Genomic DNA, 121,896 nt, shown 5'->3' with positions numbered 1-121,896 from the left:
TTCTGGCAGGCTGTTGTTTCTCCTACTCAATGTAACTGAATGTGTCGCAGTGGGACAGGATTTTACTATTGAGTGTTGTTCTTAGATCTACCAGGCAGCTGTTATCTTGTGTTAGGGAGCTGCTATCTGGTTGCCTTCCCATTGTTCTTTTGTTTGGCTGCTGGGGGGGGAAGGGAGGAGGGTGATATCACTCCAACTTGCAGTACAGCAGTAAAGAGAGACTGACGTTTATCAGAGCACAAGTCAAATGACAGGCGGCAGCTGGGAAACTGACAATATGTCTAGCCCCATGTCAGATTTCAAAATTAAATATTAAAAAATCCGTTTGCTCTTTTGAGAAATGGATTTCAGTGCAGAATTCTACTGGAGCAGCACTATTAACTGATGCGTCTTCAAAATCAGCTTTAACTGATGCACTGAATCAGCTTTATGAAGCAATGTAGGGTAGAACTCTAGTCTATGCTTCATTCTAGTTATTTTTGGCACTGTTTTGTTTTTTTTTGGCTGCCAGGGTCAGTGACCCCCTGTCTGACAGCTGAAAAGAAGTAGAGCAAGATATTCATTTAAAAACTATACAAAATAAAACCAATGGAAAAGTTATAACTAAAAGTTAAAGGTGAACTTGAACAACCCTTTTAAAGGCACTTGCCTATGTTTTATTTGCACTGCAAGTGTTAATTGATTCTGGACTGTCCCCGTAGTCTGCACCTTCAGGAGGGCACATGGGCTGGAATACATGGATGAAATTTAACACTTGCACTGCATTTAAAACGTACATAAAAACACCAGTAAAATTAAGCGTCCCCTCGCCAAAATCAGACTCCTCCCTTCACAGCTGCTTCTCCAGTACAAGTATTTTGGCAAGTGTTATAGGGAGAATACAAGGCCTCTGGTATTAATACATAAAGTACAAAACTGATCCAGGGAATAACTTTTTATCTTTTTAAAGGGGTGGTTCAACTTAAAGTTAACTTTTAGTATGTTGTAGAATGGCCAGTTCTAGGTAACATTTCAGTTGGTTTTCATTATTTATTCTTTATAGTTTTTAAATTATTTGCCTTTTTTCTTCTGACTCTTTCCGGCTTCCATATGGGGGGTCACCGACCCCATCTAAAAACAAACGCTCAGTAAGGCTACAAATGTATTGTTATTGCTACTTTTTTATTACTCATCTTTCTATTCAGGCCTCTCCTATTCATATTCCAGTCTCTTATTCAAATCAACGCATAGGTGTTAGGGTAATTTTCAGGGATGCACCGAATCCAAGATTCGGTTCGGGATTTGGCCAGAATCTGGCCTTTTTCAGCAGGATTCGGCCGGATCCTTCTGCCTGGCCGAACCGAATCCTAATTTACATATGCAAATTAGGGGCGGGGAGGGAAATCGCGTGACTATTTGTCAGAAAACAAGGAAGTAAAAAATGTTTACCCCTTCCCACCCCTAATTTGCATATGCAAATTAGGGTTCGAATTTGGTAGAAGTGAGATTTTCCATAATGAAATTAAGTGGCTGCACTTAAAGGGGTGCTTCACCTTTAAGGTAATTTTTTGTATGTTATAGAATGGACAATTTTAAGAAACTTTTCAATTGGTTTTCATTATTTATTTTTTTATAGTTATTTGTCTTTTTTTTTACTCTTTGCAGCTTTCAAATGGGCGTCGCTGACCCCTTCTAAAAAACAAATGCTCTGTAAGGCTACAAATGTATTGCCTCTCCTATTCATATTCCTGTCTCTTATTTAAATCAATGCATGGTTGCTAGGATCATTTGCACCCCAGCAACTAGATTGCTTAAAATGTAAATTAAAGAGCCGCTGAATAAAAAGCTAAATAACTCAAAAACCTTAAATAATAAAAAATTAAAACCAATTGCAAATTGTCTCAGAATATCTCTGTCTACGTCATACTAAAAGTTATCTCAAAGGTGAACCACCCCTTTAAGTCTATATGACATGATTGTGAAAAGAAAATCCCACTTCCTTTATATGTGGCTGTTAATGAATATATTGGGTGTGCACTAATAACCGAGCATGTTTCACATAAATTGTGATACTGGTGCATTTTCAGTGCTAAAGGAAACTGTGCAGTGACTTTCACCAATGAGTACACAGCTGCCCAGCTGTCATCCCTTGCTCAAGCCCTGTCCAAGTGTCAGTTCCAGTCTGCTGAGCTCCAGTTAATAGGCATCAGCCCTGCCAGGATTCCTTGCTCATGCAGCACAGCTCTGTATAGAGTGACCCAACAGTGGGGAGAGAGGGAAGGACATAGGAATTAAAAACCCAAGGTGATACATATCAAACAGAAGGAATGAGCACAAGCCAAATATTTTTCCTTAACGCAGTGCCATTCTGTTCACAGAGACGGCAGCTAGACCCGTGTCATTTGGGTGATAAGAATCCAGCCCTGGATTTATTTTTTTAAATATAATTCTACTTCCCACTAAATGGATCTGGGGTGAGTGGACATCTCTGTGATCAGCGCTCATTTATCAACACTGGGCAAATTTGCCCATGGGCAGTAACCTATAGCAACCAATCAGTGGGGCTCATTTATCAACACTGGGCAAATTTGCCCATGGGCAGTTACCTATAGCAACCAATCAATGATTAGCTTTTTAAAGCAGCAATTTGATTAGTCGCCATGGGTTACTGCCCATGGGCAAATTTGCCCAGTGTTAATAAAAGATCCCCAGTGAGTGGCTTTTTTCACCCAGCTGCAGGTAGAAAAATTAATAGAACAATTTGGTTGCCATGGGTTACTGCCCGCGGGCCAATTTGGCCAGTGTCTACATATCTACTATTTGATGGATGACCCTAAGTAGGGATGCACTGAATCCACTATTTTGGATTCGGCCGAACCCTTTGTGAAAAATTTGGCCGAATACCGAACCTTAATTTGAATATGCAAATTAGGGGTGGGAAGGGGAAAAACATTTTGCTTCCTTGTTTTGTGTCCAAAAGTCACGCAATTTCCCTCCTCACCCCTAATTTGCATATGCAAATTCGGTTTCGGATTCGGTTCGGCCGGGCAGAAGGATTCGGTGCATCCCTAACCCTAAGGCACAAGTACAGAATAGAGATACGGATATAAGATCCAATATCCAGGATGCTTGGGACCTGGGGGTTTCTGTAATTCTATTTTATCTTTATTTGGCGCCAAGAATGTGTTTAATTTCCTTAGGGATTTAATTAAATACAGGTATAGGATCTATTATCCAAAAACCCATTATCCAGAAAGCTCCCAATGACAGGAAAGCCGTCTCCCGTTGCCTCAATGTTAAGCAATTAATTCTTATTTTTCAAGATGATTTGCTTTTTCTCTGTAATCATAAAACAGTACCTTGTACTTGAAATCATAATGGTGGCAAAACAATCCTACTGGGTTTATTTCATGTTTGATTTTTAGGAGACTTAGAGGCCCACTTATCAAAGGTCCAATTTCAAATTCATGCGAGTTTATTTTTAAAACTCCCACAAACTAGAAATTCGACCAATCGAAATTTATTCTAAAAAAATCAAATTTTCGAAACTCGGGTGAATAGGATCGACCCGAAAACTCAAATCGAATTTTAAAAACTTGAATGTCAGGAAAGCTGCAAACAACTCAAAAATGATCCCTGGACGTCTCCCATTGACTTAAACAGGAATTTTAAACAGGGTTTAGGCGGTGAATAGTCAAATTTGAGTTCTTTAAGGGCCAGCGTATGATAAATCTCAAAAATCTATTTTTTTAAAAAACTGGAATTGAATTTGAATAACTCCCTAGTCGAATTTGACAGTTTTGACCATAAAAAAAACTCATAAATTCGAATTTTCAATTCGACCCTTGATAAATTTGCCCCTTAAGGTATGAAGAGCCAAATTACATAAAGATCTCTTATACTATACCTTTTCCTAAAATAACGGTTGATTTTATGATCTCTGCCCTCTTCTCTTTATCGAGGTGATCGCACTGCTATTTCATTAATAAAAAATGGGGTTGCCTGAGTGATTTCTGCAGCCAAAAACCAGCATAATGGCACAAACTGCATTTTTTTACCCAATAAAACAAAACGAGAAAACAGTAAACTCTTCATTGATTGTCAAGGTAAAAAGGATTCATTTACAAAAGTTGTGCACTGAGCCAAATTGTGCCACAAATGGAAAAAAATACCGGTCTTCCTATTAGGGTTGCCATCTGGCGGTATTTTACCTACCTGCCAGGCCGTTAAAAATTATGGTTGATCCCAATGTTATTAATAGGGAAAAAAGATAACTATATTGGAAGGACGGTATTTTTTTTACAGAAAAGGTGGCAACCCTACTTCCTATATATTCATATTTTTTCCCTATTAATAACTTTGGGATCAACCATCATTTTTACCCGGTAAAATACTGGCCAGGTGTAGGGTTGCCACCTGTCCGGTTTTGACCCGGACAGCCCGGTATTTTGAGGGGCTGCCCGGGTCTATACTTCCTGCAAAGTTTTCCAAATAAGGAAAACCGGGCTGGATTCCCTTGATTGACACGGCAATCGACCAATCGCTGATCGCCACGGCATAGCCCTGCCCACTGACGTCACTGGTTCGCCCACTGACGTAATAGCCCCACCCACTGACGTCATGGGTCCGCCCACTGACATCACGGACCCGCCGCCCGCCCGGTCTCAGCCAGACATAAAGGTGGCCACCCTAGCCAGGTGGCAACCCTAGACCTCTCCCAACCCCCTCCCCCGAGCCAGAAAAGATTGGGGACCCCTGTACTACGAATCTTTTAAAATTGATGTCACTAATCCTTTAAAGGAACAGTAACACCAAAAAAATATTTTAGGGACATTAGGCTATTGAAGTATACGGAGGGGACTATCTAGCTTAGAAGGTAGGGGCTTTTCTTAATTGGGTCTCTCCTTTAAAGTTGAACCCTTTAACCCCTTCCTAAATGACATATCTACATGAATTTCCAACAGCAAAAAAATATATACGTTGTCGGCCATTGCAGCAGCAACTTAGAACAAAAGCTCAGCGTTTATCACAGCTAAAGTTAATACAAGAAATTCATGATTTTCCAGACTCCCTGCATGACGGAGCATCAATGATTCTCTCTTCCAAAGAGCAGATTTGTATGCACTTCACAGCTTAATCTAATACAGGAATTTGATCTAATAGTGCTCTCCTGCCTCTCCAACGCTGGAATTTAATATCACATCGTTTGGTGTTGGCTCCGGTCATTTACGTAAGTATTCTAACTCCTCATTTCTTTCCGGCCACAAGAGATAATAGTGTTTTCAGGCCTAATTTTTCAAATGTAATTAGTGACACAAGTCCCCGTCCAACAAAGACCAGACATTTGTTTCTGTCGTCGGTTTGGTTTAAAAAAATAAAAAGAAAAAAAAGAAACGTCTCTTTATTCCAACTCTTTTGGGTTCGGCGCGATCCATCAAGGTAACAAACGCGTTCCGAGGCTCAATGACAGGTTCATTTTGCGAAGAAAATATTTTTTTTTCCACTTTGAGAAAAGGGTTTGAAATTCGTTCTGGAAACCTTGAAAAAGAGAAAAGCAGCCCAATGAAGTAATGCTTCAGCGGCCTTTAGCAACAGCACATGGAGCATGAAATCTCTGGCTGATGGAGTTTCTCAAGACTGAAGATTTATAAGGACTGGAAAGTTGATGGAAGGTACATAGCAAAGTGTGGGGGGAGGGAGCAAAAATACTGCAGGTTTCTGTATTGCTTATTTCTCCCTCATACTGTATATAAAGTACTTGGGGTGTCAGTATCCACTGCCTCTCTCTGTAAATAATATACTGAGGGGGTCCCACCTGCACCTCTGATAAGGGCTGGGAAAGTTTTGGGAAAAGAATCAAGGATGTCCATTCATTCCACTAGACTATGTGCCATGTTTTCCGTCTATCCATATCTGCAATTATCTAATTGGCATGCCTGGGGTTAAAGAAACTCATCCTGGTCATTATTGCTGTGGTTTTACTGGCACAACTGCTCATTGGCTATGTCTGCAGCCATTTTATGGTCACATCTGGGGTTAATGGTGTGCTTATTGGCCAGGTCTGCAGTGATCTTACTGGCATGTCTGGTGTTAATATGCTCGTTATCCATTTTCTGTCAATATTATATAATTATAGCTGGGGTTAATATGCTATTTTCTGTACGTTTATACTGAGCTGTATGCTTTAATATGTCTGTAGTGATTATACTGGTGTGGCTTGATGATTATGGCTACAGGGTGGGCCGCCCAAGCAGAGGTGGCCTAAAATTATCAGCAATGTGCTATTTTATGAGGCCAAAAGATATCAGATGTCCATGCATTCCACTGTAGGCTATGTGCCATGTTATCTATCTATCCATATCTGCAGTAATCTAATTGGCATGCTTGGGGTTAAAGAAGCTCGCACTGGACATTGCTGCTGTGGTTTTACTGGCAGAACTGGGATTAATGGAGTGCTCATTGGCCATTTTTACAGCGATCTTACGGCCACATATGGGGTTAATGGTGTGCTCATTGGCCAGGTCTGCAGCGATCTTACTGGCATGTCTGGTGTTAATATGCTCGTTATTTTTTGTCATTATTATATAGTTATGGCTGGGGTTAATGCTAATTTTCTGTATGATTATATTGATCTTTATGGCTTAATATGTCTCTAGTGATTATACTGGCATGCCTTGATGATTATGGCTAAAGGTAGTGCCGCCCAAGCAGAGGTGGCCTAAAATTTTCAGCAATGTGCTATTTTATGAGGCCTAAAGCTCCAATTTTGACTTAGGCTGCATTTTTTGTTTTAATAACCCTGCTTGACCATGATTATAGCACAAGACAATGGCCGGGGAGCATGGCAGTGGGCAAGCTAACATGTTTGATGGGCCCCTGGGGTGAAGTTCTCCAGCGAACCCAATTACCCCAAACCAACACTTTACTTGGGGTGTCCGTATCCACTGCCTCTCACTGTATATAATGTACTTGGGGTGTCAGTAACCACTGCCTCTCACTGTATATAATGTACTTGGGGTGTCAGTAACCACTGCCTCTCACTGTATATAATGTACTTGGGGTGTCAGTAACCACTGCCTCTCACTGTATATAATGTACTTGGGGTGTCAGTAACCACTGCCTCTCACTGTATATAATGTACTTGGGGTGTCAGTAACCACTGCCTCTCACTGTATATAATGTACTTGGGGAGTCAGTAACCACTGCCTCTCACTGTATATAATGTACTTTTTCTCTTAACACCTGATCCACCTGAATAATTAAGTTTGCCCGTAAATAGGAGAATCCTTTAGAAAAAACTACTGGGCAATGCCAGCAATTTGTAGATTATCCACAGCAAACTGGACATTATTGCCTTGATAACACAACAGTAATAAGGGGACAAAACCTTAATTTCCCAATCTTTTAATCAAAACGCATGAAACACACAATACTACTTTCACCACTGATAACCTGCAGTTACTTATGTATTTGAAAGCTTAAAGGGGACCCTTCACCCCAAAAAAATATTCAAAATCCTATTTTATCACAGTAGTCAATTCAATTATTTAATTAATTACACTATATAAATAATTTGTATCTTTTTTCTTTCAGTCTGGGAATTCATAATTATAGCTAACGGGCAGGAGCCATTTTGTGGACACTGTTATTAAGGCAAGTCTTGTATCATCTCAGAATCTTGTTTGTGCACCAGAATGGGGGACCTGATGTCCATCCCCATGCCCTGGTTACACAATTAAATGGTAAAGAGAACTGGGGGAATGTGGGGAGAGCAGTAACATCTAGGAAGTGCTGAATGGAAAGTGAAAGTAATTGTCAGCCCCGCCTCTACGCCTAAGGCATAGAGGAGGGACAGACAGCGCCTGATTTGCTGGGCGGGCGCCCCTAGGTCCTAGCGCCCACCCACAGTACCTCACGCAGGTGCAAGAGCGCTGGTGTGCAATCGCTGGAGCACAGGGGAGCAGCGTGTCCCCATGGAGCCCCAAAAAATATGCCGCCCTAGGCCCGGGCCTATGTGGCCTCGCCACAAATCCGGGCCTGGGGGCAGACAATATTTGATTGACAGTTGAGATTTTAAAATGAGCTTACAACAGCTATGAATGCTTTAATAAAAAAATAGAAATTGGATTTCGTGTTTAATTTGAAAAGGACTTTTATTATACAGCTTTTTGTGTCTGGGTGACAGGTCCACTTTAATTGTTATTGTTTGTCTAGTGTTTTGATAAACATAGACAAATGGGCCGTCGGTTTAGAATCCATCATTTCACGCTTCCAGTTTACACCGGATATATATGTAAGCTTTGTTGGAACCCAACAACAACTCATGGCTCATTAACTAACACAAGTACAAATCTGTTCCAGGGCAGTTTCATGGGAACAATTCACTTCAGATTTGATCAGAGCAATTTCTATAATAAAAGTTGGCGGCTCCGAGTTTCTCCACTGAAGCAGTTTGCCCCATGATAGTAATTTAGCTGCCTCCGAAGTGTTTGGTTTCCGGATACGAACACCCATCCTTCCTTGTGTATTTAAGACAATGAGTAACAGCCAATACAATTTGAGCTCAGAGTACAGAGCCATAATATCGAGAGGCAGAAACCCACCCGCTCATGTGCACTCACTATTCTTTCTACTTTTTGAAGAATAAATAATATTGCCAAAACACACAAGCAGCAGCCGCAGCAGTGTAGACAAGCACAAGCATAGAGATTCCCATGCTCACAGTATCACATACTGTATATGAGTCGGGTTAAAGAGCCCAAAGTGACCTTTAAGAAAACTCAATGGCAGTGATATTCAGATCCATGGGGTGCAGACACCAGATACAAACCGCAGCACGGATCATACAAAGCAGAAGAAGTTGCTTCATTGAACCAAGTATCACAGCAAAGGATATGATTGATGCCCTTCAAATGGGCACCAGCCTCACGTCAGCTTCTCTGAACTACTGAGCAGAGGCATTTCTTTGTTTTTTTCACTTAACTTCTTCATATTATGGAGCGCACGCTGAGCCGAAAATGTGATCTCTAGTCCTGATTTTGATAACAGCCAGGCTTCCACTTGCTCCTTGACCCGTGCCACTGTTATGGGATCTTCTGCAAAAAGGAAAAGTGAGATTTAAAAAAAAAAACCAGGTCATTAAATCTGTGATTTTTTTTCCTCTTTAATGTCTGACCGTTGTTCACCTTTAAATTAACTTTTAGTATGATGTAGAGAGTGATATTCTGAGACAATTTGCAATTGGTTTTCATTTTTTGTTATTTGTGGTTTTTGAGTTATTTAGCTTTTTATTCAGCGGCTCTCCAGTTTGCAATTTCAGCAATCGGGTTGCTAGAGTCCAAATTAGCTTAGCAACCATGGACTGGTTTAAATAAGAGACTGGAATATCAATAAGAGAGGCCTGAATAGAAAGACGAGTAATAAAAAGTAGCAATAATAATAATAATAATAAACGTGTAGCCTTACAGAGCATTTGTTTTTAGATGGGGTCAGTGACCCTCATTTGAAAGCTGAGCAGAATCCAAAGAAAAAGCAAATAACTAAAAAACTATAAAAAAAATAAATGATAAAGACCAATTGAAAAGTTGCTTAGAATTGGGCATTCTATAAACAACGGAAAGTTACTTTAAAGGCGAACAACCCCTTTAAGCATAAACCTGATGTTTTTCTCTTTTGGAAAGACACATGAAGACTTATCTGAGGTTTCTAATCTTTCTCCTAATCAGAAGAACATCAGACCATGGCCAGAAACTGGCCAGCAGGTGGTGCTGTTGTAAAAAAACATTCACTCATATTAGGAGTACAAATTTCCCTTCATATCTTGGAATCTTAAAAAAAATGTAATGAATGTAAATTGAAAAAGTGCTTGGAATAGCACTCTCATCAAATTGAAATTCACTTATTTTAAATGATTAATTGACCTTAAATTACACATGTAGAAGCATTTAATGATGAGCCAATCCCAGCCTGCAGCCTAGTGTGGAGTAGATTTACAGGCACTGGCATGGATACTAAGGATGCACCGAATCCACTATTTTGGATTTGGCCGAACCCCCGAATCCTTCAAAAAGGAGTCGCCCGAATACCGAACCTAATCATAATTAGCATATGCAAATAGGGATGGGAAGGGGAAAACATTTTTTACTTCCTTGTTTTGTGACAAAAAGTTACACCATTTCCCTCTCCGCCCCTAATTAGCATATGCAAATTAGCATTTGGATTCGGTTCGGCTGGACAGAAGGATTTGGCCAAATCCGAATCCTGCTGAAATAGGCCAAATCCTGGCTGAATCCCGAACCGAAACCTGGATTCGGTGCATCCCTAATGGATACACTGTTACAGTTAGGGGCAGATTTATCAAGGGTCGAATCTTGATGTGGAAAATACTTAGAAATTCGACCATCGAATAGAATCCTCCGACATTCGAAGGATTTTATTTATCGTACGATCGTATTTCGATGGTACTCCGAATCGTACGATTTTATCGCACGATTTTCCTTCGATACCCAAAAAATTAGAAATATGCTCTGGCAGGTCCCTATAGGCTAACATAGCACTTCGGCAGGTTTAAGTTGGCGAAGTATTAAAATCAAAGTTTTTTTTAAAGAGACAGTACTTCGACTATCGAATGGTCGAATATTTGAACGATTTTTACTTCAAAACGAAGTCGAAGTCAATTTGAAGTCGTAGTATCCTATTCGATGGTCGAAGTATCCAAAAAATTACTTCGAAATTCGAACTTTTTGTACTTCGAAAAATCTGCCCCTTAGAGCTGCAGTATTTCTGGTCAGGTGATCTCTGAGGCAGCACACAGACCATCACGAAATGGTGGTTCAAGGCAAGAGATGTAAAAGGGCAAGATTTACTTAAATATATATTCCAGTTTGGTAAGATTCTTTAATATGTCACTTAATATGATATAAATTATCTGTTGCTTAAATATTAATTTTGGGGGTATAGTTTTCCTTTAAAATATGTCACCAATAAAATCTGCTGCCCAAATTACCTTTTTCATTGGGTAAACAGAAAATAGGTGCAGAAGGAGAGTAAGATCCCTTTTGAGCTACAAAATGGCCAGTTTATTATAAAATAGAAAAGCAGGATGGCCGATTGCTAACTAGTTCATGGGCATCTGCTTCGACGCACCAGTGTACATATGAATTTAAAGGTGTGTTCACGTTTTACTTAAAGGGGTGGTTCACCTTTGAGTTAAGTTTTGGTATGTTATAGAATTGTTCATTCTAAGCAACTTTTCAATTGGTCTTTTTTTCAATAGTTTTTGAATTATTTTCCTTCTATCCAATTTTTAAATGGGGTCACTGGAAATGCTCCATAAAGCTATACATTTACTGTTATTGCTACTTTTTATTACTCATCTTTCTAGGCCTTCTCCTAGAAATATCACAGTTTTGTATTCAAATCAGTGCATGGTTGCTAGGCTAATTTGGACCCTAGCAACCAGACTGCTGAAACTGCAAACTGGAAAGTTGCTGAATAAAAAGCTAAATAACTCAAAAACCACAAATAACAAAACATGAAAACCAATTGCAAATTGTCTCAGAATATCACTCTCTACATCATTTCTTTAAAGGGCATGTAAAGTCTAAAATAGAATAAGGCTAGAAATACTGTATTTTGTATACTAAATATAAACATGAATTTACTGCTCCACAAGCCTAATCAAACAAATAATTTATGCTTTCAAAGTTGGCCACAGGGGGATCACCATCTTGTTACTATCTTAAACATCTTTTCAAGACTAAGACTGTGCACATGCTCAGTGTGGTCTGGGCTGCTTAGGGATCGTCATAAACAAAGCTGCTTGAGTTCTGCATGGCTGGGAAGTAAGGCAGGGGCTCCCCCTGCTGTTCATAAGTATGATTATTTCCCTGCTCAGCAGTTAGGGACCATCTGACAATTCCTATCCACAGCAGTAAATGAAAGGAGAATTTCACTGCATACAGTCAGGTTTCTTATAAAAACTATACACATTTTTTAATTAAAGTATATTGGAGATAGGTTTCTTTTTCATTAAAGAAAGTAAAAATTGGGTTTTATTTTTTGCCTTTACATGCCCTTTAAAGGTGAGCAACCACTTTAACCACAATGATATAGACATTCATATTCTATTCCGTTCTTATTTTTTATAGTTTTTGAATGATTGATGTTTTTGTTCAGCAGCTCTCCAGTGAAGAATATCAGCAGCTATCTGGTTGCTACGGTCCAGCTTACCTTGGAGACCAGGCAGAGGTTTCAATGTGAGACTTGCAGATAAATAGGAAAGGGCCTGAACAAGAAGGCTAAGTAATAAAAAGAGTAACACTAACAAACAATAGTAGCCTTCAAAAAGCAATAGCTTTTTGGCTGCCAGGGTCAGTGACCCCAGTCTGACAGCTGGAAAGAAGTAGAAGAAAATAAATTTAAAAAAAAACTACAAAACTAAAAAATGATCAATTAAAAAGTTGCTAAGAATAGGACAGCCTATAACTAGTGATGGGCGAACAAATTCACCAGGCATGAATTCGCTGCGAATTTCCGTGTTTCGCCGGTGGTGAATAAATTTGCGAAAATTCGCCAGCTTCAAAAAAATTTCATACATATTCAGACGCCATTGACTTTAACGCCAGCGTAGAAATTGACCCAGGCGTCAAAATTCGCGTTTGGTGAATCTTTCGCCGTTTCGCAAGCAAAACGGGTCAAATTCGCCCATTACTATTTATAACATACTAAAAGTTAATTTAAAAGTTTACCAAGCATCACAGCTATATCTATTCAGGGCTGGAAAATGCTTTCTTAGAATAACCATATAGCTGTATATTTTTTTTTTTTTTTCAGCACAGATTATATGACTAACATTGGTATTAAATGAATTCATTCAATGAGCAATTAGCTGTGATCATTCTACTACGGGTTAGAAATAAAAGTAAATTGTGATTGGTTGTGAAGTACTGGAGCAATTTAGCATCTGTGTTCCCCGGTGTTGGTATTGACATGTGCACTTACCTGCTCCACTCCCATCGTTTGGAAGGTTGAGTTTTTTCGAGAAGCTGTGAGCCAGGATCACTTCTTTGGCGTGTTCTTCCTGAGCCCTAAGAGTGAGGCCGCCGAGCAGTTCGGAGTTATTGGAAGTGCTTTTATAATACAACATGTGTGCCAGTTCCAGTGAATTTACATTCCGACGCTGAGAAAACACCTGGAGAGAGAAATAAAGGGAATAGGTTATGTTACAGCCATAGAAAATGTTATGGATGCAGAATTGTAGCCCAAGGCTGAACACTGTTAATACTAAATAAAGCTTAAATACACTTCTCATTACACAGTGTTCTGTCCCATGCTTTATGCTTTTTAAGTTAACTTGGGGAGGCCAAAGTACCTTTATTTTCTAAAAACTACTCCGACCAAATCCGCAGAGGTTTTTTCAATGGAAAATTCGAATTTACAATTCAACCCTTGATAAATCTGCCCCCAAAGGTTAATTTTATAAAGGAGAAGGAAAGCTACCAAGGCAGTTTATTGCCAATAGATTAACCACAATAGTCATAACACTATATTTATTCTATAGAATTCTTTACCATACCAGTGTAGACAGCTCTAGAAGCTCTCTCTGTTTATGATAGCAGCTGCTATCATTGTCACCCCACCCCTACCTCTTTCTGTTGGAGTTCCTCAAGGCTCTGTCCTGGGACCATTACTATTCTCCCTCTATACTTCCTCCCTCGGCAAATCAATCAACTTGTATGGTTTCCACTACCACCTCTTTGCTGACGATACTCAGATCTATCTCTCATCTCCTGATCTCAACCCTGAACTCCTAACTCACGTCTCCTCCTGCCTGTCCGCTATCTCTATCTGGATGTCGCAACGCTACCTTAAATTAAACCTCTCTAAAACTGAAATGGTTCTCTTTCCGCCAACTAACACCAGTAGCATCCCCGAACTATCCATCATAGTTAACAATTCCACTATCACCCCCTCTCCCCAGGCCCGGTGCCTTGGGGTTATCCTAGATTCTGCCCTGTCATTCACTCCTCATATCCAGTCACTTATTAAATCATGTCACTTCCACCTAAGGAACATATCCAAAATACAATCATTTATCACCCAAGATGCTGCCAAAATTCTTATTCACTCTCTCGTCATATCACGTCTAGACTACTGTAACTCTCTTTTAATTGGCCTCCCCCTCCAGAGACTGTCACCTCTCCAGTCCATAATGAACACTGCTGCGAGGCTCATACACCTCAGCAACCGCTCCTCCTCTGCCTCGCCATTCTGTTAATCCCTGCACTGGCTTCCGCTACCTTTCAGAATCAAATTCAAATTAATGACACTGACTTTCAAAGCACTTCATAACTCTGCCCCACCCTACATCTCTGAATTCTCTCTATATACTCACATAATCGCTTACTACGCTCCTCTACTGACCTGCTACTCAACTCTTCTCTCATTACCTCCTCACATGCTCGCATTCAAGACTTTGCAAGATCTGCACCCCTCCTCTGGAACTCTATCCCACGGTCTGTCCAACTTTCTCCCAACCTTTCTGCTTTCAAGAAATCTCTTAAGACGCACTTCTATCGAGAAGCCTACCCTCACTCTGCTTAACTACCAAACGCAACACCACATACAGTACCACATTTTTCACCCATTTAATTCGATCTTCCCCACTCCCACACCTTGTGTATTACTCCCTTCCCTTTAGAGTGTATGCCTATGCATAGGGCCTTCCTCACCTTTTGTACCGGTATTGATTGTGATGTATGTAACTCCATATGTTCTATGTATATAATTTATGTGATTTAGTTGTATAATCAAATTTACTTTACAGTGCTACGCAATATGTTGGCGCTATATAAATACATGTTAATAATAATAATAATAAAATATTAGCTTGGTGTGACATCACTTCCTGCCTGAGTTTCTCCCTGCTCACTCATAGCTCTGGGCTCAGATTACAGCAGGGAGAGGAGCAAACTGAGCATGCTCAAGCCTTAGCCCTGAAGGTTTATGCTGAAAACAGGAAGTCTGATACAGAAGCCCATGAGTACACAATAGAAGGAAAGAAATGCTGTGTTTCTTTTGACAGAAGACACAGAGCAGCATTACTTTGAGGGTTTACTGGTGTATTTATATAGACCATTCTGATAAAGCTTACTTAGTTTTAACCTTTCCTTCTCATTTAAGAGCTGGCTTGTCTTTATTCTAAGATTACCTTCCAAGTTCGAAATGTCATGAATCCGGCAAAGAGGAACAGGAGGAAAGAAGTTCCAATTTTCAGATCTGTGAGGACGACCATGCCCACGTTGACAAACACAATTCCTCCGCTGACGAGCAGCATGGTGTTGAGCAAGGTGCGATCAAATCTGGAAGTGCGAACTTTCACCACGGGAAGCAGCTGCTCCAGACCTTCCAGGGGGATGTCCTTGAAGCATTTTAAGACCATATGGCCATTCCTGGGACGGGCTGCCACAAGGACTCGCTTAAAGTAGCGCCTGTTTGAAGCAGATACAAACCAATGAACAAAGAATGGGAAAAGCAAAAAAAAACAACAACAGGAAAACAAGGGTGTTAAAAGAAACATGCCGCACATTTTTAACAGCAAATTAACTGATCAAATAGAAGACAGTTCTGTTTATTAAATAAATGTCAAATTATTCTCTGGATCATCATTCTTTCGTATCTTTTCAATGAACTGAAATGTGAATCGCTGCTTACATTGGGAATGAACTATCAAACTGTGAAGCCTCTTTCCTTTCTCTCACAAAGCAGCAGCTTTCTTGTATGTTATGGCTCAGATTCTAAGTATAGGTATGGGATCTGTTATCCGGAAACCCATTATCCAGAACGCTCTGAATTACGGTAGGCCGTCTCCCATAGACTCTATTTCCAAATAATCCAAATTTTAAAAAGTTATTTCCTTTTTCCTCTGTAATAATAAAACAGTCACTTGTACTTGATCCCACCTAAGATATAATTAATCCTTATTGGAAGCAAAACCAGCCTATTGGCTGTATTTAATGTTTAAAGAATTTTCTAGTAGACAAGGTATGGAGAACCAAATTACGGAAAGATCCGTTATCCGGAAGACCCCAGGTCCCGATCATTCTGGATAACAGGTCCCGTACCTGTATAGAAAATCCTGGCTAAAGAAAAGCAGACTTAAATTTGCCTCTTGCTGTACTACACTACAAAGATGATAGATTTGAAGTGCTAACTAAGATATAATTAATCTTTATTTATAATTAATCTTTATTTGAAGTGCGAACTAAGATATAATTAATCTTTATTGAAGGCAAATCCAACTAATTTTGGTTTATTTAATGTTTAAATGAGAAGGAAAGGCTAAAACTAAGTAAGCTTTATCAGAAAGGTCTATATAAATACACCAGAAAACCCTCAAAGTAATGCTGCTCTGAGTCCTCTGTCAAAAGAAACAGCATTTCTTTCCTTCTATTGTGTACTCATGGGCTTCTGTATCAGACTTCCTGTTTTCAGCATAAACCTCCAGGGCTAGGGCTTGAGCATGCTCAGTTTGCTCCTCTCCCCCTCCCTGCTGTAATCTGAGCCCAGAGCTATAAGTGAGCAGGGAGAGACTCAGGCAGGACGTGATGTTACACCAAGCTAATATGGCAGCTGCTATCCTGAACAGAGAGAGCTTCTAGAGCTGTTTACTCAGGTATGGTAAAGCATTCTACAGAATAAATATAGTGTTCTAGCTTGCACTATTGTGGCTGATCTATCAGCAATAAACTGCCAGAGTAGCTTTACTTCTCTTTTAAATGATTTTCGAGCAGCCTTATGGTATGAAGATCCAAATTACAGAAAAATCTATTCCAGAAAACCAGTCCCGAGCGTGTTCTGAATAACAGGTCTCATACCTGTACTACAGGGGGGTGAATGGAGCTCAGTTATTATTCACTGTAAATACAAATGCATTGTATCTCTTTGACTATTAAAGGAGAACGAAAGCTTATCCCATAATCTCTGTAGGAATAAAAGTTTACAATATAGTGTATTGAATTGTTCAGTTAATTCTGTGTTACAGGCGTTTGGAGAGTTAAAACCTACACTCCTAAATCTCTTAGTTCCATTTATAATATGGCCGACATCCGGGTAACCTACTGCGCATGCCCGAAATGTCCTCCAACTGTGACGCCTTAGAGCGACTCTTAGAGCGAGAAACTCTCTCTGTTTGTTTAGGATAGCAGCTGCCATATTAGCTCGATGTGACATCACATTCTGCCTTAGGGGGAGGGGGAGAGAGGAGCAAACTGAGCATGCTCAAGCCCTAGCCCTGAAGGTTTAAGATGAAAACAGGAAGTCTGATACAGAAGCCCATGAGTACACAATAGAAGGAAAGAAATGTGGTGTTTCTTTTGACAGAGGACTCAGAGCAGCATTACTACTAAAGGTTTATTTGTGTATTTATATAGACTTGTTTGATAACGCTTACTTAATTTAAACCTTCTCCTTTAAAGGAGTAGTTCGTCTTTAAGTTAACTCTTAGTATGCAATAGGCCTTTTCAATTGGTATTCGTTATTTATTTTTTTATTATTTTAGAATCATTTGCCTTTTTTTCTGACTCTTTCCAGCTTTCAAATGGGGGTCACTGACCCCATCTGTTTAAGGCTACAAATGTATTATTATCGCTACTTTTTATTACTCCTCTTTTAATTCAGGCCTCCCCTATTCATATTACAGTCTCTTATTCAAACCCATGCATGGTTGCTAGGGAAATTTGGAACCTAGCAACCAGATTGCTGACATTGCAAACTGAAGAGCTACTGAATAAAAAGCTAAATAACTCAAAAACCACAAATAAGAAAAAATGGAAACTAATTGTAAATTGTCTGAGAACATAACTCTGTACATCATACTAAAAGACTCAAAGGCGAACAACCCCTTTAAGGTAACTTTTATTATGTTAGAGAATGGACAATTCTAAGCAACTTTTCAAATGGTTTTCATTATTTATCTTTTATAGTTTTATAGTTGCCTTTTTCTTCTGATTCATTGCAGCTTTCAAATGGGCGTTGCTGACTCCCTTCTAAAAACAAATGCTCTGTAAGGCTACAAATGTATTGTTATTGTTACTTTTTATTAGGGATGCACCGAATCCCGGATTCGGTTCGGGATTCTGCCTTTTTCAGAAGGATTCGGGTTCGGCCGAATCCTTCTGCCCGGCCGAACCGAATCCGAATACTAATTGCATATGCCAATTAGGCACAGGGAGGGAAATTGTGTGACTTTTTGTCATAAAACAAGGAAGTAAAACATTTTTCCCCCTTCCCACCCCTAATTTGCATATGAAAATTAGAAATTAGGATTTGGTTCGGTATTCAGCCTAATCTTTCGCAAAGGATTCGGGGGTTCGGCCGAATCCAAAATAGTGAATTCGGTGCATCCCTACTTTTTATTACTGATCCTTCTATTCAGGCATCTCCTATTCATATTCCAGTCTCAAATTCAAATCAATGCCTGGTTGCTAGGGTAATTTGGACCCTAGTTACCAGATTGGTTAATATGCAAATTGAAGAGCTGCTAAATAAAAAGCTAAATAACTCAAAAAACACAAATATTAAAAATGAAAACCAATTGCAAATTGTCTCAGAATATCACTCTCTACATCATACTAAAAGTTATCTCAAAGGTGAACAACCCTTTTAAAGGAGAAGGAAACCCCCTGGGCGCAAAACCCCTCCCCCGTGTTGCCAGGTCCTGTCCACGGAGTTCACAGGCCGAACCCCCGAATCCTTTGCGAAAGATTAGGCTGAATACCGAACCAAATCCTAATTTCTAATTTTCATATGCAAATCTTCTCCCACACGGTCTTCTTCCTGCTTTGACCAGCGTCTTCTGGCGCATGCGCAGTAGGAACATTTACCGGTACGGATCTACTGCGCATGCGTCGAATGTCACAAAGTGGAATCGTAAAAATTTGTGACATTCGGCACATGCGCAGTAGATCCGAACCTGTAAATGTTCCTACTGCGCATGCGCCAGAAGACGCTGGTCAAAGTAGGAAGAAGACGCGCGTGGGAGAAGATGGCGCCTGTGAACTCCGTGGACAGGACCTGTGCAGAGGGGTAAGTAACAAGTTAGGGGCATTTGCCCAGGGGGACAGGTAGGCCAGGGGGGGGGAGGGAGGCAACACAGGGGAGGGGGAGGGGTTTTGCGCCCAGGGGGTTTCCTTCTCCTTTAAGGATGAACAGCCAGGCAGGCACTACAGACCTTAGGTTATCAATAAGCATCTCATACATTTACAAAGGGAAGGTCAGTATCACAAAGGCAGTCTTAATGATATCTGCAAATGGAATTAACCCTTTTTTATATTATATTGTAACAAAGTACATTTTAGTGTTCTGTCGGTTCTGGAAATGCAGTACTGTAACAAACTAAGAGCCCTTGCCACACTAAAAGGAAATGGTGCTTATTATATTCTGCACAGCGCGTGCTTTGGTGAAATAGAATCTATTCTCCTCTTGTTTCAGTGTTGCACTTGTAAAGCGAGCATACTACATACAAGTGGGAGCACTGAAACCAGTTTAAAGAACAACTAGACCTTAAAATGTATATTACTGGATGTGTAATACAGACTGCATTTTAATAAACTGTTTTTTTCATATGCTTGTGATCAACCCTGTCTTGTTTTATTATTCAAAGAATACTATCGGATCAAGCACTTTGCTTAAAGGAATAGTGACACCAAAAAAAAAAAAATCAAAGTGGTATTAAGCAATTTATATAATGAACTGTTTTCCTGCATTGGTGTGTTTACTTTACAAACACTACTATAGTTTATATAAAGACCTTGCGGTGTAGCCATGGGGCAGCCATCCAAGGCACAGGTTACATAGATAACAGTTGCTGCACTCTACAGAATACCTTAGCTTATCAACCCTTCTAAGCTATTTTCAAATGTTAGCTGCTGTTCAGTAGTGCTGCCACCTGCTGGAAGTTACTGTGTGCCCTTCATTTGCATAATAACATCACCAGCAGGGGACAAGATAGGGAAATCTCATGATATCTTTAGTGGAGGAGTTTACTAAAACAAGGCATTCTGGGTAGAATACTCAAGGCAGTGTTACAATCTGAGCATGCTCCTGAAATTTGCATGTTATAGTCACTGTTATTGTCTCAATATGGACTCCCTCAGTGAAAGAACCCATTTTTTTTTTAAAACATGCAGTTTTTTTCAAAAAAACGATATACGTAGTTTGATTAAACGTGTTTAGGTTGTACTTGTCAGATTGTTAATATGTGTTAGAGTTTTGGCTCTGATAGGTGCCCTTTAAATGGCTGGCCCCATGTCTACACAGCAGCATATTTGTATAAACTATAGTAGTCTTTCTAAAGCAAACACAAAGGGGCAAATTCACTAAGATTCGCCGCACTTCGCCAGGCGTAGTTTCGCCAGCGCTCCGCAAATTCACTAAAATCCGAAGTTGCGCACAGGGGTAGCGTAAGATTGCGAAGTTGCGCTAGCGTTGATTCGCTAAGTGAAGCGAAGTTACGCTACCGAAGGTTAATTTGCATACGGCGCCAAACTCAAATTTTAATGGAGGAATACGTATCAGCACTACAAATGCCTAGAAAACCTTCAAAACATCAAATAAAATTTTTATTTTGCCCTACATATGTGCCCACTGTATAGGTTAGTTGCCATGAGTCAGGAAATGTAGGGGGGAAGGAGGGGAGCCCTAAAAAAAATTTCGATCTTTTTCAGCCTGTCACCCATAATGTAGAAAACATGCCAGCGTTTTTTGGGACTTAGAAAAATGTTTGACTTTTTTTGAAGCAATCCCTATCTACTCTATTGCGATTCGCCTGGTCTGAGGTGGCGAAGGAAGTCTAGTGTAAAAGGTAGCGTTCAGTACACTGCGCGCGTTAGTGAATTTGCGTAGTTATGTCCGTAGCGAAAATTCGCCAGGCGTAAGGGTGCAAAGTAACACTAGCGAATCTACGCCAGCGTTCGTTAGTGAATTTGCGCAGTAACGAAAATGCCAAACGCTAGTGAAGTAACGCTAGCGTTTGGCGCTTATTGAATTTGCCCCATAATGTTTACCAATGCAGCACAACAATACATTACATTTTAATTACTTTAAAACACTTTTATTTATTTATTTTTTTGGTATTACTTTTCCTTTAAGGCTGCACTGTACAGCCCATGGGCACAGATGAATGAGGGGAAAGACCACTAGTTATAAGATCTGGACGGAAACCAAGAAATCAGGTCTGGCCTTCACTTTAAACATCACTATACAGGTATGGTATCGGTTATCTGGAAACCCATTATCCAGAAAGCTCCAAATTATGGAAAGGCCATCTGCCATAGACTCCATTTTATCCAAATAATCCAAATGTTCTGCAAAGTTGGAGAAAGTTTGTATCTAATAATACAAAAACTATAAAATCCACATTAGATTACATGACAACACAGGACCCAGTGCAGTCTGCATATTCTGATTATTAATCAGTCTTGCTGTATCGGCTTCTGGCTGATATTATTTGACTTGTGCTGTTTTGATAATTTATGACGACCCCTAAGCAGCCCAGACCACACTGAGCATGTGCACAGTCTTGGTCTTGCAAAGATGTATAACAAAGTTACAAGATGGTGACCCCCTGTGGCCAACTTTGAAAGCATAAATCATTTGTTTGATTAGGCTTGTGGTGAAGTAAGTTCATGTTTATGTTTAGTATACAAAATACAGCATTTCTAGCCTTATTCTATTTTAGACTTTACCCCTTTAAAGATATATATAACAAAAAAAATGATCTCGACAAATATGGCACCCTGTATTTACATTGCACACGAAGAGCACCCATTAATAGATCTTGCCTTTCTGGTGGGGTGCGAGGAGACCGGGAGAAGAAGGAGCTCTTGGGACTGGTGCTCATCTGAGTGGATAGGGGTCCCAGTCTCTGTCCGAGGGCCCAGAACCGGATATATTCATATCTGTCAAGGTTCACATAGACCTATAAACAGAAACAGAGAGTCTTACCAGGTGGTTTTTAAATTTTAAAAAAGCAAATATACAAAGGTGTTCTCCATTATCCTACAGCAGTGATATTCATATCGGAAAATACAAGATTACACAGTGTTTTGTCACTCTTCTGTCATAACACTAGTGACTGCAATATAGACCAGAGCTATTTCAATTCGGTGGAGCTGGAAGGGGGCTGTGCACAGTCATTTTGACAGGTGGAGGCAGGCAATTTGCTGTGACCCTCTTAACAGCTCTATGAATGAAGGACTTAGAAATCTGTCAGTTTGCTGTCTGCTTTAGCAAAAATAGAAGGCGCACACCCAACAAAACAAAATGAGGTGCAATACAGGACTCCCCAGAAGAGTCACCAAAATTGATAAAGCATTCCAAAAAACAGAGAAATTAAATTTATTTTTATTTATTTAAATTTTATTTCATCAAAAGAAAAATAGCTACAAAAGTGGCCCCAAAGCATAGGCCCTACGCGTTTCAATCGTTAAGGTCTTCATCAAGGGCAAATCATGCCTTTTTCTTTAGTTTATTTTGTATGATTTTCCCTGATGAATACCTTAATGATCGAAACGTGTAGATTTCCTTAAATGTATATTCCAGTTTGGTAAGATTCTTTAATATGCCACTTAATATGATGTAATCTGTTGCTTAAGTGTTCATTTTGGGGGTATAGTTTTCCTTTAATAGGTCTTGCCTTTCTGGTGGGGTGCAAGGAGACCGGGAGAAGACCAGGAGAAGATGGACCTCTTGGGAATGGTGCTCATCTTGTTCTTGCCAAACGAGCGGATGTCTCCCCACCTTGAGGTGGGCGATATCGGGCTGATCCAATCATGGGCCCAACGATCTCTTCACAATGTTGAGCATATAGGTGGTCGGATCCAGGACTGCATCAACAAACCGATTCGGTCCTCGATCCAACGGGATTTTTAACCCTGCCCGATCGACATCTGACAGACTTTTGGCCACCAAATATCAGTGAAGCCCGTTAGAGGGCCCCATACAATGCCCAATAAGCTGCAGACTAAACGAGTCGTGTATGGTAAAGTCTTGCAGTGGGCCGGGTACCCGCAAAAAAAAAAGTTCCGGGTGCTGGTATAGACGCGGGTCGGTGGTTCTGCGGGTCGCGGGTCTTCTCAATAGCAATTTTTAATCCTTTTTTTCTGATCACTCCTACTTCCGATGATGTCACTTCCGGTTTACAATGACAGCACTTCCTGATTCTTGATGGTCAGCGACAGCGGGTCACGGGTCCAGGTTGCGGATAAGGTACTTGCGGGTCGGGTCGCGGGCAAGTAAGAATGCAGGTTGCGGGTCCAGGTTGCAGGTAGGGGTCGGGTATGGATTCCATAAAATGGACCCGCGCAGGACTGTAGTGTATGGGGACCCTTAGGGGCATGTTTACTAACTTTGGAGATAAATATCTCCGGAGATGTTGCCCATGATAACCAATTAGCAATCAGATTTAAACAGTCACCTAAAAGTTAAAATAACAAAAGCAAAGATCTGATTGGTTGCTATGGGCAACATCTCTGGAGATCTTTGGACATAGTTATCTCCAATGTTAGTAAACATGCTCCCAAGAACACTCTTTATCAGAGTTCACACTGAACTGATGTTCAATTGCAGTGGATTCAGTTCCATTATTGTTTATGGGACATCTGGGGATACATACTAACTACACAAAACACCCACCTGTCTCAGTATGGCTAAGGGTAACAAGGAAATATATTGTAGATAAAAACCAAACTGATTAGCACATTACGTTCCTGTTCCCAGACTGTTGTGTGAATGCTGGGAGCGTTCCTATTCTGCCTGTAGGCAACTATAGCATTTCTGCTTTTACACACGCAAATGCTCTCTGAAGCCTGATCACAGAGAATGGCATAAATATTTATACCTACGATAAAGAAAATCAGTACCCTTAGTTATCCACATATCTTTTTACTGCGATGAATAACAAGCAATATATTTATATTCAATGGAGAGTTCATAAAAGCAAAGGAAACAAACACAAACAAGCAGCACGACCTTCACCATGGAAAGTAAAAAAAGAATGATTATGCTATCTTATACGAAAACACAAAAAAGCTTATCTGGATGTTTTACCTGCACTCCATCCTGAGGGTGATGAACAACGAGTGCGTACGCTAGGGCATCCTCTGACAGGACATTGAAATTGGCCTGATCCAACACTGGTTGCAGTTGGTTCAAGACTTCTTCTTCTTTAAGAAGTCTCTCTGAATCCATTAAAGGTACCTCCAATGTTGCATCGCGGTCTGGGTTAATGGGATCATAGAGTAACTTTGGAGGAAATTAAATATATAAGTTTGCATATTCGTACATGCATTTCTTTAAAAACAAGGCACCAATATTAATTTTTAAAGAAAATGGCTGCCAATATGTTAGACGCCACCAGTGTATTAACTTGAAAACACGTTTTGCCTGGCTTGGGCTCCAAGATTCAAGACTGGCTTGTGAATTAGTGATGTGCAGGCCCAACCTTGCTGCTCCTCTTGCAGGTTGTGGGTGGGTTCGGGTTGAGCACTTTTGCCTGTTCTCCCTGCCCGCGACCTTAGAATGCCCGCTTCCTGTTTTATAGAGTCACGCCTGCCCCGCCCCTTTTGTGACATCATTGGTGGGGCAGCGAGGGTCTATAAATGGAACGTGGAAGTCGGTTGTGGGTCTGGGTCGAGAAAAACTCGACCCGCGTATCACTATTGTGAATGTGTATTATACAGGTATGGGACCAGTTATCCAGAATGCTCGGGACCTGGGGTTTTCCGGATAACGGATCTTTCCATAATTTGGATCTTCATACCTTAAGTCTACAGAAAATCATTTAAACATTAAATAAACCCAGTAGGCTGGGTTTGCCTTCAAAAAGGATTAATTATATCTTAGTTGGGATCAAGTACAAGCTACTGTTTTATTATTACAGAGAAAAAGGAAATCATTTTTAAATATTTGGGTTATTTGGATAAATTGGAGCCTATGGGAGATGGCCTTTCCATAATTCGGAGCTTTCTGGATAACGGGTTTACGGATAACAGATCCTATACCTGTAGTAAGATGGAAAAATGTTACTTGAGTATGCAAGTCTACAAGTCTGTAGAATGCACAAGGGAGAAACTATTGATATGAGGGTGGCAATTTCTTACACTGGTGTGTATCTAACACATTTAGGCAGCACAGAAAATTATTCGGGCCTAGTTCTTAAAAGGTAAAGGCAGACAAAAAAAAAAATGATCCCCCTAAATACAGTGAAATTAGTCCCACAAAATTAAAAAAACAAGGTTCATAACCAGTCAAGCCAAGTTTGAGCAACATTTTAATTACTTGGCAATAAATAGTTACATTATTTCGATAATAATAGGGATGCAGAGAATCCAAGCTTTTGGGATTTGGCAGAATCCAGAATCATTTGTGAAAGATTTGGTTGAATATCAAACCGAATCTTAGGGTCTGGACACACGGGCAGACTCAGGGAGATTAGTCGCCCGTCGACAAATCTCCTCTTCATCGGGGCGACTAATCTCCCAGAACTGCCTTCCCGCTGGCTAAAATGTAAATTGCCGGCGGGATGGCACATGGGCAATTAGTTTTCCGAAGTCGCCCAAAATTTTCTTGTGAGGCAACTTCGGAAAATGAATCGCTCCGAGTGCCATCCCACCGACGATTTACATTTTAGCCAGCGGGAAGGCAGATCTGGGAGATTAGTCGCCCCGAAGAAGAGGAGATTTGTCGCTGGGCGACTAATCTCTCTGAATCTGCCTGTGTGCCCTGACCCTTAATGTGCATATGCAAATCAGCAGGAAAGAGAACCACTAAAAATGTTCTTACTTCCTGTTTGTCATGTGAATTTAATTTAGATTCAGTGCGGCCAGGATTAATCCCACTTACAGCAGAACCCCACTTTTACAGTTTCCAGGGGACCACAAAAATAAATCAACAAAAATTCCAGGAAACCATAAAACGTGAGAAAAACCTAACTGGGCTTACTTGAAACTGACCTTGAATAATCGGCACAGTTACAAGTAAAACAGAATTTCTGGGTATATAAAAGTGGGGTTCTACTCTATATCCTACAAGGCACAAATAAAATAACATTTGATGAAGAGAGAAAATGTACAATTTACCTGAAGTGCTTCAAGGGTGGAGTGGTAGGGCTGAAGAAGGCTGTGCTCCAGCTGGTCTACAAAGGACAAGAAAGAGCGTCTTTCGGAGTTATCACAGTGAATGTCCTACAAAAAGTTGTATTTATTAAAAAAAAATTAAATTCTTAAAACTGGAATATATTTATTGCATAGATTATAATGCAGGGAGATTTAGGTGCAAATTCACTAAGGCGCGAAGCGCCGAACGCTAGCGTTAATTCGCTAGCGTTTGGCATTTTCGCTACTGCGCAAATTCACTAACGAACGCTGGCGTATTTTGGCTAGTGTTACTTCGCAACCTTACGCCAGGTGAATCTTCGCTAGCAACAAAACTACGCAAATTCACTAACTTGCGCAGTGTACTCAACGCTACACCTTTTACGCTAGACTTCCTTCGCCACCTCAGACCTGGCGAAGCGCAATAGAGTAGCTAGGGATTGTTTAAAAAAAAGTCAATTTTTTTTCTAAGTCCCAAAAAACGCTGGCGTGTATGATGGCTGATAGGCTGAAAAAGATCGAAAATTTTTTGGGGCTCCCCTTCCTCCCTCCTACATTTCCTGACTCATGGCAACTTACCTAGACAGTGGGCACATGTGTAGGGCAAAATAAAAATTTTATTTGCTGATTTGAAGGTTTTCTAGCCATTTGTAGTGCAGATACGTGTTCCTCCATTGAAATTTGAATTTCGCGCCGTATGCAAATTAGCCTTCGCTAGCGCAACTTCGCTTTATATAGCGAATCAACGCTAGCGCAACTTCGCAACCTTACGCTACCCCTGTGCGCAACTTCGGATTTTAGTGAATTTGCGGAGCCCTGGCGAAACTACGCCTGGCGAAGTGTGGCGAAGTTACGCCTGGCGCAACTTCGCATCTTAGTGAATTTGCCCCTTAAAGCGCTACCGTCATGTTCCTATAAAAATCAAAGGAACGTGTCCTTATCAAGGAGGTGCTGCACGTAGAATAGTTTCCTCTAAAAGCCCCACCAAACCTTCATTAAGCAGACACTCCGGCACTGCTAAATGATCTTCTGCGTTATTTCAGTGACGCTGTTCTGGGGGCGGAGCGATCATTCCATAGGCTGATTACAAATGAAAACAGGACTTCAGCCTATGGAAGGATCGCTCCACCCCAGCCCAGCGCCACTGAAACAACGCAGAAGATCCGTTAGCTGTGTCAGAGGGTCAGCTGCACAAAGGTTCGGCGGGGCGGCTTTTTCTGGAAACTATTCGACGTGCAGCACCTTCTTGATATGGATCCGTTCCTATGATTTTTAAAGGAACCTTTTCGGTATTGCTTTAAATGCAGTAGAATTTGGCCTTCTATTGTCATAAAAACATTTTAAAACATCATTGTCAGAGAGCGCTTGAAGTCTGTACAGTATCTGCAGTCCAACCAAATGATTAATGTGTATTATATGATATCAGTCTTCCTATCCAGTCCATTGTCTCCTTCACTTCTCAAGGAAGCCATATGTAAAGGTGGCCATAGACGTAACAATTACGATATTTCTTGGAAAAGATCTTTCCAAGAAAGATCGTTAGTTTCATTACACACTTGTAGAGCTGAATCGCCAGATATACAGTAGAAACAATAGAATTCTATAAATATAGTGAGGCACACGCACATCCAGCTGGCGTCTGTAAACAAGACTGCCTACTCGTTTTTTATTGGTAGCTGGGCGTGACTAGCAGAAGAGGTGGGCGGGCCAAGCAGAAGAGATGGCCGCTGGCCGTGAAGCTTTTCAGGGCTGCTGAAATGAGTGGTTGTGTGGGGGAAAAGATTTTGCTGCAAGGTAACGTGATTACAACACGAAAACGGCTAATAAAAAATAATGCTTTGCAATTGGAAATATGCTTATTTTAATTCCCCAAAGACTAAGGGGGATTATAGTTTTCGACCATAGATCCCCTTTAAGTGATTTGATAGAGGAATATTTCTACTCACCTGAATTAGATGCTGTACAATTTGGCACTTGGTTAAAGGTATATATCGTTCTTGATATTGCATCGCCCAATCCTTTGGCTCAGTTGGCTTCCACATTTTTCTGTATTCTGCCATTTTAGCAGCCAGTGTTCCCATGCCACGGGCAACTGGAAGTCCAACCCCAGATGCTAGTCGAACAGCGCCCATAGTTGTGTACAGCATTATGAATGCTACGACTATTCCCTAAAAGATAAAAGAGGTATATACCTGTTCATACAGACTACTTCAGACTTGGTTTTAAATAGAAATTTTTTAAAGTAAAATAAAATTCTTAAACATTCAGATTAATTTGGTCTCCAAATACACCTTAAATCAATTTATTACTACAGACCATACGTCATAAAACTTAAACTACTGTTTCTGAAGCCAACACTGAAATACAACTGATTTATATAGTGTAGACATATTCTATACTATATTACATAGATTATACATGTATCATTCACATCATTCTTTGCCCTAGTGGGGCTTAAAACGTAAGGTCCCTATCACATACACATGCAGTATGGTCAGTATAATCAGGAGCCAATTAAAAGGGTGGTTCAGCTTCCACCATTTTTACCAGTGCAGTTGGTTTCAGACAGTTCACTAGAAATAAAGACTTTTTCAATTACTTTCTATTTGTTTTTGTAATATTGAAGTTTATAGTTTCATTTTTCACCTTCTGTCTTTCTAAAGCAGCACTCTGGGAGGGGGGGGGTCGCCGACTTCAACCATCATACTATAACAGAACCCCCATTTTAAATTTTTTGAAGGGGGCCGGGAAAAAAAAACGAGAAAATGTATAACCAGGGAAATGCATTATGTATTTTATGGTTGTCACATTTGCTGGAAAAAAACACCGGCCTTCTTGTATTTTTAACTTCCCTCCCTATTAAAGGTGTTGTTTGAATTTGAGTTAAATTTTAGGGGGTTATTTATTGAAGTCCGAATTCTAGAAATACTGAAAAAATACTCCATCTTCTCCCTGTCGAGGTCCTGTAGGAGTAAATGGCAGATGTCCTATTTGCAATTTGAAGATCTGCACTGGGTTTTGTAAAATAATCCCAACATTTTAGGCTTTTCCAACGGTTTCATGAAAAATACTGACTTTTCGGGTGTCAAATCCGAAAAAGTTGCAGTTTTTCGATAGCTGTGTTTTTTTATTGATAAATAAGGGCAAATCGTGCATTCTTGTTAGGTCAGACTTTTTTTTATTTAGAAAATCAGAACAATTCGAATTTTGATCAATAACCCCCTTAGTATTGACGTAGAGCATGATACTCTGAGACAATTTGCAATTGATTTTCATTTTTTATTATTTGTGGTTCTTGAGCTTTTTATTCAGCAGCTCTCCAGCAATCTGATTCCTAGGGTCTAAATTACCCTAGCAACCATGCATTTATTTAAATAAGAGAGCCAATGAATGGACAGAGCTAGGAAGAAGTCAATGGCAGATGTCCTATGTGCAATCTGAAGATCTGCACTGGGTTTTGTATGATAATCCAAACATTTCGGGCTTCTCCGCCAATTTCATGAAAAAATTCTGACTTTTCTACGGTCAAATCAGAAAAATTGGGATTTTTCAGGTGACAATCTGAAAAAGTTGCAGTTTACTTATGTTTTCGTTTTTCGATTGTCGTGTTTTATGGATAAATAAGGGCACATCGTGCATTCTTGTTTGGTCAGACTTTTTTTTAGTTAGAAAATCAGAACAATTCGGATTTCGATCAATGACCCCCTTAGTATTGATATAGAGAGTGATATTCTGAGACAATTTGCAATTGGTTTTCATTTTTTATTATTTGTGGTTTTTAAATTATTTAGCATTTTATTCAGCAGCTTTCCAGCAATCTGATTCAGAGCTGGGCCATGCTGGCCAGGCAACCTGGCCGGTCCCGGCTGGATGTGAGCATAAGCCAACTGCCGCTTGGCCCGCTCACATCGACACGTGCATGCCCAGAAGCCAAAATAGACCAGGAAGATAGGGGACCGGACATGGGGTAGGCAACAGAGAAGGTGCGTGCCTGGCGCCCCCCAGCTTTGTGCTCTAGGCACGTACCTACTCTGTCTACCCCTAGTTCTGGCCCTAATCTGATTGCTAGGGTCTAAATTACCCTCGCAACCATGTATGAATTTGAATGAGAGACTGGAATATAAATAGGAACTGAACAGAAATATAAGTAATAAAAAATAGCAATAATAACACATTTGTAGCTTTACAGAGCATTTGTTTTTAGATGGGGTCAGTGACCCCTTTTTGAAAGCTGGAAAGTCAGAAGAAAGCTAATCTTTAGAAAAAAAAAACTATAAAAAATAATGAAGACTATTTCTGCTGCTTAGAATGCGACATTCGAATCTATAACATACTAAAAGTAAATAACATTGGGAACAATGGAGGTGTCATCGTATTTGAGAACAAGTGGTTATAGCTCTCACAGACATTGATCAGGGTTGCCAGTTTTTCAGCCAAACTGGGCTACTAATTTAAAGCCCAGGCAGGTTTTGAAAGTACAAACTAGCCAAGGTACGGATTTGGGCTACTTTTTTGGTCTTTGGCTAGTTTGTACTTTGGAAACCAGCCAAAGTTTTTCGTTGCCCTAATGTGCCAAGCCTGTGACTCCCAATGCATGCTGGGTAATGTCGTTTTTGTTTAACATTTTGCCGACAGCCAAGTTTAATGTAAGACTACACTACCCAGCATGCAACGGGACTGACTTGTGTAGAAGTCGGGAGATACCAGATTTTGGGCTCTGTTCCCCAGTCTCTCGTACCCATTCTCACATTTTTCAGTGACTATCATCAATTTCATACAATTTTGGGGCAAAAATCTGCTGGCCACCAAAATGTCTAGAGGTTGAGCTGTTTTACCAATATTTATTGAAATTGTATATGAATTGTATGTCCAGGGCCCCCCTCTGTAGTTACACCCCTGGTGACGGGTGAATCTGTCCCATTTTCTTCATGTAAAAATTTGCAAAACGGTGAAAACTTGAAAGAAGTGTATTTTCACATAAATTCATTTATTCTTTTTTTCCGCTGCACCTATTGTGTTATTTTTTGGCTACTTTTGAGTTCAGGGCACACGGTCAGATTCGCCCGGCCACAAATATCCTCTTCTTCGGGGTAACAATTCTCCCCAAACTGCCTTCCCCTGCCAGCTAGAATGAAAATCACGACGGGAAAGCACTCGGATCCCTTTGTTTTCCGAAGTCGCCTCACGAGGAAACTTAAGGCAACTTCGGAAAAAGGAGCCTTCCTGCCAGCGATTTTCATTATAGCCAGTGAAAGGCAGTTCGGGGAGATTAGTCGCCTCGAAGAAATTTGTTGCCGGGCGACTGATCTCCCCGAATCTGCCTGTGTGCCCTGACCCTTGAAGTGACTCTTTGCTAGTTTTGTAGCTGACTTGGCTGGTTTCTAAAATTAGACCTGGCAACCCTGATACTGTTGCTACAGGCTGAGTCCTGATGCAGACTGGAGTGATTTCTATGCTGCCATGTCAAATGAATGTGGGGGGGGGATCATCGGGGTGGAAATCTTCACTGCTAGAGCCGTAGTGAAGGCTGGTAAAGAAAACAAGACATAAGGTGACAGGTGTAGTCTGTCATGCAAAGGTATAGAAATATCTGCACAAGCACATGCGTTCCAAGCAGACAGGATAAAACACATGTAGTTAAACAGTCCTTGGGCCTGGCTCACAGCTAGAGGCCGGCGCACACACCACCCCCAACAAATACCCAAAACAAAAGCGCTAACCTCTATGCGCGCAGAGCCGATTTCCAACCCCGCAGCTGCGCAGTAGCGCCCCAGTCGTCCATTGACAATGACGTCACTCCGGTGGAGTAGTCCAGACGCGAAGCCTCAGAGAGTCCGTCACGCATGCGCGCAATTTCCCGCTCAAAGCTGCTTCGCCAGTCAGTTCGGGGCTGAGGTGAACGTGGGCAAAAGGACCGTTACGACGCCTTTACCGTTTATCGCTCCGCTTTGTTCTGTCATAACAAGTTGATCCACTCGAAAAGAGAATAGGGGTATGGCATGTAAACCGGTAAAAGTGTAAAACAGCGTTGATATATGAGGAGCCTCTGCTTTCCAAAATGTGGTGTCAGTCAGTGATGACGTGAGGGCAACATCGAGTGCAACCATTTTCCTTAAAAATTCTTAGACATACCGTTACACTAGCGTTCTGAGTTGGTTTTTCTGGTTTACCTGTGGTGGATTGTAGGTTTAGAGGGGCTAATGAAATGGGAAAGCTGTGAAGTAGGGGAAATCCAATTGTTTAAAGGAGAACTAAGCTCTAAAAATGAATGTGGCTAAAAATGCCATATTATATACTGAACTTATTGCATCCGACTAAAGTTTCAGCTTGTCAATAGCAGCAATGATCCAGGACTTCAAACTTGTCACAGGGGGTCACCATCTTGGAAAATGTCTGTGACACTCACATGCTCAGTGGGCTCTGAGCAGCTGTTGAGAATAGTGATGTGTGGGCCGGCCCAATACACGCGTGTCGGCAGGGGTGCCTTGCCAATGAAGCAAGTTGAGGCTGTAGCCTCAGGTGGCAGCGCCCTACTAGGTACCAGGGCAGCAAAAATGCTGCTCCTGGTACATTAAGAGCGAATTTCCGGGGGAGGGGGCAGCAGCAACTGCTGCTGCCTCAGGCGGCAGAGGGGCCAGGATCGCCCCTGCGTGTCGGTCAGGTTCGGGCCGACCTCGCACCACCATTTGTTGGCTGGCTCGGGTCGAGCTCTTCTTCCTGCACTCCCCACAGGGAGCCGGGCACCTGCTCGCCCTGTCCCTTTTGTGATGTCATCAGCGGGACGGGTCTATAAAAGGAACCCGGAAGTCGGGCAGGCGCGTGTGGAGGGAGGGCAGATATCTGGTGGGTGTGGGTCGGGAAAAACTGACTAATTGAGAAGATAAGCTATGGGGTCGTCGCTAATTATCCAGCAGAAAATAAGGTTTGTCTGTAATACAAGCTGATGCTACAGGGCTGATTATTAAATTCTGATTCTAATTGCACTGGTTTCTGTGCTGCCATGTAGTAATTATCTGTATTAATTACTAATCAGCCTTATATTGTGACATTTCTATTCTAAGGGGGTTATTTACTAAAATCCAAATGCAAAAATCACGAAAAATTGGACATTTTTTTTCCAGAATTTATTAAACCCAGAGGATGGAAAAGTCTGAATCAGAAAATCCGTCATCTCAGACCTGTCGAGGTTGCATATGTCAATGGGAGAAGTCCCAATGATTTTTTTGATGTGCGTTGGATTTCGTGCGATAGCCCAAAGTTTTCGGGCAAAAAGCATAAGAAATTCGAAATTTTCGAGTGAGAAATCCGAAAAAAACTTGAAAATCAGGTGGAAATTCCTTAATTCTTCAAAAAGAAGATGGGGAGCTTCTAGGGCATCTTTAGAGACACAGATCTTTACTGCTAAAGGGCTGCGGTTGCCTTGGGCTGGTACAGAAGCACAAAACATAATGTACAAAATTTCTAGCTACTTCTTTAGTTAGGCTTTACTTCTCCTTCAACAAGGCAGCGATTCTTATAAAAACAATGCAATCCCCCATTTTTACCCTCAGAAAGTAGTCATTTTCACAGGCAAGCCCCCAAAGATAGTTTTACAGTGGGAGAAGGGGGATTGTTTTTATTAGAAATGTGTGTGGAACAATCCAATGTACCTTTAAAGGAAAGCTATACCCCCAAACAATGTAGGTCTCTGTAAAAATATATTGCATAAACAGCTAATCTAAATAAGCAATTTTTATTATAACACTTTTCAGTAGTATGTGCCATTGGGTAATAATAAATAGAACATTGGCATTTTAAAGGAGAAGGAAAGCTACGGAGGCATTTTATTGCCAATAGATTAGCTGCAATAGTGCAAGCTAGAATGCTATATTTATTCTGTAGAATGTTTTACCATACCTGAGTAAAAAGCTCTAGAAACTCTCTTTTTGTTTAGGATAGGCGCTGCAGTGTTAACATGGTGTGACATCACTTCCTGCCTGAGTCTCTCCCTGCTCTGGGCTCAGATTACAGTAGAGAAGGGAGGGGGGTGGGGAAGAGGAGCAAACTGAGCATGCTCTTGCCCAGGGCAATGAGGTTTAAGCTGAAGGCAGGAAGTCTGATACAGAATCCCATGTGTACACAATAGAAGGAAAGAAATGCTGTGTTTCTTTTGACAGGGGACTCAGAGCAGCATTACTTTGTGGGTTTACTGATATATTTAGATGGACCTTTCTGATAAGACTAACTTAGTTTTAACCTTTCCTTCTCCTTTAAGAACTAAGGGCCGCCCCCCTGGGGTCCTACAGTGCACACAAACAAACCATATGTGTTAGGTCACATGAGCCAATTAACAGATAAAGTTTTGTCTTTTGCTCCCACACTTATTCATGCTACATTATTTCTGGTGAGGTGATCTCTGAGGCAGTACACAGACCATACAAAATGGTGGTTCAATGTAAGAGATGTAAAAGGGCAATATACATTTGAATATATATTCCAGTTTAATTAAGGCACTGGTAGACCCAAGTCTCTAAAAATATGTCACATAAAAGAGCCCATATTTGAAACCCTGCTTCATCAAAATAAACTATTTTCAAAAGTATACTTTACTAGTAGTATGTACCACTGGATAGTATTAAAAAGAAAATCACAATTTTAAGTTCCAAGGGCTGCACCCTTGAATTGTGCACACATACATGCTAGGTTGGACAGAGCTAGTTACTACCTGTCTGGTTTTCAGGAGGGCTGTCCTGGTGAAAACTGCCTGTATTTCCAAATTAGAATATCCGGACAGGACTTAAAAGTGAATTGTGCAGTGATAAGCCAACCGGCAATCGCCACGTCATCAGACCCGCCCCAACATCATCGGCCCACCCCTAGAAACCCCCCGCCTGATCTACCACTTGGCAAAATGTGGCAGCCCTAGACAGAGCTCTGTCTTTTACTCCCAAACATCTTTCTGTTCCATTTAGAGCAACATTATTTCCTGTCATGTGATCTCTGCGGGAGAACACATACCATCATAAAATGGTGACTCAAGCTATAAATAGACAATATTTAATGCTATATGTATGTCAATATGGTAAGAATCTTTAATTGGTTACTTATTATTATATTAATTATCTGCTAGTTAAGTATTCATTCTGAAGGTATCATTTTCTAAATCCTTCTAAAACAAGGAGTTTACCACTTCTGGTGAATGTTTCACTTAAAAGCTATAGCAGGTGAAAATGATGATGCTGGGCCCCATATCTTGGCGAGCCATGACTTTTGCCAGTTTATTGAGGTCCCAAAGCTTCTAGTTATGCCGGTACACAAGGGGAAGATTTGTCAAAGGTCGAGGTGAATTTTCAAATTCCAAAAAATTTGAATTTCAAGCTATTTTTTTGTGTATTTCGAATAGGGAATAGTCCAAATTCGATTCAAATTTTAAAAAAAATTAGAAAATTCAAATATCAAAATTTATGATGTACTGTCTCTTTAAAAATGCGACTTCTACCATTCGTCATCTAAAACTTGACGAATTGCTGTTTTAGCCTATGGGGGACCTAGAACCCATTTGGAGTCAATTGGTGGACTTTGAAAAATTTAAGTTTTCTCGGGTGAAAAACTTCGAATTGAATTAGTTCAAATGCGGTATTAATTCGATTCATGCTATTCGAATTCGTCCGAATAAGGACCTATTAGATCAAAAACTGACCTATTCGGCCAAAAAAACCTTCGACTTAATTTTGGTTGGTCTTTTTGAATTCGAATTTCGATGTTTTTCAACTTCAGAATTCGACCCTTAATAAATATGCCCCAAGTGTGTTATTTCATATTACATTACATCATTTATGCTATCATTCAGACTTGACATTAGCAATTGTACAATAAAGTGAACGGTATTCCAAGATGCCCATGTAATTGTAACGTTATTTTGCAACTTTTTTTTTAATGCAAACACTCAGTTTTGCTCCAACTTGAAATAACTCAGTGTCTCCTATATTTGTATTGTGCGATCTGTGACTAATAAGGGTACAGATATGTTGGCCAGATAAAGTAGTCAGATTTTTTCAGACAAATTAACGTTGGGTGCATAACATTTGTCTGAAAACAAAGTCATGCATTTGTTGACCACTATTTTTTTATTGTGACCTATAAAAATCTGAACAATACACATTCGAGAATGCCATTGCTTTGGCTTTACATTTGGAGGCCTATTTATCAAAGGTCAAATTTTAGATGTTTTTGAAACACGACTAAAGTCACTTTCTCTATAACTACAAAAGTCATGACATTTATTAAAAGATCCGAATAAAAATTAACACTGAACAATCTGAAAACCGAAATCTCTAAAAGTCCAAATTGATTAAATCAGTCCAATAGGATCAGTGCAGCTCCCGTAGACTTTTAAAGGACCTCGACAACTTTTACCTGACAAAGTTTTGTATTAGAGGTTTTCATGGTTTTAACACTTAGGGGGTTATTTATCAAAGTCCGAATTTATCCCAATATTTTCTGCTACAAACTCTGATCAAATCTGCTCGGTTTTTCTAAGCTTATTTATTATTACATTTTCCTGAATATTTGCTTTGCTGTAAAAAAATCTAATTTTTGCGATCTTTTCGGATTTTTCCATCTGATTTTCAAGATTTTTTTCAGAACTTTCACCCGAAAACTCCAAAAACTATGAAGGAATTGCAGGAAACCCAGCGCACATCAAAAAATCATTGGGATTTCTCCCATTGACTTATATGCAACCTCGATAGGTCTGAGATTCCGGATTTTCAGATTCTGACTTTTCCATCGTCTGGGTTTAATAAATTCTGAAAAATTCGTGATTTCATGATTTTTGCATTCGGAATATAGTAAATAATCCCCTTAATTAATCTAAATTTTTTAGAGCTTTTAAAAAAATAGGAAAACCACAATTTTTTGAGATTCATGGAAAAAAATGGTCCCCTTAGATATGGTCATCCAATTTGTCATGAATGGATGTTAGATGACTGTATGTCGAGTTCTACAGGCCACACTAATGGTAAAAGAGTGGACAGGAACATGGTTAGACATAAGAACAGTGTAATCATGAATAGCTGTTAGCTGACCGTATCTCAAATATTTACATACCAAAATATGAATAAAAAAAGAAAGTGGAAAGAAACAAGGTCAGACAAAACTAAAGGGCTGATTTAAGAATGCTCAAGCCTTCAGGCTCGCACATTTGTCTACTAAAAACATGCAAGAGTTCCTAAAATCTCATGTGATTTATTCATACAACTACTACGCAGGCAGGCAAAAAAAAAGCCTGCCATCTAAAACCTGCCAACCTTTTGAATTTTTTGCTGGGGAAAAGAATCTCAAATATCTACAGGCCAAAATAACAATAAAAAAAAAAACTATAGAGGAACAAATTCAAAAAAACGAAAGGGCTGATTTAAGAATGCTCGAGAGAAGCCTTTAACAATTTGTTTAAATGGCTGACAAAGCCAACAAAAAATTACTGAATGGTATTGGTGTAATCCAGGTTGGCAGAAATTTAAGAAACTTGAAACATAATAAGCTTGGCTACACAAGTAGACATTTTTTATAAAAGGGATTCTTCTTCAGGTACTAAATAATTTTCCGAACATGAAACAATGGGTAGCCTTAGAAAGATCAAGATGTCATCTAGGCAGGCAACCAGATCTCTGAAAATATAATTCTCAAACTCTTGCAAGACGGTTTGACAAATAATCATAATATCAATCACTGATGTCATCCACACGGATGAGTTTTACGAGTATCCATCCAATCCCTTTAATAATTATTATTATTTTATAGAACTGAGATCTGTTGTTGTTTACCTAGATGACATTTAGGAGAAGACTATCCACTATTCATGACCCTCACAGAGCCTAAATATGGTGAAAATCCCCTTTTTAAAGTTCGTAGATAAGGGAAAGAAGATAATAAATCTTGATCCCCATCCTTCTGTATATTTTGTTCCTAAATTGCTGAACAGAATGTTTTATCTGGCTTACAATTTCCAGACTGCTGTTACACACAATAGGCTACTGAGCAGACTTTAGAAAATGTGGCTCCTAGAAGAGTGGGTCATATGAGGCTACAGCAATGTAGGCAGGAGAGTCAAACTGCTGTATTCTCATGGCACTTAAACAGGTTGTTCACCTTTGAGATAACTTATAGTATGATGTAGAGAGTGATATTCTGAGACAATTTTCAATCGGTTTTATTATTTTTTTTGTTATTTAAGGTTTTTGAGTTATTTAGCTTTTTATTCAGCAACTCTCCAGTTTGCAAAGTCAGCAATCTGGTTGCTAGGGTCCAAATTAAACTAGCAACCATGCATTGGTTTGAATAAGAAACTGGACTATGAATAGTAGAGGCCTGAATAGAAAGATGAGTAATAAAAAGTAGCTATAACAATACATTTGTAGCCTTACAGAGCAGTTGAAGGTGCCAGTGACGACCATTTGAAAGCTGCAAACATTACCGTAACTAGAGGGGGGCGGGCCTTGGTGCGTGACGCACAGCCAGGCCCCCGCCCCCCTCCGTACGGCTCGCATTTCAGTGGCGCGCGGGCTGCCGGGGGGCCCTGAGAGGGTGCGGACCCTGGCCCGCTTGCACCCCCTGCTCCCCCGGTAGTTCCGCCACTGGCTGCATGAGTCAAAAGAAAAAGTCAAATAGCTATAAAAGTATAAAAAATAAATAATGAAAACCAATTGAAAAGTTGCTTAGAATTAGGGATGCACCGAATCCAGGATTCGGTTTGGGATTCTTCCTTTTTCAGCAGGATTCGGATTCTGCCGAATCCTTCTGCCTGGCCGAACCAAGTCCTAATTTGCATATGCAAATTAGGGGCATGGAGGGAAATCACGTGACTTTTTGTAACAAAACAAGGAAGTAAAAAATGGTTTCCCCTTCCCACCCCTAATTTGGCCAATTCGGTTCGGTATTCGGCCAAATCATTCACAAAGGATTCTGGGATTCAGCCGAATAGTGGATTCGGTGCATCCCTACCTAGAATTGGCCATTCTATAACATACTAAAAGTTACCTTAAAGGTGAACCACCCCTTTAACCATATTAAAACGCAATGTACACAGCACCATTATCTCCTGTGGTGCACCTTATAGCTCCCTTGTGTCGCATGGTTAGAAAGCAAAGCTGGTCCTCTCTTAAAGGAACAGGTCAGTGTAAACATAAAAACTGGATAAATAGATTGGTTGTGCAAAATAAAAAATCATATAGTTAGCCAAAAATTTAATCTATAAAGGCTGGAGTGAGCGGATGTCTAACGTATCAAAAGATATCCCAACTTCCTGCTTTGTAGCTCTCTAACTCAGAGTAAGTCAGCAACTATAAGGGGGCCCACATGGGACAAAACTGTGAGTTTGCAATTGATGCTTAGCATGCAGTTCAGATTCAAAAGCAAATAGGTATGACCCATGTGGCCACCCCTCACTCAAGTCACTGTTTGGTTACTACCTGGTAACCAGTCAGTGGAAGCCAAGAGAGCTGCAAAGCAGGAAGTACTGGTCTGGCTATTATTTTAGACATCCAGTCACTCCAGCCTTTATACATTACATTTTTGGTTAACTAACTATAGTGATTTTTTTTTTAATTTCCACAGCCTGTCTATTTACCTAGTTTTTATTTTTATATTGAATAATTCCTTTAAATGTGTACCACAACAGTCCTAGAGCTGTCCTTTATCAGTTCAGTACAACAGCCCCATGTCCCTTAAATTTCAGTAATGCATTTTTTAGAACTGAAATAATAATTTATTTTGAGGCTTTATGTACAGTTTACGAGTTTCAGTGAAGTGTGTCTAAAATGTATTTACTTGAAGAAATGGAGACATGTAATCTCTTTTGTGACAGGATACATCACTTTAAAATGGAACACCTCAGACCTCTCTTTAATTCAGTTCAGAGGAGCATAATGGACAATCCAGTCACTGCTTTCATATTCCGACCTCTTACCATATGGAGGGTGCTAACTCTGGTAAGGGATATATTTTATGCTGAATTAGAAATTAAGACTTTACCTTTGTAATTACCTTTGTTGCATGTTTGGTCTGTGGCATTTATATAACAGTTTAGTGGCAAGTAGGGATGAACCGAATCCAGGATTCGGTTCGGGATTCGGCCTTTTTCAGCAGGATTCAGATTCGGGCAAATCCTTCTGCTCGGCTGAACCAAATGCTAATTTGCATTTGCAAATTAGGGACGGGGAGGGAAATCGCGTGACCTTTAGTCACAAAACAAGGAAGTAAAAATGTTAGGATTCAGTTCGGTATTCGGCCGAAACTTTTGCGAAGGACTCGGGGATTCGGCAGAATCCAAAATACTGGATTCGGTGCATCCCTAGTGGCAAGTACATTTTTTTATTAAATTCCACGTAATGTGTAAAACTTTATAAATACAAAGTCTTCCACCAGAGTGTCCATAATAAGAAATTAAGCACTGGGTCACCTTTGTGTTATTTTTTTATGTTACATATACAGATATACAGATATAATTCACTTTACTCCAGATTTTGTGCATACAATTAACTTCTTAAATTTATAAATACGGTTATGCTCCTTAGACAGCTTTGCAATTATTTTCTTAAATTAGAGTTGATACATACGCAGGGCTGCACTCCAGGATTGATATAACTGAGGGGGTTCATTTGTTTCTATGTGCAAGATGAGCAAGCACACCTGCATCAGACTAGGATCAATGGTTAAAGCTAAAGTTTATTACACCCTGTTCATGATGTTTACACACCTATGTGACTGGTGGAATCAGGTGAGTATACTGATTTGATTGTCAAATCAAATGATTTTGTATGATGTTCTTCATGTGCTAAACCCATTGGTCTAAACATATATACACTGTTAGCTCAATTTATACTCCGATGAAGCACATCTTTTCTTTCACTTGGTTCAATTATTTCTAACAATGAAAACATGAAAAACCAACAAGAAAAGTATCATAAACCTCTTTAAACACTCCTTATTTAAATTTCTAACTTCTATGTAATATTATACAGATATAGCATTTAAATGTGCATCATCACCCATTTGGTAAAAATTGATTGCCAATGGAGAGGCATTTTCGGGAGATTTGTCACCCACAGCCACGCATAAAAATTGCAGGCGACACATTTTACTGTGTCCCACTACCCTAACTCTTTTCAAAAAATCTGCTGGACCTCATATGTGTGTCAGTTAGTTTTGACATTGACCCAGCTGAATAAGTCTCACAAAACAAGTGTCTATTATTTGCTTAAAGATCTGGTCATGGCAGGATCCTTTGGTCCTCATATAGTGTTAATTCTACATACAAATTCAAGTAAAAAACCATTACTGTATGTCCAGTTTCTTTGTTTATGATATTTTCTTTAAAGGGAATATATATATATAATTTTTTTTAAAAAAAACTGTAACCCTGATAAATCTGGGGTGTTGAGTATAAAAAGGCTAGAGAACTGAGGAGCAAGTCACTTTTATAATTAGAGGCACATTTATCAAGGGTCGAATTTCGAATTCATGTGAGTTTCTTTTAACTCACATGAATTCGGTTTTATTCGAAATTCAATTGGGGGTCATTTATTATATAAATCGAATATGCCAAACTCGGATGAATTTTACCGACCAACTCGAATCAAATTTGATTCGAATTCGACCAAACTTGATTTGAGTTTTTTCTTCGAAAAACAACTCGAATGTCAGGAAGGCTACAAACATCTCCAAATTGGTCACTGGACCTCTCCCATTGACTTATACAGTAATTCAGCAGGTTTTAGGTGTGAATAGTCAAATTCGAATTCTTAAAGGGACAGAGTATGAGAAATCTCGAAAATGATAACTATTAATAATGGAATTAGAACTTTTTAAAAAACTGAAGTTGAGTTTGGATAATTCCCTAGTCGAATTTGACAGTTTTGACAATGAAAAAAATGCAAAATTCGAATTCAAATTTTCAATTCGACCCTTAATAAATCTTCCCCTTAAAGTGAAGTTGGAGCTAACACACAGAGAAGTGTATGAAACCTTAAAGAGAAGTGTAATAGCCAGTAATTAGTATCATTTGTGTTTGTAACTGATCTACCATCAGATTTTGTTTATCAGATCATTATTGTAATCGAATTCTCGTAATACATTGTAGATCTGCTCCATTATCGTTTGTGCGTCACTTTTATCTGGAGGATATCAGAATCTGCCTACTTCATCTTTCCTGAATTGTACCCTAAATGACAACAGCACAGCCTGTGAATATGGCATTAGCATTGGCATTCTTGGCAGCATAGTTTGTTTATTATTTGTCATACTGGATATCGTCAAGCCACTGTTTAGAAGGAACTTGATTAAAAAGGTCATCAACATTACTGACCTTTCCATCTCTAGTAAGTTATTTATTGACAACTTATGTGTACAGGTTCTTTTGTGCTATGAAATTAAGGTGCAACTCAAATTTGGGAATGTATGGTCTCCAATTTTAATACATTTCTCACTCCACAATGTATAGGATCATGTAGAATTAGACATTTAAAAGGGCCACTGTAACCTTATATGAGTTGTGTTTGCTACAGAAAACATACACTGGCATACATTTACAACATTTCATCGTACAGGCTATGTGAAAAATCTTGCAAGTTTCCCTGCTATGAACAGTGTTACATACCGACCCGAGTATAAGCCGAGGTACCTAAATTTACCTAAGAAAACTGGGAAAATTGATTGACTTGATTATAAGCCTAGGGGTGAGAAATTCATTTTAGGACATGGCCAATTACCGTATATAAAAATCAAAATGTGCTGAAAAAGTCTGATACTTGAGTCAGCATGTCAGTTGTTTTTTAATGCTTGCCCCTACCCAAATGCTAGGTTTTTAGGTCAAAAAACCCTTACCCGCGTGATTTAAGGCTCCTTAAACTTCAGAATCCTCCCTGCATGCCTGTCCTGAGATCCGGTTAGAAGGAGAAGTGGGCAGGTAGCTGTGCTGTGTGAAAGTAAAATGTGGCCCTGCAGGCAAAAGTGGCCATCTCTGCATAGTGAGACTGGAGAAAGAGGGGCTGAAAAAGGTGACTGTGCAGGAAAGCTATGCTGGGACACAAAACAGAAGACAAAAAGCAGTCGGAAATGGTGAGCTGTGTTGAAGGGGGAAATACATGTGAGCTTTTAAAAAAATTACTCCTATACGTATTTCTGAATATATATGTGTGTTTAATACATTTCTGATGTTTCATTAACCTCTGGAAAGAAGCACGCTACACTATATTTCGTTTTAGGTACCGGCAATTTACTTTTTCAATTGTGAGCGCACCGATCTTTGATAATTTTCTGTTTCACTTATATAGCAAGTATATAGTATAGGCTTATACTCGAGTCAATACAGTTTTCCTAGGTAAAATTAGGTACCTCGGCTTATACTCGGGTCGGCTTATACTCGAGTATATACGGTAAATGGCATATTATCTTGTGTACAAGTGTTAGCAGCATAGATAATTGCACAGAAACAATTTAAATTCTGCTAGTGCACTGCTGGATACAAATAGGGTAAAGTATAAGAAACCCAGAGAAATGTCTATGAAAATGGGGCAAAGGGTGAGAATCCTTGATAAAATCTGAACTGAGTAGCACTGACAGAGACAGAGGAGTAGCGCTGACACTATACTATACCCTCCTGAGCCCTTCCACTCCGTGCTCAAAGCTGAAATGACAACGCTAGCTCACAAACTTGAACGCAGAGCATAGGAGGAGGGTGTTTTTTTTTGTTTGGGGAGGCTAATGGCAGCCATACAGAAGCCTGAGTTAAAAGTTACATTTACTGGACTCACAGACTTTTTGTTATTACTGTATGATTTTGGCCATTGACATTGATGATTTAAAGGAATTGTTCAGTATAAAAATAAGAACAGAATAAAAATAGACAGGCTGCGCAAAATAAAAAATGTTTCTGATATAGTTAGTTAGGCAAAAATGTAATGTATAAAGGCTGGAGTGATTGGATGTGTAACATAATAGCCAGAACACTACTTCCTGCTTTTCAGCTCTCTTGCTTTCCAGGAAGTAACCAATCAGTGACTTGAGGGGGGGCATAACTGTTTCTTTTGAATCTGAGCTGAATGCTGAGGATCAATTACAAACTCACTGAACAGTTATGTCCCCACATTGGTAAAGTAATTAAAATGAGTGCTATTGTAAGTGAATAATATATATTTATGTATTAATGCACACACTATACACAAGCAAAATGTAATGTAAAAAATGATCACAATGTTACAATATTATTAAAGTTTGTTTCACTGCTTGCACATATTTTGTGTTTAAAGTCACTGCTTAACTGCAGGGGCTGTAAATAGAAGACCTGGAATATTTGCTGTAGTGTCAGTGCCCCATGCAGGAGTTTATTCCTGAGAGATTACTGTCACACCCCCAGCCAAAGTCAATGGCTGCCAGAAATGAATGCGATCTCTAAAAACTAAAGGGAGCCTCTCAGCCTTGAAATGGGAGATTTATTGGAGGCACGACGACTCCTGTACAGGGCACTGACACTTTTGGGAAACAGTTCACATACCAGACGGTGATGTACAAAGTCTGCATTCTAGAGCTGCTGGCTCTTATCTGCTCACACATCAAAACGCTTGTACTCCCAGTATTCAGCAGTGCACGTCTTGTACTTGGCACAAATAACTGATACGTACGTGACATCACGGCAAGCAATAGGATGCTTGTAGATTTTTTTCCGCTACTGCCCAAACCTGTAGAGGTTATAAACATAACTATTTTTTTTTTCAAGTATTCTGGCAGATTTGGGGAGGCTTAGCCTCCCCAAGCCTTAATGAAGCACGGAGGGTTAAGAGGGGAAGGGCTGAGGAGGGAGGACTGAGTGATGAGAGGGGAGGGGCTGAGGGCTAAGGAAGGATGATCAAGCCACAAGGAGGGAGAAGTATGAGCAGCACGTGGGAGTCACTGCATACTTCAGATCAGTGAGTAAGCAGCAACTTTTAAGCTGACTGGAGTATAAGCCGAGGAAGACTTTTTCAGCACATTTTGGGTGCTGAAAAACTCGGCTGATACTCGAGTATATACGGTACCCTTATGGCTTTTAGTAATGGGAATATAACAAAATAGAAAGAAGTCTGTAGGATGATAAGGAAGCTTGCCAGCAACTTGCCAGAGAGACAGTGACCACTTAGCTAAAGCTGAAACTGTAAAGTTCAATGCAGTTAGTAGTCACAATCCTTTACTAGTTGCTCTGTACTCAAGGGACCAGAGATCAACACATTGCTAATGGAGTAAGATCAATATCTATTGCATTCATTATTAAAGACATAATAATACATAAGAGCATTTAAAGGGGAAGTAAAGTCTAAACTAGAATAAGGGTAGAAATGCTGTATTTTGTATACTAAATATAAACATGAACTTACTGCACCACAAGCCAAAGAAACAAATGATTTATGCTTTCAAAGTTGGCCACAGGGGGTCACCATCTTGTAACTTTGTTATACATCTTTGCAAGACCAAGACTGTGCACATGCTCAGTGTGGTCTGGGCTGCTTAGGGATCGTCATAAACAAAGCTGCTTGAGTTCTGCATGGCTGGGAAGTAAGGCGGGGCTCCCCCTGCTGTTCATAAGTATGATTGTTTCCCTGCAGAGCAGTTAGGGACTGTCTGACAATTCCTATCCACAGCATTAAATGAAGGGAGAATTTCACTGCATACAGTCAGGTTTCTTATAAAGACTGTACACTTTTTTTAATTAAAGTATATTGGCGTTTCTTTTTCATTAAATAAAGTACAAATGGGATTTTATTTTTTTGCCTTTAGATGCCCTTTAACTCATGTTTTACCATTTGGTGGATGCATACAGTAAGTCATCACTGCACAGCAAATGGACTTACAAAAACAGATCCTGGCCACCATTTACATGAGGACTAAGCTAAGCCAGTATTCCCTTCATTGAAGATTGGGTAAACAAAGCCAAAGGAAAATAAATCTTATATGAGTTAAAATAGTTAGTTTGTTTAGAACTTATTTCTTGCCAATCTCCTCACAGTCTCTCCACTGTCCAAGAAATATCCAAATACAAAAAAGGAGAGGATCAGCGTCTGTGGCAATTATATATATTATTAATACGTTCAATTATATAGGCGCCACCCAGTGTTTGCATGAATTATTATAAGGGTGACTGCTTTCCACCTTTAATATTCATACCAGAATTTGGATTGGGGCTTTATACTCGTGATGGTGAACGTTCCTGTGTTTGGTCCCTAAAAAACACAAAACAACCTCCACCGAATGGCCAAAGCCTACTTACACACCAATGGTTTGGTATGGCGTATAATGTGGATCCTCACATATGTCTCCCTCCAGCTGTACGCATGTCTTCAGACTCCAAAAACAGAGATAAAAACCAAAATAGTATAATAGTATTTTATTAAAATATAATTCTTTAAAATATTTCACTCACGTTTCACTCTTAAAAAAAATTGCATATAGTTCAAATCGGGCGCTATGTTGCTCCAAGGGGTGACCCTGCCGGCTTCCTTTCAGTCCACCTCGTGATATTTCCTGCAGCCCTGTGCGATATCTCCTTCGCCTAACGCGTTTCACCGATTCTATCAGCTTCATCAGAGGCATGGTAAATAAGTATAGGAAAATAAGTTTACTTCAAATTGCTGATATTTCCATTAGATAAAATAATTATGGAAAATTTTAAGAAATTAAGTTATAGTGTCTCTAAAGAAAAACTGGGACTGACTACTTTTTTCGGCATTGGAAAGTCTTCTTTACTAACCCAGTGAACCTGCAAGCCATCTTGCCATTTTAAATGATTTTCATGTATTTTCAAATGTCTAAAAATTCTTAAACTCCACTCTACATCTAGCTGTATACATTTGTGGACACACTAGAACAATCATCCAAATGTCAATATTGCTATACCTTCATTTCATTATCCTATTAACATTTGAAGGACGTGTACCTTTCCACTCCATGATGAGGGGGTACAGTTTTCAAGACAGTACTTGTGACCTCATTGAACTACACCTCCCATAAACCATCCTTAAAGAAATGGGTTATGGTGAGTATGTGCATGAAGCCTAAGACTTTCCCTATTTGTAAAACATTTCTCTTGTCTCTTCAGTTCTCTTTGCCTTGCTTTGGTTATTCGGGTTTTGCTTCCTTACTCACGAGTGGAATATGACAGTTCCTTTTATGTTTGCCTTTGGCAAAAAAGAGGCCGAGACTGCTATTGCCTTCTCTTTCTTTTCAGTTCTTTGCTGGGTAAGTTGTTTTTTTTTTTTAATTTAGATGTTATTACTCTATTTTGCATGTCATTTTGCACAAAGGTAAAAATCACCCTATAGGGCATACTTATAGAAGGGGGAATATAGCATTCACCTCAGTGAACTATGGTGAGGAACTCCTCAGCTCTTTATTCACTATATGGGATTTTTAGGGGCATTTAGGGGGATAAAAAAACTTAGAAAAATGTCTCCCCTAAACATAATGAACAGGTGAATAGAGGGACAGGGATAAAGTCCAATGCAACTAAATGGGGTTAGCATTAAGGCAGAGGTCAGGGCAGACAGCAGGCAAGCATGGTCAGCAAACAGGTTGAAAAAAACAGAGAACCGGCACCCAGGGACTCCGTCTTCAAACTACATCTGGGTATTGACAGAATAAAGTTCTTCATACTTAAAGGAACAGTTCAGTGTAAAAATAAAAACTGGGTAAATAGATAGGCTGTGCAAAATAATAAAATGTTTCTAATATAGTTAGTTAGCCAAATATGTAATGTATAAAGGCTGGAGTGACTGGATGTCTAATAGAACAGAACAGAACAGAACACTACTTCCTGCTTTTCAGCTCTCTAACTCTTGTTTTTAAGAAGGGGTCAGCGACATCCATTTTAAAGTTGCAAAGAGTCAAAAGAAAGAGGCAAATAGCTATAAAACTATAAAAAATAAATAATGAAAACCTATTGAAAAGTTGCTTAGAATTGGCCATTCTATAACATACTAAAGGTTACCTTAAACGCGAACCACCCCTTTAACCATATTAAAATGCAATATACACAGCTCTATTATCTCCTGTGGTGCATCTTACCGCTCCCTTGTGTCTCAGGGTTAGAAAGCAAAGCTGGCCCTCTGTTAAAGGAACAGTTCAGTGTAAACATACAAACTGGATAAATAGATGTTTGTGCAAAATAAAAAATCATATATTTAGTTAGCCAAAAATGTAATGTACAAAGGCTGGAGTGAGCGGATGTCTAACATATCAGAAGATAACCCAACTTACTGCTTTGGAGAGTTAGTCAGTGACTTGAAGAGGGGCCACATGGGACATACTGTAACTGTTCAGTGAGTTTGCAATTTATCCTCAGCATTCAGTTCAGATTCAAAGCAAGAGTTATGATCCATGTGCCCCCCCTTAAGTCTCTGATTGGTTACTGCCTGGTAACAATCCATGGTAACCAAGAGAGCTGCAAATCAGGAAGTAGTGTTCTGTTATGTTACACATCCAGTCACGCCAGTCTTTATACATTACATTTTTGGCTAACTAACTATATTAGAAATATTTTTTATTTTGTACAGCCTATCTATTTACCCAGTTTTTATTGTTATACTGAACAATTCCTTTAATAACAGTTTTCACAAAATGGCTGCTGTCTTCTTGATGTTTTGCGAATTTCAAGACTAAGTCTAAGGGGCCGATTCACTTAGAGTGAAGGATTCAAAGTAAAAAAACTTCGAATTTCGAAGTTTTTTTTGGGCTACTTCAACCATCGAATGGGCTACTTAGACTACGACTTCGAATCAAACGATTCGAAGTAAAAATCGTTCGACTATTCGACCATTCGATAGTCGAAGTACTGTCTCTTTAAAAAAAACTTCGACCCCCTAGTTCGCCATCTAAAAGCTACCAAAGTCAATGTTAGCCTATGGGGAAGGTCCCCATAGGCTTGCCTAACTTTTTTTGATCGAAGGATATTCCTTCGATCGTTGGATTTAAATCCTTCGAATCGTTCGATTCGAATGATTTTATCATTCGATCAAAGGAATAATCCTTCGATCATACGATCGAACTATCTGCGCTAAATCCTTCGACTTCGATATTCGAAGTCGAAGGATTTCAATTCCCAGTCGAATATCGAGGGTTAATTAACCCTCAATATTCGACCCTTAGTGAATCAGCCCCTAAGTAAAGTTTATTTTGTTTGTCAAACCCCATAGAAAAGAATTTGGAATAATTTCTCAGGATGACAGGTCCCCTTTTAAAAACAAAAAACATTATTTCAATATTACTATATATTATGCTACTAGATGTGCAGGATACATTATGATGATCTCATGGAACATCTCCAATAAAAATATTTTGTTGCATTTTATGTGTTGTTATGCAGGTTATTTTGATATATCTGGAAGTTTCACATTTCCGTGAAAAATACCTTGATGCGTACACTATGTCGATGATGTCACTGAAAAGAAGAGAGCTCGCTGACAGAGTTCATGTTGAAGACATTGCAGAGCCACCGAGTCTGCCACCACCCACCATTGTTTCTTCCAGTATGCCTTCCCCTGTTACAGATCCATTCAATGAGTAATATTTTGCAAAGAATGTATAAGGCAGGTTGTGGATTTTCATGTTTGGCTAGCAGATATTACCGATATCCCAATGTGACTAAAGCTGATGGCACACTGAGCATTTCCGCTAGTTTGTGCTGATAATCTCCCTTTGTCATCTCTCACTCACCTGAATGGTTCAAACATGCCAGTAGAACTCTTCAGCAATGAAAAGTATTACAGCTGGCGCTGACTTTTGTTTCCCACTTCCCTGTCAATGGTGGGGAAGCAGGGAGTGTGCTATTAGCTTAAAGGGCAACTATCTTGAAAAGGAAAATTTTATAAAAGCTTCATCATACTGAAATAAGAAACTTTCTAAATACAATCAATTAAATATTCTGTAGCGTTTCTGAAATAATCAAGTTTATCTTCACTATTTCTCTCTCAGCATCTGTTTCTCTTCATTCTGTCTTCATTCAGCAGTTGGGTGTCAGATATTCATTGACAGTCAGATCCAATATATCTTATAGGGGGGCTCCTTTTGCCTAGAAGATGTATTAGAGCTCACTCTATTAAAATCACCAGACATCATGTCTCTCTACATGCAGAATTTGTGCAAAAGGCAGTTATTTTGTTTGTACTGGAATTACTCAGCAAGTCCAGTTGTTTTAGAATTACTTATATTCAATATACCATGACCTGGATAAATGAAAATCTTCATAGTCTTATTTTGTTAGATTTTGTTTGTACTGGAATCCGTTAATAGAGTGAGCTCTAATACATCTGCTAGGAGAGGAAGCCCTCCTATAAAATATATTGGATCTAACTAACTGTCAATGAATATCTGACACCCAACTGCTGCATGATACAGAATGAAGAGAAACAGATGCTGAGAGAGGAATAGTGAACATAAACTTGATTATTTCAGAAATGATGCAGAATTTTTAATTAATTAGATTCAGAAAGTTATTTATTTCTAAGAATGTAACGAATCCAGGATTCGGTTCGGGATTCGGCCTTTTTCAGCAGGATTCGGATTTGGGCAAATCCTTCTGCCTGGCCGAACCGAATCCTAATTTGCATATGCAAATTATGGGCAGGGAGGGAAATTGCGTGACTTTTTGTCACAAAAGAAGGAAGTAAAATATCTTTTCTCCTTCTCACCCCTAATTTGCATATGCAAATTTATATTCGGTTCGGTATTTCGCCAAATCTTTTGTGAAGGATTCGGGGGTTCGGCCGAATCCAAAATAGGGGATTCGGTGCATCCCTACTTATTTCAGTATAAGGAAGCTTATATTAAATTTTCATTTTCGCGATAGTTCCCCTTTAATTATTTTGAGCCAGTGATTGTTCCATCTTTTTTTTTTTTAAATCCACACTTGTAAACAATTTACGTAAATCTTGTTTCGGTTGATATTTATGGTAGCCATTCATAACTTCAAGATTTAGTTTTTTTTTGTTTTCTGTAGACAGTTGTGTTGGAATTAAAATATGTAGCATCTGCCAGAAATAGGATATTGTTGGTTTATTGCCAAAAAAAAAGTACTTTAATATGTATTTGTATAAATATGGCAATTTGTGTGACACTTTGGACCCTGTGTTTTTTAAATTACTCTGGAAGTGACACCAGAAATGCCACCCATTGACTGATATGGCAGTAACCTGCAAACTGTAATGTAAGTGGGATTATTGCTTGGAAACTGCACCCAAAACACATACACAAGCCTAGTAGCCAGTGGGATCATTTGGCCCTGTCTCTCTGCTACCAAAAATCAGTAGCCCTGTACCATTGTACAAAGAAAGTGTTTTCTACCTTTGTGTTATGTATTTGGTGTCACAGGCAACGGTAGTTAAACATGTTCTGGGAATGTTTTGCTCGTTTCATTCTTTGGAAGGTGCATGAATATTTACACAAACGCTATTATTTATCTATCCAAGCACAAACAAGTAACTAAGTTAATGTACCATAAAAAAAAAACTATTGTACACCTAGAATTTATTTACATAAAATAACCTGCAGAGAATTGTTCATTCACCCTGGCATATATTTCTGCTGCTGAGGTTTAGCAGTGGACATATTGCTTGATAATAATAAACGAAAGATGTAAGACCCGGCTTGTTAAGCACTTTGGTATGGAACTGAAACCTACAGCTTACATACTTTAATCTTTATGCACTTTCTGGCATTTCGTTTTCATCGGTTTTATTTATTATTGCAAATTAGATGAATTTCAGTGACCATTTGTGATTATATACACTCACCACACAACCATAACGGCTGTGACAGTTTCAGAACTAATTTTTGCCTTGAGTTTTAAACAGGCCTGCCGCATTACAGCAGCCCAGCAACTGTCTTGGGTATTTTCTCCCAAACTTACAGCCTGTTGCTCTGTAGGCATGATATCAGCTTTGTTTCTTCAGGCAGCCTTCTCCAGCATCAGTTATGTTAAAGAAGAGCGGAAGAATTGTATAATGTTAGTAGGGATGCACCGAATCCACTATTTTCGATTCGGCTGAACCTCCGAATCCTTCGCAAAAGATTCTGAATCCTAATTTGCAAATTCTGGGTGGGAAGGGGAAAACATTTTTACTTCCTTGTACAAAACGTCGCACGTTTTCCCTCCTCGTCCCTAATTTGCATATGCAAATTAGGATTGGAATTCGGGCAGAAATATTCGGCCGTCTCTGAATCCTCCTGAAAAAGGCCGAACCCCCAACCGAATCCTGGATTCGGTGCATCCCTAAATGTTAGGGCATTTTGGCATCTAGTTAAAATGTAATTCTGAGCGTTTGCTGTCTTTTAATTTGTCATAGCCAAGACAATTTTAAAACGTAACTTTCCAAGATGATTTTTAAAGATAAATTATTAAATAAATTTCTCTGTACTACAAGTTATCCTCTCACCAAGTTCTGTTGTTAAGTGAATTGATACTCTATATACCTTCATACCATCAGTAATGTTACCTGAGCATATCATATATACCATAGCATTTTAGAGGGTAAACAGAATCATTAGTATTTTAGTTATTGCAGAGACCTCTGTATCAAAAAATAAAAGTAAAAATGGATATTTGGCATTTAAGTTTAAATAAATAACATTTTAGAGCAAAACCAGTGTCTTTTTTCTTTTCATGATAACTGGAAATATAAATGGAAAGGAGCTAGCTGTGGCTAGTAAAAGTTTGGGTGCCAGGTAGTTGTGGTCTTGTTCCTCTGGTGTCTGCAACTGCATTAAAGGAGAAAATGCTAAATTAAAGTTAATACTTTGTAAATGTGGAAAACATTTAGTGGCCCATTTATCAAAGGTCGAATTTTAAATTCATGTGATTTTTTTTTTTTTAAAAATAACAAGATTGATGCTTATTGCCCATAAATGCACCACTATAAATAAATATCCATTATTTGGGGCAATTAAGTAAATAGAGAACAAATATACTCAGTTCACCCCAGTCCATGGGTAAACATATTACAAAAATCAAAAATTGTGAGTTTTTCTTCAAAAGAAATAGCGAAAAAATGTAATTATATGTTTAATCCATTTATAAGAACATACAGGTGAAGGCCTGACGCGTTTCATACCTGTTTGGGCACTTACTCATAGGTGCCCCAACAGGCACGAAATGCGCCAGGCCTTCACCTGTATATCCCAAAAAAACTTGAATGTCAGTAAGGCATCTTCAAATGGGTCACTGGACCTCTTCCATTGACTTCTACATGAACTCGGCAGGTTTTAGGTAGCAAGTAGTCAAATTCGAATAATTCCCAGAGGGAAAGGTTTGATGAGTCTCTAATTCGAATCGAGTTTGGATTATTCATATTTTGAATTTGTGAGTTTTGAGCAAAAAAAAAATTGGTCTATATTTTCCATTATTCAGTGTTCACATTATAGCACTCAGGAAAAACAACTGAGGGAATCTATTTTATGCAGTTCAGGGTTAGCCAGGTCTAATTTTCAAAACCAGCCAAAGTCAGCTAGAAAACCAGCCCAAAACTATATGAATATATATATCATAAATATATATGAAAAAAATGCCATATCAGGCAGGAGGTACAGGGGCCCCATAAGGCCCTAATACATATACAATTTCGAAAAATATTGGTAAAACAGGTCAACTTGTAGACATTTTGGTGGCCAGCAGATTTTTACCCCCAAATTGTCTGAAATTGAGGAAAGTCACCGGAAAATGCAAAAATGCTTAAGAGGGATGGGAGACTGGGGTACAGAGCCCAAAATCTGGTAACTCCCGACTTCAGTGCCATTGCATGCTGGGTATTTTAATATTACATTCAACTTGGCAGTTGGAAAAATATGTTAAACAAAAACTAAATTACCCAACATGCATTGGGAGACACAGGATTGGCACATTAGGACAAGAAAAAAACTTTGGCTGGTTTCCAAAGTACAAACCAGCCAAAGGCCCTAAATGTAGCCCAGAGCTGTACCTTGGCTAGTTTGTACTTTCAAAACCAGCCTGGGCTTTAATTTAGTAGCCCAATTTGGCTGGAAACCTGCCAACCCTATTTTGACAACTCAGCCCGCAATTCAGGATTGTTACGGAAATGTCCTGACTTTCTCTTTGATCTCTTGAACTGAGCAGCCAGAAAAAGATACAACGTTTCTAACTTAATTGGCTTTTGGCAGAGAGCCCAGAATATGTAACAGGTGCACTTGGATACTTTTGTAACAATTTCAGATAAGCAAAGAAGCAATTGTAACAATTTAAGATAAGCAGGTCTCTTGGGGAAACTGTGATTTGCAACTTAAAGGGCAATTTAGCAAAGCAAAGCTGTAATAACACATAAAAACCACAGAAATGTGTTCAAACTTTCACAACCTGACACATTTTGTAAAATGAACATGGTAATTAGGGGGTGTGGCCACATCATAGGTGTGATCAGAAAATCTAGCCGTGCTACACGCGCCAAATCTTTTTGTCCCTCTTTTTGTTTCCAAAATGTTAGGAGGCATGAATTACTTATTGCTCTGACACAATAAAATACATACAGGAAACCATTGATTTATTTTTTTCCCTTGCACAGGCCCTGTTCTGCTGCAAACCTTGCTCCACAACAGGCCCTGCATAATACATATTTCTGAATGGTTGAAAATCATTAAGAAGAATAAAAAGCCATTAAGGAAATGACTAAATCTTTAATGAAAAAATACTGTGTTTTAACATGCTTTCAAAACCATCACATGTAAAAAAAAAAGAAGCGATAAACCGGAAGAAAAGAAAATGTGAGTTGCATTACTAATGCTCATTGGCAGTGTAATATATTTTAGAAAAATTGCTTCATGAGCTCTTATGGTTGCTAGATACATATATTTGATGGGTTGCCCATTGGGAATAAAAGGCATTATGTGTTTATGACTTTGTTTAAACTCAATCCCATTGATTGTTTTCCAGCTTTTGTGAATCAGTGACTGGCACAGGCTATCCAACCTGTCATCCTCCATCTATTTTTCAGCTACAGCTCCCTGAAAAAGAGTGGACATACTTAGGCTAGCAGTCTTCCAGACAGGTGATTAAGAGAATAAGGTATGTGCTTTATAACATTAAAGTGAGCACTGCACTATATATACTAGTTACATTAAAGGAGAACCCGCAGGTTAACCGCAAAAACCTGCAGATAGAAGTTTTGGGAGCAGGTATAGACGCAGGTCGGCGGTTCTCCAGGTTTACGGGTCTTCTCAGGGGCGTAACTACAGAGGAAGCAGACCCTGCGGCTGCAGGGGGGCCCAGGAGGTACAGGGGGCCCCATGAGGCTCTCATTGATGAGCAATTTGAACATATATTGGTAAAACAGGACAAACACTGGATATGTTGGGGGCCCTAAAATTAATTTGCTGTGGGGCCCAGCAACATCTAGTTACGCCACTGGGTCTTCTCAATAGTGAGTTTTACTCCTTTTTTTTTTTTTATCACATCAACTTCCAATGATGTCACTTCCGGTTTACAACAATAGCACTTCCTGTTTTTCTCCTTTTTTTCTGATCACGCCAACTTCTAATGATGTCACTTCCGGTTTACAATGACAGCACTTCCTGTTTCTTGATGGTCAGCAGGTCATGGATCGGGTTGCGGAAATGGTGGTAGCCGGTCCAAGCGGGTAAGTATGTTGGTCACGGGTCGGGTTTAATAAATTGGTTCCGCGGAGGACTCTAACTAAGGCTTAACTAAAGAAGTAGCTAGAAATGTTGTACATTGTGCTTCTGTACCAGCCCAAGGCAACCACTGCCCTTTAACAGTAAAGATCTGTGTCTCCAAAGATGCCCCAGTAGCTCCCCATCTTCTTTTCTGCTGATTCACTGCACATGCTCTGTGCTGCTGTCACTTACTGAGCTTAGGGACCCACTCACAATATACAGTACACATAGAATAGAAATGTCCCAATATAAGGCTGATTAGTAATTAATACAGATAATTACTACATGGCAGCACAGAAACCAGTGCAATTAGCATCAGAATTTAATAATCAGCCCTGTAGCATCAGCTTATATTACAGGGGAAGCTCATTTTCTGCTGGATAATTAGTGACGACCCCTAACTTAGCTTCTCAACAGCTGCTCAGAGCCCACTGAGCATGTGAGTGTCACAGACACTTTCCAAGATGGTGACCCCCTGTGACAAGTTTGAAGTCCTGGATCATTGCTGCTATTGACAAGCTGAAACTTTAGCCTCGTGCAATAAGTTCATTATATACAATATGGCATTTTTAGCCATATTCATTTTTAGGGTTTAGTTCTCCTTTAAAGGGGGGTTGGTTGCATTTCATATAATGTACTGTACTGTTATTAGAATGTTTCAGAAATTGTAGTATTTAAAAGAAAATGAGAATTAAACTCTAACATGATGATCCCCAGTGTAGAGTCCTGCAGCAGGTCGGGTACCCACGGGTTACCCACAAAAACCTGCGGTACCCTGCGGGTTGTGGATAGAAGTTCAGGGTGCGGGTATAGGAGCAGGTTGGCGGTTCTATACGACCATTGATAAATCTGCCCCTTAATATCAACCACAGGCTAGTGATGTGCGGGCCGACCTGCTGGTCGGGCAGGTTTGGGTCGACCTCGCACACTCTTTTACGGGTCGCGACCTTCCAAATGCTGGCTTCCGAATTCCGGGTTGTGTTTTTATAGACACACCTCTCGCCCGCCCCTTTTGTGATGTAATCGGCGGGTCGGTGCGGGTCTATAAAGGAGACCTGGGTGGGCGCTGGTGGTGGGAGGTCGGGTTGCAGGCGGATGCGGGTCAGGAAAAGCCCAACCCGCACATCACTACCACAGGCAATATATATTTTATGATCTATCAAGCTGTCCTGAGTGTCAGAAATATTTTTGTCATAGTTAGGAAAGTTTTTCACACATTTATAAAAGCTGATACCTGTATGATTTCATCAGAATGTATTTGACTGCGCTGACCACTCAAATGCCATTCTGCGCTATAAACTGTAATTGGAACTGACCACATACTTTGCTTTAGGCCCTATTTGGCATAAGCAATACAGGTATGGGGCCTGATCTTTCCATAATTTGGATCTTCATACCTTTAGTCTACTAGAAAATCATGTAAACATTAAATAATCCCAATAAGGATTAATTATATCTTAGTTGGGATCAAGTACAAGATACTGTTTTATTATTACAGAGAAATAGGAAATCATTTTTAAAAATTTTGATTATTTGATTATAATGGAGTTTATTCACTCTGTCTTCATGCAGCAGTTGGGTGTCAGATAAATTACCCAATATATCTTATAGGAGGGGGCTCCCTTTCCTAGCAGATGTATTAGAGCTCACTCAAATAACGGATTCCAGTACAAACAAAATCTAACAAAATAAGATTTTCATTTATCCAGGTCATGGTATATTGAATATAAGTAACTCTAAAACAACTGGACTTGCTGAGTAATCATTGAAGACGTTTCACTACTCATCCGAGCTGCTTCTTCAGTTCTAATTAGGGATGCACTGAATCCACTATTATGGATTCAGCTGAACCCCTGAATCCTTCATGAAAGATTCGGCCAATACCTTGTTTTGTGACAAAAAGTCACGCGATTTTCCTCCCCACCCCTTATTTGCATATGCAAATTCGGTTCGGCTCGGCAGAAGGATTCACCTAATCCGAATCCTGCTGAAAAAGGCCGAATCCTGGCCGAATCCCGAACCGAATCCTGGATTCGGTGCATCCCTAGTTCTAATAGATACTAACAAAATAACTGCCTTTTGTACAAATTCTGCATGTAGAGAGACATGATGTCTGGTGATTTTAATAGAGTGAGCTCTAATACATCTTCTAGGCAAAAAGAGCCCCCCTATAAGATATATTGGATCTAACTGTCAGTGAATATCTGACACCCAACTGCTGCATGAAGAGAGAATGAAGAGAAACAGATACTGAGAGAGGAATAGTAAAGATGAACTTGATAATTTCAGAAACAATGCAGAATATTTAATTGATTATAAGTAGAAAGTTTCTTATTTCAGTATGCTGAAGCTTATATAAAAATTTAATTTAATTATTTTCTGCGGGTCGTCAGGATGATAGGGCCACATAAAAACGTAGATTCGGTCCAACAAAATTGAACCTGCCTGATCTGTATTTGCTCGATTTCCAGCCAGATAGAGGTCAGGCAGGCCTATCGGCTGGCTACATACATGGCAAGGAGTCTTCAGCTTTTATCAGGCCCTGTAATGCCACCTTTAAACATCTTAAAGGTTTAGTTCACCTTCAAACAACTAGCTGTTTTCTTTTCTTTTTTTTTAAATTCTTTATGTATATACATTTTTGGGAATAGGGTACAGAAAGTAAGAAGGGAAGGGGGTAATTTGGGATATTGAGCATATGATCTGCATAAAAGAAATAATAACATCAAATTCCAATACCATTAGAGACTCCCTGTTCTTCTAAATACATACACTCTGTGCAGCTTGTTAACGTTGCTTACAGATTTAATGTTTTAATATAATTCACCCAAGGTGTACTAACCATGTGATCTCCATCTGTCTAATTTCTCCTGTTTTCCTCAGCCATTCTCTAAGGGGCAGATTTACTAAGCTCGAGTGAATTTTCGAAGTTAAAAAAGTTAGAATTTCAAAGTCATTTTTTAGATACTTCGACCATGGAATAGGATACTACAACTTAGAATTTAGTTCGACTTCGATTCGAAGTAAAAATCGTTCGAATATTCGACCATTCGATAATCGAAGTACTGTCTCTTTAAAAAAAAACGTCGACTTCATACCGCGCCAAATTAAAGCTACCGAAGTGCAATGTTAGCCTATGGGGACCTTCCACAGCACTTTTCGAAGTTTTTTTGATCGAATAAAAATTCTTCGATCGATTGCTAAAAATCGTTCGAATCATTCGATTCATACTATTTAATCGTTCGATTAGAACGATTTCTATTCGATCGATCGAATACATTAAAAATCATTCGACTTCGATATTCGAAGTCGAAGGATTTCAATTCGAGGGACGAATTTCGAAGTTTCTTTAACTTTGAAATTCGACCCTTAGTAAATCTGCCCCTTTAATGTTAGTGGGTCAACTGATTTCCATCGTTTAGGGATTAACGACTTCGCGGATTGTAATAATTGCAGAGTAAGTGGATCTTTTATGGCTTTCATTGTATCATACTGCAAATTAAGAATTATATCACTTGGATTATCTCTCTTAAACTTATTTTATATCTTCCCTATGGCATCAGTTATATTTTCCCAAAATTGCTGTAGGCTCGAGCATGATAACTAAATATGCGTATGGTTACCATCTTCTCCATGGCAACTCCAGCAACACCCTGAATTCTTTGGATACATCCTTTTAAGTTTCATTGGGGTGTAATGCCACCTTGTGAGCATTTTGTATGTAGCTTCCCTAGTTTTGACTGCTTTAGATGTTCTATAAATTGTTTTAATAACCTCTTTCCATAGATCCTCAGAAATCTCAATATTTAACCCCATTCCCTACATTGTGAATCAAAACTAGGATAATAGGTCTCGAGGAGTAGCTTATGCATTTTAGATTGAGGTTTACAAATTTCTATCTGAGAAGTAATTATTGATTCCCAGAGAGTTTCTGTTCGCTCCCAATCTGCATTCAATCTTGAATATAAGAACCCTTGCAGCTGGGTATAGCCCCAGCCATCGCTAGGATGAGAACCCCATCTTTTTTGCATTTCTTCCAGGGGAATTATTCTCTTATTTATAATTAAAGGACAAGGAAAGTCTAAAATAGAATAAGGCTAGAAATGCTGTATTTTGTATACTAAACATAAACATGAACTTACTGCACCACAAGCCTAATCAAACAAATGATTTATGCTTTCAAAGTTGGCCGCAGGGGGTCACCATCTTGTAACTTTGTTATACATCTTTACAAGACTAAGACTGTGCACATGCTCAGTGTGGTCTGGGCTGCTTAGGGATCGTCATAAATGATCAAAACAGGGAAACAAACAAAGCTGCTTGAGTTCTGCATGGCTGGAAAGTAAGGCGGGGGCTCCCCCTGCTGTTCATAAGTATGATTGTTTCCCTGCAGAGCAGTTAGGGACCGTCTGACAATTCCTATCCACAGCAGTAAATGAAGGGAGAATTTCACTGCATACAGTCAGGTTTCTTGTAAAAACAGTACACATTTTTTAAATAAAGTATATTGGAGATAGATTTCTTTTTCATTAAAGATAGTAAAAATGGGATTTTATTTTTTTGCCTTTACATGCCCTTTAAACGTCTTATTTTAGTAATTTTAGTTCCCCATTTCTCCCATCTACTAAACTCCCTATACTCCATACTTGGTTGGAACTCTGGATTTTGTAATAAGGTTTGTAATATAAATGGGGTTTTTGTCAATCCATATTTTAATTTGTTTTTATGCCAAATTTTCAATGTAGTGCCCACTAAGGGGTGTTGTAGTAGATCAATTGGTATTTTGTTTCTGTCTATAGATTATTTTCAATTGGGTGTCCTACTGTATCTTCTCCAATTCACACCAGTCTTTTGACTTAGTGCTGTCGTACCAATCCCAGATCCGTACTAAATGGGCCGCTACATAATAAAGGTAGGGATCAGGGAGTCCTAGGCCACCTTTTTCTTTTGGAGTTCTTTATACTTCATTTTTTATTCTGGGCGTCTTTCCTTTCTGTACAAACCTAGATATCATTGTGGAGAAAAAAAGCTGTTTTCAGATAGATCACCAGAAATAACGACTTTTTCCAATTACTTTCTATTTTCTATGTGTGACTGTGTTTCTAATATTGAAGTGTAAAGTGTCATTTTTCACCTTCTAAAGCAGCTCTGGGAGGGGGGGGGGCGCCGACCCTGTAAACTGGTTTTAAATTGATACATTTAGGGTCCAATTCACCAAGCTCGAGTGAAGGATTCGAAGTAAAAAAACTTAGAATTTCAAAGTGTTTTTTGGGCTACTTCGACCATTGAATGGGCTACTTCGACCTTCGAATGGAAGGATTCGAACTAAAAATCGTTAGACTATTCGACCATTCGATAGTCAAAGTACTGTCTCTTTAAGAAAAAACTTTGACCCCCTAGTTCGCCACCTAAAAGCTACCGAACTCAATGTTAGCCTATGGGGAAGGTCCCCATAGGCTTGCCTATGGTTTTTGGTCGAAGGATAATCCTTCGATCGTTGGATTAAAATCCTTCGAAACGTTCAAAGTATATTCGAAGTCGAAGGATTTTCATTCCCAGTCGAATATCGAGGGTTACTTAACCCTCGATATTCGACCCTTGGTGAATTTGCCCCTTAGTTGATACATTTCTTATCTTTGTCCCTGCTGAGCAGAATCTCTGGGTTTCATTACAGACAGCTGTTAGAATTGATACAATAGTTGCTAATACTCCAGAGATGCTGCTGAGAAATGTATCAACTCAATAATGCAAAATTGGAACAGTTTAGAGTCTGCAATTGAATTACTGAGCTGCCAGACTGAGACACCGGAGACATTCAACTTTAAACTTAGATTTTGGAAAAACAGTAAAAAATAAATAATGGAAAGTAATTGAAAAAAGTCTTTATTTCGGGGGAACAATCTGAAAACAACTGAACTGAAAAAAGGCGTCCCACCCCTGCTTAGCAAGCAATCATTTGCTGTGAATGTCAGCTGCAGTGCTAAGGATATCCGCTACATTTATTAGAAAGCTGCTTCATTCTGCATCTTTTATCAAAGAGAAATAATATAGATTGCAAATAATAGAAATAATAGTGTCGAGAACCCACTGTATTCTGACGTGTAGTAAAGTAAGGCTTTTGCAGAAAATGAACAACAAACAAGTTCATTTGGAATAACTGCAAATACAAAAAAAATAAAAAATAAATCAAATACTAGATCAATAACAGGCTCAACTAAACTGTCTATGAGATCTTTAATTGTTATTTTTGTAAAAAAAACCTGATATATCTGTAAAATAGGCAGATTGCAGAAATGTGTATGTGTTCTTGGTTTCAGACATCTCCTGGAAACAATCGGGGATGTAAGATAGGAGTAATAAGAAACAATCTAGCAAGAAATACAGATTTGAAAAGTTTTTTTTGTTACTAAGGCCCAAACTACAAACAGCCAGACTTGGAGACCAGTCTTTGTAAAAAAGGGTCAGAAGGCAGCTTAGCTGTAGTATATATTTTGTCAAAGTCTTCCTTTTAGTATCATTGTCGGGGGCATCGTGGAAATGCGAAAATCAACTCCTATTCGTCATTTCTGGTTCAAGGAACTTTCCATTCCTTTTCCTTCTTTGTTTCCTTTCAGTGGGGTCCGAAAAGGTTCGCAACCCAGAAGAAGGCAGTTTGGTGTTTTATGCTGGTAAACTGAGCTTCTTCCCCTTTAGAACTGAAATCAGAACAAAAACACAACCGTTACTATACATACCGAAACCATCGAATTCATGAAACTATACATGTATGATACAAAGAGCAAAATAGTATCATTAGCAGCTACAAGTATGTTATCCAGAATGCTCAGGACCTGGGGTTTTCCAGATAATGGATTTTTCCGTAATTTAAATTTATACCTAAAGAAAGTCATGTAAACATTAAATAAACCCAATAGGCTGTTTTGCTTCCAATAAGGATTAATTATATCTTAGTTGGGATCAAGTACAAGCTACTGTTTTATTATTGCAGAGAAAAAGGAAATCATTTAAAAAAAATCTTGATTATTTGGATAAAATTGAGTTTATAGGAGACTTTTTTTCTGTAATTCTGGGCTTTCTGGATAATGGGTTTCCAGATAACGGATCCTATACTTATACTACTTGAAAGTTACATACATCTGCGGCCCAACTGAGCTATCTAAATACAATTTCCTTCATGACCAAGTTAAATACTTAGGGGGTTATTTACAAAAATACCAATTTATTTCATATTTTATTAATAAAAAAAAAAACACAACCAAATCCCCATGGCCCATTTGATCTAAAATAACCCAAATTAATTGAATTGCACAAAACTAGATAAATTCGAACGAAATCTTGAATTGCTTCTCAATCTCAATTTTTTCGACATTTTGCCTGAAAACCCCGAAAAAAAGTAGTGAAAACCCACCAAAGACCCCAATAACTTCAATTTGAGATAGGTGCCTCTCCTATTAAATTATACATTACTTTGACAGGTCTGAAATGGCAGATTCCTGTAGTGATCGTCATTTTCGATTAAAAAAAAACGTAAATATCGTGCATAAATATTCCGCAACGGAAGATTCCTCCAACTGCTCATGCACCCGAAAATGGCGATCACGACAGGTAGAAGACCAAAGGAGACAATATGGCTGCTGTGAACTCCGCTGGACAGGACCTGCAAGGAGGGGTAAGTAGAAAGTTAGAGGCATTTGCCCAGGGTGCCAGGTAGGCCAGGGGGGAGGAGGGCCTATTTAGGGTAGGGGGGAAGGTGGATGCAAATTAGGGGGTTGAATTCTCCTTTAAAGGGGAAGGAAACCTAGTCGGCGCAAACCCCCCCCTCCCGTTTGTTGCCCACCCTCCCTCCTCCCCCCTGGCCTACCCGTCCCGCTGGGCAAATGCCCCTAACTTGTTACTTACCCTTCTGCGCAGGTCCAGTTCAGGGAGTTCACAGGCGACATCTTCTTCCACGCGATCTTCTTCCTGCTTTGAACGGCGCATGCGCAGTAGGATCATTTCGCCGGTACGATCTACTGCGCATGTGCGTGACTTTTGGCGCATGCGCAGTAAATGCGTACCGGTGAAATTATCCTACTGCGCATGCGCCAAAACGCCGTTCACAGCAGGAAGAAGATCGCGTGGAAGAAGATGTCGTCTGTGAACTCCCTGGACTGGACCTGCGCAGAAGGGTAAGTAACAAGTTAGGGGCATTTGCCCAGCGGGACGGGTAGGCCAGGGGGGAGGAGGGAGGGTGGGCAACAAACGGGAGGGGGGGTGGGGGGTTTTGCGCCGACTAGGTTTCCTTCCCCTTTAAAGCAACCATCATTGCCATTCCTGAACTTGAGAAAACCTTATGTTTATGCTCCAGCTACCACCCTAGGGGCAAATTTCCTAACCCATGGAAATTCGCCAGCGACGGCTTCGCAGCCATCGCAACACTTCGCCAGGAGTAAATTTGCTGGGACAACACTAAGTCACTAAAGTGCAAAGTTGAGGCTAGGGCGCAGTATGCTGGCAAATTTTCGCTAGCATTACTTCGGCAATCAAAGCGAAGATGCGCTAGCGTCGTCTAATTTGCATACGGCGGGAAATTATAACGTTGAATGGACGTATATGTTGAAGCAACACAATTCCAGGTAAACTTAATAAATAAAAGATTTGTTATAATGCCCTACACATGAGCCCACTGTATAGTTTATGTTCCATATGTTAGAAAATGGAGACGGGAACCCAGTTACCCAAAAAAATTTAAACAGACTTTTGCACTCTGAAATAAAGGAAAAGGCGCCAGCGTTTTTTGGGACTTAGAAAAATTTTGCACTAAAAATTGAGGAAGTCCTATGCACTCCATTGCACTTCACCTGATCTGAGCTGGCGAACGCAAGTCTGGCGAATGAGGTAACGTTCACTAAAATCCGCATCTTAGTGAATTTGCGGAGTTAAGTCCATTCGCCAGAGCGAAAATTCTAGTGGACTTATTCTCTAGTGGACTTGAGGTATGTAGATCCAAATTACAGAAACATCCGTTATTTGGAAAAACCCCAGGTCCTGAGCATTCTGGATAACAGGTCCCATACCTGTATAGAAAATCCTGGCTAAAACACTAACAGAGAGACCCTTCAGCAAGAAAAGCAGACTTAAAATTGCCTATTGCTGTACTGCATATAAGGACAGATTTATCAAGGGTCGAATTTCGAAGTGGAAAATACTTCGAAATTCGACCATCGGATAGAATCCTCCAGCATTCGAATTCGGAGGATTTTATTCATCGTACGATCGTTTTCCAATCGTAGTACAATCGTATTTCGAATCGTACGATTCGAACGATTTTATCGTACGATTTTCCTTCAAAACCCAAAAACTCAGAAATATGCTCTGGCAGGTCCCCATAGGCTAACATAGCACTTCGGCAGGTTTAAGTTGGCGACGTATTGAAGTCGAAGTTTTTTTAAAGAGACAGTAATTCGATTATCGAATGGTCGAATAGTTTAACGATTTTTATTTTCGAATCGAAGTCGAAGTAAATTTGAAGTCGTAGTATCCTATTCGATGGTCGAAGTATCCAAAAAAATTACTTCGAATATCGAATTCTTTTACTTCGAAAATTCCCTCGAATTCACTTGATAATTCTGCCCTTAAAAAGATGATAGCTTTGAAGTGGATACATTTTTCATTTTCTACCCTCTCCAAATGGATACTTTTGGTGAACTGAAGACTTGAATCGAGTACTCGACTGACATAACTTGCAAGAGGTGGTTATAATTCCAAAACATCCTGACTTCTTGGCTTCAATCCCCAGATACATTTACCGCATGAATATTTTAATACCAGCTGGATAGCTAATCTCCTTGTTTCTTTAAAACAAAGAACAAAAATCAGCGGTAATGAGCTCTCTATACCCCTCTCCCATTCACCCCTTTAACCCAAAATAGTTACGTATATAAGTATATTATGGAAGGGATTTTATCTTTGCATTAATGTTCTAATTAAATGGGAAATATCTTGAATATAAGCTTTATCATACTGCAACTTTCTAAATACAATCAATTAAATATTCTGTACTGTTTCTGAAATAATCAAGTTTATCTTCACTATCCCTCTCTCAGCATCTGTTTCTCTTCATTCTGTCTTCATGCAGCAGTTGGGTGTCAGATATTCATTGACAGTTAGATCCAATATATCTTATAGGGGGGGCTCCTTTCCTAGCAGATGTATTAGAGCTCACTCAAATAACTGATTCCAGTACAAACAAAATCTAACAAAATAACTGCCTTTTGCACAAATCCTGCATGTAGAGAGACATGATGTCTGGTGATTTTAATAGAGTGAGCTCTAATACATCTTCTAGGCAAAAGAAACCCCCCTATAAGATATATTGGATCTAACTGTCAATGATTATCTGACACCCAACTGCTGCATGAAGACAGAATGAAGAGAAACAGATGCTGAGAGAGGGATAGTGAAGATAAACTTGTATTTTTAGAAAACTTCGTATTTCTGTATGCTGAAGCTTATATTCAATTTTCATTTTCGCCATAGTTCCCCTTTAATAATGTCAGAAGAACCAGGACATCAGAAACATGGAGTAGTTTCAATGTTGCTATGTGTCCTAGGGAGCTCAAGCAATAACTTAATAGTTCTTCAATTCAGAAACCTCAGCCTCACATTGAAACCCTTGGTACTTTATGAAAAAGAATTCCTCCTGCTATTTTACTAATTGTTTCCCTCATTTCCTCCCATCCTCTTTCTTGTATACTAATGATGAACAAGAGAACGGTCTTAAACTCTGCGCATACTGAGACTGCTTGTCGTTAGTAAGGTATGTCCTTGCATAATAAGGCAGGAAAATTAACAATCTCAAAAGACAACATTGGATCTGCATGGACATAATTAGTTCTCTAATTTATTGGATATGCAGGTACACAGGAGACAAGGCAACTCTCTGCTGTCGTTTACATAAAATATCATCAGCTTAGCGCCGCTTATTAATTTATGTTGCTTACAAGTTTAAATGTACTCAAATGACAACACTCACTCAAAATAAGACATCTATGGTTGTGTAAAGTCTGTATATTCTTCTTCCTTACTTTGTATTTTGATTACTGTATACCTTGATCACTGCCCTATTTTTCTTTCAGAAGGCTGTAAGATTAACATTTTTTGTGATTGTTGGTGCCCGTTAGCGGGTGTTTGTTGGTTCTGGTATCAGCGGTGATTGTTGTTGCGCATTAGCGGGTGTTTAGTGGTGCCCGTTAGCGGGTATTTGGTGCCCGTTAGCAGGTGATTGTTGGTTCTGGTGTCAGTTAGCGGGTGATTGTTGGTGCTGGTGCCCGTTAATGGGTGCTATTGCCGTTAGTGGGTGATACTTGGTGCCCGTTAGCGGGTGATAGTTGGTGCCCGTTAGCGGATGTTTGTTGGTGCGCGTTAGCAGGTGTTTGTTGGTTCTGGTGTCAGCGGTGATTGTTGGTGCCCATTAGCGGGTGTTTAGTGGTGCACGTTAGCAGGTGTTTTGTGCCCGTTAGCAGGTGATTGTTGGTGCTGGTGCCCGTTAGTGGGTGATACTTGGTGGCCGTTAGCGAGTGATAATTGATGCCCGTTAGCGGGTGATTGTTGGTGCCCGTTAGCGGGTGATTGTTGGTGCCCGTTACTGGGTGATTGTTGGTGCCCGCAAGCAGGTGATTGTTGGTGCCTGTAAGTGGGTGACCGTTGGTGCCCGTTAGTGGGTGTTTGTTGGTGCTGGTGCCATTTGGCGGGTGATTGTTGGTGCCCGTAAGCAGGTGACCGTGCCCGTTAGCGGGCAAATGTTGGTGCCTGTTAGTGGGTGAATGTTGGAGCCCGTTAGTGGGCGTGTTTTGGTGATGGTGCCCATAATTGGGTGATTGTTGGTGCCAATAAGCGGGTGATTGTTGGTGCCCGTTAGCAAGTGATTGTCGGTGCCCGTAATCTGGTGTTTGTCAGTACCCGTAATCTGGTGTTTGTTGATGCTCATTAGTGGTTGATCATTGGTGCCTGTTAGCGGCTGATTGTTGGTGCCCGTTAGCGGGTGATTGTTGGTGCCCGTTAGCGGGTGATTGTTGGTGCTCGTTAGCGGTTGATTGTTGGTGCTCGTTAGCGGTTGATTGTTGGTGCCTGTTAGCGGGTGATTGTTGGTGCCCGTTAGCGGGTGATCATTGGTGCCCGTTAGCGGGTGATCATTGGTGCCTGTTAGCGGGTGATCATTGGTGCCCGTTAGCGGGTGATCATTGGTGCTGGTGCCCATTAGCGGGTGACTGTTGGTGCTGGTGCATGTTAGCAGGTACCCGTTAGCCAAGTATCAGTTATAATTCTTTTTATACATTAGTATAATATTGTTCTACCAACATGTGCTAGACACTACTGTAACATTAACCATATGAGATATTCTATTAAGCACTGTAAATGTTACGTAAAAACAATGTTATGTACACAGATCATTATAAATATTTCCTATGTGCCTAGTACTAAACGACAATTAACTTGACTTGAGTAGTTCTGCTTGCAACAGACTGTACAATACCCCAACCCTAATTATTCAGTGCCCCGACAAGCAAAAGACGGGAGAGCCACTAGCTGTCTTCATAGCAAGAGAACCGACTATTTTTTTAATAGCTCACGTTTTTGTATTCTACTGCATACTAAGAGTTGAAGTCAATGCTGGATAACAAATTAGGGAATACGAGGGTGAAAGTAAACAACATTCAATGTTAAACTTACCCTTGGAATCATTAAATGAATATATTTGTAATTGATAATATTTGTATCGCATAAAAAGCATTTAATGAACCACCTTTTGCAGGACTTGGTTTGGCCACATCCAAACAATCCACACTCTTTATTGTTATGTACTTTTAGGGTCGAATAGTGAATTCTAATGTTCGAGTTTCAAACTTCACACATTCGAATTTTAACCCCCCTATTCAAATGTAAATTTGAATGTGAGAGTTATCACACCTCAACCATAGAAACAGCCCTAATTTGAATATTCACCACCTAAAACCTTGCCGAGTTCATGTACAAGTCAGTGGCAGAGATCTGTTGAGCCAATTAACGATGTTAATAGCCTTCCTGGCATTCAAGGTTTTTTTTCGGGAGAAAATTCTGATTCGTACCAATTCGAATTTTAGGGTCAAAATTATTTCATCGAATATTATTCAATTTTTTTCTTAAATAACCTCCCAGTTGAACTGTGAGTTTTTTCGAATTTAAAAAAATTCACATGAATTTTCGAAATTCGACCTTTGATAAATGGGCCTCCCCGTCACTGGCCTGCTGAATAAACTGAATAAACCAACTTGTATTTAGCTGATGGCATTTTAAGGGGAATTGCTCACAGCTGATTATACAAAGTAGCCTTTGCGTTCAGAAGTTTATTCTTATAAATACTTGTGCAATTTTATGTTCTGCCAAACTGGGTTGCATCTTTCTTAGTACAGGTTTGGGATACACCGAATCCACTATTTTGGATTCGACCGAACCCCCGAATCCTTCGCAAAAGATTTGGCCGAATACCATATCTGCATATGCAAATTAGGGGTGGGAATGGGAAAACATTTTTTACTCCCTTATTTAAAGTCACGCAATTTCCTTCCCCGCCCCTAATTTGCATATGCAAATTAGGATTCTTTGGCTGGGCAGAAGGATTCAGCCGTATCCGAATCCTGCTGAAAAAGGCAGAATCCTGGCCAAATCCTGAATTGAATCCTGGATTCGATGCATCCCTAGTACAGGTATGGAACCTGTTATCCTGAATGCTCGAGACCTGGGGTATTCCAGATAACGGATCTTAACGTAGTTTGGTTCTTCATACCTTAAAGGGGTTGTTCACCATTGAGTTAACTATGATGTAGAGAGTGATATTCTGAGACAATTTGCAATTGGCTTCCATTTTTTATTATTTGTGGTTTTTGAGTTATTTAGCTTTTTATCCAGCAGCTCTCCAGTTTGCAATTTCAGCAATCGGGTTGGTAGGCTCCAAATTTACTAGGGATGCACTGAAAATAGTGGATTCGGTGCATCCCTAAAATTTACCCTAGCAACCATGCACTATTTGAATAAGAGACTGGAATATGAATAAGAGAGGCCTGAATAGAAAGATGAGTAATAAAAAGTAGTAATAACAATACATTTGTAGCCTTACAGAGCTTTTGTTTTTTTAGATGGGGTCAGTGACCCCCATTTGAAAGCTGGAAAGAGTCAGAAGAAGAAGGCAAATCATTCAACAGCTATGTAAAATAAATAATGTAGACCAATTGAAAAGTTGCTCAGACTTGGCCATTCTATAACATACTTAATAAAGTTAACTTAAAGATGAACCACCCCTTAAAGTCTACTACAAAATCATGTAAAAAACAAATAAACCCAATAGGCTGATTTTGCTTCCAATAAGGATTAATGATATCTTAGTTGGGATCAAGTACAGGTATGGGACCTGTTATCCAGAATGCTTGGGACCTGGGGTTTTCTGGATAAGGAATCTTTCTGTAATTTGGATCTTCAAACCTTAAGTCTACTAGACAATCATGTAAACATTAAATAAACCCAATAGGCTGGTTTTGCTTCCAATAAGGATTAATTATATCTTAGTTGGGATCAAGTAAAAGCTACTGTTTTATTATTACAGAGAAAAAGGAAATCATTTTTAAAAAATTTGGATTATTTGATTATAATGGAGTCTATGGGAGACAGTCTTTCCATAATTCTGAGCTTTCTGGATAACGGGTTTCCGGATAATGGATCCCATACCCGTACCAAACTTCTGTCCCTGAGGGAGGTGTTGGGCTCCCCTGTATTAAGTGTATCATTTACTAAAGAAATGTTTTCAGAATTGATTTCTCCTGCAACTGTTCATAACAATGGCACATTGCTGACACTTCTTCCTTACTTACCTTTAGTGATATACAGGTAAAAGAAGTCGCAGTACAGCACAGTCTGTACCAGCCCAGCAACAATCGCAATGAGATCAAAGAATTCCTCAAACTGGTAACGCCAGATCCAGTTGAAGAGGTACAGTGTGCGGTAGATTCCCAAAGCAAAGAGATAATGACTAGTGATGGTCTCGGCTTCCCCCGTTTTGCTGACCATGAAAAGTTGAGGCAGAATGGCGACAGATTCAAGGTAGATAGAAAAAGTCCAAAGGATCTGAAAGAGAAAAAGTGGGCCGATAACATTAAAAAAAACAAAAAAAAAACAAAGTAAAAATAAATTAAAGGGGTTATTTAACTTTAAATTAACCTTTAGGGGCAGATTTATCAGGGGTCGATGTGAATTCTAAGGAATTTTCGAAGTAAAAAAATTCGAAGTAATTTTTTGGATACTTCGAGCATCGAATAGGATACCACGACTTTGAATTTACTTCAAATTCGATTCGAAGTAAAAATCGTTCGAATATTCGATCATTCGATAATCGAAGCACTGTCTCTTTAAATATAACTTCGACTTCAATACTTTGCCAAATTAAACCTGCCGAAGTGCAATGATAGCCTATGGGGACCTTCTACAATCATTTTCTAAGTCTTCACACATCAAAGGAAAATCGTTCGATCAGACGCTAAAATTGTTTGATCGAAGGATTTTACTTCAATCGTTCGATGGCCAAATTCTTTGAAAAATGCTTTGACGCCGAAGTATTTCAATTCGATGGTCGAATTTCAAAGTATTTTTTACTTCGAAATTCGACCCTTGATAAATCTGCCCCTTAGTATGACATAAGACATTATGGGGCAGATTTATTAAGGGTCAAATTGAAAATTCTATTTTTTTTTGGTCAAAACTGTCAAATTCGATATTTGGGAATTATCTTTTTCAAAAATTTGAATTTAAGATTTGTCATAAGAATTCGAATATTTGCCAACAAAAACATGCAGAATTACTGTATAAATCAATGGCAGAGGCCCAGTGACCAATTTGGAGATGTTTGTCGCCTTCCTGACATTCTATTTTTTTTTCGGAGAAAAAAACCTCAAATCGAGTTTGATCAAATTCGAATAGAATTCGATTTGAGTTTGAAGTTTTTTTTTGGGTCGTTTAAATTTGTCCGAATTTCTAAAATTCGATTTTATTAACAAGTTTCCCCAAGTCGAATTTCAAATTCAATCGAATTTAAGGGAGTTTTAAATTACTTACTTGCCAGGGTCAGTGACCCCCATTTGAAAGCTGGAAAGATGTAGAAGGCGGCAAATAACTCACAAACTATAACAATTAAATAATGAAGAGTAACTGCAAAATTGCTAGGAATAGGACTTTCTACAACATAATAAAAGTTAGCTAAAAGGTGTACTACAGGTATGGGACCTGTTATCCAGAATGCTTGGGATCTGGGGTTTTCCGGATAATGGATCTTTCCGTAATTTGGGTCTTCATGCCTTAAGTCTACTAGGAATTCATTTAAACATTACATAAACCCAATAGGCTGGTTTTGCTTCCAAAAAGGATTAATTATATCTTTGTTGGGATCAAGTACAAGTTACTAATCTCCCCAAACTGCCTTCCCTGCCTCCCCGCCGGCTAGAATGCCAGCGGGGTGGCATCCGGAGCGCTTCATTTTCCGAAGACGCCTGAAGTTGCCTCACGAGGAAACTTCGGAACACGAAGCGCTTCGAATGCCATCCCACAAACGATTTACATTCTAGCAGGCGGTAAGGCAGGGGAGGCAGTTCAGGGAGATTAGTCGCCCCGAAGAAGTGGAGATTTGTCGCCGGGCAACTAATCTCCCCGAATTGCAGCGTGTCTCTGCCCTTAAAGGCTAACTAAACCATAAAAATGAATATGGTTAAAACTGCAATGTTTTATATACTGCACTTATTGCACCAGCCTAAAGTTTGAGCTTGTCAATAGCAGCAATGATCCAGGACTTCAAACTTGTCACAGGGGGTCACCATCTTGGAAAGTGTCTGTGACACCCACATGCTCAGTGGGCTCTGAGCAGCTGTTGAGAAGCTAAGCTTAGGGCTCGTCACTAATTATCCAGCAGAAAATGAGCTTCCCCTGTAATATAAGCTGATGCTACAGGTTTGCTGATTATTAAATTCTGATGCTAATTGCACTGGTTTCTGTGCTGCCATGTAGTAATTATCTGCATTAATTACTAATCAGCCTTATATTGTGACATTTCTATTCTATGTGTACTGTATATTGTGAGTGGGTCCCTAAGCTCAGTAAGTGACAGCAGCACAGAGCATGTGCAGTGAATCAGCAGAAAAGAAGATGGGGAGCTACTGGGGCATCTTTGGAGACAAAGATCTTTACTGCTAAAGGGCTGTGGTTGCCTTGGGCTGGTACAGAAGCACAAAACATAATGTACAACATTTCTAGCGACTTCTTTAGTTTAACCTTCCTTGTCCTTTAAGTTCAACTGGAATCATCAAAAGCATGGCACGTCTGCACAACCAAGTCCGGAATAAGTGTATTTTTATATAGCGACAGACAATTGCATCAGATCATTTTGTTTCTTTGCAGCAATCTACGGAACAATGTCACTTCCAACACTTTACCTCTAGCGGAGTGAAATCATGGTTTACAAGAAATGACAAAATTGCCGTTGGGACAATGAGGAACTCCACGCGGAAAGTATCATGGTTCCCGTCGTAAGTAGCTTTAAATTTGCTGTATATCATCCATACTGTGGCATAGGAACTGGCAACGTACACCACCTGAAGAGATACAAATTGAAATATTAAAACAAGGAAGCAACGTTTCCCCAAAGAATTTCTTTGCATTAAACGGGTAGTTCACCTTCAATTTAACCTTAAGTGTGATGTAGAGAGTGATATTCTGAGACAGTTTGCAATTGGTTTTTATTTTTTGTGGTTTTTGAGTTATTTAGCTTTTTATTCAGCAGCTCTCCAGTTTGCAATTTCAGCAGTCGGGTTGCTAAGGTCCAAATTTACCCTAGCAACCATGCATTGATTTGAATAAGAGACTGGAATATGAATAGGAGAGGCCTGAATAGAAAGAAGAGTAATAAAAAGTATCAATAACAATAAGGGGCAGATTTACTAAGATCGAGTGAATTTTCGAAGTTAAAAAAGTTCGAATTTCGAAGTAATTTTTTGGGTACTTCGACCATTGAATAGGGTACTACGACTTCGAATTTACTTCGTTTCGCAGTAAAAATCGTTTGAATATTCGACCATTTGATAATCGTAGTACTATCTCTTTAAAAAAAACGTCATACCAAATTAAAGCTACCAAAGTGCAATGTTAGCCTATGGGGACCTTCCACGGCACTTTTCTAAGTTTTTTTGGTCGAATAGAAATCCTTTGATCGATCGCTGAAAATCGTTCGAATATTTTGATTCAAACTATTTAATCGCTCGATCGTACAATTTCTATTCGATCGTTCGAATACACTAAAAACCGCTAAAAACTATTTAATCGTTCGATCGTACGATTTCTATTCGATCGTTCGAATACGCTAAAAATCCTTCGACTTCGATATTCAAAAAAAAATTGCCGCACGTCTGAATTTTTTTGACACCCATAGACTTTAATGGGCATCGGCAACGAATTTATGGTGAAGCGAAACGGGTCAAATTCGCCCATCCCTACTCACAACACGTATTAGATAGAGAATGACATTAGCTTGCATCCCTGCTGCCCTTCCTCCATATTGCGGTTAATTGTTCGCCGTTGAATTAACTTTTAGTATGATGTAGAGAGTGATATTCTGAGACAATTTGCAATTGGTTTTCATTTTTTATTATTTGTGTTTTTTTAGTTATTTAGCTTTTTATTTAGCAGCTCTCCAGTTTGCTAGGTTGGCAGTCTGGTTGCTAGGGTCCAAATTATCCTAGCAACCATGCACTGATTAAATTGAGAGACTGGCACATGAATAGGAGAGGCCTGACTAGAAAAATGAAAAATAAAAAGTAGCAATAACAATAAGCCTTACAGAGGATTTGTTTTTAGATGGGGTCAGTGACCCCCATTTGAAAGCTGGGAAAAGTCAGAAGCAGAAGGCAAATAATTAAAAAATGATAGAAAAATAATAATGAAGACCAATTGAAAAGGTGATTAGAATTGGCCATAACATACAAAAAAATAAACTCCAAGTTGAACCATCCTTTTAAAGCTCACTGAGTTGTCCTAAACTAAAGTCTATATTATAAATAGCTTTAAAAAGGGGCTGCCCCACACAGGACCCCCCTAGTTTTTTGTGTCAGGCATCTTGTCATTATATTCCCTGCAGAGTTTATTATTCCATTTTTGCTTTATTATACGACACTGTAAGCACACAAGCAGATAAAGGACACAGTTGCTCTGTGCTGGGAAAATATGATTATTGCTTCCAACTCCAATTGCAGCAACAAATATGGAGTCATTTTTAATGGATACTCAGTGGAGAAATCTTTTGCATTTTAACACAACTGCTGGCTATGGAGAGCCTGATGTTACTGGACTACAACTCCTATCATGCCTTAACCCTTAATAATATGTTACGTTATTGTTAGATTTGTAGCCCAGCAGCAGTAACGTGTGGTTGATTAGTATCCTGAAGGGCAGAGACACACACTCAGATTCGGGGAGATTAGTCGCCCGGCCACAAATCTCTTCTTCGGGCGACTAATCTCCCCAAACTGCCTCCCCTGCCTTCCCGCCAGCTAGAATGAAACGCGAGATGGCACTGGGAACGCTTCGTTTTCCGAAGTGTCCTCGTGAGGCAACTTCGGAAAACAAAACGCTCAGAGTGGCATCCTGCTGGCGATCTTCATTCTAGCGGCAGGGAGGCAGTTTGGGGAGATTAGTCGCCGGGCGCCTAATCTCCCCGAAACAGACCCTACAGCAGAACATTTCATTTGGTAATTATTGTAGTAATGTTTCCAAATCTGGTGGACATTTTTCTTACAGTTTTCTGCTAACAGGAACACCGCCCAGGGGTCTCAGGTAAGTGATTATAATCACCGGAGAGGAGCCTAAAATGAGCACTCCCCAGTGATTTAACCTTTCCTTCTCCTCACAAACATTATTTTAAAACGGTTGGCAAAATACTTGAGTTTAAGGAGAAGGAAAGGCTTCGTGCTTTTAGGGGTGCCAAATGTTAGGCAACCTCAAGTGATTATTCTATTGACTTACCTGAAAACCCAGGCCGGAGCTCCTATCAGCAGAAAACTGTACCGGCCCAGGGTTATTCCAGTAAGCACCACGGATCAATCTTCCTCCGGCTTCCTCTTTCTTCGCTTGGTTTGCACATGCTCAGTAGAACGAAAAGCCAAACTTTAACTAAAAAGTCGGCTATTTCGTTCAACTGCGCATGTGTCTGCCCCAGGAAATTTGAAGAAAGAAGAAGCCAGGAGAGGAATCGATCCGTGGTGCTCACTGGTATAACCCCGGGCCGGTGCAGTTTTCTGCTGATAGGAGCACCAGCCTAGGGTTTCAGGTAAGTCAATACAATCACTTGGGTTCCTAACATTTAGCACCTCCAAGTGTACAAAGCCTTTCCTTCTCCTTTAAAGGGGAAGGAAACCTAGTCGGCGCAAACCCCCCCTCCCGTTTGTTGGCCACCCTCCCTCCTCCCCCCTGGGCTACCCATCCCGCTGGGCAAATGCCCCTAACTTGTTACTTACCCTTCTGCGCAGGTCCAGTCCAGGGAGTTCACCGACGACATCTTCTTCCACGCGATCTTCTTCCTGCTTTGAACGGCGCATGCGCAGTAGGATCATTTCACCGGTACGATCTACTGCGCATGCGCGTGACTTTTGGTGCATGCGCAGTAGATCCGTACCGGCGAAATGATCCTACTGCGCATGCGCCAAAACGCCGTTCACAGCAGGAAGAAGATCGCGTGGAAGAAGATGTCGTCTGTGAACTCCCTGGACTGGACCTGCGCAGAAGGGTAAGTAAAGGGTAAGTATAGGGGCATTTGCCCAGCGGGACGGGTAGGCCAGGGGGGAGGATGGAGGGTGGCCAACAAACGGGAGGGGGGGTTTGCGCCGACTAGGTTTTCTTCCCCTTTAAATGTATAAGCATGATATAAAGTCTAAAGAAGGGCAAACAATGCAAACTTTTATGGCTTTCCCCCCCACTGAACATCACTTAGAACGCTTGCAAAGGGAAAAGGATACACACATTGTAACATCACAAGGCACTATCTGCGGGAAGTGTTAGAATAACACAACGTTGATTCTTTATCATGAATCCGGGAACGTAAATTCAGATTATGGTAAATGGCGGATGTTACAAACAGGAAGACAAAAACCTTTGAGCATCATTTTTCTTTTCCAATGATGAATGAAGTCACTGTGAAATGATGAATGTTCCCCCACGTCACAGAAAATTCTATGCTAAACCAGCCACCGGTTCCTAATGCTTTGTCTACGATTTGTGTCTTTATTTAATGCTCTTTTCTGAACCGTAACTCGCTGGATACAATTTACAGCAATGCCTTTGATGTTCTATCGTCTATAGACTTTTTGTTTGTTTTTTAAACTAAAAAAGCAAATAAAATAATTGTTTAACCATTTGAGTAACTATTAAAGGACAATGAATTACGTCACTTTGCTCTTAAATAGTCTCCCAGTTCTTGTTTAGTGTTTTGTAATAATTTGCAAGACAACATTTTCTCTATTTGTCGTTATTTCGTAATTTGCATTTAAAATTGCTATAATTAAACTGTCATGGCAAATTCTGCAGCAAGTGAATATAATGTCAAAAATAGCTGCAACTTAAAATGTACAAGAAAGTCTGAATTAGTTATTCCATCTCGCTGTCATTATCCACTATTGCCTAAGAGCGGTTAAAAAAAAAAATCACAGATAATTTTAAGGCCACTTTTATTTTGTTATAGTGTGACCACTTCTAAGCAACATTTCAGTTGGTCTTCAGTTTTTTTTCTTTTACTGGTTTTTAATGGTTTAAACTTCTTTTTATGACTCTTTACAGCTTTCAAATGAACCTGACAGCCAAAAAAACGCTGGTTCTGTGATGCTTCTATTTATTGTAAATTCCTATTTTTTAGGGATGCAACAAATCCACTATTTTGTATTCAGCCGAACCCCTTAATCCTTTGAAAAAGATTCGGCCGAATACATAAAAACAAATTCTAATTTGTATATGCAAATTAGGGGTAGGAAGGGGAATTTTTTTTACTTCTTTGTTTTGTAACAAAACGTCACGCGATTTCCCTCCCCCTAATTTGCATATGCTAATTATGATTCAGATTCGGGTTGACCGGGCAGAAGGATTCGGCCAAATTCGAATCCTGCTGAAAAAGCCAGAATTTCGAACCGAACCCTGGATTCGGTGCATCCCTATTTTTTTTCGTAGTACAGTAGTATGATGTAGAGAGAGAGATATTCTAAGTTAATCTTTCCCAACTATAAAGTTGTTATCAACATTCAAATTCAAAGAGTGGTTAAAAAAAAAATCACAGATAATTTAAGTCAACTTTTAGTTTGTTTGATTGTAGAGTGACCACTTCTTAGCAACATTTCAGTTGGTCTTCAGTTTTTTAATTTTATAGGTTTATAATTGTTTACTGCTCTTTACAGCTTTCAAATGAACCTGGCAGCCAAAAAACGTTGGTTCTGTGATGCTTCTATTTATTGTAAATTCCTATTTTTTAGGGATGCACCGAATCTACTATTTTGGATTCAGCCGAACCCTCGAATCCAAATCCTGCTGAAAAAGTCAGTATCCCGAATCCAATCCTGGTTTTGGTGCATCCCTACTATTTTTCTTAGAACAGTAGTAAGATGTAGAGAGAGAGATATTCTAAGTTAATTTTAACGTGAACAACCCTTTATCCTCTGAAGAGGATATGACACCCTAGCTACTAAACTTTCCCAACTCTAAAGGGGTCAACAGTCAAAATTTTTTGCCGATAAATATTGACTTCGAATTCTGAAGCTCAATAGTTAAGATCTTCCTGTAGAAGTAAATTTTTCAATTCAAAATTTCAAGATTCATTTGAAATTTGGCAGACTCATTGAAAATGATAGGTAAAAGCGTTTCGTGGCGTCTCGCCACTTCTTCTTCTTGCTTCTGAAGAAGTGGCGAGATGCCACGAAACGCGTAAAGCGCACGATCTGTCCAAATTCAGATACATTGAAACTTCTATTTTTTAACATGGATTATTAAAATATATATCTTTAAATACTCTACTCCTGGTGCTCCGTAAGTTGTTTCTTAGATCCCACAAACAGGCTTGTAAAAGAACGAGAACTTTATTTAGGCCACAAAATAGATAAATACATAGCCATACACGTTTCGTGCCAGTGGGCACTTAATCACAGCTTATGATAAAGTGCCCACTGGCACGAAACGTGTAAGGCTATGTTTTCATCTATTTTGTGGCCTAAATAAAGTTTCTCGGTTCTCTTACAAGCCTGTTTGTGGGATCTGTAAGTGCCTGCCATTTTTCTTCTTTAGTTGGATACTAGGGATGCACCGAATCCACTATTTTGGATTCGGCCGAACTCCCGAATCCTTTGCAAAAGATTCGGCCGAATACCGAACCCTAATTTGCATGTGCAAATTATTGGTGGGAAGGGGAAAACATTTTTTTATTGTTTTGCGACAAAAGTCATGTGATTTCCCTCCCCACCCCTAATTTGCATATGCAAATTAAGATCTGGTTTGGCCTAGCAGAAGGATTCGGCCGAATCCGAATCCTGCTGAAAAAGGCCGAATCCCGAAACAAATCCTGATTCAGTGCATCCCTATTGGATACCTCCACCTTGAGCTGTAGGTCTGGGGCATGAGAATCCAGGCCCCACATATTACTGGTGAGATAAAATGTTTTTCCTTCTATAAATAAATGTCACGTGAAGCAGAAGCAGTGCAGACTTAGGTCCCGAATTCACTGTGCGTGTGTCTGCCTGAACCCTCCAGACCCGCAGGTATTGGGCAGGCCCGAACATGACTAATAGATATATTTATATAATATACAAGAGTGCAGAAGTCACAATGTTACCTTCATGGATGTATTGTAGAAGGAGATAAAGTTTGTGAACAGATCGAGATATCGTGTCGTGAAAACAATGGCAAAGAGCAGCTGACTTTTCCCAGAGATACCTGGAGGAAAGAAACCGCAAGGGTTAACATCAAAGCATTTCGTGTGTCATATTTCTGTATTATTTTTTTTAAAAAAAAAACAGCTCTTCCTTCAGATACAAGTGGAGTTATAGAACTAATGTAAAACAGGGCAGTTCTACTCTAGAACCAATCACCAAGCCCTACGGCACACTAAGAATTTTTCCGTCGGTGGAAAAACTGGGGTGGTGAAACGTCACGTACATACGTGTGTGAAGACAAGAGGGGAATCAATGTAATGATAAGTATATGATTTTATCATATTGTCCCGATATCAATCATTTCACATGCCAAAATCGGCCCGAGTTTGGCCACCTTAAAGGGGTTGTTCACCTTTTAAACACTTTTTTCAGTTCAGTTGTTTTCAGATTGTTCACCAGAAATAAAGACTTTTTTCAGTTACTTTCCTTTATTTATTTTTTACTGTTTTTCCAAAATCTAAGTTTAAAAAGCTGAATGACCCTGTCTCTGGTTGAGTCCTGCAGCGGGTACCCACGGGTTATCTGCAAAAACATGCGATACCCTGCGGGTTGCGGGTAGAAATTCCGGGTGCGGATATAGATGTGGGTCGGCGGTTCTGCGGGTTTGTGGGTGGCGCTGCAAGTATTCTCAATAGAGATTTTTACTCTTTTTTTCTGATCACGTCTACTTCCAATGATGTCACTTCCGGTTTACAATGATAGCACTTCCTGATTCTTGATTGTCAACGGGGCCGGGTTGCGGATAAGGTACTTGCGGGTTGGGTATCGGGTGCAAGCGGGTAAGAATGTGGGTTGCGGGTCCGGGTTGCAGATTGCAGGTTGCGAGTACGGGTTCCAAAAAATGGACCCGCGCAGGACTCTAGTCTCTGGTGTTTGAGTCTGGCAGCTCAGTAATTCAGACGTGGACTCTGAACTGTTACAATTTTACAACATTTAGTTGATCCATTTCTCAGCAGCATCTCTGGAGTATTAGCAACTATTGTATCAATTCTAACAGCTGCCTGTAATGAAACCCAGAGATTCTGCTCAGCACGGACAAAGATAAGAAATGTATCAACTAATGTATCCATTTAGAACAGTTTACGGGGTCGGCGAAAAATGTCACTTTACACTTCAATATTAGAAAAACAGTGACAGAGTAATTGGAAAAAGTCCATTTCTGGTGATCTGTCTAAAAACATCTAGTTGTTTGAAGGTGAACAACCCTTTTAACATGAGATAAAATCTCCTAAGGGCTGTTTATCAACAGTAGGGTTGCACCAAATCCACTATTTTGGGATTTCGCAGAATCCTTCATGAAAGCCGAATACCGAGCTGAATGCAAAACCCTATTTTGCATATGCAAATTAGGAAAAGGAAGGGCCAAAGAGAAAAAAAGTCGAATAAAACATTTTTTACTTCCTTGTTTGTGTGACGAAAAGTCGCATAATTTTAAGGATTCGGATGCGATACAGCCAGACACTTGGGTTTGCCTGAATCGGAATCCAGCTAAAAAGGCTAAATCCCGAACTGAATCCTGGCTTTGGTGCATCCCTAATTTGTCACATGGGACCCAGAGAAAATGCCATTTTAGCTCCACCCGAAATCCGACCATGTTCCCATTTAGAACAAACATGTATAGGGCACTGGTCTATAGGAGGCGTCCCTTTGTTTTTATCTACTCTTTCTCTAACAACTGTAAATCAGGGAGATAGATACAACCCACTGACACTTCTCAAAGTCATAAAATCTGTGAATAATGTCAAATGATAGCTCTCACATACGCTCCTCAAATGGCACCAGAGAGAACATTTCAGAGTAATATCTCCTAAGATTCACAGCTGCAGTACAGGTATTGGACCGGTTATCCAGAATGCTCGGGGCCTGGGGGTTTCCGGATAAGGGATCTTTCCATAATTTGGATCAAGGTCTACTAGAAATTCATTTAAACATTAAATAAACCCAATAGGCTGGTTTTGCTTCCAATAAGGATTAATTATATCTTAGTTGGGATCAAGTACAAGCTACTGTCTTATTATTACAGAGAAAAAGGAAATAATTTTTAGAAAATTGGATAAAATGGAGTCTATGGGAGATGACCTTCCCATAATTCGGAGCTTTCTGGATAATGGGTTTCCGGAATAACGGATCCCAATCTACTGGAATACAGCCAATTCACTGTACAATTTGCTCAGTACTGCTATTATACTGCTCCTCAGCAGAAATGCAGGATTATTCATCTAGCAACTAGAGATGGGAAAAAATTTGCAGCGCATATAAAAAATTTTGACACCCATAGACTTTAATAGGCGTCTGCGTCATTTCGTCGGCGGCAAATTTTTGGCGACCTAAATCGGAGATCCGCTCGTTTGGAGACGTCAACAAACGATCAAATCTCTCCCCAATATGTCCTCCTTGAGGTGGGTGATATCGGACTGATCTATTGTGGGCCCTGGGGCCCAACGATCGGATTAAAACGAAGAGAATACAGGCAGTCAGATTGAGGGCTGTCTCATAGAACTGATGTGGTCCTTGATCCAACGGGATTTTTAAACCTGCCAGATATCGATCAGGGAAGGACGTCGGAGGGCCCCATACGCTGCCCAATAAACTGGCAACTTAATCTGATGGCAGTTTATATCTGTTCGTATATGGGGGGGGCCTTTAGGGTGGCTGTTCCTCCTTCGGAAAGAAGGATGGACCCTGCACTCAGCTTCTCATTCTCATCACAGACAAACCTGCAAAATGAATCACCATTCCCCTCTAGATGGGGGTCACTGACCCCATCTAAAAAAAAAAATGTATTGTTATTGCTACATTTTATTACTCATCTTTTTATTTGGGCCTCTCCTATTCATATTCCAGTCTCTTATTCAAATCAGTGCATAGTTGCCAAGTGAATTTGAACCCGAGCAACCAGATTGCTGAAACTGCAAACTGGAGAGCTGCTGAATAAAAAGTGAAAAATAACTCAAAAACCGCAAATAATAAAAAATGAAAACCAATTGCAAATTGTCTCAGAATATAACTCTCTACAACTTACTTAAAGTTAATTTAAAGGTGAACAGCCCCTTTAAGAACTCCATTCAACAAACAGATAGTGAAATAAGAGCAAAACCACTTGTTTGCTGTATCGTTATATCATGCATGCAGGGAATGCAGTTACTGTTTGACCAGCCCCGTGATGCATCTGTGCACATACAAGGCGCTCGTATCTCTCCCGCACCATCCCTTAATATCTAAGCTATTTATTTCCCCATTCTTTAATTAAAGGGGACGTTTAAGCATATCAATAATTTGCTTCGTTATAAATTGAGGCAATTATCTGAAAAGTAATTGTTCTTTTCATTTGTATCTAGGAAAAGATTAATGTCCCTGCCCAGGGATAATATTGAAATTGGAGGGTTTTCGGATTATGCGAGTGCTGAGGGTCGGAAAAATGCCAACAAAAAGATCTGAGAAGACGACAGGAGGAGGAGAAAGGTTTTATAAAATAAAGTTTAACTGCAACTAAACCTATAGCTGTAATACTGTGTGCCCTACGAACCAGGATTTCCTCTTTCCCCCTCCTCTTCAATTGCGTTTGCCCGGTGTTGGTTAGAGGGGTCTGCACCTCTCCCAATAGCATACAAAGGGGCAAATTCACTAACCTGCGGAGTTGCGCTAGCGCAGGCTTCGCCGCACTTAGCCAGACGAAGTTTCGCCAGGGCGCCGCTAATTCACTAAAATCCGAAGTTCTGAAAAGAGTAGCGAAGTTGCGCTAGCGTTAATTCGTCAAGGAAAGCGAAGTTACGGTAACGATGCCTAATTTGCATACTGCACCAAGTTAAAGTACAATGGTCGTATATGTAGCAACAAATACATTACACTACACAAGCCTGGGAAAATAAAAAATAAAATAGAGGTGTTATTTTGCCCTATACATGTGCCCACTGTATAGTTTAGGTGCCATATGTTAGGAAATGTAGGGGGGAAGGAGGGTACCCACAAATTTTTTTTATCTTTTTCAGCCTATCACCCTTAAAAAAAGGAAAAGATGCCAGCGTTTTTTGGGACTTAGAAAAAAAATGTTCAACTTTTTTTGAAGCAATCCTATCTACTCTATTGCACTTTGCCTGGTCTGAGGTGGCGAAGGCAAGTCTGGCGCAAGAGGTAACGTTCAGTAAAATGCGCACGTTAGTGAATTAGCGCCTGGCGTAATGGTGCGAAGTAACGCTAGAGTAGGTCCACTTCACTAGCGAATTTACGCCAGCACCCGTTAGTAAATCGGTGAAGTAACGAAATAATGTCACGCTGGCGATTTTGTGCTAGCATTAGGCACTTCGCACTTTAGTGAATTTGCCCCAAAGAGGTTGTACCAACCACACGAAGCCTGCTGTAGCGGGGCGAACCCCTGCATGTGTATTAGCGTCAAGTGATCAGATAGCTGTAATCTGTAGATACTGCTTCTTGCCACGTAGCTATAGGTTACTAGAAGCGGAGCGACCCTTTCCTCTGTTACATAACCTAACAAACATGGTACACAGTGGGGTAAACTTGTAGAATATGCAATACCCACAACAAATCTGCGCAATAGGCATCCCTAGTAACTTTAAGCAGAAGGGCAGACAGAGTGTAGGTCACTGCTCTCAGTGTATTTGATGCAGGCTGGGCGAAGCGGGTCCTCTCTATGCCCCATATCTCTAGATTTTAAAAGGGTTGTTCACCTTCAGACAACTAGATGTTTTCCTTTAGATCACCAGAAATAATTACTTTGCTCTGTGTTACCGTTTTTCTAATATTAAAGTGTAAAGTGTCTTTTTTCACCTTCTAAAGCAGCTCTGGGAGGGGGGGGGTCGCCGACCCTGTAAACTGTTCTAAATGGATACATTTAGTTGATACATTTCTTATCTTTGTCCCTGCTGAGCAGAATCTCTGGGTTTCATTACAGGCAGCTGTTAGAATTGATACAATAGATGCTGCTGAGAAATGTATCAAATAAATGTGGCAAAATTGTAACAGTTTAGAGTCTGCGCCTGAATTACTGAGCTGTCAGACTCCAAACACCAGAGACATTCAACTTTCAACTTAGATTTTGGAAAAACAGTAAATAAATAAATAATGGAAAGTAATTGAAAAAAGTCTTTATTTCTGGGGAACAATCTGAAAACAACTGAACTGAAAAAAGTGAACAACCCCTTTAAAACTATACCCCCCAAAATGAATAATTTATATCAAATTAAGTAGCAATTTAAAGAATCTTAGCAAACTGGAATATATATTTAAGTAAATCTTGCCTTTTTACATCTCTTGCCTTGAGCCACCATTTCGTCTCTGTGCTGCCTCAGAGATCACCTGACCAGAAATACTGCAGCTCTAACTGTAACAGAACTCTGTTAATTGGCTTATGTGACCTAACAAGTATGGTTTGTTTGTGTGCACCGTGGGGATGCACCGACTCCACTATTTTGGATTGGGCCGAACCCCTGAATCCTTTGTGTAAGATTCGGCCGAATACCGACCCGAATCCGAACCCTAATTAGCATATGCAAATTAGGGGTGTGAAAAGGAAAACATTTTTACTTCCTTGTTTTGTGACAAAAAGTCACACAATTTCCCTCCCCAGCCCTAATATGCAAATTAGGATTTGGATTCGGTTCGGCTGGGCAGAAGGATTCGGCCGAATCCGAATCCTGCCGAAAAAGGCAGAATCCCGAACCGAATCCTGGATTCGGTGCATCCCTAGTGCACCGTGAATCCCTACGGTCCCTTATTTTTTTTTAAATGGCATTTTTCTATTTATGATTACCCAATGGCACATACTACTAAAAAGGTGTATTATTATGAAAATGGTTTATTTACATGAAGCAGGGTTTTACACATGAGTTGTTTTATGCAATATCTTTTTATAGAGACCTACATTGTTTGAGGGTATAGTTTTCCTTTAATAAGATTGGCTTGTGTGCAGTCCCGTGCAGCAGAGCGGTGGATTGACGAAAATGTGAAAGCAGACGTTTACAGCCTGACCTCCACACTGCTCCGCTTGCATGTGACTGCACGCAAGGGAATCTTATTAAAATGAACAGATAGGTGGCATGGAGAAGACCCGCTTCTCTCATCCTGTACTAAATACACAGACTGAGAACAGTGGCCTATACTCTGTCTGCCCTAAGAGCAGAATTTCCATTTCTTAATGGGTAGAGATTTCAACTGCACCTCCCACACCCAGACCAACTATGATGCAAGTGTGGGGGCAGGTTAAGGAATGGCAGCAGCCCATGGTTTGCACATCTAATCTCTTTACTATAAAAAAAACCCAAGAGCTATGAACAACCTGTAAAATATATCCTTATAATACACAAAAGCCATGAATATCTTGTAAATGATATCCTTATAAACGTTGAGTTCTGATGTCATCAGTTATAAACGGTGAGTTCTGGTGTCATGATGTCACATGACTCACTGAAACTTGTGTATTATAATAAATAAAGTACCCCCGTTGCCAAATATGAGGATATTAGAAGTTAACTCGTAACCTTCGGCCTCGTGTTTTTATATGGTCATGAAACTGCTCGGTTACTTATAATATTCTTATATTTTACAAGAAGGGGTACTTTATTCACTATATAATATATATATATATATATATATATATATATATAGACCCCCCCAGTGATGTAGATATGTATGGAAGAATTAGCGATCCTTACAACCCAGGAATACCGCTGATCTGTGCCACACCTGTGACTGAACTACATCTCTCAGCATCCTCCAATATCAGAAGGAGTCTCCAGCTGTGCTGCTCATGTTAAACTACAACCCCCAATCAATCAGTCCAACCACATGTGGAGGGATCTACGAGAAAACGGTCATTGTTAGCAAACCACACCCCCACCCCATCAGCACCAATGTCAAGCCGAGTTGTGGCACTGCTGCAAAACTACACCTCCCATCGCCCCCTCCAACTGCTCTGCTCACTGAGGCACGCTGGGAAATGTAGTCCTATAACAGCGGCGCTATAGGTGGCCTATATACAGTGATACATATTATACAATGATCATCATTATTATTATTAGTGGGAGGTTTGTATGGAGCTGCTTACCGGCACAGGACCTGGATTTCCAGATCTTCAGCAGGAGGATGATGATGGCAGAGAGATGGGAAATATCCCCGAGGAACCTAAAGATATTCATGACTGACAGGCGCGCTGATTGGGCTACTAACGAGGGGGAGGCAGGGGTCCTTACTCAGTGCTGTAACTACAGTCTATGTTATACAGTAGCCGGTTTTTGGGAGAGGGACTTAATTCAGCGCTAGGCCCTGGCTGGAAGAAGGGAGGCACCGTGCCGGCAGCTATAGCTCCCCCTACAGGAACCAGGAACTCACATCTCAATCCCTGGTTCTGCTGCGCAGCCGCTCTCCGTCATACTGATCGCTGCACTACATCTCCCGACATGCCGCTACCTTGGGATCTATGTGAGATGGCGCTGGGAGCTGTAGTCCAGGCAACAGGTAGGCGGCCGTATAAGTGTTGCTGGCAGTGATTTTATTATGACAGAGCGGACGCCTGGTTGGATTAGTGTAGGGCGGAAAGAATTACCTGGATCCTCAGCGTTAGCTGTGTAAAGGGATGGATCAACTTTTAGTGTGTACTGGAATGGCCAATTCTAAGCAACTTTTCAATTGGTCTTCATTATTTATTTGTTTTATAGTTTTTTTATTATATGCCGTCTTCTTCTTTGAGCTTTCAGACGGGGGTCACCGACCCCATCTAAAAAAAAGGCTACTGGTTTATTGTCATCGCTACTTTTTATTGCTCCTCTCACTTTTCATAGCTCTATACAAAGACATAATGACTGGTGATGGGCGAATTTGTCCCGTTTCACCCAAAAAATTAGCATTGAAGTCAACTGGGCGTTAAAATAATTTTGACGCGCGCCAGTTTCTATGCACAAGCCAATTTTTGACCCGCAAAATCTTCGCCGCAGTTCGTGAAAAAAGTGGGCAGCGAAAAAGTGGAAATTTATTGTATATAGAGAAAGTCCAAAAGATCTGAAAGAGAAATAGTTCTCATGTTCTAGAATGGCTGATTTTTCAATTGACCTTCATTATTTCTTTTTTTTATATAGTTTTTTAATTATTTGCTTTCTCTCGACTCTTTCCAGCTTTCAAATGGGGGTTATTGATCCATCTAAAAAAAACAAAAGCTCTGTAAGGCTACAAATGTGTTGTTATTTTTATTACTCATCTTTCTATTCAGGCCTCTCCTATTCATATTCCAGTCTCTTATTCATATCAATGCATGGTTGCTAGGGTCATTTGGACCCTAGTGACCAGATGGCTGAAATTACAAACTGGAGAGCTGCTGGATAAAAAGCTAAATAACTCAAAAACCACAAATAATAAAAAATGAAAACCAATTGCAAATTGTCTCAGAATATCTCTCTCTACATAATACTAAGGGGAAGATTTATCAAAAGTCGAGGTGAATTTTCGAATTGAAAAAATTTGAATTTCGAGCTATCTTTGTGTACTTCGACAAGGGAATAGTCCAAATTCGATTCGAATTTGAAAAAAACTCGAAAATCCGAATATCGAAATTTATCATGTACTGTCTTTTTAAAAATTCGACTCCGACCATTCCCCATCTAAAACCTGCCGAATTGCTGTGTCCTAGAACCTATTTGGAATCAAAGGTTTTTTGGGGGAAAATAAATTCGATCGATTGCACAATTCCTTCGGCTCGAACAATTCGAATGTGGCCGAATACAGACCTATTCGATCGGAAACGGACCAATTTGACCCATAAAAACTTTGACTTAATTTCGGTTGGTCTTTTTGAATTTTCGAAGTTTTTTCAATTCGAAATTCGACCCTTGAAAAATATGCCACTAAATGTTAACTCAAAGGTGAACAACCCTTACATTTTGTAGTATCCATCCTGCCAGACAGTAGGGCCATCTGCTGGGTATTCAGCAACAGCTGGAGGGCTTATGCAGGTCACATTGTGTTTTTATTGTAAGGTTATTAGGTTTTTTAACATAATCCCCCCCTAGCATTAAAGTAGAAGGAAAGGCATTTTTTACGTGGGGTGCCAAAAGTTAGACACCCCATTGACTTTATTGACTTACCTGACACCCCGGGCCGGTGCTCTTATCAGCAGAAAACTGCACTGGCCCAGGGTTATACCAGTGAGCACCACGGAGCGATCTTCTTGCTTCAAATTTCCTGGGGTAAAAAACACCTTTCCTTCTCCTTTAAAGGAGAACTAAAACCTAAAAATGAATGTGGCTAAAAATGCCATATTTTATATAATGAACTTATTGCACCAGCTTAAAGTTTCAGCTTGTCAATAGCAGCAATGATCCAGGACTTCAAACTTGTCACAGGGGGTCACCATCTTGGAAAGTGTCTGTGACACTCACATGCTCAGTGGGCTCTGAGCAGCTGTTGAGAAGCTAAGCTTAGGGGTCGTCACTAATTATCCAGCAGAAAATGAGGTTGGTCTGTAATATAAGCTGATGCTACAGGGCTGATTATTAAATTCTGATGCTAATTGCACTGGTTTCTGTGCTGCCATGTAGTAATTATCTGTATTAATTACTAATCAGCCTTATATTGTGACATTTCTATTCTATGTGTACTGTATATTGTGAGTGGGTCCCTAAGCTCAGTAAGTGACAGCAGCACAGAGCATGTGCAGTGAATCAGCAGAAAAGAAGATGGGGAGCTACTGGGGTATCTTTGGAGACACAGATCTTTACTGCTAAAGGACTGTGGTTGCCTTGGGCTGGTACAGAAGCACAAAACATAATGTACAACATTTCTAGCTGCTTAAGTTAGGCTTTAGTTCTCCTTTAAATGGGTAGTCTGTCATTAATTTATTTTGACTTGATGTAGTCGGTGATATTCTGAGACAATTTGCAGTTGTTCTTCATTTTGTATATGTGATTGTTCTTTTTGCAGTCTTTGAATTATTTGGCTTTCTGCTCAGCAGCTCAGCAGTTTGGAATTTCAGCAGCTATCTGGTTGCTAGTGTCTGGTTTACCCCAGCAACCAGGCAATGCTTTACATAAGAGCCAGGAAGATACTGTAAATACTTGGGGAAGAAGTTTATGAAATCTCTGTTGCTTCGCAGGATCAGTCTGCAGCAACCCAAACCAATGTTTAAAGTATCTGTTTAGTGTTTCTTAAAAGTGAATGGATTGCATAACTCTTAAATACCAGTGGATTCAACCCATTTTCGGTGGCACCTGAAAATATATATGTTTAAAGGATCTGTCTCTCTAAAGATGCCCCAATAGCTCTCTGTCATCCGTAACTTTACAGGGTTATCTAGGAGAGTATAAAGGCATTATTTTCCTACCCAAGCTTTGAGTCATGTGACAGGGTTTAAATGTTTTAATTGAAAAATTGTTGTTTTTTTTTACACAAACAGACAATGTCGCAGTGGTGTGCTTTTACAGGGCTGATTATTAAATTCTGATGCTAATTGCACTGGTTTCTGTGCTGCCATGTAGTAATTATCTGTATTAATTACTAATCAGCCTTATATTGTGACATTTCTATTCTATGTGTACTGTATATTGTGAGTGGGTCCCTAAGCTCAGTAAGTGACAGCAGCACAGAGCATGTGCGGTGAATCAGCAGAAAAGAAGATGGGGAGCTACTGGGGCATCTTTGGAGACACAGATCTTACTGCTAAAGGACTGTGGTTGCCTTGGGCTGGTACAGAAGCACAAAACATAATTCTAGCTTCTTTAGTTAGGCTTTAGTTCTCCTACCCTAGCTTTTACTTTAAGCACCTTCGGAGGGCTACTTCTCAGTTTGATGAAAGCTTTAATCGTGACTATAGTGAGCTGACCTATTGAGTTCAGCCTACAAATGTGACTAATGGGTTGGAGTGGGGTCTGAAGACTCTAATGCACATTAAAGAAGATTGATTTTGTGGCCAATACATCATTAAGCCATTCTTTTATGGATCTAATGCCTGCCTGATAGATGGTGGTCTCCCTAAATGACAGGCCAGTTGTTTAAAGGAGAAGGAAGGGTTCCATCGATAGGGGGGTAAGATTTTGAAGAAAAGAAGAAGGCAGGTAAAGGATCACTCACAAATAGATTTAGCCACCAAAACCTCTGGGACGGGCGAGTTTGGGCCAACTTCTATGTTCTGGCTGAACTTTACCCTGTGCGACCCATTCAGCCTTACAGTGCCCTGCTTCTGCCGCCAGTCCTGGCTTTTTATAGACACCTGTGTGCCCTGCCCCTTCCATGACATCAGAGCTGGGTGGGTCGGGCGTGGGTCTATAAATACAGAAGCGCACAGAGTTAGGGGCAGATTTATCAAGGGTTGAATTTCGAATTTGATCAACTTCGAAATTTTAATTAAATCGAAATTTAGATCGAATAGGTCCGTATTCAGCCGAATTCGAATCGTACGAATCAAAGTAATACGCATTCGATCAAATTTTAATCTAAGTTTTTCCCCCAAAAAAACCTTCGATTTTTCAAAGTCCACCAATTGACTCCAAATAGGTTCTAGGAGGTCTCCCATAGGCTAAAACAGCAATTCGGCAGGTTAGATGGCCAATGGTTGAAGTCGAATTTTTAAAGAGACAGTACATGATAAATTTCGATATTCCAATTTTCCAATTTTTTTCAGATTCTAATCTAATTTGGACTATTCCCTTGTCGAACTACAAAAAACCATAAAAAAAATCTATCTGCTCTGGCACCTTCTCTCTCTCTGCAGTGTAGACACTAGGTCAATGCTCCTCCTTCTGCTCCCACCACCCAGAGACGTCAACCTGGGCTTTTTTATTTGTGGGAGGATTTTGGTGAGCCTCTTTACTCCACCACTGTGCATGAAAAGACCCCTAGCCAAGAACTTAGCTCTGCCCAACTTTATCTGAGTTTATATCGTTTAGGTTTAGGACCTTTGTAATTTTGAGGTTAATCTTAATTTGGGTGTAAATCATGGGAAACTGGAGATCAGACAGTTATTATGGGAGACCTGGGAGGAAAAAACTGAAATTGTCTGAGCATTCACCCTGTATCCCTACAGCTCTTCATTCATGTGGATTGTTGCCCAGACAGGAATGGATCATGGTGACTACAGGGGTCGTTCACCTTGGAGATAACACCCTTTATCAAGGGTCAAATTGAAAATTCGAAAATCTAGTTTTCTAAAAATTTTTATGGTCAAAACTGTCAAATTTGGCTAGGGAGCTATTCAAATTCGATTTGAGTTTTTTAAAAAAAATTCAAATTCAGTTTTCAAGATTTATCATACTCGGGCCCTTTAAGAACACGAATTTGCCTAAAACCTGCAGAATTTCTGTTTAAGTCAATGGGAGACATTCAGGGACCATTTTGGAGTTGTTTTCAGCCTTCCTGACATTCAAATCCAGTTTTTTTAAATTCAAATCAAATTTGAGTTTTCGGGTCGTTTTAATTCATCCGAATTTGAAGAATTCTATTTTTTTAATAAATTTCGATTGGTCGAATTTAGAATTTTTATGGAGTTTCAGGGAGTTTTTAAATACTCACATGAATTCGAAATTCGACCTTTGATAAATGTGCCTCTTAGTATGATGTAGGGAGTGGTATTCTGCGAAAATTTGCAAATGGTTTCACATGTTTTTCAATTATTTTTGGTTTTAGAGTTATGTAGCATTTTAGGCATCAGCTCTCCAGTTTGCAATTTCAGCAGTCTGGTTACTAGGGGAGTGATTTCAATAAGAGACTGGAATATGAATAGGAGAGGCAGCTTATTGGCCCGTGCGTGGGGCCCTCCAAGGGCATCCCCGGTCGATATCCGGCCAAAAGTCTTGCAGATGCCGATTGGGCAGGGTAAAAAATCCCGTATTGCCTCCATTCTGATTCGATCATTGGACCATAGGGCCCAGAATCATATCAGCCCGATATCGCCCACCTCAATGTGGGCATAACGGGGAGAGATCCGCTTGTTTGGCGATCTCCCTGTGTATGGCTACCTTTAGAGATATTAAGGTGGCCATACACGGGCCGATAAAAGCTGCCGACAGACCGAGTCGGCAGCTTATTGGCCCGTGTATGGGGGCCCCCGACGGGCTTCCCCGATCGAGATCTGGCCGAAAGTCGGCCAGATCTCGATCGGATGGGGTTAAAAATCCCGTCGGATCGCGGCCGCATCTGTTCGTTGATGCGGTCCCGCGATCCGACCACCCGTTTGCGAACGTGAAGGATCCGATCGTTGGGCCCTAGGGCCCACGATCGGATCAGCCCGATATTGCCCACCTCAAGGTGGGCATATCGGAGGGAGATCCGCTCGTTTGGTGACATCGCCAAACGAGCGGATCTATCCGTGTATGGCCACCTTTACAGTCTGTTTGCTTGAAATGTTCCTTCCCTTGTCCCATTTTATCATTATTTATTCCCATCATCCTCTACATGTATCTGCTTCCCGGCGGCGCCCATTGTTATAAATCTTCATAGTAAAGAAGCTGCTGTTCCTGATGTCCTTGATCTCCCAAATAATAACTTATATTTACTTTCTGTGGATCTGTGAAGACTTACAATATGCTTTCCCTGAGCCTCTAGCATGATAATGTAGTGCATGGCACTGATGGATCTCCTGCCTTCCGTCTTTTATCATTCCATAACCGTTTCAAATGTGCATTCAAGTGAAAGTTAGAGAATCTTCCATGTATCTTCCATGAACTGCTGCATGCATAGTAGCTGAGCGGAGGAATGACCGCAGACTATAGTGTTGTTACACTAAGGGGCAAATTCATCAAGGGTCGAATATCGAGGGTTAATTAACCCTCGATATTCGACTGGGAATGAAAATCCTTCGACTTCGAATATCGAAGTTGAAGGATTTTGCGCAAATACTTCGATCGAACGATCAAAGGAATAATCGTTCGATAGTTTGAATCCTTCGATTCAAAGTCAAAGTCGTAGTTGAAGGTCGAAGTAGCCCATTCGATGGTCGAAGTAGCCAAAAAAACACTTCGAAATTCGAAGTTTTTTTTCTTCTATTCCTTCACTCGAAGTTAATGAATTGGAGCAATAAATGAATATTAAGTGAAGAAAGGAGTTGGGTCATCATTGGGGGGTTTATTTATGTGGATAAGGTTTATTGCCAAAGTCAACTGCTCATTGTTGCACCAATGTGAAGTATAAGCAGCCCCAGAGCACACAGCTTATGATCCACTCATTTGATGAGGTCAACAAATAATCTTAAAGGGTTCACCTTTAAGTAACCTTTTAGGGTTAGTTCACACGAGAAGATTCGGGGAGATTTTGTCGCCTGACTAATCGCCTCGCCTTCTGAGCGACAATCTCCCCCCGAACTGCCTCAGCGTGTTTTCCCATAGGCTATAAAGAAAAGTCGCCTGCGCTAAAGCACACGCGCGATGCATTTTCCATAGTCACTCTGAGGCAACTTCGGGCGACTATGGAAAACGCATCGCAGCGGCTAATTCTAAGCAACTTTTCAATTCTTCATTAATTATTTTTTATAGTTTTTTAATTATTTGCCTTCTTCTTCTAAATCTTTGTGTCACTGACCCCATGTAAATGCTCTTTAAAGGGGAAGGAAACCTCCTCGGCGCTAACCCCCCACCCCCCCTCCCGTGTATTGCCCCCCCTCCCTCCTCCCCCCTGGCCTACCCTCCCGCTGGGCAAATGCCCCTAACTTGTTACTTACCCTTCTGCGCAGGTCCAGTCCAGGGAGTTCATAGGCGACATCTTCTTCCACGCGATCTTCTTCCTGCTTTGACCGGCGCATGCGCAGTAGGATCGTTTCGCCGGTACGATCTACTGCGCATGTGCGTGACTTATGGCGCATGCGCAGTAGATCCGTACCGGCGAAATGCTCCTACTGCGCATGCGCCAAAACGCCGGTCAAAGGAGGAAGAAGATCGCGTGGAAGAAGATATCGCCTGTGAACTCCCTGGACTGGACCTGCGCAGAAGGGTAAGTAACAAGTTAGGGGCATTTGCCCAGCGGGAGGGGTAGGCCAGGGGGGAGGAGGGAGGGGGGGCAATACACGGGAGGGGGGAGGGGGGTTAGCGCCGACGAGGTTTCCTTCCCCTTTAAGGCAACACATTTATTGTTATTGGTTCTTTTTATGACTCATCTTTCTATTCAGGCCTCTCCTATTCATATTCCAGTTTCTTATTCATATCAATGCAGGGTTGCTAGGATCATTTGAACCCCAGCAACCAGATTTGCAAACTGGAGAGTTGCTGAATAAAAAGCTAAAACTAAAAAAACACAAATAATAAATAATGAAAACCAGCTACAAATTGTCTCAGAATATCACTTTCTACATCACCCAAAGGGTCAGGGCACACGCTCAGATTCTGGAAGATTAATTGCCCGGCTACAAATATCCTCTTCTTTGGGGTGACTAATCTCCCCAAACTCCCTCCCTCTGGCTAGAATGTAAATCGCCGATGGGATGGCTCTCTGAGCGCTTCGTTTTCCGAAGCTGCCCAAAGTTGCCTCACGAGGAAACTTCGGGCGACTTCGGAAAACGAAGCACTCCAAATGCCATCCTGCCGGCGATTTACATTCTAGCCGGAGGGAGGCAGTTTGGGGAGATTAGTTGCCCCGAAAAAGAGGAGATTTTTCGCTGGGGTGACTAATCTCCCAGAATCTGAGCATGTGCTCTTAGGGTAAGGCCAGACGAGGAGATTTTGTCGCCTGGCGACTTATCGCTAAGTCTTTTGCCTCACTGAGGCGACTATTGAAAACGCATCGCCGCGTGTGCATTAGCACTGTAACCTATGGGGAAAAGACGCTGAGGCAGTTCTGGGAGATAGTCGCGCAAAAGACGTGGCGATAAGTCGCCAGGCGACAAAATCTCCCTGAATCTCCTCGTCTGGCCTTACCCTTACAGTCCCTTACACTTTAAACCAAATTGACTTAATTTGATCTTTCACCCCTTAGGCCAATGATATGATCATAATGGGAACCTCTGGTGAACCATCAGGAGAGGTTTTCAGGCAGATATCGATCTGGAAGGCCACTGGAAGTGCCCTTTAGATGGGCCAAAAAGCTTCTAACTTGGTTTTAAAGAAACAGTGTTTTAAAGTTATGAAAATATCATGTATGGGCACATTTACTTTGCTCGAGTGAAGGAATTGAATAAAAAAATATCGATTTTTTTTTTTGGCTACTTTGACCATCGAATTGGCTACTTTGACCTTCAACTACGACTTTGAATCGAACTATTCAAGCAAAAAATCGTTTGAATATTCGACCATTCGATAGTCAAAGTACTGTCTCTTTAAAAAAAACTTCAACCCCCCTACTTCGCCACCTAAAACCTACTGAGGTGCAATGTTAGCCTATGGGGAAGGTCCCCATAGGCTTTCCTATGTTTTTCTGGTCGTAGAAAAATTGTTCGATCGATGGATTAAAATCCTTCGAATTGTTCGATTCGAAGGATTTAATCGTTCGATCGAACCAATTGCGGTAAATCCTTCGACTACGCTATTTGAAGTCGAAGGGTTTACATTCGGCAGTCGAATATCGAGGATTAATTAACCCTCGATATTTGACCATATGTTAATCTGCCCCATAGTGTTGCCCTGCACTGGTAAAACTGATGTGTTTGCTTCAGAAACACTACTATAGTTCAAATAAACAAGCTGCTGTGTAGCAATAGCGGAATTGAAAAAAAGACTATATGGTACAGGTTAAATAGGGGATAACAGATAACACCATTATGTTCTACAGAGCTTATCTGCTGTGTAACCTGAGCCTTTTCTCCTTTGAATAACTGCCCCCATTGCTACACAGCAGCTTATTTATATAAACAATAGTAGTGTTTCTGAAGCAAACACACCAGTTTTACCAGTGCAGGGCAATACTGCATTATATTTTTATTACTATAAAACACTTTCATTTTTTGTTGTTACTATTCCTTTAAGGGACTGAGTAATCCACTTTTGTGGGCCATGTATTCCCAGCTTAAAGGGGTGGTTCACTTTTAAGATAACTTTTAATTTGTTATCGAATGGTTCCATTCTAAGTAACTTTCCAGTTGGTCTTCATTTTTTCTTTTTTATATTTGTTGAATTATTTGCCTTCTTTTTACAACTCTTTCCAACTTTCAAGTGGGGGTCACTGACCCCATCTAAAAAAAACAAATGCTCTGTACAGCTGGCCATAGATGTAAAGATTTTTAAAACATCCAATGATTATAGTGAGACCAAGATTATGTTGAAATGATCGTTTAAATGTACGATGTGTAAATCAACTATAAAGACGATTTCAGGTGATATTGCCATTAAAACTGAAGAGTAGCTGCCTGCTTGGCCCTGCAAACATAAATAGATTGCACTGGGACCGATGAAGATTTTTAAACCTGGCTGATCAATTTTCTGACAGATGTTGGCCGAAAAATCGCAAGATGTACGATCATTCGAATCCCACTTACCGCACGATAATTTTACGTATTGGTCGGGCTGCACTGAAATCGGCCGTTCACCAAAGAAGAATCTTCGCGTCTATGGGGACCTTTAAGTCTACAAATTTAAATCAATGCATGGTTGCTAGGGTAATTTTAGACCCAGATTGCTGAACTTGCAAACTGGAGAGCTGCTGAATAAAAAGCTAAATAAGTCAGAAACCACAAATAATACAAAAAGAAAACCAATAGAAATAGAATATCACTCTCTACATCATACTAAATGTTATCTCAAAGGTGAAATACCCTTTTAAGTGGAGGGCCCTGGAATTATTACCAATTTAAAGAGTTGTTCACCTTTAAATTAACTTTTAGTATGATGCAGAGAGTGAAATTCCGAGACAGTTTGCAATTGGTTTTCATTTTTTATCATTTGTGGTTTTTGAGTTTTTCTTCCGTGGCTCTCCAGTTTGCAGTTTCAGCGATCTGGTTGCTAGGGTCCAAATTACCCTAGCAACCATGCATTGAGGTGAATAAGAGACTGGAATATGAATAGGAGATGAGTAATAAAAAGTAGCAATAACAATACATTTGTAGCTTAACAGGGCATTTGATTTTTAGATGTGACGCCCATTTGAAAGCTCAAAAGAGTTAGAAGAAGAAGGCATATAATTAAAAAACAATAAAAAATAATAAAGACCAATTGAAAAGTTGCTTAGAACTGGCCTTTCTAAAACATATTAAAGGGATCCTGTCTTCGGAAAACATATTTTTTTCGAAAAGCATCAGTTAATAGTGCTACTCCAGCAGAATTCTGCACTGAAATCCATTTCTCCAAAGAGCAAACAGATTTTTTTATATTCAATTTTGAAATCTGACATGGGGCTAGACATTTTGTCAATTTCCCAGCTGCCCCTGGTCATGTGACTTGTGCCTGCACTTTAGGAGAGAAATGCTTTCTGGCAGGCTGCTGTTTTTCCTTCTCAATGTAACTGAATGTGTCTCAGTGAGACATGGGTTTTTACTATTGAGTGTTGTTCTTAGATATACCAGGCAGCTGTTATCTTGTGTTAGGGAGCAGTTATCTGGTTACCTTCCCATTGTTCTTTTGTTTGGCTGCTGGGGAGAAAAGGGAGGGGGTGATATCACTCCAATTTGCAGTACAGCAGTAAAGAGTGATTGAAGTTTATCAGAGCACAAGTCACATGACTTGGGACAGCTGGGAAATTGACAATATGTCTAGCCCCATGTCAGATTTCAAAACTGAACATAAAAAAAATCTGTTTGCTCTTTTGAGAAATGGATTTCAGTGCAGAATTCAGCTGGAGCAGCACTATTAACTGATGCGTTTTGAAAAAAAAAAATTTCCCATGACAGTATCCCTTTAAAAGTTAATTTAAAAGTGAAGCACCCCTTTTAGGTTCTCATTTCCATCAGAGATGGCTGCACCGCAGTGCCATGCAGTAAGCTCATATTTTAGCTTATATCCAATTTATAGGGTTTATTGATACATGAAGCAACTTCTGAAACTATAATCATCCTCCAGGGCAGCATCTAAGCTGTCAGCCTAAACTTCACCTTGGCTTTTGTCAAGGACGTGCCCTTACTCAGGGTCCAGCTCAACATTATGGAAACCTGAGGTTATTTTCAGGGATTTCTGAGCTGCAGAATAAGGAATATGATTATGTTGGCTCCTGCCGCCCATTCGACGGGCACAAGTTCCAGTGATAACTGCCTTTTGTCATTCCAACTGCCACTTACTTGTAGGCTCATGCACGTCTTAAACATTTACATGCATTCTAGAGATTTTAGCTGGCAGTCATGTGGGTGGCCAGGTTTTTTTTCTATTCTACATGCGCACATTGATTTCCTTTTATGCCAAGGGGTCTTAAGATATATTGACATTTAGCTCTTAGATTCTCTAAAAATATGCAGAACGTTCCTGGAAAAAAGAATCCCTTCATAGAAGCGCTTGCAGTCAAACAATTAAATGCTTTGTATGGCTTCAGGGGGAACTGGCAGAGTAAACAGAATGCATAATCTTACCAGCAGATTGTATCATAGAACGACTACTCCCATGTTCCAGCAGCCTCCAATGCTTCACCTGATCGCTGGACTTGCAGGGAGATGAAATCACTTGGCAGAGGGATGTATTCATACTGTCTGTCCATCACTTTTGGCAGGCGTTATTGCTACCCCAGGGTATATCAAAGACCTGACAGGGCTCAGAAAGCATTGAGTCATGGATAAGGTACAATTCAATATCCACAGCTGGTGCAACATCAGGAAAGCTGAAGCCAAAAGACAGGAAATTTAAATTCCCATTTACAATCAGCCTGGATCATTTCAGTGGCAGCAGAGGAGAATATTTTCCTACCACAGGGGCAATGCTAATCAGTAAAACCAGCTGTCAGAGTACAGATGTGCCAAAATGGGCACCAGTGAACTGTGCCAATATCCTTGCACTATTGCAACAGTGGGGTTTAGCCTTAAAGGAGAACTAAACCCTAAAAATGAATATGGCTTAAAAAAATGCCATATTTTATAATCTGAATTTATTGCACCAGACCAGTTTCAGCTTGTCAATAGCAGCAATGATCCAGGACTTCAAACTTGTCACAGGGGGTCACCATCTTGGAAAGTGTCTGTGACACTCACATGCTCAGTGGGCTCTGAGCAGCTGTTGAGAAGCTAAGCTTAGGGCTCGTCACTAATTATCCAGCAGAAAATGAGCTTCCCCTGTAATATAAGCTGATGCTACAGGTTTGCTGATTATTAAATTCTGATGCTAATTGCACTGGTTTCTGTGCTGCCATGTAGTAATTATCTGTATTAATTACTAATCAGCCTTATATTGTGACATTTCTATTCTATGTGTACTGTATATTGTGAGTGGGTCCCTAAGCTCAGTAAGTGACAGCAGCACAGAGCATGTGCAGTGAATCAGCAGAAGATGGGGAGCTACTGGGGCATCAAATGTACAACATTTCTAGCTACTTCTTTACTTAAGCTTTAGTTCTCCTTTAAAGGAGAAAAAAAACCTTATTAAAAAAAAACCCTACCCCCCTACCCCACATAGACCCCCCCTTAAGGGATTGTTTCTCCTTTGAAGAGAAAATAAACTTTGACTTCTTTCGACAGAATTTATGTTTTTTTTCACTACAGTATTCATCAACACACTAAGGCAGTGATCCCCAACCAGTGGCTCGTGAGCAACATGTTACTCGCCAACTAGTGATGTGCCGGCCAGCCAAAACCCGCCGGACATGCGGGTAAACCCGCAAAAAATCTGATTAGGGGCGGATTCGGGTTGAATGATCCATTACTCTCTCCCTGCCCGAGACCTTACACTACCAGCTTCCGAATTCCTTTCCCTGAATTTATAAACTCACACATGCCCCACCTTGCCCCTTACGTGACTTGGGTCTATAAATAGAGGGAACAGAGTGGGCCAGGTTTGGGTTGGGAGGGGGCAGTTTAGGGTCGGGTGCCGGTCGAGACAAAACTTGACCTTCGAAGTAGGTGCTTATTTTTGAATTCCTGGTTTGGAGGCAAGTTTTGGTTGCATAAAAACCAGATGTACTGCCAGAAAGATCCTCCTGTAAGCTGCCAGTCCACATAGGGGCTACCAAATAGCCAATCACTGCACTTATTTGGCACCCCCAGGAACATTTGGATGCTTGTGTTGCTCCCCAACTCTTTTTACATTTGAATGTGGCTTGGTAAAAAAAAGTTGGGGACCCCTACACTAAGGGAACCATGGAGTAGCAGCTCCTCAAGGCAGGTAGGTGTTGAGAAGATAAGGAAGAGGTCCATCTTGTGCCCAGTTTTAGCGGTTTGGCGTGGATGAACTTGATGGGCTTGATAGACTTTTTTCAACCTAACTTAACTAGGTAATTATGTAAGGAAAAACTGTAAGGAATCTTACTGGTCTATGAATATATATTTGAGGGACATCTAGGGGCCTATTTATCTCTACACTGGGAATGTAATAATCTATCTTGCAAGGACCAAACATGGAGTCACTTTAGTTTCCCTGTTTAGCTCCAGAAATAAAAAAAAACATAGATTTTTTTATCCTGACGAATACAATTGGCAAAAAGTATGTTTGACCCAAGCCCTATTCATGTTGAGAAGGGGGGTATACTTTAACAAAATTAAATTAAAATGTTTCCTTGGTGCCTTGTGGGTCAACTTTTTCCTGAAAATTCCAGGCAATCAGTCTTTATTTTTCTATGGTTTCTAAATGATTTTCACTTTTTGCAGCTCTCCAATCTCTCCTATTAGTACAGGTATGGGATCCATTTTCCTGAAACTCATTATCCACAAAGCTCCGAATTACAGGGTGTCTACCTCCCATTGACTCCATGTTAATGAAATAATTCTAATTTTTAAACTTCTCTGCAATAAAACAATTTTAAAACAAATAAAACAATATTCCAACCAAGATAGAGAAAATATATAAACTATAGACCCCAGCATTACAAGCTAACAGTGCTAAGTACTATTTCATTTTTAGCCTTATCCCTTTTTCTTAGGCCAGTGGCACATGGGTATTTATCAGAGTTCAAATTTGTGAATTATTTTTTTTTTTTTGAATAAACTCAAAATTTTACCAAAATGGATTTTTTGCTCATTTATTAAAACATTCTGACCTAAAATACTCAAATGCATCAAATTCATATTCTACTAATCATTTTTAATGAGTGCACAACCTTTCAAAAAAAAAAAAGCAGCTTTCACAGCAGCTTTCAGATGCTGAATTTTTAAATTCAAGTTTTTCAAGGTTTTTTTCCTGCTTAATTTGTGAGTTTCAGCTCAAAACAAACCTCGAATCATGGTCTAATTACAATGTTGATAAATCAACCACTTGGTATAGATACGTCAGTGAAGAAATTGCCAATAGGGCGCTGAAGGTTTACATAGGACAAATCAGCTGTTCGGCAATGGAACATATTAGTCTTTATTTAACAAGTAGCAACATATGCCCTTCAGTGGGAAAGGAAACAGACAGACTTGTGTCAATACAAATGAAGACACACTGCTACAAAAGGAGTTTACATCTTCACTCACAACAGTTAATTAGCCAAGTTGTTGGGTGATGGATGGAGATACCTCCTTTGCTTTCCATATAGAATATTTTCAGTTGAGTGGAGGGATTCAAGCCCCTGCCATTTGAGCAGTTTTATTTCTATGTCTTGTAAACCTGAATAAATGACTAATCAACCCTAGAGGAGATGTATCTCTTGACTTTGTTTTTTCCCATCTAGTTGTTGGGTCCTGTGGGGCATCATGGGATGTTTGGGTAATGTGATCTGAATATCTAGTCGCTCTTGTGATACTCCACTGACAGAATGGTTTGGTCTTATTTTATTAATTCTCCAGGGGATTTCTATAGGCCTCCAGTTTCTTCTCTATATCTGTATATCTTTTAGGACCTAGGTCTGTGTTGGAATATGCATAATGGAAGTATACATTAAACATTATACCTGATCCTCAACAGGCTCTATAGAAATCACTTAGATAAATATTATATTAAAGAAAAACACCTGCCTCCTAAAAAATGTCTTCAATGTTAATAAAGACACTGTTATACCTAATATTGTTCAGGAAGTGTAGCCAATGGGAATCTTATGTGATCTCATGCCATGCGTTTTGATTGTGAGGAACATTTTGATTGTGAGGAACATTTTGATTGTGAGGAACATTGTGGTATAGAACCTGGTACCTGAAGTATTCTGGCTACTGCTCCTCCAGGTTGAGCCACAGGAAACCTTCCCCACCTGTATTCCCTGGTCCACTCCCATGATCCAGCTGCAGGCAGTAGCCCAATTAAAACTCTCTCCCCCATACTGTGTTGATCGTTAGTCCATTTGTTGTGTCCAAGCCTTGAGGTCCAAGTTCCTGTTCCAGAAATTCCTGTCCGAGTATCTTGTTCCTGTTCCTTTGAATCCTGTCCTGAGTTCCTGTCCTGTACTCCCCTGTCCTCACTTCTTTGGATTCTGACTGGCTTCGACTTTGGCCTTCCATCGACCTGTTTCATGGACACTGTGTTTGATTGTTGCCAGCCCTGACCCTGTTCCTGTATTTGGACTTTGCTTGTGTCTGCTCAGTATTCTCACTTCTGCAGAGGTCTGTGTATGTTAGGTTTTCCTTTATTAAATATTGTTGCAGTGATCAGCCCATTTGCTCCTGTCTGATAATTTAGTGTCCAATCCTAGCAGTGTTTGAGGGCTAAAGGAAGACTCTACTTTCTACCTGCGAGACCCTGTGTATAAGAGTTGGTGGTGGTATGATATAGCACAGATGAGGAGGACATAGAACAAAACAGTTTTATTTTGTTTCATGCAATTATCACCCTGGCTGTAGTGATTGAGGAACCATAAGTCAAGGCTTTTACAATTGACACAAAGTAAGGCACAGATCATTTTTCGATGTGGTGGACATACAATACATTGGACTGACTTTTTCCTTCATTATCTGAGGAGCTGACCTGATTATTTTCATATTTTCAATGATCACATAATAATCGTGCATGCACAGTTTATTGATAAAATATCAGTGATACGAGCATTTATTGTTGGGGTCTACCAAGTTCCTTGAGCGTGTCATCCTTTTCCAAAATTCAGCTTCATTTTATTAGTGAAGTACTGACTTAATTTTCATTTCTTACTACATATTTTCATTACCTTGGTCTTGGTTTAGGCTCCAGTCCTTAAAGGAGAAACAAATCCTTAATAAAAAAAAAACCCTACCCCCTATCTTACATAGACACCCACCCGCCTAGCTGCCCCCCGGAAAATGTCCCTAACTCTTTACTTACCCCACCGTGCAGATTCTGTCCAGTGGAGTTCACAGGCACCATCTTCAGCCGCTTCGGTAACCTTTGGAATGAGACCGTCGTTTTGGCAATTTTTGTGATTATCGGCGCATGTGCAGTTGTCACGAAACAGAAAGTTGCTCCGCATGCGCCGCTTCACCGGTCTCATTCCGAAGAATTCTGAAGAGTAGAAGATGGCACCCGTGAACTCCACAGGACAGAATCTGTATGGAGGGGTAAGTAAAGAGTTAGGGGCATTTGCCTGGGGGCAGCTAGGCTGAGAGGATGAGGGAGGGGGGGGTCTATGTAGGGTAGGGGGTAGGGGTTTTTTTATTAAGGGTTTGTTTCTCCTTTAAGAACTTGAGCTTGGACAGAGTGCAGAGACGTGCAACTAAACTGGTAAGAGGGGATGGAAGATTTAAACTACGAAGAAACACTGTCAAGGTTGGGGTTTCTTTCTCTGGAGAAAGTGTGTTCTTCTCCAGACATAATTACTCTTTTACAAGTCCATTAGAGGACATTATAGACAGAGTGCAGGGGATCTTTTTTTCGCTTAGAGAAGACCAGAGAATCACGATCCACCCTTTTAGATATGAGAAACAGAACTTTCATTGGAAGCAGCATAGGTGGTTCTTCTTGGTGAGGTTGGGGAATGTCCTGCTGGGTAATGTTGTAATGGCTGATTTTATTAATGCCTTTAAATCGTCCGGGTATCCTTTGGAGGGGTTAAAGCTGATGGACTTTTGTTTTTTTTTAACCTTGATAAACTGTGTAACTATATGAAGCATGGTCCTGCACATCATGGCCGGAAATAGGGGTAGGCAGAATAGGCACGTGCCTAGGGCGAAAGGCGAAAGGCTTGGGGCTTTAGTTGCTGCCTTCCCAGTCCGGTCTGGAGTCTTGTCCTGTCCGTGATGCGGCTGTAAGTGCACATGCTCTGTTATTCAGCTGTCAGCTTATCTGCCCAAGTACAGGGCGTTGTGACGTGTCTCTGCATTTGATATCAGGCCAAAAATCTGCCATATATCAATCGGGCAGGTTTTCTTGGCTAGTTGGTGTGGTCCTCGTCTCACCAGCAGCCATTTCCTTCGTGTTAATCGGATTGTTCGGCCCTAGGGCCAAACTATTGGACTAACCCAATATCGACCTGCCTTTAGTGGGAATATCGGGTTAGGATTCACTCATTTGGTGACCTTGCCAAACGAGTGGATCTTATCGTGTATGGCCGCCTTTATTTGGAAAAGCACAGGTACCATAAATTCTGGCTGATAGTCTCCATTCCTCTACTTTCCAATGCACCTATGCATTGGAAAGAAGGTTTTCCAAAGTTCTCCATCTTGTTCATGTGTAAAGATACAAATGTCTCAGGAAAAAGAAAAAAAATATTTTGTTAATCTATCCCTCAATGTCTGAATATAACCCCAGTGTATGAACCTATAGGTTCTGTAAATTCTAGAATAGTCCTATGGTGCTGTTAAAGACAATGGCACTTTTCAGGGTTATTATAGCATTCTCAGGCAGTATGGGAAGAAGAATCAGTTTGGCAAGAGAGCTACAATTCATGGATAGAAAATTGTTTACAATTTCTGAGAATTGAGGAGAAATTGAAGATAATAAGGACATGGTGTTTCATTCCCATTTCTTGAATCTGTTAGGAGACAAAAGTGTTTATCGCAATTTTCAGGCAGATCTTTTCTAAACCAGGTCAAACACATCAGATTTCTGTGATATTTGAAATTTTAGAGTATTGAAATGGAAAGAGATTACTTAATTTAACACTCGTAGCTGTAATGATGGGTATTTAAAGGGAAAATATGCCATTTTTACAAATTGGATTATCTTTAAAGGGAACTTAAGCCTGAGGTAAAAAGTAAATATGCAGAAAGTGCTGAGCGGTATTACTCCACCAGGCCTTGCAATGATCTGCACAAGGTACTATTTGTACTCTTCATGTCATAGAACAATACTGTTATCTGGAGGGACAGATTAGTGCCCCAAAGTCCACTGCAGTTTCATTTCTCCCAACATCAGACCCAGAACATCACAAACTGGCACGGGCACCTCCTAAACCTGCTGCATCACTGTGCCGGACTCACAGCTCAGAGATATATACCAACAAAGAACAGTGCAGTTCCATGATGGTGCAGTTCCATAACGGTGCAGTTCTATAATGGTGCAGTTCCATAACAGTGCAGTTCCATAATGGTGCAGTTCCATAACGGTGCAGTTTCTTAACAGTGCAGTTCCATAATGGTGCAATTCCATAATGGCGCAGTTCCATAACGGTGCAGTTCCATAATGGTGCAGTTCCATAATGGTGCAGTTTCATAACGGTGCAGTTCTATAATGGTGCAGTTCCATAACAGTGCATTTTCTTAACAGTGCAGTTCTATAATGGTGCAGTTCCATAACGGTGCAGTTTCTTAACAGTGCAGTTCCATAATGGTGCAATTCCATAACGGTGCAGTTCCATAACGGTGCAGTTCCATAATGGTGCAGTTTCATAACGGTGCAGTACGATAATGGTGCAGTTCTATAACAATGCAGTTCCATAAAGGTGCAGTTTCTTAACAGTGCAGTTCCATAACAGTGCAGTTCTATAACAGTAAGGGTCGTGAAATCCAAGGACAACTTAATTAGAAAATTTCTGTTCAGGGGTTCCTCCTACATAGGATTTGAACCCAGGGGCTTCTGAGCTGGCAAGGAAAGTTGCCAAAGGGGTTAAGTTTGGGTGACTTGTCATTGCCTTCTGAAGTGCTAAGAAATGACAGGCACCAGAATCACATAATTCCTCTTCACTCTTCAGGCAAAAATTTTTTAAAAATTCCAAAACCTCAAAGTAACTAAATATTTTCAAATTTGCTAAGGACAGTTCCCATTGACTTCTACACGACCTTGGCAGTGTGTACTTTTTTACTTTAGAGTCTTGGTTTTTACACTTAATAATAGCAAAAATGTTACATTTTCAAACCTCTCTTTATATGATGATAAGAATTTTAGCACTAAAAAAGTTTGAATTGTGAAAAACAATAAAACAAACATTAATAAATTGTCCCTAAGAGATCGAAAGGATCTTTTATGACCACGGCGCAGGGTGCAAATTGCAAAAAAAAAACCTCAGAAGTAAGCTGCCATGTTTTTTGCATTTAGCAACTGCTTCAGACACAAGCAGTGGTTGTTGTAAACTCATTAAAAATCTCAGCTGTCAATCAAATATTGCCTGCTCCTCCTCTGTGCCTTAGGCATATAGGCAGGGCAGGCAATTACTTTCACTTTCCATTAAACACCTACTAGATGTCACTGCTCTCCAAACATTACTCCTGCTCTCATCACCATTTAATTGTGTAGCCAGGACATGGGGATGGACATCAGGTCCCCCATTCTGGTGCACAAACAAGATTCTGAGATGATACAAGACTTGTCTTAATAACAGTGTCCACAAAATGGCTCCTGCCTGCTTGTTATAATTATGAATTCCCACACTGAAGGAAACAACATTTAAATCATTTATATAGTGTAATTTAAGTTTATTTCTCTTGACTAATGTGATTTGAAATAAAATGTTTGGATGACAGGTCCCCTTTAACTTCCACGCTGTTCAGGTGCCCAAGTTTAGGATCACTGGTGGGTACAAGGGGCAAAGGAGCCCTGTACTTTCTTATTTAAGGACAGACATGCTTTCCACCAGACTCTGATTATTGCTTTAAAGCCTGGGAAGATAAGATATGGGATTCAAATATTTATATCCAATAGGGAACATATTTTTTCCCTTTAGGCCTTAAGAGAATAGAGTGATTTCAGAAAGTGACTATTGTGGGTGACACTGTGCAATAAATAGTCGAAGAGAATGTATTCAGCTAATAACATTTTACAGCATTATACAGGTATGGGATCCGTCATCTGGAAACCCATTATCTGGAAACCTGTTATCCAGAAAGCACCGGATTATATTCCATTTTACCCAAATCATTCAAATTTTTATAAATTATTTCCTTTTTCTCTGTAATAATAAAACAGTAGCTTTTACTTGATCCCAACTAAGATATAATTAATCCTTATTGGAAGCAAAACCAGGCTATTGGGTTTAATTAATGTTTATATGATTTTCTAGTAGAGTTAAGGTATCAAGATCCAAATTATGGAAAAGTCAGTTATCCAGAAAACCCGAAGTCCCGAGCATTCTGGATAACAGGTCCCATACCTGTAGTATATTAAATGTTTCCAGCATTGTTCTTATTCCAGGTGAGGAAAACATCTTATCTTTTTGCTCGCAGAATTAAAGCAAATCAAAGGTAAATCCAAACTGTAGTTACAACAAGGACTGAACTTCTTCTGCTGTAAAACGTCAGTTTCCCTTTAGGTTTTAAGAGAATAGAGTGATTTCAGCAAGTGACTATTGTGGGTAACACTGTGCAATAAATAGTTGAAAAGGAGAATTTATTCAACCAATAACATTTGGTTACTTAAGGTATGAAGATCCAAATTACAGAAAGATCCGTTATCTGGAAAACCCCAGGCATCGAGCATTCTGTATAACAGGTCCCATACCTGTACCTTGTACTTGATCCAAAATAAGACATAATTAATCCTTATTTGAAGCAAAACCAGCCGATTGGGTTTATTTAATGTTTATATGATTTTCTAGTAGACTTAAGGTATGAAGATCCAGATTATGGAAAGATCCATTATCCAGAAAACCCCAGGCACCAAGCATTCTGGATAACAGGTCCCATACCTGTACCTTGTACTTGATCCCAACTAAGATATAATTAATCCTTATTGGAGGCAAAACCAACCTATTGGGTTTATTTAATGTTTACATGATTTTCCAGTAGGCTTAAAGTATGAAGGTCCAGATTATGGAAAGATCCATTATCCAGAAAACCCCAGGTCCTAAGCATTCTGGATAACAGGTCCCATACCTGTAGTAAATTAAATGTTTCCAGCATTGCTCTTTTTTCAGGTGAGGAAAACATATTTTATCTTTCGGCTCGCAGAATTAAATCAGATCAAAGGTAAATCCAAATTTTAGTTGCAGCCAGGACTGACCTTCTTCTGCTGTAAAAATTCAGTGTTTCTTCCAAAGACTTTGTGAAATTCTCATCTCCATCAAATCAAAGCGCTGCTTGAACACTTTCTGTTCCAGAGGAGAATTGCACTTTTTTTCTTTTGCATAAATACAGTATTTGTTTGATGAATTAACAGACCGGGAATTCATAATCCATTTGCCCCTTTCGCTGGCGAGCCTTGAGTTTTTCTGCATACTGTCAGCACTCCTCAGAAGTGGCCCATCCATCTCTTTTCTTTTAATCAACGCTCTTTTTATTGAAGCGCCGTTAACAATCCATTTCTCAGCATACTGAGCGGGGATGTAAGAGTTCTAGACCTTAAAGCATTGTAAGAGAAACTGTTTTGGAATGAACAATGAGCGTTTAGATGAGAAAAATAACTTCATTTCACTTCCAAAATCATTTTGCTTTAATTCCCCTTTGATCCTTTAATTTCGTAACATTTTATATGACAGTGTTTGCTTCACCACTGAAAGTGATCTTGGTGGGGATTGCAGCTCTTCAAACTCCTTTATTAAGTTCTTTTAAACTTTCACAAAGCAATGTCTTAAACAACTGGGATAATCATGTGTAGTGATGGGCGAATTTGCGAAACGGCGAAAAATTCGCGAAACAGCGTCCTTTTTTTGGACGCCGGCGCACATTCGCCAGCAGAAACGCGCTGGCGTCCAAAAACCGGTCACCAGCGAATTTATTTGCCGGCAGCGAATTGAGCAAATTCGCTGCGAATTCGCGCCTGCCAAATAAATTCGCCCATCGCTAATCATGTGTTATAAATGGGTTACTCTCTGTGAAGTGGCCTACTTTACTGGCTAAAGGGGCGGTTCACCTTTAATGAGCAGATTTACCAAAGATCGAATTTATGTGAATTTTTTTTTACTCTAATAAATTCAAATATATCACAACTCAAGTGGGAGGTTATTTAAGAAAAAAACTTGAACGTCTAAAACTCGAATGAAATTTTCTCATAGAGCCCTGCACAAGTACTTCCACTTCCTGATTTCTAATTCCCGGACAGAGAACTCATAGTCCATCCCCTTTTCCCCTTTTAACAATTCCCTAGTCGATTTTACAGTTTTGGCAAAATAAACCCTCGACAATTCAAATTCAAAATTCAAAAATTCTAATTTTCACTTTGACCCTTGATAAATCTGCCCCTAAATATATATATATATATATATATATATATATAGGCTTCAGATGAGTTTTTTTTGCCTTCCTCTGGATCAGCTAGCAGTTAAAAGTTAAAAGGTTGAATCTGATGGACGTGTGTCTTTTTTCAACTTAACTTACTATGTTACTATGGGGCACATTTACTTAGCTCGAGTGAATGAATAGAATGAAAAATACTTCGAATTTCGGACTTTTTTTTGGCCACTTCGACCATCGAATTGGCTACTTCGACCTTCGACTACGACTTTGACTACGAATCGAACGATTCAAACTAAAAATCGTTCGACTATTCGACCATTCGATAGTCGAAGTACTGTCTCTTTAAAAAAACTTCGACCCCCTACTTCGCCAACTAAAACCTACCGAACATCAATGTTAGCCTATGGGGAAGGTCCCCATAGGCTTTCCTGGCAATTTGGGATCGAAGGAAAATCATTCGATTCGAAGGATTTAATCATCAATCGAACGATTTTTCCTTCGATTGATCAAACGAATGAAATGCGTCAAATCCTTCGACTTTGATATTCGAAGACAAAGGATTTTACTTCGACGGTCGAATATCGAGGGTTAATTAACGCTCGATATTGGACCCATAGTAAATGTGCCCCTATGTATATACAGGTATGGGATCCATTATCCAGAAACCCATTATCCAGAAAGCTCCGAATTACAAAAAGGCCATCTCCCATAGATTCAATTTTAAACAAATAATCCAAATTTTTAAAAAAAATTTCTCTGTAATAATAAAACAGTAGCTTTTACTTGATCCCAACTAAGATATAATTAATCCTTATTGGAAGCAAAACCAGCCTATTGGGTTTATTTAATGTTTACATGAATTTCTAGTAGACTTAAGGTATAAATATCCAAAGTACGGAAAGATCTATTATCCGGAAAGCCCCAGGTCCTGAGTATTCTGGATAACAGATCCCATACCTGTATATATATATTTATACATAGTATAAATATTAAAGGATTGATGGATTATGGGCTGATCTGACATTTCTATACATGATTATATTAATTAGCAATATTAACTCATGAGCACTAAGTTAGCATGCCACATCTCTTAACTTGTAATTCTAGATTCTATTTAGGGAAATGCTATACAATTCTGAAAAAAAAAGAATAAAAACCTGAATCAGAAAGTGCATAATATAAAAAGCGAGGCTGAGTACAGAGCACTGAGGGATAGGTTATTAGATTCTCTGCGCTAAGCAATATTTGGGTTATAAATATTTTCAATAAGCACGGCTTGTACATAATCAAATCCTTGGACACTTCTTGCATCCAGTATCTATATAAAGGCCTTTGTTTTGTTCTTGCATATAGAATGTTCTTTTTTTACTCCTTTACTGACATTGCTATGGAAGAATTCTCAGAAACAAGCACCATCTCCCATCCCGTAGATACTCCTAGAATGTTAATACCGTTCTGCATTTCATCCTTAATAAGGAACTTTAGTCTAATTCAGTGCTTGCTCTGTCTTAACCGATGAACAGGACCTTGTAATATTCATCCCTACTGTATAATTCAGACAAGTGTGGTCAACTTTCCCTAATTTTCTTGGACAACCCCAGTCTTAGAAAACATTGTCCAGGGTATTTAGGTTTTGGCCCTAAAAATGACCAGTAGCCCATCTCATGTCCAGTATTTGATAATCTGCTGCCTTAGTATGGTTTAAACTAGTGGTTCTGGATCCATAGTTGACTTTAAGCACATAAAAGAGTCATTTTTATGTATCAGCCTATAATTCCTTAAAGGAGAAACAAACCCCTTATTTAAAAAAAACCCTGCCCCCCTACCACACATAGACCCCCTTTTCCTCCTCCCCCCAGCCTAGCTGCCCTCCGGGCAAATGCCGCTAACTTTTTACTTACCCATTGGTGCAGATTCAGGGATCGGAGTTCACGGGCGCCATCTTCCGGGTCTTCAGTAATCTGAAAATGAGACCGGCGAAGCAACGCATGCGTAGTTGGAGCAATTTACCGGTTTGCGACAACTGCGCATGGTATTCGCAAAATGGATGGAAATTGCTGAATCGCTGGAAGAAGCAGTGTCGGACAGGCCCACTGGGATACCAGGAAAACTCCCGGTGGGCCCAGGTGTCATTGGGCCCTTGTGCTGCTAAACATTTGGCTTATTTCATGGCCATTCCCTATTTCTATGAGAACAAAGAGGCTAAATAGGTGGAATAATAGATTATAGTATGTAAAGAAAAGAAACTAGGAGAATAGAGGTTGAGTGAGGAGAGGAAGAATAATAGTACTGAAAGTGGGCCCCTGGTAGGGTTGCCACCTGTCCGGTTTTGACCCGGACAGCCCAGTAATTTGAAGGGCTTTCCAGGCCTGGCCGGTTTTCCAAATTAGGAAACTCTGATCCCTGAATTTGCACCGAGGGATAAGTAAAAAGTTAGGGCCATTTGCTCAGGGTAGCAGCTAGGCTGGGGTTGAGAAGGGAGGGGGGTCTATGGGGGGTAGGGCTTTTTTTAATAAGGGGTTTGCTTCTCCTTTAAGTGGTTGAAGGTTGAGGTCTCTCATTTCTGATGTGTGTAGCTTGAGTCATAAAAATACATTATCCCTTGTTTTCAGAGGGTTTTTAATTCTGTGTATTGCATTAGGAAGGGCTGTTCAGCTCCTTGTGGCACTTCTCAACATTGGCTTGATGGGTTTTTTGTTTGGTTGCTCTCCACGCTTTACACCTGAGAAGCCATGTCCCAATATCTTGCACTGACGTGAGACGTAAAATATTACAATAGGCTGTCCACAACTTTGGATTTATCACTCGGAAGCACTAGGCTGTATCTGTTCTATTAAACCAGCTGTTCTGGATCCATAGTTGGCCACAGGAACATATGGAGTAATTTGCATGTCCCATCTGCCCTATGTTTGCAAAGCCTACTCTCTTGGTTTAACTGTTTCTTCAGTGCTAGCTACCACCTGATGCCGTCAGTATATTGACCCATCTTAGTCACCAGGGAGTGGTGGGATACTAAGATGGGTGATAGGTATTTGAGAGGAGATAAAGGCGAAATGATAAGTATTAAACAGATACTCTAGTACAGGAGTGCCCATACTTTACTAATGTGAGGTCTACTATTAGTGATGTTGTCCTATTATGATCTACATCGATCATATCACTGTTAGCATTCTGTTCCATGGAAAATATTACTTAAATATTACATTGATTTATAAGAGAATTTATATTAACCCGTTATCCAGAAAGCTCCGAATTACGGAAAGGCCATCTCCAATAGACTCCATTTTATCCAAATAATTCAAATTTTTAAAACTGATTTCCTTTTTATGTGTAATAATAAAACAGTAGCTTGTACTTGATCCCAACTAAGATATAATTAATCCTTATTGGAAGCAAACCCAGCCTATTGGGTTTATTTCATGTTTCCATGATTGTCTAGCAGACTTAAGGTATAAAGATCCAAATTACAGAAAGATCCGTTATCCGGAAAAGCCCCAGGTCCAGAGCATTCTGGATAACAGGTCCCATACCTGCTATATTTAAAAAAACATAATAAATATCTGGATGAAAAGAATGAAAGAGGAGGGTGATTTAGTCAAGCTGTTTGTTGACAGTGTCTTGAGATACTACTACTTATCCCCAACTAAGGGGCAAATTCACTAAGCAGCGAAAATGCGCTATCGATGCCTTCACCGCACTTTGCCAGGCGAAGTTTCGCCAGGGCGCCGCTAATTCACAAAAATCCGAAGTTGCGCTCAGGGAGGCGAACGGTAGCAAATTTGCGCTAGCGGTAATTCGTAAAGCAAAGTGAAGTTACGCTAGCGATGCCTAATTTGCATATGGCGCCAAGTTAAAATTCAATGGACGTATATGTAGCAGCAAATACATTACACTACACAAGCCTGGGAAACCTTCATAAAATAAAATAGAGTTGTTATTTCACCCTATACATGTGCCCACTGTATAGTTTAGGTGCCATATGTTAGGAAATGTAGGGGGGAAGGAGGGTACCCCCAAAAAAATGTACGATCTTTTTCAGCCTGTCACCCTTAAAAAAGGAAAAAACGCCAAAGTTTTTTGGGACTTAGAAAAAATGTAAACTTTTTTTGAAGCAAGCCCTATCTACTCTATTGCACTTCCTGGTCTCAGTTGGCGAAGGCAAGTCTGGCGCAAGAGGTAACGTTCATGAAAATGCGCAAGTTAGTGAATTAGCGTAGTTACATCCCTTTGCCATAGCGCAACTTCACCTGGCGTAAGGGTGCGAAGTAGCGCTAGAGTAGGTCCACTAAGCTAGCGAATTTACCACAGCGCCCGTTAGTAAATCGTCGAAGTGCCCCTAAAGGTCTACTGGTAAATCCCGATCTTCCTTTTGGGCACCCCTGCTCTAGTATAGCCTGCAGTCCTCAGTAGGTTCTTTAGCAAGTATAAAATAATAATCAATATAAAGGAAAAGTAAAACTCTCAAATTGTTATTGCTGATCCTTTCACAGTTCCTGAGCGGTGACAAAAAGTCATCATGATGATCGGTGCCTAAAAAGAAAATACAAAACAAAAATAAGTAGTGCGGTCCTGTTAAATACATTTAATAAAAGAAAGAAAACTTACAATAAATAAAACCTAAAGGGGAAGGAAAGGCATAATGGGAGGGGTGCCAGTTGGTTAAGATTACCTGAGAAAAAGTCTGAAACCAACTGAACTGGAAAACATGTTTGAAGGTGAACAACCGCTTTAATGTAAAAAAAAAACCCTTCTAAATGTGAATAATATTTCCACTGTCAATAAATGTATTTAATATACAATCTCCCATGTATATACAATGTAGGCGTATATATATAGTTCAACCAGTTGCATAATCTCATTTCACCTTTTTAGATATGCATTGATCCTCAATCAATAACCGTTACAATGCCCATTTATCAAAATCAGATCAATAAAACTGCCAATACATTGACAGCGGCAGATACTGGGCTGGGCCTGTCTGTCAGTTTGAGATGCCCTGGAGGCGTCGTGTTTCGGTTGTGTCATTGTGGGAACAAAGGCTTACTGAGGGCGTTATTCTACTTAGCAATATGCTCAGGAGTTTCAATTATATGAAAGCTGTCAGAATTTAATACATTCCCAACTATGTTTTGGGCCTTTTGCCAACATTGCATTGTTGATTTCATAAAAGGAACATATTCAGCCACTTATAACAACGAGAAATAGCTTTCTGTAAATCCCATCCATTTAAGTGCGATTTGCTCTATTTCTTGTGACTTAAAAATACCAATGTAGAGCTATTTATACCCCCCTACTTACATAGATATTCCAGGGCTACCAATTCTTTCTGTTCCGTTTGGAACATTTCCAGTAGGATTGCTGGGAAGGCGGTTAACGGTTACAATATAATTACAACAGGCTCATAAAATATCTTGGTGAACCATTCCTTGCCCAGCATTATAGCCTGGCACCCTGGCATCATAGAAGCCATTTTTCCATCCTCATCGCTCTCACTTCTTCAGGTAGCTTGGGTCATCATTGTGGCACAAAATAACAAATAAATAAAAATCAGTAAGAACAGGATAGATTGGAGTAACTAGGGGAAGTGCAGCACAGGGTGGTCAGTAGAGTTATTATATTACTGTATTCTTCATCTCGTATCGACAGAACCTACACAGACAAATCTGCAATGTTAGGTTTGTAAGTAATAAGCCCCGGTATCTCTTATTGGTCAGTATTCAAGTGTTGGTAAAATGCCACCAGAATACCTTAGACCAGGGGTCCCCAACCTTTTTTACTTGTGAGCAACATTCATATGTAAAAGGAGTTGGGGTGCAAGAAAAATCTTCCTGGGGGGCGCTAAATAAATGTGGTGGTTGGCTATTTGGTAGCCCCTGTGCACTGTCAGCCTTACAGGAGACTCTGTTTGGCAGTACACCTGGGTTTTATGCAACCACAACTTGCCTCCATGCCAGGAATTAAAGAATAAGGATAAGGCCACTGGGAGCAACATCCAATGAGTTGGTAAGCAATATATTGCTCACGAGCCTTTGGTTGGGGACTACTGCCTTAGACCATACGCACACTCTATTTTTCCCGCTCTTCTAACCAAATTTTATTCTCCTAGTCTCTACTCTATATATTGTATACTATCCCCTATCCTGCCCACCATTCGTTCTCTTCTCATCATCATACTACTGTACTACTGATACAGAAAGGCCGGCTTGGACTGGGCTGGTGGAAGGAACACTGGAAAAAACCAAGTGTGCCCCAGCCCTAGTGGCCCCCACAGACCCAGACATGGAAAGCTACATCTGATTGTGGCCACAATGGAGAAGTATAAAGTTAATACTGGGGGGGGGGGGCAGAAGGTTGTGATGTCAGTTCATAACTAGGACTGGGGCCTCTGAGGAGGTGTGGAGGCCCTTGAGTTGGCAGCCCTGTTGGGCCATGGACACCACAGTTCAACCTTAAAGAAATGGGGAATGTTCATGTTATAGGGATATAAAGCCAAATGGTTGAGGGAGTAGGAGGGATCAATGACTTCTGAACCCACAGGGAGTTTTCTTGGCGTCTTGGTACATAGAATGAGTAGGACTCTCTGCTCCACACCTACTTGTCATCCTCTCATGCCCCTGTCTGCTTCAGCTTTAGCAGTGTAGCCTGCTGGCCACTGTCAACCTATTAGGAGAAGCTGTAAAATGGCCATGTTCCAAGGGGCAGATTTAATTTGTCAAGAACTAAATTGCACCAGTGCAGCAACCAATGAAATCTTTGCTTTCACTTCCTAACTAGTAGTAGACTGCAGGGCCAGAACTAGGGCCAAGGGAATATGGGTTGGGGGACACATGGAATGTACCTCTTCTGTCTTCTCCTAGTTGTGTCCTTCTGTAAGCCTGACTCAACAAATCTCCCCACTTGTCCATGGGCTGCTATAGGGGGATTCGCTGAACCATGGATGTCGAGCCAAGGTGATGCCCCCACCTTCATTAATATTCTATGTATTAGTATCAGTTTACTGTACGTTGATGTTTTTATGTTAGATGTTTCTGGAAAAGCCTTTTATTGCAGAATTCACAACAGTTTCTAATAAGAAAAGACAGATATGTAAAGCTTTAACTGCAACATAAAATGCCAAGATAAATGATTTTGCACCATCTTTCCAACCTCAGGCGCAAGTCTTTCCATTCAGTGCTGTCTCTCTCTCTTTCATAACAGATGCAAATAAAACAAAAACAAAGAAAAAAAATAAAAACAGGCGATTAAATATGCGTCATTCGTCTTAAGAACGATCAATTTTAATAGTGTTCATACAGCCTCTAGAAGGCAGCGTTTCCTAAACTCTCAATGGGGAAAAAAAACCAACCAGGTTGGAAAGGTATTCTGCATGCAATCAGAGCAAATGTTTAAAGCCAGACACATAATTTAGTTTAAATGAAACCAATGTTCCTAATGTTACAGCAGAATGAAATTCTTCTCAGCGCCTGATATATATTGCCTTCATTTTCTCGGCATTGTGCTTCTCGCTCACACGGAAGGCAGCAAAGCAGAACGATTGTTCCTAAATGAGAGGCGTCTAACCCTATGTCAGATGAAGAGTGCCACCGTCTGTACGAATAAATGATCTTGCTGTTGTGTGTAGTTCGACTTATTAAACGTTAGTCCAGAGGTCAATGTAAAATCCAAGACTCTTATTCCATAAGGTCACAAATCATACACAGTGGTCACATCCCAAAAAGACCCCCAGTCCAAGGGCCATATGGTTAAGTAACATAAAACTAAAACAAAAAACGGGAGAGACTTACTGGTTCTTGAAAAAGGAGCCCAAATGATGACTCATAGTAAGTGCCCACACTTGGCACCAAACGCGCCAGGCTTAAGCATGTCTACTTTTTTCACATCATTTGGGCTCCTTTTTCAAGTAAGGGGCAGATTTACATATTCGAATATCGAGGGTTAATTAACCCTCGATATTCGAAGGATTTACATTCGGCAGTCGAATATCGAGGGTTAATTAACCCTCGATATTCGACCATATGTAAATCTGCCCCTTACTTGAAAAAGGAGCCCAAATGATGTGAAAAAAGTAGAAGGATTTACCGCAAATAGTTCGATCGAACGAAAAATCGTTCGATCCGAAGGATTTTAATCCATCGATCGAACAATTTTTCTTCGACCAAAAAATTGCTAGAAAATAGGCTTACATTGCACCTCGGTAGGTTTTAGGTGGCGAAGTAGGGGGTCGAAGTTTTTTTAAAGAGACAGTACTTCAATTATCGAATGGTCGAATATTCGAACGATTTTTTCGATTCGAAGTCGAAGGTCGAAGTAGCCAATTCGATGGTCGATCCGAAATTCAAAGTTTTTTTTATTCTATTCCTTCACTCGAGCAAAGTAAATGGGCCCCTAAGTCTTTCTCGTTTTTTGTTTATGTTTGACTTTACCACTGTCTGTATCTGCTATTCCTGCTGGACTCCTCACCCCTTGCAAAAACAGGCCCGAACATGGAAGAACTATTTGCAGTTAGTCATTTTTTTTTCCATGTGTTTTGGGAGATTTTGTCTTTTTTTGCGTTCTGGGTTCTGATGATAAGGGACCCAGAGATATTACATTGCTATTATTGAAGGAAACAGGGGACTGGATAGAGAAATTTCAGATCACAAGGCCAACAAACAAATATATTTTTAGTCCAGTCTGAAATCCCACTGGCTGTTAGGAACAATTTCAGTTTTAATCAGGGTGGGGTGTGTTAGGAATCAGCGACAAAAATAAAGAAGGCAGTCACAGTGGTAAAATTGACATGGCTGAAAGAAAACAGTTATTTTGAACAAATTAGACCCGTTCTGTGTTTCCCTGTTCTGCAATGCCTAGTGTCTTAAGTGACATTGCTTATTGGGGAATATAAATGGCTCCTGGACCTTCGCTCACAGAGCAACACTTCGCCAGGCGTAGATTGGACACAGAATAGAAGAAGTAGAAGCCAATGTGGTATTGCCAAGATTTGCCTTTGGGATGCAGTTGCAGTCATTGAAAAGGGAAGATTGTATCATACTTACCGTGATCTTCCTTTCCTGGACACTCCATGTCATACTTACCGGGATAGCCCCGCCCCAGTGCTCCCATCAGAAGGACCCTCCCCAAAGCTTTAAAAGCCCAACCCCACCCCCAAGTCCGGTGTCTCGTAATAAGCTTCTAGAAACTACCGAAAAAGGGATGGGAAACCTGACATGGAGTGTCCAGGAAAGGAAGATCACGGTAAGTATGATACAATCTTCCCTTTTCCTGGACACTCCATGTCATACTTACCGGGACTTAGCAAGCTAATATCCCAATGGGAGGGAATTTGTTACACATAAGGAAGTGGCCGAGTATAATCTATACCAGATAAAACTCAGAAGAATGAAACCCCCAAAGGTGGACCAAAATCACCTTGTGGAAATCTGTGAACTCTATTTTCAGAGGAAATGGACTGGAAGAGAATAAAAGGAAATAGTACTCCTTAAAGGAACCCACACCAAAGTAATGATACCGAGTGTGAAACCAGCATGACAATTACATTTAAAAAGAGAGAACTATCTCTTATTAAATAGAAGCGGATAGGAACCCAGAGTAACACTTCTACATAGTCTTACTCCTACTACATACCAGCACGTTTATTCCAACTGCATAACATCCACAAGAGGACTCTTGGAAATGGCTCAAAGCATGGTACCTGCAAAAGAGGATTTAGTAGGGGGAAGGAAAAATACCATCACTAGTATTCTACATGACCCCGCTCTGTATGACACTACCGGTACATGGCATCACCTAGTGTAGTTCCCAGTCTCTTTAATACTAAGGAACCTGTATTTATTCTAGACCATAACCAATACACCTCTCAATGAGAGGTCCGTAGAATGACTTATGGAGAAGGAGTGCTGCCAATGTGGGAATACCTTACCTGCCCTGTGAGGTATCTAGAAGCATTCTGCAGTCTGTACAGATTGAAATTGTTTTTATCTTTAGCTCATGATCCAACACCAAACAAGACTGGATAGTATTAAAGATCAGCGTGCCCTGGAGTAGACCAGGTAAAAGAAATGCCTTCAGATATGCATAACCTTGCTATGATACAGTCCTCGAGCCTTCACAGATGTGACCTGTACATAGCTGGAGTTATTGTACCCCATAGATTGGGCCTATAAACAATCTGTATGGCCTGCTCCCATGAGTTTACCATATAGGAAGAAATTTGAATGACTCAAGGAAGTATTACAACCAACAATACTGCTAGAGATTGGTTATTCTCAAATCCCCGGACATGGACAGTACCATCCTTAAGTGTTCAAGATTAAAATTAATCTAGGTATGGAGATATAATTATTTACCTATTATTCTGCAATGGAACTCCCCTACTAACCATACATGCATGTCCAAGCCTGTTGGCAAGAGATGCAATAACCAGGACCTTGCCTAAGGCCGATACTGCAGCCTTGGTCTAAAAGGATAAAGTGTATAAGACCCTTTTTATAGCTTGATGTTAAGCCCTATGATACTTACCTCAACTAGCCAGGCCAGTCTATGGTGGTGTAAAAGGCTAAACCCAGAGTAACATAGCCCTTTAGAAAACCCAGCATGCCAAGATTGCATGCTTCCTGTCCACCATATGGATTAACATTACAGAATAGCCTGTTATAACGAACCTGTGGATCAAAACTTTTAGCTATAACTGAATTGATGGAGAATACCTAATTTTACAGCCAGCTTTATATGGTACCCATTAATATAATAATATGTCCCATGAATATATAGTCCAAGAGCTGACCCCTATTGTATTGGAGACAAACTAAATAGGTCTGTACTATAAAATACCTCATTGCAAAGCTCTAAAACCCTGTGGCAGTAGTGAATACAGTATACAGTATGTGATTTAACCAAACATTTGCACTGACTGATGCACCCACTGTCTTCCAGACTGAGACCAGATAAGTTGCACTCCTGTAACCAAGAAAGAGATCCTGATGAATATCATACCAGTTTTATAAATAGACCTTGATTTATCATTGGAATATACAGAACATCTATCTTGCCTGATATCCAGCTGTGGCGATATTAGAATCCTTGTTAAATGTATATATGACTGTATACATGTCTACGTCCATTTAGCCCCAGGCCAATCCTATCGCAGAAGCAGGATACGTATTTATTTTATTTTCTTAATCAGCAGGAATAAGTCCAGTCGTAGAACATAGATTCTAATTAGTGAGATCCTTAAGACTGATAACTATTCCAACAGCCTATAGTTGAATGTAAGCAAATATATGGACCACGTTGACTTCAAAAGTTGTGGTCTACAAGTTCATGTTATAATACAGCCATTGTATAATACCTACCTGCTGTTTGACTATTGCATAACACCCATATGCAATATAGTCGTATACCTTTAAACCAGAATTGGCCACTACTCTCACACCATCTTTGTAACGGTGCATAATCCTATATATTACATAGCATTTATATGAATCAGAATTGGCCTTAGCCAATCCATTTAGACAAGATACATGTCTACATCAGTTACCACCTTTACTGTATCTGTAACCCATATACCGATTGTGGAATACTTACCGGGACACAGTCCCCTAAGCCATTATGGACTGCTGTAAATAAGGGTATAATACTTATCTGCAACACAGCTGACGTACTTAATTAAGTTCATAATACC

The 121,896-nt window shown here is 40.0% G+C and overlaps 3 protein-coding genes across 5 annotated transcripts; 1 reads left to right on the top strand and 2 right to left on the bottom strand.

The window, feature by feature from the left end:
• Positions 1-8,113: 8,113 nt before the first annotated feature.
• LOC108696775 (transmembrane protein 143) lies at positions 8,114-31,933 on the bottom strand. The gene is made up of 8 exons (XM_018226411.2): positions 31,853-31,933; positions 28,079-28,300; positions 26,118-26,222; positions 24,088-24,282; positions 21,822-21,958; positions 15,191-15,470; positions 12,982-13,171; positions 8,114-9,074 (listed from the first exon to the last, which is right to left on the bottom strand). Exons 2-8 carry the CDS (start codon positions 28,277-28,279, stop codon positions 8,905-8,907), a joined length of 1,278 nt encoding a protein of 425 aa, XP_018081900.1. The 5' UTR covers positions 28,280-28,300; positions 31,853-31,933; the 3' UTR covers positions 8,114-8,904.
• syngr4.L (synaptogyrin 4 L homeolog) lies at positions 31,928-49,796 on the top strand. Of its 3 annotated transcripts, none has more exons than XM_041568328.1 (5): positions 31,928-32,141; positions 39,976-40,099; positions 42,250-42,487; positions 47,236-47,375; positions 49,498-49,796. In XM_041568328.1, the coding sequence occupies exons 2-5, from the start codon at positions 39,992-39,994 to the stop codon at positions 49,696-49,698; spliced, it is 687 nt and encodes a 228-aa protein (XP_041424262.1). In that variant the 5' UTR covers positions 31,928-32,141; positions 39,976-39,991; the 3' UTR covers positions 49,699-49,796.
• Positions 49,797-61,879: 12,083 nt separating this feature from the next.
• kdelr1.L (KDEL endoplasmic reticulum protein retention receptor 1 L homeolog) lies at positions 61,880-87,042 on the bottom strand. The gene is given in 5 exon segments (NM_001094107.1): positions 61,880-62,503; positions 70,691-70,943; positions 73,295-73,453; positions 79,714-79,814; positions 86,874-87,042. Coding segments are annotated over 5 exon segments (639 nt in total). The 5' UTR covers positions 86,965-87,042; the 3' UTR covers positions 61,880-62,468.
• Between the last annotated feature and the right edge of the window lie 34,854 nt (positions 87,043-121,896).

This window comes from Xenopus laevis, chromosome 7L (assembly GCF_017654675.1).
Source record: "Xenopus laevis strain J_2021 chromosome 7L, Xenopus_laevis_v10.1, whole genome shotgun sequence".
Taxonomy (NCBI): domain Eukaryota; kingdom Metazoa; phylum Chordata; class Amphibia; order Anura; family Pipidae; genus Xenopus; species Xenopus laevis.
The sequence above is the reverse complement of the archived record's forward strand: the minus strand, read 5'-3'. Positions and strand labels throughout refer to the sequence as shown.

What these genes read in the sequence shown, in the direction of transcription:
- syngr4.L (XM_041568327.1), top strand. Translation starts at nt 40,777, where the DNA reads ATGTGCAAGATGAGCAAGCACACCTGCATCAGACTAGGATCAATGGTT. An exon ending in TATGTGACTGGTGGAATCAG is followed by an intron (nt 40,888 to 42,249) that starts GTGAGTATACTG and finishes AATACATTGTAG; the next exon opens with ATCTGCTCCATTATCGTTTG. An exon ending in TACTGACCTTTCCATCTCTA is followed by an intron (nt 42,488 to 47,235) that starts GTAAGTTATTTA and finishes TTGTCTCTTCAG; the next exon opens with TTCTCTTTGCCTTGCTTTGG.
- LOC108696775 (XM_018226411.2), bottom strand. Translation starts at nt 28,279, where the DNA reads ATGCTGTACACAACTATGGGCGCTGTTCGACTAGCATCTGGGGTTGGA. An exon ending in CCACCCTTGAAGCACTTCAG is followed by an intron (nt 24,283 to 26,117) that starts GTAAATTGTACA and finishes TTTCCTCCAAAG; the next exon opens with TTACTCTATGATCCCATTAA. An exon ending in TGACATTTCGAACTTGGAAG is followed by an intron (nt 13,172 to 15,190) that starts GTAATCTTAGAA and finishes TTCTCTCTCCAG; the next exon opens with GTGTTTTCTCAGCGTCGGAA.